Source organism: Zophobas morio, unplaced genomic scaffold (genome assembly GCF_036711695.1).
Source record: "Zophobas morio isolate AGI-343-1 ecotype UQ-CSIRO unplaced genomic scaffold, CSIRO_AGI_Zmor_V1 ptg000030l, whole genome shotgun sequence".
NCBI lineage: Eukaryota > Metazoa > Arthropoda > Insecta > Coleoptera > Tenebrionidae > Zophobas > Zophobas morio.
The window spans coordinates 13590354-13712249 of NW_026972135.1; the positions used below are offsets into that span (position 1 = coordinate 13590354).

At 34.4% G+C, this 121896-nt stretch overlaps 5 protein-coding genes and 1 long non-coding RNA gene across 7 annotated transcripts in view; 2 read left to right on the plus strand and 4 right to left on the minus strand.

Moving 5' to 3' along the window:
• Positions 1-1248, minus strand: part of LOC135138619 (piggyBac transposable element-derived protein 4-like) — a 2464-nt gene extending 1216 nt beyond the window's left edge. Inside the window, exon 1 of the mRNA XM_064068597.1 lies at positions 1-1248. This exon is cut by the window's left edge and continues 57 nt beyond it. Coding sequence (XP_063924667.1) covers positions 1-1248 — 1248 coding nt within the window.
• A 33263-nt stretch (positions 1249-34511) lies between these two features.
• LOC135138621 (probable multidrug resistance-associated protein lethal(2)03659) lies at positions 34512-35138 on the minus strand. Its single transcript, XM_064068598.1, has one exon. The coding sequence runs from the start codon at positions 35136-35138 to the stop codon at positions 34512-34514; it is 627 nt and encodes a 208-aa protein (XP_063924668.1).
• Positions 35139-49010: 13872 nt separating this feature from the next.
• Positions 49011-99939, minus strand: LOC135139079 (probable multidrug resistance-associated protein lethal(2)03659). Its single transcript, XM_064069168.1, has 8 exons — positions 99659-99939; positions 53062-53196; positions 52781-53014; positions 52301-52731; positions 52094-52250; positions 50342-52044; positions 50065-50295; positions 49011-50014 (listed from the first exon to the last, which is right to left on the minus strand). The coding sequence occupies exons 1-8, from the start codon at positions 99676-99678 to the stop codon at positions 49059-49061; spliced, it is 3867 nt and encodes a 1288-aa protein (XP_063925238.1). The 5' UTR covers positions 99679-99939; the 3' UTR covers positions 49011-49058.
• Positions 99940-100476: 537 nt separating this feature from the next.
• On the plus strand, positions 100477-103144 carry LOC135138622 (uncharacterized). Its single transcript, XM_064068599.1, has 4 exons — positions 100477-100615; positions 101165-101343; positions 101396-101473; positions 101531-103144. The coding sequence occupies exons 1-4, from the start codon at positions 100477-100479 to the stop codon at positions 103142-103144; spliced, it is 2010 nt and encodes a 669-aa protein (XP_063924669.1).
• On the plus strand, positions 103116-105571 carry LOC135139082 (uncharacterized). The gene is made up of 3 exons (XM_064069171.1): positions 103116-104477; positions 104993-105282; positions 105339-105571. The coding sequence occupies exons 1-3, from the start codon at positions 104287-104289 to the stop codon at positions 105548-105550; spliced, it is 693 nt and encodes a 230-aa protein (XP_063925241.1). The 5' UTR covers positions 103116-104286; the 3' UTR covers positions 105551-105571.
• Positions 105572-108781: 3210 nt separating this feature from the next.
• LOC135139084 (uncharacterized) lies at positions 108782-110235 on the minus strand. Of its 2 annotated transcripts, XR_010282114.1 has the most exons (4): positions 109845-110235; positions 109656-109794; positions 109170-109604; positions 108782-109119 (listed from the first exon to the last, which is right to left on the minus strand). It is a non-coding gene; the product is annotated as an uncharacterized LOC135139084 (long non-coding RNA). The 2 variants fall into 2 exon arrangements; XR_010282113.1 differs by having other exon boundaries at positions 109170-109794.
• Positions 110236-121896: the final 11661 nt, after the last annotated feature.

The following is a 121896-nucleotide window of genomic DNA, read 5'->3' on the forward strand; positions in this document are numbered from 1 at the left end:
AGCCTCATTGACTAAATCGTCGTCATGCATAGTAGAAATCAGAAGAACGTTTTTATTTTTTTTGGGAATATAAGATACTAGAGTACAATCATCCCTAAAACCAAACATACTAGAACCAATCGGCCGATTTTTTCCTTCAACAAATTCTCGTGGCAACGCACGCTTATTTTTTCTAATTGTTCCTACAGTTGTAATTTTATGGCGCAGCAATAGCTCAGACAATTCAGTGCTTGTAAAAAAGTTATCAGTAGTAAGGTTTCTACCTTTTCCTTTCATTGGTTCACACAGTCTATCGACAACTGCAAGTGCACTGTTATTTTGTGAAAATGGCCCTTCAGGTTGGGCTCCAACGTAGACTTCTAGATTAGCCGTATAAAACATTTTTGCATCGCAAAGAGCATAAATTTTAATGCCATATTTATTGGGCTTGCTAGGAATATATTGGCGAAAGGAACAACGGCCCCGAAAGCCTTCTAGTTTCTCATCGATTGTTGTGCTATGAGAGAGGCTGTAATTTTTCTTACAGTTGTCTACTACAGCCGTGAACAATTCTCTGATAGGAGCCAGCTTATCCAAAGATTTTCGCTCAGCGCGAGTGTCTATATCATCAAATCTCAGGTATCTCAAAAGAATTCGAAATCTTTGGCACGACATTGTAAGTCTGAATATTTCGGGGCAAGTACCATTCGATTTAAATAAATCTTCAGCGTTCAAGTGATTTGATTTTTTGACACCACTAAGTAACAGAATGCCCAGTAATGCTTGAATTTCTATAAAATTTGTGGGACGAGTATAAGTCGCTCGAGAATAGTTAGCTTCTGCAGTCGCTAAATATTTGTTTGTATTTTCAACTATTATATCTAATACATTCTGATCAAAAAAGTGATGAAAAATTTCAAGTGGTGTTTTGACTAACCGTACAGGACCAATGGGTCCTGGTAATTGAGTCACAATATTTTTTATTGTTCGTCTAACCTTCCTTTGCTTACAATGCTTTCTCCAAATAGTTCCATCCTTGCCAATAAAAACCAACCTCGTATTTACCTTTCGTTCTTCACTCGATTCTTGATCAGATTCAACGTCGTCAAATTCTAATTCCTGCTCTGTATCGGTATTTTCTTCTCGTTCTTCAAAACGACCGTCTTCAACTTCATCATCTACTGCGTCGTCAGCTTCGCAATCATTTTCATCAGAAAAACACTCTTCCATCAGACGTTGAAGTCTCTGCTGGTCCGCTTCATAACTCATTATTGTTTGCAAATATCTTCTAGAATTGTTTACACTTAAGACAACAGTTTTGTTGCATCATAAAACTTACCTTTAGCAATAAATTCACTTCACAACACAAAACAAGTAAAAACTTTTTCAATATTACAATTTAACAAAGTGTAGCATAAGTGGTGACGTCGGTCTGAGAGTCCGAAATTGGCAGTTACTTGACAGCTATTAACGCCTGCACGCTATGATGCACACTGCAGGTTCGGAGAACTAAAAAAATAAGCTAAACTGACGCAGAATGACGTATGACGTGCGTAGGCGCTAAAATTCAAAATTTAAATTTTAGTCGGTCTGAGAGACCGTACGTCACCACTGCAGGGTTAATGTTGCTTGCCAACGGGTTAATTCTTTTCCTGGAATTTCTATAAAAAAATTCCACATCTCTCCTATGTTAAACCTTATCGTTGTTTCTTATTTAATTTTATCACAGTTCTAGTCTCCCAATATTTCCACTCGATACTTTTAGACTTTTTTTTTTATAACTCGAATATGACAAAACAAGACAAAAATTGCTGTCTTTTCGCATGCTAGGTTATTATTACTAGACATTGCTTTATTCTTGTTAGTAGTTTTTCCATCAAAACTGAATTAACTAAAATGGATAACATCAATTTGTAAAATAGAGCAAACAGGTTAGCTAGAAGTACTTGCGTTTATATCAAAACTAAACATCGTGTTAATAGTTAATGATAGTTTCGTGTTTCACTGTGTTGTACACATTTATAAAAGCCGTAGCACCTAACAGCAGCATGACCCTTGAGTTGTTAACATTTGTGTTTAAAATAGGGACAATACTTGGTTGTACTCCATCATCTACAGAATTAAAAAATGACAGTTTAATTAAGAAAATCTACTGCATCTGTGCTGCAATTTTAGTAACGGCTTCTGTAATAGCAGCCATAATATACAAAACGTATTTGACAAGATTTATACACGTTAAAATAGTAGTGAATCTCTTGATAGATCTTCTTCAGTATTCATCAATGATATATTTTATTTTAATGTTAGGTCTAGGCAGAAGGCAATCGTGGAAGTGTTTACTAAGCAATTTGAAAAAAACTGAATACCTAATTAACAGTTCATGTAGCTGTAAAAGTTACTTGTGTTATGCTTTTGTAAATGTAGCTCACTTGGTAGGATCAGGATTCATATTTTATGTTCGTTGGAAACAGATGGGTTTCAGATATTTAAAATCGTATCTTATTACTCACATATGCGTGTATTTGATATTTTTTCATCTGTTGATAGAATGTATATGTCTTAACATGTTGCTGTTACGCTATAGAGCTTTAAATTCTTTGCTCGAAATGAACGTCAAAAAGAAGAGATCTCAAGACATTTTGCGATATTTTAAAGTAGTTGAAATTCTAGTGTCGAATTTAAAAAAAAGTGTCAACGCTTACAATGATTTATATGGATGGCCGACTTTTTTACTACTCTCTTATACAGTGGTTTTTCTTCTCAATACATTGGATGATTTAATTTATTTCAACCTCTCAAGATTATCGTTTATCGACAATATTTTACTTAATTTGATTATACTAATGTGCTTTCTTGTAAGATACAACTAAATGTGTTAATTTATTTAATATTGTTAATTTTAGGTGGAATCAATTACACTTCTCTTAATGTGCGATGCGATTCTGAAAGAAGATGACAAGACGATGAAATTGTGTTACAGTCTCCATGCGTCATGGACCAGTTGCTCTCCTTTACAGAGTTTACAGATTTCAAACTTTATAAGTTTTCTAGGAAATAACGCCCCTGTTTTTACAGCAGCTGAATTTTTTATTATCGACAGAGGAACCATTCTTCAGATGCTAGGAAAAGTTGTTTCTTTTATCATAGTGATGATAGACTTTGGACATCCAACTTAAAATAAAATGTAAAATTTCTTTAATAAAATTATATGAAAATAACTATCTTCATTAATCATGCTACAAAGTATTTGTCTAGATGAAATTTTACAGTTTGGAAAGTATTGGTCTGAATCGGTCTAACAGATCCATCGCTCTAATTTTTCCCCTACCGGTATTCTGAAAGTCACCTTTTCATGACAAGACCGAATCTAGCTCTGACTTATATATTCAGCAGGAATTTTATATTATTTCTGGTTCTAGTGAAATAAAAAATGAAAACGGAGTATAAAGAAACCACAAATCAGACAAGAGAAAAAAGGACATAAAGAACGGAATAATAAGGACTTGGAAACCCTGACAAAAACAAACTGCAGAATAATATACAGAAAAAACGGAGAGAAGATGATAAACAATAAAAGAATTAATTGGTAAGTATAGATTGGGCAAAATATAGTCGATAATCAAGAAAGTATCACTAAAATTAACATGAATAGATGAATTTGAAACCAGCGTGAGGTAGAGTGGAATTTTAAGCCAAACGTTATTTAGTTTAGTATTAGACAACGTAATGAAGACGGTGAGAAGAAAAGTAAAAAAGCTATTTCCCCGAAAGAATTCATTACTATAAACATATTTTGTTTGACATTTCAAATATAATCGTTTATAAGACATGTAATAAAATAGTACATATATTTTATTACTATAATTACCGTAAAATATATTACATAGTAAATATATTGAACCGAAATTATTTTCGATTTCAACTGATAAGCTTCAGTTTAAACTCAATCGATTCTTTTAAGTCTTTAATGTTGCATATATATCCTCACAATATCCAGCTATTTGTTACAGCTTAGCGCAACTCATATTATGGGTTTTAGATTGTTGTCATTCGTTTTAAAATTTGGAAATATATTTGCTACAGTTTCAGTTAAAAACAATAAGTACAAAAATTTGTGCAATATTATTGTTAGTGTTGTGCTGGCTGCAAGTGGTGTGCTAGGATTTACAATTAAAAAGTTTTATTCTGATTTTAACCCAACGCGGAGAATTTGTTCAGTTGTTGGCGATGCTTTATTATACTGTATCAGTTTTTACTTTATAATAGTACTTAATTTCTGGAAGAAACATTTGTGGACGTTACTTTATGAAGCTTTGAAAAGGACAGCGAAATTAAGTTGCTTCGAAACAAACAAATCCAAAATTCCTTTCTACTGTGGATTCGTTATTATGAACTGTGGTCACTTCACAGTCCATGCACTAGTACTAGTAAGTAGTGGTAGCGAAGAAAGATAAGCTACTCCGTAGTCTAGTGGTAAGGGCACCCGCCCGGCAAGCGGTAAACGTGCGGTTCGATTCCCACCGGAGAAGCAACATTTTTCTTCGCTTACCTACAATATAATCTTTGGCGAATTCCACACCAGGCATTTGTACTTTTCGAATGTGTCCTTTCTGAGTTTAGCGAGTGAAAAGCACATTTTCCAAAAAATTTTGACCTAAAATGGTTTGTACCCGAACAAATCGACAAGTTTTTTAGGGTAGTCTGTCTCTTTAAGCCCTTGGAGCAAGGTGGTATCTTAAGAATGGCATTTATTTTCCTTGGAAATTTTGCAAACAGAAGACTGGCTACTGCTTACCCTTTTTACAATTCGCGCTGTCCTACATGATAAATTAACGGGAGACTCTTTACTAATTCTCTTCCACCAACAGTGTGATGATGACATCTCAAAATTATACACAGTAAATAGCTTTCATTAAATTGTAAAAAACATCATACTCCTACACGTGTAGTTTATGAATACGTGTAATCCTTATGGCAACATTTTGTTTTTTCATTTCAAATGTTTTGAAATTTTGCAGATATTTTAAAGTTATCGTAGGATCATTTTAATCAAAATAAATATGTTTATTCCTCCAAAAAATGCATGACGTTATTACAAAATTTTGCCCAATACATCCTACCGAAAATGTTCAAAATATGGTGAGTCTACACTTGTGATTTATGTATTTCATAAATTTTGAATTTCTCATACAGGTGACCCAAAAAAAGAAAATTGATGAAATCATAAGTGCTGTTGAATTTTCTGTTTGATCCCTCCCTAAACAATACGCGCACACCATCCGGTTCGAAAAGGCCAAATTTGTCAGCAAGGCCAAAATTCCAAAATCCAGTTTATCCAAAGACGTCTTCTTCAAGGCCTCGAATCCAATTCTAAGATAACGATTCTGCCAGGAGACAAAGGGAATGATACTATCATCTTAAATACGTCTGAATACTTTAATAAAATAAATAATAAAATAGAGGACGATTCCTATGCCCCAATTCCACGTGACGCTACTTCCAAAATTGAAAGGAAACTCCACCTCGTATTCCAAAAATTCACAACGAGGGTATTCCCCTAAGACCTATCGTCAGCACTATTGATTCCCCCACGTATGCTACTGCTAAACAAACTGTTACGAAATAAACCCATACGCCGCGCCGGTACGACGGCTATGGGTTTTCTAGTATGTGCGGCGATGGTGGATGAGTCATCGTCGGTGCCGGCGGCCGGACGGCGTTCGCTAAAGAACAGCCTGGAAGCGGAAGTCGCGATGGGTGCTCCAGAATAAGTCTAGAAGCGGTGACGTTGACTGTTTCAGCAGGACCGCGTGGGTCTTTAAATGGAAATTACCGTCGGGAGCAGTCAGTGAAGTCCAGACAATGGGAGAAGAAAAATCTAGTCACATCCATTCCGGTCGGAATTATTCTATACATAATCGCTGTGTAATTGCTTAAGTAGTCTTGTAAATTTGGGTTACTAAGAAATTAATTGTTGAGTTTTACCCACTTCGATTTTAATTACCGATCATCGGAACAATACTAAAGGGTTATACAAAACTTCTTCACATGTCCTAAATTCCAAACATTTTATTCCATTCCTATCGAATTGGTTATTTACCAGAGTCCTTGTTCTAGATTCGGGATCCATTATTCGCTAAAATCTATCTCTGTACAGTAAACCGGATATTCTAGCTGATTTAGTAGAAAAACGCCTAACGTCCATGAAGGAGAGAAATTTGAAGGTGGATCCGAAGAAATGCCTCCAATTCCAAAAAGAAGAAGAATTTCTCAGGCATACTGTTTCGGCAAACGTGATCAAGACTACTGGAGCAAAGATCAATGCAATTCGCGATTTGCTAAAAGATAAGCACGAAGTTCGGAAACCTTTGTTTAGTTGGGTGTGGCAGCCTTCAAAAGACTGAAGAATCCATTATCCTGTAGTCCGATTTTGTTTTATTCTTAAATATCAGGGATGTCCATCTTAGACACATGAGAAAATTGTCGTCAAAATAAGATGTCCATATACCATCACGACGAGGATCAACGATGTCCTTTACAGGATCTGACAAGGGCGAAAGACAAAAATGAAGACGACGATGATGTTTCTAATTGGGACCATCAGAATTATGGAGGGTTTAGTGTTACGAAATAAATCCATGATTAAATAATAGAGTAAAAGGTACGAATAAAACATATGAGGTATAAGAGGATAAAATAGTGGTAGCATTTACAAAACTAGAAAAATGATCGATAGAATTCCGATATATGCAAGATTATGATGAGAAGTGGAATCAAAATCAGAATATAAGAAACATGTTGGAACAAGTCTGGGGCAGGTGGAATATTAAGACGCACGTTATTTAATGATGTAACAAAGGCGGTGACAAAAAAGTTAAAACGTTTCATATAAGACGTAGAAACCTAGAAACAAAGATAATGCTTATCTTTTGGGAGGGAAGTTACATTCCACAGAAAAGACAATGCCCGAAAATTATCCGAAATAGTTTATTATTATAAATATATTTTGTCGATCTGACATTTCAGTAATAATCGTTGATAAGACAGTAAAAAATAATACATATCTTTTGATTGTTGTACTAAATGTAAAAAATATTACATGGTCGACTACACAAATAAAAATATTGATCCGAAAGAGATTTCATTTGATAAGCTGCAGCAAAAAAAGGGTTTTAGATTGTGGTCATTCGTTTTAAAATTTGGAAATATATTTGCTTCAACATCATTGGCTTCAATTCAATACAATAAGTGCAAAAATGTGTGCAACATCATTATTAGTATTGTGCTGGCTGTAGGTGGTGTACTAGGACTTACAATTAAGAAGTTCTATTCTGATTTTAACACAACGCGGAGAATTTGTTCAGCAGTTGGCGATGCTTTATTATACTGTATCAGTTTTTACTTTATAATAGTACTTAATTTCTGGAAGAAACATTTGTGGACGTCGCTTTACGAAGGTTTGAAACAGACAGCGAAATTAACTTGCGTCGAAACAACTAAATCTAAAATTCCTTTCTACTGTGGATTTATCATTATGAACTGTGGTCACTTCACAGTCCATGCGCTAGTACTTTATTATCGACGTGATAACCTAGAAGTTCATCTGCTTAAAGAAGGCGTTTTTTACATTGAAGCCTATTTTGACTTTTGCTATAAGTTTCTGCTTTGCGTCATTTTAAATATGCTATTAACTCGGTACAGGGCGCTAAATAACCTTCTTCAGGTTTATACTAAAACAAAAACCGATAGAAAATTTTCAAAACACTTTTTGAACCAAATTGAGTACTTAATGGGCTCACTTCGCAAAACTGTCGATGTTTTCAATGACATGTTCGGTTGGCCTGTGCTATTTATGACATTCTACACAGTTCCTTCAGTTCTCAATTTGATAAATTTAATTTTCTTTTCTGCAGAAACATACGGGCCGTTGGAAGTGAAATGGATAGGTGGCTTGCTTGCGGCTTGGTTTTTTGTACGTCTAATTTGTGTTGGTTCTGTCAAAATAAATTGCTTTGTTTTAGGCTGGTGTAATAATTTTGATTATTATGTACGATAGGGTGATTAGAGAAGCTAAAAATGTGGTAACAGGGAGTTACGAGTTAAAATTTTTTATGAAGACGACAGGTTGGAACGATCTGAAAATGGAGGAATCTGTCAGGTTTTTGATGAAAAATTCGCCTAAATTTACGGCTGCTAACTTTTTTGCAATAGGAAGGTGGACAATTTTAAGTTTATTCGAAACTATTATAGCCTTTACTATTCCTATGATTCAATTTGAGACTGTAACTCAGTAAAAACGCTAAACGTAAAATCCCCTTGTATGTGGCTAACTTTTCTTATTCTTGCGTTGTTTGTAGAAAAATTTAAACTAATAAACTATCAAATACATATTCAAATAAATTTTTGTGCACACTGAGTGTTTGTTTGGATCAGTCACAAACTTTGGTTTTAGAATATTATTATTTAAGACCCACCACTGACCCGGAAATGACTGGCATTCAGGCAAGACTTCTATCATTACGGGTACTAAGACCAAGTAATAATATGCATTGATTAGATTAACAAAACAACTTTCGAGATTCTAGAATTACAGCATACAAATTAGTCTGCTATTATTCTCTAATCTCACCCCATCCCCAAAAGTCTAGCGTAACTACCGATCATTTATCCGCGCATCACTTGGAAAGTGACCTACACTACTCTGACCTACACGTGCTAATCTAATCTGACTGACATGATCAGACTGTTCGAGAAACTTAACGAACAATATGACATGTTCCTAACAAAACAGCTTTTTGAATTTTGATAATAATTATTGAATCATTCAAATGCAAAGATTTTAAATTCTCAACTAAGCTATTTGGGACTACACCTACATTAGAGATAACTAAAGGTAGAATTGAAATTTTTTTAAGATTCAACATGGATTTCATTTCTATCGATAATTCTACATATTTTGAAATCTTGGTGTGGTATGTTTGAATAATATCGTTTGTGTTAGGAATAGCAATGTCAATGAGAATGGCTTCGTTCGTGTGTTTTTTGATAATTATAATGTCTGGTCTGTTAGCTGTAATGTTTAAGTCTGTAAGTATTGTGCGATCCCAGTGTAATTTGTATTTGTTATTTTCAAGGAACGGAGATGGAATGTAAGTGTAATAGGGTGTCGTATCTTCGATTAAGTTCATAAGTGTTGCTAATTCTTTGTGAATGATTTTGGCTGCGTTGTCGTGTCTAGCTTTGCAGTCAGTTTGTGCCAGGATGCTGCAGGAGAAGATTATGTGCTGGATCGTTTTCAGGTCTTGCTTTGCAGAGGCGACAGCAGTAGTTTCTTATATTCGGATCTTTGATGATGTATTTTCTGTAATTCTTAGTATTGATTACTTGGTCTTGAATAGCAAACACAAATCCTTCTGTTTCGGCATACAAACTTGATTTTTTTAACCAAATCAATAACATTTTCTTGTTGTCATGAGTTTCTTCTAAGTCTTTGTAGAATTTTCCATGTAGTTGTTTTTGTTTTAGCTAACTTATTATTTTGTCTATTGTGTGGGGGGGTGGGTATTTCTTCGGTGTTCGACAGATTTAAGGGTGTGTGGTTCAAATCAGCTCTTGTGATGGTGCGAAACATTTCATTTCTTTCTGCTCGTTTCAAGAAATACTTCTTCAGATCTGAGATTTGTCTCTGATATAAGTTTTCTGGGTTCTGGAAACCCCTTCCTCCATTCTGTATTGGTAATGAGAATCTTTAAATGGACGATTTTGGATGATACTGTGTGAAGATTTTCCTTGTTGCGATTAAATTTTCAAGATCAGTTTTGGACCATTTAATGACTCCAAAAGAATATGTTAGCAGTGGAACGCAGAATGTATTTACTGCTTTCATTAAATTTTTTCCATTTAACTGTGTCTTCGATATTAATTTTAATGTCGCTAGGTATTGATTTTTCAACTGTGTTTTCGTTTTGGTATGATTGATGTGGGAGGATTGACAGAAACCCAGATTTTTGTATGTATCATTTCATTTTTGGGCTTCCATTATTTCGTTATTCTGGGTTATATGTGGTACTTGGTGTTGGACGCCTTTTCTGATTGCTTTGGTTTTACATTTCTCAATACCAAAACACATACCAATATCACCGGAAAACTGTTCAGTCAGATTTAATAGGTTTGTTAACTGATTTTGTGTATTTGCATATATTTTTATGTCATCTATATACAGCAAATGACTTTCTGTTTTCTCTTTGATTGTTAATTCTTATATTGAACCTATAATTGCAGCTGTTCAGGATATCGGAGAGGGGATTTATTGCTAAAATTTATTATTATAAAAAATTCCTCTTCGGATCATTATTGGATCTGACTGAATTGTTTGTTCATTTAAGGATATTTGGAGGGAGGTCTTCCAAATTTCCATGGAACATTTGAGAAAAGTGCAGATTTTAGTATCAATTTTATATAATTCCATGATTTTGCATAGCCAGGAATGAGGGACAAAATCATAAGCTTTCTTATAATCAATAAAAGCAGTATATATGTTTCGGTTTTCTTTTCTAGCTTGTTCACAGATGATGGAATCTATGATTAATTGTTCTTTGCAACCAAAGGATCCTTTAATACATCCTTTCTGTTCTTCATTAATTATGTCAGAGTTAAAACAGTGTTGCTAGATTTTTTGTGTAATGCATGAGGTTAATATTTTATAGATTGTCGGTAAACATGTGATAGGTCTGTATTTTGATGGTTTTTTGTGTCGTTATCTTTAGGTTTTAGGTATGTTACACCATGACATAAGAATGTTGGAAAGGAGGGTGGGTCAAGAACGAACTGATTTAAGTGATGTAGTAAATGAATATGTACTCGTACACAGTTTAATTTTTTTATCCAAAAATTATGGATTTTGTCTGGTCCTGGTGATTTCCAGTTGTGTGTCTTATTGATGGTATTTATTAATTCGGCAACTGTTATCTGATGATCATTCATTGATGTAACTGTGGATAGTTTATGGGATATATGAGGAATCCATTTGGCAGATTGGTTAAATTCAAATTCTTGAGACCAAAGTTTTGACCAAAATGTTGTTACATCCTGTGAACTTGGAAGTTCACCGGATAATTGAGTTTTGCTTGAATTAGTTAAATGTTGATAGAATAGTTTTTCGTTGTTTAAAAATTTAGTGTTATGAATTTTTCTGAGATGTGATTGTTTGTATCTTTTAAGTCTTTTGCTATATAAGGAAAGCTTTTGAAATAGGGTATCTTTAATTTGGGATAGTGTTGTGTTGTACTCATCGTAATCAGTTTGATGAAAATTATTGTTGATCAGTATCGAATGCATACATGTCATGATATGTGGTGTTTTAACTCCTCTAAGGTACTGTGTTATTTGACCTAGTTGTTTCTTTTTTTATTAGTAATAATTATTTTTATTAATAAACAATTTATTATTATAATGGAGACACAATGTTTTATTAGTAGAAATTATTTATACAATATGTGTAATATTTTGAATAGTTACTTTTGAACACGTTTTGGAGGTGACGCGTACAAATTTTTGGAGAGAACAATTCGACAAATTTTAATCGAAAAGCGTACTGTTTTAATGTGCTCTAGGCTATCAGAGTATAATTTTGCCACAACATTTACTTACTAAAAACACACAAGTAATACGCGACCGGATACCGACAACGAAGAAAAATTTTGTAAATTGACAATGAAAATATATAGATAGACAGGAATACTGGAAAAAAGTGAAATAAATAAATTTTCGTTTATCAATAAACGTTAATTTTTTCTTCAACTCGCAATGAGTATGTGGAGTGTCATCAACAAAGTTCGGAATTATATGCAAAAAATTGTATAAATATGTAAGAAATATATGCAAAATATTGTTGTTGTGCTTTAGCCTGGAATGATCCTTTTACAGTATTTTTTTCCAAAAATGAATTGAATGTAGGATTACTTAACTTATTTGTAATGGAATATGTAATAAATATATTTAAGGGAGCTAAAAACCTTACGGCAAAAGACCAATACAATAAATTTAGAATTTTCTTTGATAAAACTCCCAAACAGCTAGAATATCTTAAAACTTTAAAAGCAGAACCTCAGGATAGAATTAATAATGACGAAACAAATCTAAGAATCAAACATTTCAATGGTTTCCCACGTAGCTCAGATTTAAACTAGTAACTGCACCTAATTACAACCATCTTTCTTTACACTTTATTCTTTATCAAAATGTACGAGGCCTGCGTTCTAAAACTAATATATTTTACAACAATATTTGTTCATCATCCTTTGACCTTTTTATACTAACCGAAACTTGGCTTACAAAAGATGTCTTAAATAGTGAATTATTTCCACTACCTAATCTTTAGAAAATATAGAAACTATTATACCACTTTCAACGTTACCAGGGGTGGTGGTGTGCTTATTGCTGCTTCTAAGACTTTCCATTGTTACCAAATTGACCCATCACACTTTGCAAACACCATCCCTTCAATTGATATTATAGGACCAGAAGTAACAGTCTCCCATAACACTATCCTTCATATATTTGCCTTTTATGTACCACTATCTACCAACTTCCATGATTACGAATTATTCCTTGATATGCTTAACAATTTGAAAGAGTTACATACTGAAAATAAAGTTATCATAGGAGATTTCAATGTTCCCAAATGAATGATATCTTTAAAGGATCTGTTCCTAGGTTTAATTTCAGTCATAAAGTTCATCCTTATCCCATTTGGTTTAGCTCAGAAATTATTGAAGCGATACGTCTCAAAAATTTTTACCACAACAAATTTCGCATACACAAAAAACAACAGTTTTATGACCTATTCAAAATCTATCGACCAAGTGTAAATCTTTAATACACCGCAGCTATGTTATCTACTTGAATGAGGTTCAATCTTCTATCTTCTCAGACCCCAAAAAATATTGGTCCTTTGTTTAAGCAAAAAAGGGAAAGTCTAGGATTCCAGCACGAATGAAGTTTTCGGATAAAAACATTGATAAACCTTTGGAGATTGTCAATGCGTTTAGTACATTTTTTAAAAGTGTATACATTAATTCAGATTCATCGTACTCTGAATTAAGAAGTCTGAAAAGCCCAAATATGTCCATTCTAAAGATAGCTGATGTCATAACAGAAGACGAAATCCTTGACACGCTAAAACGATCCAAAGACTTACTGACCGCTGGCATAGACAACGTGCCTAGCTTTCTCCTAAGAGATTGTGCCAGTATTTTTGTTACACCTCTACATCGTATTTTCAATCTTATTATCAAAACATCATATTTTCCCGCTATCTCGAAAGAAGCTATGGTTACACCTGTATTGTATCAGCATTCGATGTAATTTAAAAAAAAAAATTGAATGGGTTATTTACAAACATATTTACTTTTCCGTCAAGAGCTTTATTACACCATTTCAGCATGGCTTCGTTGAGAAGAGATCCACTGTAACCGATCTATCGTGCTTTAGTCAGCATGTTACAGAAGCTTTGGACCAAAATATACAAGTCAGTGTGATTTACACAGATTTCATGTAGGCTTTCGACCAAACTGACCATCATATACTACTGAAGAGACTAAATTCATTTGGATTCTCAAACTCGCTGCTACTACTCTTCAGATCCTACTTATTCAATAGAAAAATTTTCGTACCATATCGAAACTTTGTCTCTGGACCGTTGTGACCTACCTCCGGAGTATCGCAAGGGTCCAACCTGGGGCCTCTACTATTTTTGTTATACATTAATGATGTAGTAGACTTCTTATCTTGTCATAAACTACTTTTCCCAGACGATCTTAAGATATTCCACTCAATAATTGTGCCTGAAGACTGCGACATTTTATAAGAAAATATAAACCCCATATCTTCATGGAGTGCATCTAATCGATTATTGTTAGGAGAGAAAAATACCAAAGTTTAACAAACATAAAAATTAAAAAGAAAAAATTTTTATATTTGATATACTTCACTATTATGAAATTAAAAGATTTACACGAAGCTCTTGCTTATTAACAAATTATAAAGAATTGATTGATTTATTAATTTCTTCCTGCTTCTTTCATTACATTTTAAAATTTCCATTTAAACTGTCATACGATGGTAATGATAAAATTTTAAAATTTTATAAAAAAAATTAAATCAATGTCGGATGCATCTGAATTACGGATTCTACAGAGTACAACCTGTCAAGGTCGATGAAGATATAGTCGCATCAGACACAGCATCAATTAGTGTGAATATTAAATCACCGCAGACTTGAAACCTCAGAGCCACCAGCTATTATAGAAGATGACGGATCCGGCAGACCCTGCAGTCCTATATACCCAAGTAATAACCTAATAACTAATAACAATAACGAGTTCCAAGATTCAAGTGAAAGGTCAAGAAATGATGATTAAAAATAAATGAAAAAAGGGATGTGATGTAACTAGGCGATATTTTTTATAGAACTCATTCAAATTATAGCTTACCAAAATTTAATTTGTTTTGATGCCTTTTTTACAAACGTACGAAAGTAATAATTAAAATAATTGCACCACTCTCACTTTCCGACAGGATAAAGCAAATGATTTTAAATATTTTTCTGGAAAAGGTTTTTCCTTTCGTTCACTAAAAATGTAATGACTCGTTACAAAATTTCATTAAAAATCTGAGATAAAACATGGAGCGGTAAGTAGCATGTTCCTGTGAAAAGTAAAATTTGTAGGGTCACATTTGTTTCAGAAACTGCCTTTATTTAAAAGATTGTACTATAAGGTCGAGGGAAGTTATGCCTAAATAATAATTTACTTAAGTATTTTTTTCATTTGGAATAGAACAGCTTTACCTGTAGTATACTCTGCAACAAGGTTGGAATGTGGCATATTCTGCAAGAATACAGATTCATGACATTCTACAGTAACCGTAGAAAAAACTTTAATTTATAATGGTGAGTGTGTCCATAGGTACCGTTTGAACACAAAATTTGCTTATCCACCAAATAGTTAAAGATGTATGAAGGAAACACAATTTTTCGTGATGTTTTCCAAAAAAGTCTTTTTTTGGCGTTTAAGACACAGTATTTTCTACTAGTTGTCTGACAGACGACATATTCTTTTCAGTATTTACTGCAAAACAGATACCAGGAAACATATTCCAAACCTATTCTACATTGCAAAAAATAAAAAAAAAAATTCATAAAATACATGTATATTTTAGCTTTAAATATAGATATACATCTGCACACCATTAAAGATTCGTGCCTATAAGCCCGGCCTTTATTCACTCATTACACTTACACCTGAAAAGACAAGCACTACGTGATATCCTAAAGATAGAGTAATAAAAATAATTGAAAAAAAGCGGCAGTGATTTTTTTCAAAGTGTGAGCACACACATACAACAAATTATGCCATTCGAACTATTAAATACCTATGTAAAAGTGGGCAAATTTCTGGCACTTACTCCTCCTTCCATTGAAATTGACAAAAACACAAATTTCCGTCAAATTCATCAAGTGTTTATGATTCTATTTATCGTTACTTGTGTCGCGCTATTTGTGTATATATATTAGAAATTTTTACTTACATTACAATCTTGCGAAAATCACAGTGTGTTTTCTTACCGATATTTTATTATGTATTTTATGTTGTCGAATAGTGGTCGAAACATCTAAGGTGTCGCAGTGGGCTGAACTGATCAATTATTTAAAAAATACAACCTGCTTATTAGAAGAGACAAACAGTGGTAAGGAAAAGCGAATGCAATGGAAATTTGTGCTACCGCAAGTTATTTTCGGGGCTGTTCTAATTTATGTAACCTATTACTGGTTGTCTATAGTAGGAGTGCCACAGTTAGAACAACATGGGTTCGAAGTTTTGGAAATGTATATTCAATTTTTTTACACCTTTTATGTACATACAATTTTAGAAACGATTCGTGAGAGATATGAAGCATTGAAGCACCACTTCAAAGACAAGCTTATTAGGAACGACAGGAATTTTGCTGAGATCACTTTGCTTGCATCTTGAAAGATGCTGTGAATAAAGTTAATTATATTATAATTAATTATATTGAGCTCACGGTGCGGTGTTCACGTCGTGCTCCGAGTTTTTTCTGAAATGTATAAACTGCATTCGAATGTCTATCAAAGAAGGCAAACAATTTGACACAAAACACGCGGTCTGGGATAATTCTTGTCCCGTTTACAAGTCAGCTCTTGAGAAACTTAAAGCTGATATTTTTTCATCATAGCAACCAGTACGCAGGTCTTCTGGCCATGTCGAAATATCGTATCACGATCGAAACAAAATCGCGCATTATTCGGTGATGTACACGAACATTGCGTCTTTATTAGCCAAACTTGACCCTCTTACTCTATATATACAAGAAAAAAATCCTGCTTGGTTTAAACGACTACATCCTCTATCGTACGGATCGTTCCTCACGTGGAGGAGGAGTCTGTATCTTGTTAAATAGAACACTTTTCAAACAGTTTTCAGTTACGAGCTGCAGTAAAAACTACGGCAAAATAGAACTGATACGCGTCACCTGTGTATCCAGCTGCCATAGCGTTTCATTGGTATTTATCTATCGACCACCTGGAGCCTCTGTAGTCGAAGATCAACTTCTCTTCGAGGACATTAAGGTGTTTTGCAGCCATTACTCTAACCTGTTAATATTCGGTGATTTTAATTTTCCCAAGATCTCCTGGCCGCACCTACAGCTGCTCGACAACGACAATTCCGCCATATTATTTGCTGACCTTTTTTTGGAAACTAACCTAATGCAACTGGTATCATTCCCTACTCGCTTCCGTTTTGGCCAAACTCCTTCCTTAATAGACTTAATTCTTACGAACGATTCCAATCTTTTATGCGAAATCAGTCAACAGCCTCCAATTGGTATTTCTGACCACTGCGTCATTGAAACTTTCTTACAGTATCACATTCCACCAACAGAAAGATATGAACGACGTGAATACACCAGGATCGACTTTGATGGTCTAAATTCTGACCTGGCCAAAATAAACTGGGATTCTCTTTACCACACTTCCCACTCCATCGAAGCCTGGGATATTTTTACTAATATCTTATCTGATCTCACCTCACAAAACACTACTACCTTCCATATTAAGTATATTCGTACCAAGCCCTGGATCTCTTCTCATTTTCTAAAACAAGCTAAAATAAAAAAAATGTTGTGGAACAAATTTAAGGTTTCTGGCTCTCAATATGACTACGATCAATATCGAGGTTTTTCTAATGAGTTAAAAGTGATATACGGTCTGCAAAATATAGGTATGAACTAAACGTTACAAAAAGAGGTCCTAAAGCGGTATACAAATTTGTTCGTGGAAATATGTTATCCAAAGTCTCAGTTCCAATTATGTGCAAAAACGACAACATACTTGCGGCTAATAATAATAATAATAATAATAATAATAATAATAATAAGGCTTTATTCCTAACAGGTTTACACCCAATAACAAGGAAAACTAAAACTTAACTAACTTAGGCTCAAATCAACCGCAAACAGTAAATAAATAACATACAATTCCAAAGTCAGGGAACTTAAGTATAACATAAGCCATTATTAATAATAAAAGCTCCCACAAAACTACAAAATATAAATCTTACTACTTACTAATACAAAAAAAGGATTTGATTATAACCGATAGCGAGTCGTAATGTATATCGCAATGAGTAGATATTTCATTCAACTTATTACACATAACAACTACTGGAGATTTACGTAATACGTTTGTCTTATATGCTGGACTATAAAAAGTTTGAAATTGGCGCGAATTAATACGAGGTACGACCAAGTTAAATTTATCCAGAAGGCTCGGACAATCTATTTTGTTGTTAAATAAATTAAAAACAAATTTAATGACAATAATATTGCACCGATCCTGGAGAGCTAGAAATTCAAACCTACTCCGAAGTGCAGCATGATCACACCCCCTTTCAGGATAAACTTTATCTACACAATAACATAAAAATTTGAGAAATTTACGCTGAACAGCTTCGATATTTTTAACATGCACATCATATAAGGGATACCAAATTATAGCACCATATTCCAATCTAGATCTAATAAGCGCAAAATATAAATTACATAAAGTTTTTATATTTGAGAACTCGCTACAATTTCTGTAAACAAAACCATACATCCTAAAAGATTTTGCTATTACATCATCTATATGTTTCACAAAATTGAATTTAGAATCAAACGTAATGCCTAAATCTTTAAAATTGTCACAACGATGTAACTCAGTATTGGCTATGGTGTAAGGAAATATACTAGGATTAAGTTTTCTTGTATAGGACACAACGAAACATTTGTCTTGGTTAAGAGATAAACGATTACGAATACACCATTGCAAAATAATCTGAATATTAGCTTGAAGAGTCACGCTATCGTTAATATTTTTAATCTCCATAAACAACTTGAGGTCATCCGCATATAAAAGTTTCTCGCATGATAGACCATCAACAATATCATTAACAAACAGAAGAAACAATAATGGACCTAAGTTAGACCCTTGCGGCACACCAGAGGTAGGAGAAAATGGTTGTGAATAAAAATTACGATATTTAACGACTTGGACTCTGTTCGTTAGATATGAACGGAAAAAGTTGATCAGAGGAGCGGAAAATCCAAACTGTTGTAATTTAGCAATCAAGACATAATGATCAATTTGGTCAAATGCTTTACGAAAATCCGTGTAAATAGTGTCAACTTGACCCCTATTATCAAGACAAACAGAAACATATTGAGAGAAACACGCCAGGTTTGTAATCGTAGATCTACCCTGATAAAAACCATGTTGATATTCAGTTATATGAGATTTGACAGCAGAATAAATGTATTTATACAGAACAGTCTCAAATGTTTTTGCAAAATTACATAACAAACTAATGGGTCTATACTTATCAACATCAGAGACATCACCTGCTTTGAATACCGGGCAGATACAAGTCTTTTTCCAACAATCAGGCATTTTACATTGCTTTAATATGAGATTAAAGATCTTTAGCAAGGGATGGGCAAAGATACATGCACAGTCACTCAGGAGGAAACTAGGAATGCCATCCAACCCAGCAGTACAAGAATTCTTTGACTTTTTCTAATGAACATCAATCGGCCAATCTCTTGGCTGACTTCTTCCAAAGTGTGTTCACCTCCGAACCTCATACCAATCTACCTCCTTGTTTATCACCCCATAAAGAACTGTTTCTTTCTAATATTGATTTTACTAAAGAACTGGTTCTTGTAGAGTTAATCAAAATTTCTGAAAAAAGTTCGCCAGGACCTGATGGTTTATCTCCTCTTATACTCAAAAAATGTGCTAGTTGGATTGCTGGTCCTTTATCCCACATTATGACTCTTTCGTTTCAGAACTCAGTTCTTCCCCCTATATGGCTCCAAGCACTAATCACACCCATATACAGGGTTAGTCACGAGAGAATTACTTCTGAAAATTATTTTTACGCAACCCAAAATACGAATACCATGTACCATTTGATACTAACTGAATTTAAAATGAAATGCTTTGTCGCGGCCTGTTCAGTCAGGGCGGTAGAGCCGGGGTGAAAGTCGTCGGTCCGCCCAGGGCGACGGCTGCCGGGGGATGATTTGTGTGCCAACTTACCTGTCGGTTGCTTTGTCGAGCAAATGGTAGGGCGCCACGAGCTTTACCTTAAGTCACTCCTGTACTCAGTCTCGAAAGCTCGAACGAGAGGGAGTACTCGACAAATCCCAATAACTGACCAGTTCCTAGCTCGGAGAATTGGTTATAATAATATGGTTAGGCTAGTATATTAATATAAGTGTATTGCTGTTAAGTTACACTAGGTGGTTCGAACAGTCAGTAAACTATAACTAAGTCAACAACGGTACACTGGGGCTGTAACCCCTCGAGAGTGTAGTACTACGTTCAGATTCACCGACGCGACGTATAACGGGGAGAGAGCTCTCTACAGGTATACATAAACTATGGCGTAGGCGATAACAAGATTACACTCGAGAGGCTTACTGGGCGTCTCCTGTGACGAGGGTGTCTTCGTCCCTCCAGCGACGAACTAAGACGGGGCTAACTACGACCGCCTCCTGTCTCGGGATTTATATAGAATCTCCAACCAGGTTCCTGGGGTACGAAGATTGGGGTGGAAGATGTTACACTGGGGTAGTAACGGTAGTAACGGTAATAAAAGAGGCATGAAATGATATTTCGCCGGTTGAGGCCATCCAGCGTCACGTGGAAAATTAGATCGGTAATTACCTTGGATGTTAACGGCCTCTGGCGACTTACTCAAACGTACGGGTTTTCTTGTAACGCAGGCTATTGTTTTACCACGTTCCCGAGTCGGGATGACTCCTTGTTTTCTGGATTTTCCTGGAAGCGTTACCGCACTACGTGGCACACGTCATCACTTCGGTGGACGGGAAGAGAGAGAGAGACCTTCACAGGTGGAAGTGGATAGGCCGACGCGAACCGAGAGTGTCTCCGGTTACTGCTCTGAACTTTGACCGCAACCGGTTATACCTGAGCGCACCGCAGCTTGCAGGAGAATGAGATCGTCACAGCTTAATCCATGATTGCTTTGAGTTTGGCAATCTCATTTTGACAATTGTGGAAAAGGAGGTTACGCGAGTGTCCATGGTGGTACCGGAGCCAGTCGGAAATCTCCTCCGGCGCCGCTAATAAATTTGTCAGTGTGCCTCTTGATCTTTTGCAACCGATTAATCACGAGAAAATTATTTCTAAAAATTCCTTTTACAGCATTTTATTCAAAGGTTACAACACAAACTCAAACAAGTAAGTAAATAATTTAACTACTAATCTGTTGAAAATGTTGGGCATTTTGGGGGGATGCTACGGCTTTTTTGTAAATGGATGGCCGAAGAAGTCCAGAGGTTACAGATTTGCACTTCAAAGAGGCTCTAGGTGACGCAGAGATGGCGAATTAACACATGCACATTAGCGGCGAACAACATTGGTAGAGCACTTACGGCTTGAGTATGGCCCAGATTGATCTGACTGTATGTCGTTGATCCAATGGGGCTCTAGAGGCGAGTCAACGATGAAAAAAAAACGTTAAAATTTAATTAACGTCAAAGTGACACTGCCAAAGTCAAAGCAATCATGGATTAGGCATTTCATTTTAAATTTAGATAATATCAAGTGGTACAGGGTATTAGTATTTTGGGTTGCGTAAAAATAATTTTCAGAAGTAATTCTCTCGTGACTAACCCTGTATAAGAAAGGCGATAAAACGAAAGCAGAAAATTATAGACCTATCAGCCTTACTTCCATATGCAGCAAAGTTATGGAGAGAATCATATGGAATCAAATGTTTCGATTTTTAGACGATCAAAGCATACTTTCTGCTAACCAACATGGGTTCCTACCAGGAAGATTTACCGTTACTTGGTTGCTTCAGTGCCTTAGCACGTGGACGATATCCTTGGATCAAAATAAACCGGTCGATATTATTTACTTAGATTTTGAAAAGGCTTTTGATCGTGTTCCTCATCGTCGGCTGTTACGAAAGTTAGATAATGTCGGAATCAGAGGTCTCTTACTCCAGTGGATTGAAGCTTTTCTGAGAGGACGTAGCTTTAGAGTAAGAGTGGGTTCTTGTTATTCATCCAACCGGGAAGTGCTTTCAGGTGTCCCTCAAGGATCGGTGTTGGGCCCGATACTGTTTCTTGTGTACATATCCGACCTTCTGTCTTTGTTAAAATCACCTCATGCTTTTTACGCTGATGACGGCAGACCGTTTAACAACCCATTAACATCCTCCCAAATAATTCAAAGCGATTTGCTTACAGCACAGAACTGGACGTCCACTTCGTTAATGCCCTTGAACAACAAAAAATGTGTCGTTTTCCGTCTGGGCAAAGATAAACCAAACATACCGTACACTCTTGATAATCATGTCTTACAACCCGTTAATCAGATCAAGGACCTAGGCGTACTATTAGACAATAATTTATTCTTCTACGAACATGTCAACCTTGTAGTTAAAAAAGCCAATACAGTCAAGTATCTAATACAAAAAGCATTTGTAAGTCCAACGGAAGAATTATCCAACACTTTACTTGTCTCCTACATACGTCCCATTTTAGAGTATGCAAGTGTAATCTGGTCACCGAGCTTAATTGGAAACAAACAATTACTAGAAAAAATGCAACGTCGTTATTTAAAAACTGTGCAAACTTTAAAGGATAAACCTTACGATGCTAGACTTTCTTTACTTAAACTTCCTTCTTTGGAAAAGCGTCGTATCATTAATGATCTTGTGTGTACCTACAACATTCTTACGCATCAATTTGGTGTTGATCTTTCAAATATTTTTGAATTATCTGCTGCCTCTCATCTTCGCGGCCACTCAATGAAGTTGCATCACCAAAATACAAGACCAGGTGGCGTCAAAATTTCTTATCGAACAGAGTTTTTAACGTATGGAACAGTTTGGATTCAGATCTCATCGAGTCAGGTAGTACTGCCTCCTTTAAAAATAAACTTTATAACCACCTGACTGATCTTTAAAAAAAAAAAAAGTATATATAAATATATTGATGTTCCAGCCGTTGTTCGAGCACCCCCTTAATAGAGATGGTAGTGAATTTCAACTCCCAGTACAGGGTTCCTCGAGTCGAGCATAATAGGCTCTTGCCTCTGCTCTATGACATCAATAATAATAATAATAATATTAATGTTTTGGATGGTCTTTACTTCTACTAACCGCTTTCACCACTCTTCAGTTTCTTAATTATTTGGAATATAATCTTCAGAGTCACGAATTTGAAAGAGAAAACGTCTCTCAGGCTGTAATATCGCTGGTTTTAATTATTCTTCTATCTTTTGTAGGTAATGGCTTTTGGGTATTTTATCTTTCTAATTAGTTTGTTGCAGATTCCTACAAGTATGTTACTTCTGAAATGTGACAACATAATGGAAGAATCAGAAGACATTATTTTTGTGGTGTCGAAATCTAGTACAAAACTTACAGATCCACGAATCAGGGAAGAAATTGATCGATTTGGTCACATTCTCGCAACAAACCTTCCTCAATTTAGTGCAGCCAGATTTATTTTTCTTGGCCGATCTACAATCTTGAGTATATTTGGAACAGTTGCGACGTTTTTTATAGTTTTAGTCACATTTGAACCGAAAGAAAGATGAATTATTGAAGCAACAGGGTAAAATGCAAGTAATTTTATCTAGATATAAATAAACAACATTTGTGATTTTTAAAGAATGTATAAATCGAAAAAAAATATATTATTTCAACTATTTGTTATAATGCAGTTTGAGAAGACAATAGTTTAATCGAATTTGGTAATCATTTTAGTGCACGTCAATTGCTAGTAGTTACCAGATCCGGCCCCGGGTGAGTTACTCTCATATTTTTGTGAAATTCTGTTTTGTGTTATAATTGTAATTATAACACACTGAACCAATTCAAATTAATGAAGCTACTTGTAAAATTTAATTGAATTATTTGCCTTAAGCAAAAAATGATTTATTGTTAAAATTATATTATCCCTACATGCAAATTAAACAAAAATAGACAAACACCACTGACTTAGATGAACACAGGTTTTGTTAATTGTTGTTATCTTAGTTGCCTGTAAAAAAAAAATTGCCCAATTACGTAATTCACCGCTATATGGTTCATTATACTTGAACCGGAATCCCCAAGTAAGCTTTGCGTGATGTATTATGCAAATTAGAGGAATATGTGAATCAAAAGCGCCAGTAGATTTTTCTCAAACAAACTGAAAGCACATACACGAAACAATGTGCTTTAAACTATTAAACACCTATTTAATAGTGGGCAAGTATTTCGCCCTTACTCCTCCTTCCATCGAAACCGACAAAAACACAAAATTCCGTCAAATTCATCAAGTGTTTATGACTCTACTCACCATTTCTTGTGTTACCATGTCCGTGTATTTCAGAGGTTTCTATTTACAATACAATCTTGCAAAAATAACAGTGTGTCTTCTTACCGATATTGTGCTGTGTATGTTTTGTTGTCGGATAGTGTTCGAAACATCTAAAGTGCAACAGTGGATTGAATTGATCAACTGCTTAAAACAAACAACCTGCTTGTTAGAAGAGACAGACAATGGCAAAGAACGACGAATACAATGGAAGTTTATAGTGCCCCAAGTGGTTTTTTGGATTATCTCAATTTATATAACCGTTTACTGGTATACCATTTTGGGAGTGCTACAGTTAGAACAATACGGATTCGAAGTTTTGCAAAATTATGTCCAGTTGTTTTACACCTTTTATGTACACACCATTATAGAAATGATTCAACGAAGATATAAAGCTCTGAAGCACCATTTCGAAAGAAGATTCTTAGCAAACGATAAAAATTTAAATCAGATGGGGCACTATGCTTGTACCTTGAAGGAGACTGTGAACACATTTAATCGTATTTATGGATGGTCTTTACTTTTATTAATCACTTTTACCACTCTTCAGTTTCTTAATTATTTAGAATACAATCTTCAAAGTCAAGAATATGGAACAGAAAATGTTACTCAGACGATAATAGCACAAGTTTTAGCTATCCTTTTGTCTTTCGTAGGTACTCGTTTCTGTGTATTTTATGTTTCTAACCAGTTGGTTGTAGATACCTACGGGTATATTACTTCTAAAATGTGACAATGTAATGGAAGAATTTGAAGGCATTGTTTTTTTGGTATCAAAGTCTAGTACAAAACTTATAGATCCACGAATAAGGGAAGACGTAGATAGATTTGGTCACATTCTTGCAACAAACCTGCCTCAGTTTAGTGCAGCCAGATTTATTTTCCTTGGCCGAACTACACTATTGGGTATATTTGGGACCGTTGCTACGTTTTTCATAGTTGTAACTACCTTTGAACCCAAACCAAGACCAAATATTCTTGAAACACCAGTGAACGTGTCCCTGTTCAGGACGTAAACATTTTATTTTAACTTAATTGTTGTAAAACCAATATCAAAGGCAAATTTATTGTAGATAGATTATAACTTAATGTGGTTAGAAACGAACATTGATATTCCGCTAATAGTGTGATTTTTAAAAAATATTGAAATTGGATTTCAAATGTAACTACTTATTTACATTATTTTTGCCGGTTTAATTATTACCAGAATGCGAAATACACACGCAACAAAAATACAAATTATACTTTTCAGTTAATCAATACCATGCTTTCATTGTTTGTTAATTTTATGTACGTGATGTTGAACTCTAGTATTATAAATTTCGGTAAAAATTTTAATAATACCTTTGTCAGAAAACTGGGAAAAGTACATTTTTCATGTAATATTATTGTTTTCGAAGGTTTTCCTTCTTTTTCTATACATTTTTATGGTGGATAACTGTAGTCAGTAGAATGAACTTGAATTAATATTGTGAATGTAAAATAGTTTTATCAGTGTAAACAATCTTCTGTTTTTATTTGAGCGTGTACATTTTTCAAATGTACATTTCTTTTATGTCTGTTACTTTTAAAAATAACTCTCATTTGTGTATAGGTGTGTATACTTTAATTTTAACACAAACTTTTTGCTGTAATATAAAATATATATATATCCTGTGATTTCAGAATAGCGAAAATATTTGTAAATAACAAGTGATGTTTTGATATAAACGCTGAAATATATATAGGTGGTTTTGATAATATAACATACTCTTAATGAATTATTTCATTAGTTAAATCACGACATAACATAACTAATTTTCTAAATGAAACCAACTGTGTGGAAATAGTACATTATTAGACAAGGTTGCAAAGCCAAGCATTCTAGACCGAGCGTAAATTAGAACCCGAGACGAGCAGTGTCGAGCGCTCTAAAGCGCGAAGTCTAGAAGTCGCTTTACAACCGTGGTTAATATACTATTTTTTTAATTAGCAGATATGAAGCAGAGTAGAAACTGTAAAACACAATACATTGAAAAAATTAATCTTCAATTTTTGACGAAAAATGTTTACGTTCACAAAAATGTACATGATAGTCGCTGGTGAAGTGACACTGTTGTTGTTGTTTGACATTTGAAAATTTGTTATGCCAGCAGCATTTCACGAATTTTCTTAATAGTGTCTGCAGAATAGAACGTGATCGAAATTGAACAATGCACGTCTCTAGAACTAAGGGGGGAGGCGCAAAATTTGCAAGAAAAGCTGTTATCGGAAAAATAATCCAAAAACGTTTATATGAAGGTTTATACAGAGTACAAAGACTGGTCTTCAAAGAAGCAGGTCGCTGGGACCTCAGAAAATGTGCTTTTAGTCTATTTTCAGAGAAAGAGAAATATCGTCGCTGAAGTTTGTAGAATTTTGATAGCTGTCGTATCTCCATTATCTCTGTTAATGTTATCTTCCACTATCTACCAACTACCATGCATGTACTCAAGTAATGGTAGTTGCATACATTTATTCACTTTAAGAAATAATTAGGTACATCTAGTATTTCGTACATAACCTCAATCTTCTTTTTGAACCTTGGGCGCAAAATTTGAACTTTGCTACCTCTAAACACGTTGATATATGCATGATTTATGCTTTATGGCTGCTAGTGAAAAAAACGGTTTTATATGTCTTGTTAAACGGCATATCAGAATATTTATCCTTTATATATTTTAAACAAAACTGACTATTCCAGTGCTTAAAATAACATTAGTCACGCTCGCGACTGAAGCGATTTTTTTTACAATAATTATGTCTAATTGCTGCCACAGGGGGAACGTAAACTACAAAGCCCCGTTAAAATAATCAACTTCATCTACCCACTGCAAAAAAAAGTCACGCCTAGATTATAAATCTTCGACATTTCATGGCACACGAAACAAGTGTTAATACTTATAAAGCTCCGACAAAATACAATAAATTTTTAAAAAGTTTGAAATTGGTTAAAGTTCGCTGCACCGGTCGAAGTACTATTCCCACCTTCAAGTAAACCAAGCTGACTTTTCTTAGATAATTGCCTGTGGACGTTTTTTTATTGAACATTTTGAAATGACGTTATCAATTTTTTGGGGTGAATAAACAGTTTTGATTAACAATTTACCATGCAATAACTTTAAAACGTCTGCAAGATTTCAAAGTATTCAGTTTTGTAACTCTTGATTTATTCAATAAAATAAATTGACTGATTCATTAATTTTTTTGAGTGACCTGTATAAGCAAATCTGAAAAATGAGGTTCTTAATTTGATCAATAAAAATTGGTCGGAGGCTATAAGTATAATCCTGAAAATCCAGCTCTTCAAAAAAATTATAAAATTTGATTTTACAATTTTCGTTTTGTGATAACCGCTGCATAGTAAAAAGCAGAGGCATAAATAACACCTCTAGTCTTTCAGCAGTAAGTAATAGCAATCCGAAACTCAAGTGTTTATTTATCAGAAGAATGTCACGTAGAAGTTCGTTTGATTTGAATGAATTTGTCTTCTCAAAACAGGACTAAAATTATTAATTAAATCACAATCGAACAAAATGTTATGAATATTATAACTCTTATTTTATCATTATTATATAAAGACGTGCGTATTCTTCACATTTTCGAGAAAATGAGGGGACTCGTTCTTAATTTGACGAATAAAAAATTTGTGATGACGTCATCGTCATCAACATGGATAATTCTAGTCACAGCATAAAAAAGTAGTCGCAGCGTTACACTAATGCAAGACAAAAAAAAATGAAAAAGCCAAGTTCGTCATCGAATCACAATCGCAGTATCGCAGGTTGGAATTATCTTCGATACACCCACTGGGCTACGGAGACGTTTAAACCGTATCGAGAAAAAAACGTTGTTATACCTTGCAAATGTTTTTGCGAAAATTTTAACGTTTATCGAGAAAACTGAAAGTTGATTCGTACACGTCAAGTATGAGTATATTTTTATGTAAAATTCAAATCATTTTAGAATACCGTTCATTGAAATAACGTCATCAAATTGTTGGTGGAGATGACTAGAAAAATTTTGGTTAGGATTTAACCATCTACATGATATTTCTAACATACATAGAAAATTTGACAATAATCGGTCCAGTAGTTTTTGAAATTACGTGTCTAATAAAAGTGGATACAGCCAGACAGCCAGACAGACAGACAGAAACGGGAGACTACTTTTTTCGTACTGTAGGGGTTATGAAATGTCGAGAAAACATAAAAGTGGCCATCCGTCCGATGGACTCGATAACAATACTTCGCTTACGCTCGGGAAGTAACAAGCTGTTATTTTTCATTAATAAGTAAACCGAAAAAAACATTTAATAAGACATCTATAAATAAATATAAATACGTGTCTAATAAAAGTGGATACAGCCAGACAGCCAGACAGACAGACAGAAACGGGAGACTACTTTTTTCGTACTGTAGGGGTTATGAAATGTCGAGAAAACATAAAAGTGGCCATCCGTCCGATGGACTCGATAACAATACTTCGCTTACGCTCGGGAAGTAACAAGCTGTTATTTTTCATTAATAAGTAAACCGAAAAAAACATTTAATAAGACATCTATAAATAAGAAACAAAAAGAAAACCAACAAAAAAAATCCATTAAAGCATAACCGACTAAACACTAGAGAAGATGTTCAAAATTCGTGCCTTGTGCATATAAGTAAGTTCGTAATGTTTCCAAATGTTGATTTTTTGTAAAAGTTAGTCATCACTACTTACTAAGATAAAACTGGTTTCCGCAATGACATAATATGTAAGAAAAGAGAGGGGACGGGTGGGCGGTACTAGTGCCTGTTAAGATAAGATTCATTTTGGCAAATGAGATACTCTATAAGAAAAGAAAGGGTGGGTGGGTGGTGCTAGTTGCTGCTAAGATAAAACTGATTTTGACAAATGCCATCCCTTCTAAGAAAAGAGGGGGTGGACGGACGGGGGTAGTAGCTGCTAGGTTCATATTTTGCATTTTCATCAATTTTTGGACCAATTTAAAAAAAAAATATTGTCATTCTATCAGCGTTTGTCTAGAAAGACGAAATTTCATTAATCATGTTGCAAATATTGTCCTGAGTTTCAAATAAACAAGAAAGGTTTGCATTTTATAATACTTATATAGTTTGGAGAAACCCCTGGGTGTTAAGCTATTATCCTTCCAGGTGGTAAATTCGGTCCCTAATTACTTTTGGAAATACCGTTTATTCCCAATATTTTTATTTGTTATTTTAAGTGTATTGATAGTATGTTTTATGGACTTTATGGTGGTCGAACGGACGTTATTCTGATTTTTTTCATCATGAGTTTGCATTGAAAGCATTTTAAAGCGATACACGTGTGTCAATATGTCGAAGATAACACAAATTAATTTATGGATTAAACCTTTCTTCAACTTATTCTGTGGACAAATACATATTTTAGGATACCCGCAAAACTTTTTGCTAGGATATTTTTAAATAGTCGATTACTACTATTTTTTAATTTCTTCTGTTTATAAAACGTAAACTCTGGAAACCTGTTTTTGTAATTGGTAAATAAATTTAGTTTGGTTATTCCGCCCTTCTTTATTTTTGGAGCATATGCAACAGCATATCTCTGCATATATTAATAAAATTACTGCATATTTGTGCAAATTTGTACATATTATATTGTTACGAAATACACCCTTACGCCGCCTCGATACGACGACTATGGCCGTCGAGAACTCTCTGGTCTTACGCCGTTGATGATTCATCCTCAATGCGACTGAGCAACGGAGCGCTAAAGAAACGCCTGGAAACGGAAGTCGCGAATGGGGATTCCGGAGAAGTTTAGAGGCGGTGACGTAGGGTTTAGAGAAGGACCGCGTACTGTTTAAATAGGGTCCACCTTTGGGGAACGGATTATTCATCTAGTTGAGTCGAGAATAATTTCTGTACATAATAATCGTTGCAATAGTTAATCGTGTAAATACGAGTTATTAAGAAATAAATTGTTGAGTTTTACCTACGACGATTTAATTCACTGAAAATCGTAACAATATAACCATATTTCTCAAAATTTTGCTGCATATTTTCCGCTCTCAGGGATAATAATTACAATGAATTTTTCACACGTCAGTAAACTTAAATTTAATAAATTCGCATACAGAATAGAATACATTATCAATTAACACTGGTTTAATAACTTTAGAAATAACTTTTTTAGGCAACTTTTTATTGACACAGGAAGAACATTAAATAGCATAATACAAAAATTAAGTAACTTGTTCTCATTAAACTTTGAAAGTCTAGTTGGAGCCAATCTTTATATCTTGTTTGATCTTCATGGTCTAGGAATCTGAACTGATGAGGATTATATTTTACGTATCTAAAACGTGCATATTTATAAGTTGCTGGTAGTGACAGCTCTATAATTTAACAAAGTCATAATGCATTGAGAAATTACAAACATCAAACGTAGATAAGAACCACCCAGATTAATCAACTTTTAAACAAAGAAAAAACGTTGTGAAATCGGTTTATTCGTGTAGGACCTGCAGCCACAGAAAGACACAGAAAATAAAAGAAATAACTGAACTGAAGTAGTGTATCTAGAGAGCGCCTCAGATACTTGGATACTTGTAGTAATTCTAGTAAATATAAGTAGTTAGTACTAGAGAGCGGAAAATATGCAGTAAAATTTTGAGAAATATGGTCATATGATATGCACCAAATTTATGCAAATATGCATAACGATTCCACATTGTTTATTAAAACAAAAATTATATCAACTTAGAATGCCACCTTTTTACAATAAATGTCGAAAATGTTGTCCTTGACTAGTAATACAGGCTTCAATACGTCACAACATGTTTGCACGGATACGTTAAAAAAACTCCATAAGTTCCACGAACTATAGCGGCTGCCATTTCCACTCCCTGTTGAAGCTCTTCTATAGATTCTGGACATTGTTGATTCCCATAAACTTCAGCGGGGTGAAAAGCCTGCACTTTTTGGACGTGGTATGGATGTAGGCCTTGTTCTTTTAATGTACGATGCACTAAAAACTGTGAAACTCCAACTTCGGCTGCAAGTCGGCTAGTACCTACTGATGTCGGGTTTTTCTTCGACGCATTCCAAAATTTGTTATTCAGGTTGCTGCATTCTTTCGGTCCTAGTTTGAGGGTTGAAGGTACCACTAATCTAAACGTTTGCGCACAAGGAATCATGCGATCTGGAAAGCGCTCGATCCACAATTTGTGGGCCAACCACATCATAAAGCATTACTGCGTTGACACGGTCTGAATTGGAAAAACTCACAATTGTCAAAGACGTTAACCGAACACACGACGGCAACCCCCTGAAAAATGACTGATCCTTATCGTCTTTATCAGTGCACCGCTTTTTTGGTTGTTAATCCTAATCATTCTGTGCCATTCATTGAATAATAGTAATGGTAGGTCAAGAAACGTTGCTATAACTTAAGAACGTGAACATTACACCGTGCAATAAATCTCATTCTGAGCTATTCCCCATTTCGAAATCATCATGTTTAACTTAGAAATGTGTAAGACATACTGCCATAATTTATTGGTAACTTTAAGTTATTTATTTTATTTACAGAGTAAATTTATTATTAGAATAATGTTATCACTTATCACTAGCTGCAAATTAAACATAATTACACAAACACCTTTGAGTTCTTTGAATTCATGTTTTGTTAACTGTTTTTATGTTAGTTATGTGCAAAAAAAGCTTAAATTATTGCCAAATTACGTCATTCACCGCTAATAATGACCCATAATTATTAATTATATGTGAACCGGAATCCCCAAGCAAGCTTTGCATGATGTGTTTATGGAAATTAGTAAGATAATGTGAATAAAAAGCGCCAGTAGATTTTTCTCAAACAAACTGCAAACACACACACAAAACAATGTGTTTTAAACTATTAAACACCTATTTAAAAGTGGGCAAGTTTTTCGCTCTTACTCCTCCTTCCATTGAAACAGTCAAAAACACAACATTTCGTAAAATTCATCAAGTTTTTATAATTCTACTCATCATTACTTGTGTTACGATATCCGTGTATGTCAGAAATACATTATATTCACAATATACTCTTGCAAAAATAACAGTGTGCCTTCTTAACGATATTGTGCTGTGTATTTTTTGTTGTCGTATAGTGTTTGAAACATCTAAAGTGTCACAGTGGATTGAATTAATTAGCTGCTTAAAACAAACAAGCTGCTTATTAGAAGAGACAGACAATAACAAAGAAGAACGAATACAATGGAAGTTTATAGTGCCCCAAATTCTTTTTTGGATTATCGTAATTTTTACAAACGTTTACTGGTTTACTATTATGGGAGTGACAATATTAGAACAATTTGGATTCGAAGTTTTGCAAAATTATGTCCAGTTGTTCTACACATTTTATGTACACACGATTATAGGAATGATTAAACGGAGATATGAAGCTTTGAAGCACCATTTTGAAAGCAAATTCGTAGCTAACGACAAAAATTTAAATCAGATGGGGTACTATGCTTGTACCTTGAAGGAGAGTGTGAACAGATTTAACAGTATTTTTGGATGGTCTTTACTCTTATTAATCACTTTTACCACTCTTCAGTTTCTTAATTATTTAGAATACAATCTTCAAAGTCAAGAATTTGGAACAGAAAATGTAACTCAGACTATAATAGCGCACGTTGCAACTATCCTTTTGTCTTTCGTAGGTACTAGTTTTTGTGTTTTTTATGTTTCTAATCAGGTTGTTGTAGATTCCGACAGTTATGTTACTTTTAAAATGTGACAATGTAATGGAAGAATTTGAAGAAATTGCTTTTGTGGTATCGAAATCCAGTACGCAACTTCTAGATCCACAAATAAGGGAAGAAGTGGATAGGCTTGGACACATACTTGAAACACACCTTCCTCAGTTTAGTGCAGCCAGATTTATTTTCCTTGGCCGATCTACACTCATGGGTATATTTGGAACCGTTGCTACTTTTTTCATAGTAATAACTACTTTTGAACCCAAAGCAAGACCAAGTATTCTTGAAACAGCAGTGAACGTGTCCTTATCCAGGACGTAAAAATTTTATTTTAATTTAAACCAAAATCAAATGCAAATTTATCGTAGATATTCTGAAAATTGGAATTGTTAGAAAATAGATTTCCGAGAATTTTTGCCGGATTGGTTAATTACTGTCAGAATGCGAAATACACACGCAATAAAAATATAAATTACACTTTTCGGTTAATCAATACCATGTTTTCTTTGTTTGTTAATTTTATGTACATTACCTTTGTCATAAAACGGAAAAGTAAATTTTTCATGTCCAATTGTAATATTATTGTTTTATAAAGTTTTCCATCTCGTTCTATACATTTTTATAGTGGATTAATATAGTCAGTAATAAACTTGAATTAATAATGTGAATGTAAAATACACAGTTTTATGAGTGTAAAATATTTTTCTGTTTTTATTAGAGCGTGTACATTTTTTAAATATACAAATATTTTAATGTCTGTAACATTTGAAAATAGCTCTCTTTTTTTGTGTACACGTAAGTATATTTTATTTTTAACACGAACTTCTGGCTGTGAAAATATTTGTAAATCAAAAGTGATGTATAAAAAAGGGTGCTGTTAGGTTTCATCTAAAGCTAAAATATGTATAGGTGGTTTTAACAATGTAACTTATTTTTAATGAATCATTAATATTTATGTTTTATCTTTTTGAAACAAAACTAACTATTCCTGTGCTTAAAATTACATTAGTCACGCTCTCAACTGCAGCGAATATTTTTAGAATAATTATGTCTAATTACTACCACAGGGGGAACGTAAACTACAAAGCCGCGATAAAATAATCAGCTTCATCTACCGATTCTAAAAAAACACAGTCGCACCTAGATTTTTAACAAACATTTCATGGCACACGAAACAAATGTTAATACTTAGAAACCACCGACAAAAAGCAATGAACTCTTAAAAAGTCTAAAATTGGTTAAGATTCGCTGCGCCGGTCGACGCACTATGCCCACCTTCACATAAACAAGCTGATTTTTTTTTAATTTGTAATTTAGTTATAATATTAGGACTTTATATATGTTGTTTAATTTATATTTTGTAAGCATATCTACTACACTTTATTACACAGAGTTACGTTAACTTTTCCTGCTGGAAAAAAATAAATTTTTTACTCATTAACCTAGCTGTTTAAAATTTTTATTTCGTCATCATTCTGGAATTATTCTACATCACAAAACAACAGATTTTCCAGGTTCGACATCCTCCTCTTTGTTTCCACTTCTTTTGACAAGATTACTGAGACTGCCCACTCCGATTTTTCAACAGAACTTGGGGCGGCTCAAACTCTGCTATGCTCCCAGCATCCATAACCAAGATTTTGTCAGAATCCATAATAGAGTTCAAGTAATGGGCAATCGTCAAAACAGTACAATTTTAAAACCTCCTCCTTATAACCCTCTGAATGACTTCATCAGTTTTTAAATCAACATTAGCAGTGGCTTCATCTAGTATTATAATATTCACATTTTTCAAAATGGCACGCACCAAACACAACAACTACCTCCGACCAACACTAACATTGGAACCTCCCTCTAGAATAATTGTTTTCAAACCCGAGCCCCAGTTAGCAACCATTCCTCTCAGTTCCACTTCTTCTAACTCATTCCATAGTTGGGAATCCGAGTATTCTTCAAAAGGGTCCACGTTTTGGCGAAGGGTACCCAAAAAGAGTACCGGGTCTTGAGGAATAATGGAGATTTTTGATCGAAGAATAGCCAGTGGTATCGATTTGGTGTCTATTCCATCTATAATAACGTGACCATGGAAGGGAAACAGGCGAAACAGGACGGAAATAAGAGAGCTTTTTCCGGCGCCGGTTCTACCAACAACACCAATTTTTTCACCGGATCTTATATCAAAGGAAATTCTTTTTAAAACAGGTGAAGAACCCCCAGGGTACCGCATCGAGACTGACCGAAAAGCAATTTTTCCTGTCTTCGGCCAGTCTGGAGGAGGAGTGTTTGTACCAGTGTCTTGTTCCGGTGAAAGTTTAGAATACTCAACCACACGTTCCACGGAAGTCATTTGTGAATCGAGCTCGGTCCAAGTTCGCATTCCGTACTGAAATAGTCCCACTAGAGAAATAGACTGCGTAATTGCTAGCCCAATGTAGCCAACATACATTTCTGAAATCACGACGCCATGGTGTGTGTAAACACGGAACGAAAATAGCACTATGGTAGCAGCATATATGTATTAAAGCTTGCTTTTGTGAAGTATTTTTCTGGTTGGGTACAAAGTAATTTAAAAGTTTTATCAGAAATTGTTGTTATAACAAGCAAAAGCAGAGGTTTTTCGATGATGTAAAGTTACAGGAATTTACTTACATTACTACTAAATCAAGAAGAAAATATATAAGTCCATACAGTAAAAATTCCAAACCAAATTGACTCATGAGTGCTCGGATGAGGATTCTTTGTTAACATTTCTTCATCTTTCCATGATTTTTCCAGTCTATCACCCAAGCGTTTAGAATCGGTTTCCCTAAGTGGATCATACATATCATCTTCGCTGAGATCTGTTTTCCATCTCTTGATAGGTAGGTCCCAGCTATGATAATTAGAGAGCGGATTTCTAGGTTTAATGCTTTTTGTAAAAAATGTAAGCACTTCAAAACTTTTTTATATCTGTAACTATGATGCAATTTGGAGTCGTTTGACACATTTTTTTATGCTTATTTGCTTTTTTTTCAATCTTATGCATATTAAAACTTATATGCTTATTTAATGCTTTTTTCGACGAATATGAGTTTTAATGCATATTTTGTTCAAATGCCGGCCTTGTCGGGAAGACAAATACTTGTTAGTTAGCCGTATCGTATAGTATGCATTTAACCTGGACTTGACCATTGAAGTACACTTACTCAAGTGTACAATGGTTCACCTTTCTGTGAATAGGTTCCGGTCGTTTGGGTAATAAAATTTTATTATAGGATTGGAAAAATACTCCATAGATTTTATGACTTTAAATCCTTACTTCCGTTGATAATGAATTACAGCTTTTAACCAGATGTTCTTTTTCGACATTTTGAGGCAAGACCGTTGAAAATTTTCTAGAAAAAAGGATTATTGTACCCAACTACCTACCTTAATTTTTTTCTAATGGAAACTTTTAAGTAAATGAACCGTTTATTTCACAACCATCAATCTATCGCATCTGTCGTAGTACAGTGTTATACGTGGTTCTCCCTTGTTACATGTTGAATTCTTTTTGGTAATATTACTAATATTTTAAAAGAATGCCGAAAGTAAAATCGACGCCGGATGAGTGGATAAGGGATTTTCCAGAATTAAAATTAGAAAACAACAAAATATTCTGCAGAGCTTGTGTGAAAACCGTAAGCCCACTATTTTTTTTTTATCTATTTTCCTTTGTTAATCCTGGATATGTACGTTGTTTTAGATTCAAAGTGATAAAAAATATAACGTGACGCAACATGACACAACGACTATTCATGTAGAAAGGAAGAAAATGTTTGAAGTTTCTAAAATTAAACAGCAGACCATACATGAATCTGTTGCATCTACTTCCACAAAAGATGAGCAGTTTCAGTTTAATTTCGATTTATGTAAAATGATGATCCAGTCCAATATACCTTTAAAAAAATTGGAGAAAGGCCCTCTTCAAGAATTCCTTGAAAAACACTGCAATCGACATATTCCGGTTGAAAGTACTTTCCGAAAAAATTATGTAGGCCCAGTGTTTCAGCAAGTTTACAACGAAAGTAAACATCGCATTGGAGATAATTATTTATGGTTCGCTGTCGATGAAACAACCGATAGTTGTGGAAGATACGTGGCAAGTTTAATTGTTGGAATCTTAAATGAAAATATCCCTAGTCGAGGGTATGTAGTAAATTTGAAAATGTTAGATAAAACAAATGGTAATACGATTACCAGACTTGTAAATGACAGTCTTACGTCACTATTTTTGCCAAATGCCGTACCGGCGAATAAAATTTTATTGATGATCTCGGATACAGCTCGTTATATGTTGAAACCAGGGAATAATCTAAAAATATTGTACCCCAATTTAATTCACTCTACTTGCATTGCCCACGGTTTAAACAGAGTGGCTGAAGGAATACGTTTGCAGTTTCCTACTGTTAATAAATTAGTGGCAAATGGTAAAGATTTTTGTTAAAGCCCCACTAAGAGTGCAACATTTTAAGGAAAAATTTCCAAACATACCATTGCCCCCAGAGCCGATTATAACGAGATGGGGAACATGGTTACAGGCCCATTTTATTATGACAAATATATCAAAGAATTTGAGGAAGTAGTTACGGAGTTTAGCGAAGATTCTTCTCAATCGATTAAAGATTGCATAAATATTTTGGAAAACAAAGATTTGCGACAAGATGTAGCTTTTCTAAGAAGCAATTATCAATTCGTATGTGAGGTAATAGAAAAGTTAGAAAAACCCAACATGTTGTTGGTAAATGCCATAAACTTAGTGAAACAACGAGTGTGGATGTTGAACGCACATTCTCCAATTTTAAACACATTTTAAATGATCGGCGAAAAAATTTTACAGTGGACAACTTGGAACATATTACAATCATAAATTGTTTTAAAGAAAACTGAAATACGTGTGTAAAATATAAAGTCTAGGATTATTGTAAAAATATTTTATCCAAAGTTCTGAGAAGTGTTCTTTGATTTGTAATATGATTATGTTTTTAATGCTTTTTTGCTTAAAATAAAACTTTTTTAATGAAAGTGTTATGCTTATTTAATGCTTTTTTGCTTAAAATAAAACTTTTTTATTGAAAATGTTGTGCTTATAGTGCTTATTCTTAATTTTTTTTTGCTTATAAATCTGCTCTCTAATGATAATATTCTATCTAAGAGGAAACTAGAACAGAATGTCTTACGAAAATAAGAAATGGAATAAGATATTTGATCCTTTATTTTGGATACACTCGTACTTTTCGTCTTTTGTTGTACAGGTTCGAGCGTTGTTGATCTTCCATCGTAGAGGGGAGACTGATAAGATTATCACAAACTTGTAGTAACTGTGGCGTAGTTAATTGGGTTTGTACCTAATTTACAATTGTTTAACGAGATATTTGTCTAATAATAATTCTTAATGAATGTCGACTTGTTATTTTACAACTGAAATTATCACCACAGCTGATAATGTTGACGATCGTATCCCCTAACTAGAGTTTAGTTTATATAAATCATTGTGTAAGAATGATGAAATATGAAAATTACTAGTTCAACTTCGATGTTCTGAAAAATTAATGTTAGAATAAAGACTACACTTAAGGTCAAATAACAATTATCTTAAATAGAGTTATGTAGGGTAAGGTCCCTATGATTACAAAATTTGCTTATTGAAGGGGCAATCTCTGCTGCAGTTTAATTTTTTATGTGAAAACCTTGTTCACACTTTAGCTAAAATGCCAGGCAAAATAGCGGAATAGTTAAAATTACAAAATTCAGAAGAATTCACTGGTCACTGCTTTCTGCAACATTTTTAGCAGATGCCGGTGCGACTTTATTTAGCATCAAAAGTCACGCAGAGTGAAAGTCTATATCAGTCGCGGAAGGGTATACAGAAAATTCTTAGCTTTGTGTTTTCCAAAGCTTTTGTGCTATTCAAATATGAAGTGCCACATTTTTCCACTGGTCAAAGTTCCAATCGAGTTTGAAAAGAGGGGTGACTGTGGCTGGTTGCATTGCTAGCAGTGTCTCCTAAACTCTGGCATGTTTATGTCAATACGAACGATACAGTTGAGCTTACAACATGCCCCAAGATACAGCTCCCTTGGTTGTCCCAGAAAATTAGCAAGAAGAGCAGATGTTAAGTAACGCAGGTTCTGTCTAAAGTTCGCTCAACTCTTCTAGTCTAGCAAAGGATTCTCTGCCAACATTAAATACCCCTGCGCCTGCTACCTCTGTCTTTCCAAAGAACTATGGACACCAGTGATGCAGCTAACACTATACCTCTCCTAACAAACGCCCAGCTGACTCTTTATCTTGGTCGCCAGTGGAAGATACTTCTAACGCACATTTCCAAAGTCTCAATGCCTCCCAATTAAACACTGCTCCAGAATTTTTAAAACCCACAAGACTAGCTCAACAGTCCAAAAAATCAAGAAAATTTTATCTTCTGATAATGGAAATTTGAGTAAAATAGCTGACCATCTTCAACCATTGAAACCAATTATGCAAGAGAATCCTAACCAATTCGTTTTATCCTACGATCAACTTCAAATCTCTTTGGAAAATGTAACCGGCTCCTCAGACCCAATAGCAATTGCTAAAGAATTCACTGAAGACATAGCAAAACTAACAGACATGCTTTACCAACTAATATCTACATCTAACAAATCGCACAATGAAAACACGTTTCACTAAAATTCGGAAGAAATTAAACCCCCTAGTTAATCCCACCGATGATGACGGCGAAGCAACTGACTCATCCCAGACATTTTAAGTTTCTCATAGCTCATTCATACTACAATGGAATTTAAACGGGTTTTATGCCCGTCTTCCTCAATTGCAAGTTTTCATGTCTCAGTGTCGTCCTTCTATCATGTGCTTACAGTCTTACAGGAAAGTAATTTTAAAAAACAACCATTACTACTGCCATAAAGAATATACTTGCTTCTATAAAAACGGTTTGCTGAGTTCTATAGCTAGTGGTGGAGTGGCTATATACGTAGACTCTTCCTATCAGGCAAAGCAAATTCCACTACAAACTCGTCTTGAGGCGATTGCGATTGAAATGACACTCAAGCAGTCATTCTCAATATGTAACATTTATTTGTTACCTTCAACGATCTTTTCTCTCGAGGAACTAGAAAATACTTATCAGCAACCACCCCATTCGTGTATCATTGTAGGAGACTTCAATTCACATAACATTATCTGGGGTTGTATCACAAGATCTCCAAAAGTCACAATAGTTGAAGACTTTGTTGGCTCCACCAACATGGTCCTTCTAAATACTGGACAGGCCACAAGAATCCGCCTTAGATCTAGAATTTTGTGACCACTCTTTAGCCCATATATTCAGTTGGAGCCCCTACTCATATCTATATGGAAGTGATCACTTGCCAATTAAACTGGACATGCTCTCACAACCTTCTAATCCGAATATTGCAGTTGGTCAATTTAAGCCTAGGTGGAACCGATCAAAATTTTGGGTCGTTAAATACTAACACGAGTCCAGAGAGTGTTTTGGAGATGTAATTGGAAAAACCAAATTAATACCAAGAAAGCAGAGGCATTACGAAAAAGTAAAACAGCCTTCAATGTCTGCAAACGTAAAAAATTACAAGACTCTTTTATCGATTTCAAAAAACTCAGTGCACAAACATGTCTTATCATCAAAAGAGTCAAACGAAACTCCTGGATGAGCTTTGTTTCCACACTTCACAGCAATATCGCTACCAAGGTAGTATGGGACAGAATTAAACGTATTAAGGCTAGTACGTATCAACCGGGTCCTGCGCAAATAATTTCTCACGGTTCTGTTATTGACGACAATAAGATAGCATAGCAAAGCTTCTTGCACAAAAATTCGAAACGCCCTCAAGAAATGAAAACTGCACTTCCGCCTTTTAATCCCACAAAAACCAAGTGAAATCGCCTTTTGCGCCCCCCCAAATCGACTCAGTCCATCCGCTCAACAATATTTCTTCCTCGGAAGAACTAGAGAATGCACTTCAAGCTTGTCCGAACTCTACTGCAGATCCAGACGACATACCTTTCATCTTTCTCCAAAATCGCCCTTGCACCGGAAAAGTTATCCTCCTTAATCTTTACAACGCTATCTGGACTGGCCATTCCTTTCTTGAACTCTGGTCGGAAGCTATCATTATAATAATATTAATAATAATAATAATAATAATGTTTATTGACATCCAGCAGACCATTGGTCCAAATAGGATATAATATAAACAAAAATGATTTCTCACAAAGTAAAGAATAACATAACAGTTGGTTTTTTGCTATGTATATACATCATGACAACTTAATCAAATATCTCTTAAACAGTATGTTAAGTTATAGAACAATGAAAACTAAATGAATATGTAATTAATTAAATAATAAGTTAACAGTCGCCGAATCACTATATGTATAATTTAAAATTTTAAGATTAAGCGTTTACAATTATTTTGAAATGTATTAAAATTATTACCAAATATATCGAGATCAGTATGTTCCTTACTAAGTTCATTATATGTTTTAAACAGATTAAACATTGGAGAATACATGTGTTGATTAGTACGTGCAAATTCACAATAAAATAATGGAAACTGTCTTAAACTAATATGCGGTACACTCAATTTAACATAATTCAATAATGAGGGAGAGTTAATAATTCCATTAAGGATCTTATATAAAAATACAATTGCGGCATAATTTCTTCTAGATCTTAAGGTGTACAAGTTAAATTCCTGTAGCAACTGTGTGTTTGAATAACCCTGGCAAGGATATACTCCATATATTTTAAAGTAAAGAAATTTACAAAATTTGCGCTGTATTTTTTCCAAATCGGTAATATGAATCTGATAAAAAGGATACCACACATTAGAACAGTATTCTAATTTAGGCCTAACCAAAGAATTAAACAAAGTAATAAAGCAATCTACATTTTTAAAACTAGACGTATTTCTTTTGATTAGTCCTAGTGATTTGTAGGCATCGTTACAAATTTTATTCACGTGTGGGACAAACGACAATGACGAATCCAGAATAACACCTAAATCACGAATTTCGGTACAGTTCTTTATTACAACACCATCTACAGTATACTCATAATTAATTGGATTTTCTTTGCGTGAAAAAGTCATTGAAAAACACTTTTTATGGTTAACTTTTAATTTGTTCTGTCTACTGTAATGTGTAAAATTATTTATATCTCTCTGAAATGCAAAGCAGTCATTAATGTCTTTAATTACTCTAACTATTTTCAAATCATCCGCATAAAGAAAAATTTTACTGTTTATATGCTTTGTTACATCATTTATAAAAAGAGTAAATAATACTGGACCTAGTGTGGATCCCTGAGTGACCCCACTAGCTGTAGCAAAATGTGAAGATTTACATCCTCTATATTCCACATATTGATTACGATCGGCAAGCAAAGACTTAAAAAGTGTAATCAGACCATTACATAAACCAAAATGATTGAGTTTTTCGCAGAGTAAGTCTATATTCACAACATCAAAAGCCTTTGAAAGGTCTGTAAAAATTACATCAACCTGCAAAGAGTTGTTCATTGCATCCGATACGAACTGAATAAATTCGCATAGGTTCGTACAAGTAGATTTTCCTTTGATGAAACCGTGTTGTTCGTCAATAATTAAAGATGATGTGTGGCTACGCAAGGCATCGGCTAGAATACTATCAAAAATCTTAGCAAAATTGTTTATAATAGCGATAGGTCTAAAATTTGTGATTTCTTCCTTACTTCCAGATTTAAACACAGGTGTAATTTTAGAAGTTTTCCAACAGCCAGGAAAAGTCGAACTACGCATTATTAAGTTATAAAGATAGCAAAGTGGCTCACTTAAACAAAAGATAGTGTCCTTAACAAAAAATGCCGGAATTCTGTCGGGTCCCGCTGTAAAGTTCGCCTTAAATTTTCTGACAGCCTTGAATACATCTTTGGAAGACACTTTAAACAAGTGCAAAACACAGCCATATGAAGTAGGACATTTGTTATCATACGTTGAATTTTTTATATCACATTCGTTACTATTAGAGGGCGTATCATTTTCTTTAACATCACATAACGAATTTGAGACATATACATTCCCAAAATGTTTAGCAAAACCATTGACGATTTCTACTGGTGATATTAGTTCTTGATCTCCATAGTTCATTCTTCCAGGGATTCTAGACGAGTTTTTCTTTAGATTAATATATGACCAAAATTTACATGGATCAGTGCGAATACTGCGTTCAACAACTTCAATATATCTGGTATAGTCTCTTTTCATCATCAACTTGATATCTTTACGAAGTTTGTTGGCCATGTCTCCATAATAATCGTATTTGGTTTTCTTAAGCATTTTCCTAAAGTGTTTTTTCTTATTTATCTTGTCAACTAATTCTTTAGAATACCACTTGGGAAAAGTGGACATTCTAGGTTGCACTACTGGTACATATGATGCAATTATCTTATCCAGTTCATCATAGAAGTAATTACAAGCATCATCGATATTATTTATGTTATATAATACATTCCAGGACATATTAGCTAGCGCACCATATAAACTAGGAAAGTCAGCTTTTTTGAAATTGTAGAAAGAATAGTTGTCAGATCTGAAGCTAGAATGAGGAACTTGTTTAAGAAAATCTATATTCACAGTGGCTAAAAGTGTAGGATGGTGACAATCCTCTCTCACTAGTGGATATTCATGTTTACTGACAGAAAGTTTCAGATCTTCCGAGCATAATATAAGATCAAGAAATCGACCATATTTATTGGATACAGTATTTACCTGATTCAAGGCGTTATACAAGGCAAACTGTTGTAGAGCTTGCACACAATGCGTTTGAGATGAACTAATAGAAGGACTGTAATCTGGTATATTAAAATCGCCTGCAATAATGGTTTTTGTGGAAATGTTCAATGATTGTTCGAGATAGTCAAATAATGTTTGATAATCGGTTAATGAAGTTCGAGGAGGAATATATATGGCTATTATATTAAAGAGACTAGTTTGATGAAAGACTTTGACCCCCACAAGATCAATTATATTAACAGGACTAGTTAAATTTAGGTTTTTTGAAGAGTAAATAGAATTAACAGCAATTAAGACACCACGACCACGGCCACTATAACCTCCGTTAAAACGAAACACATCATAGTTACCACTAAAATATTCAGATGACTCAACATTTTCCTGCAACCATGTTTCTGTGAGTACGACCACATCACTCTCAGATGATAAAACATTTAAATAAAATTCATCCACTTTAGTATTTAGACCTCGTACATTTTGAACAATTATAGAAAAATCTTGCGAATTTATTGGCTGCTGGATTGAGGGACGTTTTTTTTTATGATCTTTGGAATACCCTTATAATATTTAAGTATAATGTTTTCCTCTCCAGTAGCAATCCTTTCTCGAAATTCCTTGCGTATATTGTAACACTGATTAGGTTGCCTATAAGTTAAATCACGATTCAGATAGATATTATCATGTCTTCTGTAGGCCTTTAGGACTGCTAATACGTCATCAGCGGAGTCTAATTTGATACGGATAGGTCTTGGACGATTATCGATGATTTTACCTACGCGCCTACAATTCTTAATGGTAACATTTGGACATGCCTTATTAATAATAGTGATACATCTCTCGTGATCATCCTCAGATTTGTTTTGATGTGTTGATTCAGATAAATTATAAATAATGACATTGGTTGCTTTTTCTTGCCTTTCTTCAATTTCACTGATAAGTTCATCCTCCGACAAGGTGTTGTTTGAAGGTGTTTCTGGCGATTGTTTAATACATTTTAAATTTTCAATCTCGTCATACAGTATTTGGATTTGGGTTTTCAGTTCTTTTATCATATCCACCACGTTGCAGTTATCACAATAGAAATGAATTCTCCTATTTTTTATACGTAAACCAGCAGCTTCAGTAGCTGATAAACCAGCACAATCGACATGATAATATTGTTTGCAAAAATCACATGCAAACCCATCACTACACTTTTTATTACACTTTATACAATTAGGATGCATGACTTTTAAACAGAGAAACAATGGGAGATAAATTTTATACGTGCACACTCAGCGAGAGGTAGTATAGATTATTATCCCAGTCTTAAAACCCAACAAACCTAAATTCGATGTTAACTCATACCGGCCCATTTCTCTTACTCGCACAATGTGTAAACTCATGGAGAAAATGATAAACCGGAGACTTATATGGTATCTAGAAATGGAACATCCTTTAAACGTCCATCAAAGTGGCTTTAGAAAGCTTCGTTCCACAGCCGACAACATTATTAATGTCGAATCTGAAATTCGCGAAGCTTTTGCTAATCGACACAAAGTTCTGGCTGTTTCTTTTGACTTTGAAAAAGCCTATGATATGACTTGGCGGCATGAAATCTTCGACCAACTTCTTCGATTGGAACTCGTAATTTTTCAGTACGGGAAAACAACACGTTATCGGGAAAAAAGAAATTAGAAAACGGCATCCCGCAGGTCTCCGTCGTTAGTGTGACGCTCTTTCTCATAACAATCAATGATATTCTCAAGGATGTAAACCACCCTGTGGAAGGCGGTCTCTTTGCTGACGATCTCATCTTATACATAAAAGGAAAGGAACTCCAATCAATAACCAGTCTACTCCAAACAGCCATACGTACTGTCCAGGCGTGGTCCTAAAATAACGGAGTTCGGTTCTCAGCCGAAAAAACGAAATGCATCTGTTTCTCGCAGAAACGTGGGCAATCACTTCCACCCCTCCAGCTTCATGGAATCAATCTTGACTATGTTCCTCACTAGATCACTTAAAGGCTACCTGTCTAAAAGTTTTAGACTTTCTGAAAGTCCTCTCTCATCCTATCTGGGGAGCCGACACTCAAATCCTCCTTCGTATTTTCAGAACATTACTACGACCCAAACTTGATTATGGAGCAGTGGTCTACTCAGCATGCCGTCCCAGGCTCCTTACACCTCTAATTACCCTTCAAAATTCTACATTACGAATATCCCTTGAGGCTTTCCGTGCAAGCCCAGTTATCAGCCTCTATAGCATAGCAAAGGAACCGCCCCTTCTTTTCCATTTTAAGTACCTCCAGTTACCCTTCGCAGCTAACACCTCTAGAAATTACAGAAATCCTGTCCTCCAGCATGAATTTACCAATGACCTGACTATCCTGTTTGATCGCAAACGACACCTAATCCCACCCATCTCAATTCGCCTTCAACAAGATCTTGCAACTCTCGGAATACCATCCTGCCCTGCTATTCTTCGTTACGAGTTCTCTAGATCCCCGCCTTGGTTAATTCCAGCTCTCCGACCAGACACCACTCTCCTCCAGTTCCTCAGAACTAATGCACCCGCCGCAGTGATTCAGACAGAATTTCATACCTTACAAGCAACCTACTCAGATTCGAGTTTTCTGTATACGGACGCTTCGAAATCAGTCAGCGGCGTCGTCGGGTCAGCCGTCGTTGGGCCCTCCGTACGCCGACTATTACGGCTACCATCTTCAGCTAGTGTGTTCAAGGGCGAACTCTATCCTCTCCTCCAAGCTTGCAAGATTATCACCACGATGAGCGCCTCTAAATACTGCATTTGTACCGACTCTTTAGCTAGACTAAGCATACTGCGAAATATTTACTCAACCCATCCGTTGATCATGCAAATTTTTGAAGTGTGGACCATGCTCTCCAATAGCGGCGATAGCGGCACACTGACATATCGGTGGACGAAGAAGCTGACAGGGCACAAACACCTCTGACTTCTTTGAACGCAAGTTTTGTTAACTGTTTTTATCCTAGTTATGTGCAAAAAAGCTTAAATTATTGCGTAATTCACCGTTAATAATCAACCATAATTTATTAATTATATGTGAACCGGAATCCCCAAGCAAGCTTTGCATGATGTGTTTATGGAAATTAGTAAGGTAATGTGAACAACAAGCGCCAGTAGATTTTTCTCAAACAAACTGCAAGCACATACACAAAACAATGTGCTTTAAACTATTGAACACCTATTTAAAAGTGGGCCAGTTTTTCGCCTTTACTCCTCCTTCCATTGAAACCGACAAAAACACAACATTTCGTAAAATTCTTCAAGTTTTTATGATTCTACTCATCATTACTTGTGTTTCGATATCCGTGTATTTCAGAAATACATTATATTTACAATATAATCTTGCAACAATAACAGTGTGCCTTCTTACCGATTTTGTGCTGTGTCTTTTTTGTTGTCGAACAGTGTTTGAAACATCTAAAGTGTCACAGTGGATTGAATTAATTAACTGCTTAAAACAAACAAGCTGCTTAATAGAAGAGACAGACAATAAAAAAGAAGAACGAATACAATGGAAGTTTATAGTGCCCCAAGTTGCTTTTTGGATTATCTCAATTTTTACAACAATTTACTGGTTTATTTTTATGGGAGTGCTAATATTCGAACAATATGGATTCGAAGTTTTGCAGAATTATATCCAGTGGTTTTACACCTTTTACGTACACACGATTATAGGAATGATTCAACAAAGATATGAAGCTTTGAAGCACCATTTCGAAAACAGCTTCGGAACAGACAACAAAAATTTAAATCAGATGGGGTACTATGCTTGTACCTTGAAGGAGACTGTGAACAGATTTAATAGTCTATATGGGTGGTCTTTACTTTTATTAATCACTTTGACCACTCTTCAGTTTCTTAATTATTTGGAATACAATCTTCGAAGTCAAGAATTTGGAACAAAAAATGTGACTCAAACTAGAATAACGCACGTTTTAACTATGCTTTTGTCTTTCGTAGGTACTAATTTCTGTGTATTTTATGTTTCTAACCAGGTTATTGCAGATACCTACAGTTATGTTACTTTTAAAATGTGACAATGTAATGGATGAATTTGAAAATATTGTTTTTCTGGTATCGAAGTCCAGCACACAATTTCTAGATCCACGAATAAGGGAAGAAGTCGATAGGTTTGGTCACATACTTGCAACAAACCTTCCTCAGTTTAATGCAGCCAGATTTATTGTCCTTGGTCGAACTACACTCTTGAGTATATTTGGAACCGTTGCTTCTTTTTTCATAGTTATAACTACTTTTGAACCCAAAACAAGATCAAATATTCTTGAAGCAGCAGCGAACTTATCCCTATCCAGGACGTAAAAATTTTATTTTAATTCAAACCGAAATCAAATGGAAATCTATCGTAGATATTCTGAAAATTGGAATTGTTAGGAAATAGATTTCCGAGAATTTTTCCCGGATTGGTTAATTACTATTCGAATGCGAAATACACACGCAATAAAAATATAAACTACACTTTTCGGTTAATCAATACCATGTTTTCTTTGTTTGTTAATTTTATGTATATTTCCTTTGTCATAAAACTGGGAAAAGTAAATTTTTCATGCCCCACAATTGTAATATTATTGTTTTATAAGGTTTTCCTTCTCGTTCTATACATTTTTATAGTGGTTTAATATAGTCAATAGAATGAACTTGAATTAATAACGTGAATGTAAAATGCACAGTTTTATCAGCATAAAATATGTTCCTGTTTTTATTAGGGCGTGTACATTTTTTAAATATACAATTATTTTTATGTCTGTTACAGTTAAAAATAGCTCTCTTTTGTATACACGTAATTGTATTTTATTTTTAACACAAACTTTTGGCTGTGAAAATATTTGTAAATCAAAAGTGATGTATAAAAAAGGCTACTATTATGTTTCGTATAAATGCTGAAATATATATAGGTGGTTTTGATAATATAACATATTTTTAATGAATCATGAATACTTATGTTTTACATTTTTGAAACAAAGCTAACTATTTCAGTGCTTAACATTGCACCAGTCACGCTCTTGACTGCAGCGAATATTTCTAGAATAATTAAGTATGTTTAATTACTACCACAGGGGGAACGTAAACTACAAAGCCGCGATAAAATAATCAGCTTTATCTACCGACTGCAAAAAAACACAGTCGCACCTAGATCTTCAACAAACATTTCATGGAACACGAAACAAACGTTAATACTTAGAAACCTCCGACAAAAAGCAATGAACTCTTAAAAAGTCTAAAATTGGTTAAGATTCGCTGCGCCGGTCGACGCACTATGCCAACCTTCACATAAACTAGTTGATTTTTTTTAATTTGTAATTTAGTTATAATATTAGGACTTTATATATGTTGTTTAATTTATATTCTGTAAGCATATCTACTACACTTTATTACACAGAGTTAAGTTAACTTTTCCTGTAATTAGATGATGTGTTACCTGCTGAAAAAAAATATTTTTTTACTCATTAACCTAGCTGTTTAACATTTTTATTTCGTCATCACTCTGGAATTAATCTACATCATAAAATAACAGATTTTCCAGCTTCGACATCCTCCCCTTTGTTGCCACTTCTTTTGACAAGATTATAAAACTGCCCACTAGGATTTTTCAACAAAACTTGGGGCGGCCCAAACTCTGCTATAGTCCCAGCATCCATAACCAAGATTTTGTCAGAATCCATAATAGTGTTCAAGCGATGGGCAATTGTCAAAACAGTACAATCTTGAAACCTCCTCCTTATAACTCTCTGAATGACTTCATCAGTTTTTAAATCAACATTAGCAGTGGCTTCATCTAGTATTATAATATTCACGTTTTTCAAAATGGCACGCACCAAACACAACAACTGTCTCTGACCAACACTAACATTGGAACCTCCCTCTAGAATAATTGTTTCCAAACCCGAGCTCCAGTTAGCAACCATTCCTCTCAGTTCCACTTCTTCTAACGCATTCCATAGTTGGGAATCCGAGTATTCTTCAAAAGGGTCCACGTTTTGGCGAAGGGTACCCAAAAAGAGTACCGGGTCTTGAGGAATAATGGAGATTTTTGATCGAAGAGTAGCCAGTGGTATAGATTTGGTGTCTATTCCATCTATAATAACGTGACCATGGAAAGGAAACAGGCGAAAAAGGACAGAAATGAGAGAGCTTTTTCCGGCACCAGTTCTACCAACAACACCAATTTTTTCACCGGATCTTATATCAAAGGAAATTCTTTTCAAAACAGGTGAAGAACCCCCAGGGTACCGCATCGAGACTGACCGAAAAGCAATTTTTCCTGTCTTAGGCCAGTCTGAAGGAGGAGTGTTTGTACCAGTGTCTTGTTCCGGTGAAAGTTTAGAGTACTCAACCACACGTTCCACGGAAGTCATTTGTGAATCGAGCTCGGTCCAAGTTCGCATTCCGTACTGAAATAGTCCCACTAGAGAAATAGACTGAGTAATTGCTAGCCCAATATAGCCAACATACATTTCTGAAATCACTATAAGTCAAACAAGAAAAAACAATAAGACACTTAAATACTTGACTCGAATACAAAAAAACTAAAGATGACTAAACTTGTGTAGATGACACAAGTTAAATCTGTCCAAAAGGTCATGGTAGAGTATAGTGCGATCATCATGTAGTAAGCAGAACTATACAGATTCATGTGTTTGTCAAATTCGTGCTGCAAAATTTTTTGACCGTTGAAGGCTCTAATTGTTGTTAAACCTTGTAACGATGCCATGGTGTGTGTAAACACGGAACTTTTAGCTAAAAACGACTATATCATATTTCAGAAATAGTTTTTTGCACTTACTTATCGCTTCCGTTCTTTTGATATTTTTAGTCGTTGGCTGGAACAAAATACCGTAGGACACTATAACAACCAAAACTATTATCGTAGGTATGATCATCCAGTAATTTAAAATTGATATTGTGCCACATATACCAGCCAGCATTAAAGTCATTGTTACACTTAGTATGAGATTTAAAGGGATAGATTCGTCTAAACATCCAAGGTCCTTGGAAAATCTGTTCAAAATTCTTCCCGATGAATGATGGTTGAAGAACTCCATGGTTCCATGAATGACATTTATCAGCATAGCACTATGTAAATTTCTTGCAGCTTGTACGCAAAACCCGGTTAACAATCTTAAAGCAGTATATGTAGCAAAAATGAAAATTAGTATCAAACTACTATATATGTATGTACAGTTGTTGACAGTGAATATATCTTTGAGTTCTGTGTGAAACGTGATATCTTGTTTCAAATTGACTAGGAAAGCCACAAAGTATTCAACTGTGTTTCCTAATGCTTGACTGATAACTAGCATAAGTACTATGAGGAAAACTTTGAACCAGCTACCACTTGCCAAGCAGTAGTCTTTGTAAATCTTTCTTCCCATCGAGTTGCTACTTCTATGTTCTTTGATTTCCAAAGGAATGTGACTTGAGTGCAGGTCCCCTACATCCTCACTCATAGTTTTGTTGTCTTCCTTTTTCATCCGCACAAGTTCTAAATTCGTATTGCTAACTTCTTCGATTCTCCCTAATTTCAAAAGGTAAATTTTTTCCAAATTCTTCAAATGGTGGACTTGATGAGTCACCAAAACCACGCATTTCTCCCTTAAATAGCCCGTCACACATTCTTTGTATATGTGTTCTGCGACGTGAGCATCTACAGCTGATAAAGGGTCATCTAGAAGATAGATATCAGCATCTCGGTATACAGCTCGGGCTAAATTAATCCTAGCTTTTTGCCCTCCACTTAACATGACTCCTCTATCTCCCACTAAAGTATTATCACCAAAAGGAAAAAGAGAAAAATCCCTTTCCAAAGCACACACTTTGATCACTTTTCGGTACCTTTCGGCATCCATTTCTTCTCCGAAGAGTATATTTTGTTTAACACTAGCTGGAAAAACCCATGGATCTTGTGAAGCATACGAAACCGTACCATTTACTTCAACACTGCCTTTTTGGGCATCTAGTTCTTTTAAAATGGTTTGTAATAAAGTACTTTTGCCACTCCCAGCCGCACCTATAATGCCTACCACTTCGCCTGTAGTAGCTGTAAAATTGACATTAGTCAAAGTGTTGCGTGTGAAAGATTGGTTCCATTTGAGAGAAACATTATCCAAAAAAACACCAAGTGGTTTATTTTTCAAACCACTGTCGTTTTTAATTAAATAAACAGATGACACACTTTCAGTTTGACGAAAATTTTTTGCCAGTTCACTTGGTTTTTCGAACTCTGTCAAGAGAAATTTCTGAATTCTAGAGACAGAAATTCGTGCCTCAGAAAACAACGTTACTGCCAGGGGTACGTAAATAATGGCAGAAATTTTTAAAAATTCGTAGGTGTTAACTAGACCGAAAATGTACTGGGACGTCAGAGGTACACCGTTGAATATCATAATCAAAACACAAATGTAGATAGACATTCGTGTGTAGAGTAATCTAAGACTGTTATTAATAACTCTGAAGTTGATAGATTTAGCCACTCTCTTCATTTCTAGACTAAAATGAATTATTACTTTTGATGAAATTAAACTATTGAGAAGCTTACTTTCGGGCAGCTTCTACTAACTTGATGAAAGTTTTTTCCCACGTATACATTTTTATGACCTGAATACCAACTACTATGTCATTCATTAGTCGAATTCTGTAATCTGTTTTAAGAGCAACTTCTTTTCTGCAACGTGCTATTTGCTGAGACATTAAAGCTGAAAACAAAGTTTTAAAAACTTTGAAAGTTTGACAATATAGTACAAACTTTGAAGGAGCAAACAAACCACTATGAAACCAATACCAGTCAAAGCCGCATGTCCTAATGTCAAATCTAGATAAAATGCAGCTGCTATTGCTTCCACAGGACTAATCCAGAGAAAATGCACGTAAGCAAATACAAAATCTAGACGATAGACATCGTTCGACAACAAATTAATGACTTGCCCCGTGGTAACTTTCTGAAACGTTGTTCTTTTTAAACTGAGAGACTTTCTATAAATTAATGAAGAGCATGCGATTCGAGCTTTTAGTCCTACGGTGGATAGTTGTAGTATAAACCAATGGAAAAATAAAACTCTAAGAAACGAAAATAGTACAATGATGGCAGCATATATTAAAGCTTGCTTTTGTGAAGTGGTTTTCTGATTGGGTACAAAATAATTTAAAAGTTTTATCAGAAATTGTGGTTGTAACAAGCTAAAAGCAGACGTTTTTTGATAATATAAAGTTAGAGAAATTTACTTACATAACTACTAAATCAACAGGAAAATATATAAGTCCATACAGTAAAAATTCCAAGCCAAATTGACTCATAAGTGCTCGAGCTAGAGAAGGCTTCTTTCTTAGCATTTCTTCATCTTTCCATAATTTCTCCAGTTTGTCACCCAAGCGTTTAGAATCGGTTTCCCTAAGCGGATCATACATATCATCTTCACTCAGATCTCTTTTCCATCCCTTGATAACGACAGGTAGTTCCCAGCTATGACAATATTATTGCTAAGAGGAAACTGGAAGAGAATGTCTTACCAAAATAAGAAATGGAATAAGATATTTGATCGTTTTTTCGGGTGCACTTTTCGTGTTTTGTTGTACAGGTTTGAGCGTTGTTGATCTTCCATCGTAAAGGGGAGACTACATGAGATTATCACAAACTTGTTGTAACTGTGGTGCAATTAATTGGGTTTGTAGTTTACAATTGTTAAAGGAGATAGGTGTCTAATAATTCTTAATTAGTGTCTACTAGTAATTTTACAACTGAAATTATCACCACAGCTGATAATGGTGACGACCTTATCTCCTAACTAGAATTGAATTTATAAGAATAATTGTGCAGGAATGATTAAATATGAAAATTATTAGTTCAACTTTGATGTTCTGAAAAATTAGTGCTAGAGTAAAGGGTACACTTAACGTCGAATCCAAATATCTCAAATAGAGTAATATAGGGTGAGGTCCCTAGGATTACATAATTTGTTTACTGAATATAAAACTGAAATAGCGGAATAATTAAAATTTATCACGCAGAGTGAAAGTCTACATGAGTGGCGGAGGGGTATACAGAAAATTCTTAGTTTCGAACAAAACCTGGTGCCAACGACGTCATTCATTTAGTGGAGTCTTTCTCGAACTTTGACTCGAGGGGAAGTATTGTAATGTAATTTTCATTTGAGAGTGCGAATCTCGGTCGGCAGAAATGTAATCGAAGTTTTTAGAATATTGTGCGGAGGCCACCAGGCACCCAAGAAGCGCCCTGTTTGTCAAGTAGACGCAATGACGTCAGCTCCAATACCATTGGGCCATGTTGCTGCGTCATTCGTTTACTGATAATTGAAGTATGCCTTTGTTTCGATACATGCCTGGATTCCGTTCGTGTCTCCCTTGACTAAATTAACATTTATCGCTTTTTATTTCCCGAGCCTAAGTGCAGGTAGTATTGTAATCGAGTCCAACAGCCACTTTTATGTTTCCTCGACGTTTTATGACCCCTACAGTGCGAAAAAAGCAGTCTCCCGTTTCCGTCTGTCATTTCCGAAACTGCATTCTCGTGTTTAATTGGAAGCAATAAGATATCAATAAATTAAAGCAGTTGTTTGAAATTTTAACTAACAAAAATAAATATGACAATTTCAAAAATATAGTAATGATAAAAATATGGATACCTTACCTACCTTTTTACAACACACTCTACAAAAACAGACTGAGAATTATCGTTCGGGATAGTTTTTTAACTTTAAGACGATACTAAATAATTATTTATTTCGAATAAAGTAGTATTTTAGGTGTTTCATGGTTACTACAATTTTAAGACAATTTTGTTTTTATTTGGGAAACAGAGACATATTTGCTGCAGTTGCATGATCTAATCTTGCATTAGGTTCAAATGTAACTAAAACGATAAAAAACGTAGCAACCGTTCCAAATATACCCAAGATTGTAGATCGACCAAGGACAAAAAATCTGGCTGCACTAAAGCGAGGAAGATTTTTTGCTAGCATATCACCAAATCTATCCATTTCTTCCCTTACGTTTAAATCTAAAATTGTTGTAGTGGATTTCGTTACCAGAAAAACAAGATCCTCGGATTCTGCCACTATATTTTCAAATTTCAAAAGTACCATGCTTGTAGGTATCTACAACAAATGAATTATAAAAGGGAAATACACAAACACCAATACCTACGAAAGGTAGAAGAATCGTTAGTACTTGTGATATTACAACATGAGACGCGTTTTCTGTTCCAAATTCGTGATATTCAAGATTATATTCTAAATAATTAAGAAATTGAAGAGTAGTGAAAGCGATGAGTAAAAGTAAAGACCATCCGTAAATGGCATTAAATCTGTTCACAGTGTCCTTCAAAGTGCAGACAAAGCAACTCATCTGATGTAAATTTTTCTCGTTTTCGAAGTAGCACTTCAAAGCTTCATATCTTTGGCGAATCATTTCTAGAATTGTGTGCAAATACAAGGTGTGATAAAACTGAACATAATTTTGCAATAACTCGAACGCGTATCCTAACTCCAACAACCCCAAAATGGAAAACCAGTTCTGCGTTATATAAATTGCGACAATACAGAAAATAAGGTGGGGTAGCACAAATTTCCATTGTATCCGTTTCCTTTCATCACCGTCGTTCTTGTCTAACAAACAGGATGTATTTTTTAGACCACTGATTAATTCACTCCACTGCAACACTTTGGACCCTTCAACGACTATCCGACAACAATAAATACACAATACAATATCGGTAAGAAGACATACTGTTATTTTTGCAAAATTGTACTTTGAGTAGAAATCTCTGAAATACACTGATACCGTGACACAAGTAATCGTAAGTAGAATTACAACTACTTGAAGGATTTGACGAAATTTTGTGTTTTTGTAATATTCAGTGGAAGGCGGAGTCATTACGAGAAACTGCCCCACTTTTAAATAAGCGTTCAACAATTGAAAAGACATTGTTTAGTGCGTATGCTTGAGTTTGTTCGAACAAAAGTCAGTAGCTTTTTTTAATTAATGCTTTTTATTGATTTGGATACTTAACAACACGCAAGAATTAAAACAGAAACAATTGGTTGTTCCTGATACACACACCATTTTCTAATAAACTATAATTAAGCCAAGTTTCATCGTATTGATATTTACACTAAAGATCAACGATAAAAACTTCTATTTCAAAGAGTTTTTACTATCTTGTTGTTAGGTCCTCTCTTGTGTAGTAATACCCTCAAAATTATCCTGTCTTTCGTTTCTGCTTTATTAGCTGTTTCGTTAGCGTAGACTTTCATGTTTAAATTTTTATCCCGTTTTATATTTAGATATTTTGCATATTCTCTATTCTTGAATTTTATGTAACTATAAGTTTTCCAGTCCTTTTATTTGTTTTATTACCCTTCAGGCCCTGGCATTCATTACTCCCACATTTTCTCCATATATATTTTTAACAGTTCGACACATTTCTTTTAATCTCTATTTTCATTCATTGTGATTGCCAAATCGTCTAAAATTTCTCCAATAATACTCATTGCACTTTTCGAAGTAAATTATCCTTTTTGCTACTGTGATGACCCTAACGATGTTGTGAATCCCGATTTAAAAAAATCTGTTTCGAGCTGAGTAAAAAACAACAACACTGCGAAATCGCACTTGAAAAGAAAACATTCAAATATATGTATTTAAAAACAAGATGGAAGACTAGAAATATAATCCTCTCGTTTTATGCATTTGTGCATACCGATATAAATTCCACAACCTCATCAGGTTATGGGTCTAGCTGCATAGAGCAGAACAAAGCGTCTGGAAATTTGGGATGCAAGCGTATCTTGAACAAGAGGTTCTTTGGGGTTGTAAAAAAGGAATTAAAGCCTACACGACCGATGCAAAGAAAAACAATAAGGCAAAGTCGAAGATCATCTTCACAGTTGATAAATTACGTTCACATCCAGGAAACCACGACAGCTAAAGAAACGTCGTATAAGTTGTAAAGGGCTTTCGAAGGCAATGGTTTGACAAGAAAAGATGGTCTTCTCAGAACTCTTGTGACAACGCAATTGAATAGCTGCAGTTCGGTAGATGAGTATGAAAATCGAATCATCACAACCGCCCACAAGCTAGATGGTATTGGTTTCAAAATTCCTGGTGAATGGGTAGGAACACTCCTTCTTGCTGGATTGTTTGAAGAGTACAAACCAGTGATTATGAACATAGAGAATCCAGGAACAGAAATTACAACCGATTCAATTAAAACGAAACTACTGCAAGATATTCAGAATAGTTCAGCTGAAAGTAGCTCCCACAATGCAGCAGCCTTACTCCCACATAGAACAATTGATCGTGACAAGGTTCGATGTTATGCATGCAACAAGTTTGGACATTATGCCAGCAACTGTAACAGTAAGAACAAGAAATTCAACAAAGGCATCGAGCGGAAAAAAACGAGTGACTGGAATAAAGGGAAAAGTACGTCCAAATACAAAGCAGAAAGCTCATTCTTTGTTTTTGCAGCCAGCAATCAGCAATACACTGGGGTATGGTCTGTTGACTCATGCGCTTCATGTCACAGGATAGCAAATTCAGAGTGGTTGAAAAATCCAAAAGAGTGCAGAAATATAGAAATCAGCGCCTAAGATAATTCCAAGATGAAAGGGAAGCCGTGAAAAATGAAAGAGTTTCAGTAAAAAGCAAAAAAACTGAAGAAGTAGGTACTTGTGAAAGACGTAGCGTATGTACCAAAAATTGCTGTAAACTTGCTTTTAGTCAGTAAGATTGTTAATGGAGGTTATACCGTTACGTTTAGCAAAGAGGGTTGTAATATGACTACTAAAGAAGGAAGTTTAATAGCAACAGTGTCATAAACAAACGGTAGCTACAAATTGGATAGTCCAACTAGGCCAGTACCTATGCTACACAACTGAAAAAGTACATGGAGAGTTATGGCATAGGCGCCTTAGTAATTTAAATCGCAAGGGAATGTAAAAAATAAAACGAATCAACAAACGAATAAACTAAATAGAAATCATCAAATAACGAAACATTAAGGCAAAACTTAACAAAAAAAGTTGTTCACAAGGTTCCCAGATCAATTGCTTGATTCTTTTTTCAACACCCGCGCACTTATTGTGGCACCAGGAACCAGAACTCTGACATAAAATCCAGATTTCTCTTGTTTTCGACCTAGATAATATATCATTGCAATATAAACATGCAACATCGGCTTCATCGTCATCAATGTCTTCAACCTTTTCATTATCACTGACATAATCCGTTTCTTCTTCAACCAAAATTTTCCTTTTTGCTTTTCTTGATAACTTTTCCCTCTCCTTTGTTGTTTTTTCTTCTACTTTCTTTTTTAATTCATCAATGTCTGGCGTGGAATTTATATGTCCTTTTTTACTAGGTTTTCTTAATCTTTTCCTTGAAGCTCCAAGTGAAGCTTGCGGCAATGGAGATAGTTCCTGAATACTATAATATCTTCGTTTCCTGGTTGACGAAAATCTTTCTGTCGTGGACTTAGCTTTGGCAAATCCTGATGTTGAAGGTTCAACTTCAGTAGCTTCTGGTGTTCCAGAGCCTAATTTAGGCAGTTCAACGTCTACGCCTCCTTGTTGTGGTTGTTTTTGACCATTTTGGCATTGGTTATTTTCGGTTAACGGTCTATCGGTTGTGGAAGAGGGTTGGAACATCCAGTCAGGAAAGATGTTGTCATCGAAGGGACATGTTCCTGTTTTGGCAAACTCGTGTACTGCATTTGCGGGTGTAGCAGCCTTCAAATACGCTTTATTGAAAAGACCAGCTACTTGGAAATGTGTGACGATTCTACCAGGATGTTGTTTAAGCCAAGTCTGAATTTCTTGGCCGTAATAATTTTGGAGAGGTGAAAAAAAACCTACATCCAGGGGCTGTAGCCGGTGGGTACAATGTGCGGGAAAACAGAATAGTATCACACCATTATCTTTCGCGTATTGTAGCACTTCTAGGCTTTTGTGGCTGCTGTGGCCATCCAATAAGAGTAAAACCTTGTTTTCATTCAAAGCTTTAGTGTAATGTACAAAATGTTCCAACCATTGTACAGAAATCTCTGAACACATCCAACCGTTTAGTTGACAATAAGCTTTGTTGTCCATCAGCTCATTTTTCATTCTTTTTCTTGGTAATATAAAGGCTGGTGCCACAAACGTGCCCATGGCATTCATACAGCATACCACAGTTAAATGCTGCCCTCGTTCAGCACTAGACAGCGCTCCAACTTGCTTTCGTCCTTTAGTAGCTAGAATTTTTTGTGGTCGTTTTTGTACTAACTACACTGAGACCAGATTCCTCAATGTTGTAAATATTTTCTGGTGGAAAGTTATATTTTTCCATAACTTCGTTCAGAAATTTAAAATATAAAGCGATATTATTTTTATTGAAGGCTTGTGCCCGAGCAGCTAAGGTGTTTTCAGGCCTTCTGAGAGATATCTGTGGATTGGGTTTTAAAAATCCCTGAATCCATTTATCACCAGCTGTTTTCTTTGTTAAAAGGGTTTTTTTTTTATTATTTTTAGATGCAAACTCGAAAATTAACGTCTTTAAATCTTTTAATGTTAAACCGAAGAATTTAGCTTCCATATCCTTTATATGTTGAGCAAATTTATCTTCCATCTCCCGACTAAATACTGGTCTTTTACCCCCCAAATCTCCTTTGGTACTGTTACAATTGTTTTTAAATCTTCTGCGCAGTGTGGTAGCAGGGACATTGAGGATCTTGGACGCTAATTGCCATCCCATTTTTTTTTCGAGCATTTCGCAAAGCCTCTACCATGTTTTTTTCCTCCCATAATTGGCTCTTAGCCTTACTGGACATTGTACTTGAGGCTGCAAGTGACATTCCTCTGTCATAAAAAAAGACTTCTCAGTTTTTATGAGAGTCAAAACCTTATACCTATGATGGCACACTATGGCATCAAAGGAAAAGCTTTGGTATGCCATCATAGGGAAATTTGAGGTTTAATTAAAATCAATCTCTGTATTTTTTCATTTACAACATAACCCTAAACTGGCACCTGTATTACATGTGTCACATGTATATAAAACATGAATTAAATTGGTGCCCCTGAGCTAAGCATATTAAGAACATGATTTGAACTTAATTAATGTGTAAAACTTACTTCGAGGTATGCCATCATAGACACCATGCCATCATAGGCTGGTTTCCCCTAGTATTCATAGAGCAGACAATTGAAAAAGAAACCAACTCAAGCGAAAATTCTCAGGTTATTCTAGATAAAGAAGAAAGTCAAAAGCAACAGTAAGCTCGAACACAAATGAGAACGGCGAAGAATCGGTGAAAAATACCACTCAAGAACACTCAGAAATTGGAAGAACTGAAGCAGATGACCGTGAAGATCCAGATTATTCATCAGAAAGCGAATACTCTAGTGGAGATGAAGGAAATGGTCAAGTTCGTCGAACTGAAAGACGTGCAAAGCCAATTATCAGGGAAGATTTTATTTCTTACCTAACGATGAATCAAAACGCAACAGATCCACAACCAGTTGAAGAAACCCTGTCAAGTAGAGAAAGAAGTTTATGGAGGGAAGCAATGGAGCAGGAATATCAAGCTCTGATGGAAAATAATACTTGGGTTCTTGTCGACTCGCGTCCAGACAAAAAAATTTTGAACACAAAGTGGGTATATAAGAATAAGACTAGTGCAGAAGGACATGTAGAACGCTGTAAAGCCCGTTTAGTAGTGAGAGTCTGTGCATAAACAAAAAAAAAAAAAAAGAACACAAGAAGAACTTTACGTTTACCAACCTGAAGGTTTCGAAGTTAAAAATAAAAGGTCTAAAGTATGCAGACTAAAAAAAAACTTTTATGAATTAACACAAAGCGGAAGAGCATGGAATCAACAACTTCGTAAAGTTTTGCAAGAATTAAATTTCACGCACAGTAAAGCTGATCAATGCATTTACTTTAAAAGAAATGATGAAGAAACTGTCATCATTGGAGTCTATGTTGATCACTTCTTAATTTTAACAAGTAATGAACAACTAATATAATCTACAAAAACAAGTCTAAATTATTCACTCAAAACAAAAAATTTTGGAGAGGCGAAATGCTGGTTAGGAATGAAAATCACACGAAAGATTCAATCAGGGAAGTTATGAATTGACTAAGAGAAATTTATCCAAGAAACTTTGCAAAAATTCAACATGTCAGACAGCAAGCTAGTATCAATATCAATGGATGCCAACCAGAACCTAAGTAAAGAACAGTCACCAACAGAACAAGAAAAAATTGAAGAAATGAAGAAAGTTCGGTATAAAGAACCTGTTGGAATTTACTACTCCTACATGTTTGTCAGGAAACAAGGTCCGATATTGCTTTTGCAACAGGAGTTGTCAGCTGTTACTGCAATAATCCAGGTAAAGCTTATTGGTTGGCTGTCAAGCGAATATTTAGATATAGAGAGCGGATTTTATGAAATTTGCATATCCGTTATTTTTTGTATATAAGTCTTGATATTTAATATGTGAACGAATCATGCTAATTAAAAATTAATACAGCTATAAAAAAATTGCATATTTGCATATATTTGCCTTCTGCTGCATATTTCACGGAACAGGTGCATATTTTGCATTTTTATCGATTTTTGTGCTAATTTGAAAAACAAAATATTGTCATTCTATCGGCATTTATCTAGAAAGAAGAAATTTTATAAATCATATTGCAAATATTGTCCTGAGCTTCAAATAACTAGAAAAGGTTTGGGTTTTATGGTGGTTTGGAGACACCATTGGGTGTTAAGCCATGCTTCCAGGTAAATTCGCGCCCTAATTACTTTTGGAAATACCGTTCATTCCCAATATTTTTGTTCGTTAGTTAAGTGTATTAATGGTACGTTTAGTGGTGGTCGAAGGGACGTTATACTATTATTTTTCATCGTGAGTTTGTATTGAAAGCATTTAAAGGGATACAGGTGTATCAATATGTCGAAGATAACTCAAATTAATTTATGGATTAAACCTTTTCCTGAACTTATTCTTCAAGAACGAACTGTGTTTTGTCGCGCCTGCCCTAAACCGGCAAGTATTTTTACATCTGTGGACGTAGCACGCAGTTTTTCTATTTACAAATACATTTACTTTAGAATCACCGGAAAAACTTTTTGTTAGAATATTTCGAAAAATATCTAAAAATAAATTGTTACCAAAATAGTAATTAAATAGTGGATTACTACTATTTTTTAATTTGATCTGTTAATATTTATTTTTTAGGATAAGAATATTATGTTTAAAAACGTGATTTATGTGTTAGTGAGATGTAATTAAACACTTTGCAATGTGATTTATGTATTTTTTGTAATAAAACGTAAGCTCGGGAAACCTGTTTTTGAATTTTATAAATAAATTTAGTTCGCTTATTAAGCTTTTTTTTAATTTTTGGAGCATATGCAACTGTATATCTCTGCATATATTAAGAAAGTTACTGCATATTTGCATAAATTTGGTGCATATCATATGATCATATTGTTCAAAATTTTGCTGCATATTTTCCGCTCTCTATTTAGATATCTCAAAGGTACTATGAACCTAAAGCTGCAATTTAGTAAGCACTAATCGGGTTCAGCGACGCAGATTGGCCCAACGACACGAACAATAGACATTTAGTATCAGGGATATTTTTTATCATACAGAATGCACCGATCTCCTGGTATAGTAAGAAACAGTCTACGGTCGCGTTATCTACAACAGAAGCAGATATGTTGTCTTCCAGTTGTCAAGAAGCTTTATGGTTACGAGAATTGGCCAACGCTATCGCACCAGAAACTGTAGGGAAACCCGCGATGCTCTTTTATGATAACAGAAGCTCCATGTCATCACGAAGAGCACATACAGTCAGCGAACGAAGCACATCGACATCAGACATCATTTCATAAAAGAACATGTTGACGAAAATGACGTAAAGATAGGTAACGTTCCAATAACAAATATGATTGCTGATGTTTTCTTTTTTTTTTTTTTTAACTAAAGCCATTACCTAAAGAAAGTCATCACCTGCATACCGAAAGACTTGGACTTGTCAGGTCAGAATATAAAAATTGATATTCAAGGGGGAGTGGTGGAAAATTTAATCATATGAAGGGTACACGGGAATAACGATCAAAGTCCATTTTTTTATCAAACTGAGATAAGACTACCATCTTATAGGAAATGCTAAATACTACAGTAGTATAAATTAAAACCATTCAAAAAACGATCACAGTCAGCAGAAAGAAGATATCCTTGGGAAGATAATACACATAATACCCCTTTTCCAGAATTATATATTTGTTTTTATTTAAGTTAATTACTAAGTTTGTTTGTTATTATTAATTAATAAGTTTCACATTAAACAATAATACTAAATTGTTGTGCTGTTTTGAATCTATTGGGTTTCAAACTTCAAAATTCATTTTTCTCTATATTTATAATTTGTAAGTTTGATCGTTAATCCCGTGCACCCTTCATATAGTTTTGGAAATTTCTTTGTACCCTATAAAATTTTATTGGCAACAACTAGATGGACAGTAGTATATAGCAAAAGATATTTACAACTTAAGCTGTCGCGTGCCGGTAATCCCCGGATATTAGAAACCAGAATAATCCAGGTCCGGGCAGGGACCATCGTTACTCATGAAAGGAAATGACCATTATTTTATGAGTACAACTACTTTCTTACCATTGTACTACTGGTCGTCTCGTTATCGTCAATAAAATTTTATAGGGTATAATGAAATTTCCAAAACTATACATTATTATGTTTGTGGTTTTTATATATCAATATTGTGCCGGCAATACAGATACCTTTTTGTAATACGAGTATACATATGTATGTTAAACAAAGTGGAAAACTAGAAATAAAATTCTCTCGTTTTGTGCATTTTTGCTTACCGATATAAATTCTACGACCTCATCAGTATTATTATTTGTCTTTTCCAAAGTTTTTGTACCTAATCAAATATGAAGTGCCACATTTTTAACTGGTCAAAGTTTCAATCAAGAAATTTGCGACATAACATCCACATGAATCGGTCGTTTCATCGACATGAAAATAAATTAGATTGTCGCCTATAATTTGACGAATAGCTTGCTTTGTTTTTTGAGACACTGAGACACGCAGTTTTTTCTTAAGGGATTCTCATCGGGAACTGACTTCATGGTAGACTTTTTCAGAAATGATCGTAGCTTGGAGTTATTCAGTTTTGAACAAGGAATATCGGCCATCCAATATCACACAATTCGAAATACAATTCTTGTTGATCTGTCATCTTCTGGATGTTGGAGAAAGATTCCGCGAGCAGACTTTGTGACTTCACTTTAGTAAAATTTTTCAGGATATTTGTATAAAGGCTTATCCCAGTATGCTGAGTTATGGAAAACATCTTTTCACAGACAACCGGAACAGTAAAATTAATTCGTATCGTGCATGCTTTACTTCTCGCGTTTAATTGCAAGTGATAAGATATCAATAACTTAAAGCAATTGTTTGAAGTTGGAACTAATATAATTAATATTAATAATAATAATAATGTGTTTATTGCCCAACAGCTCATAAGAACCTATTACAGAACAACTAATACAAACTAAACTATTATTAATACAAAAAATTTGGTCTAAGGTTATTTATACAGGACTTCCCTCGTGCCCTAAAGTACAGGCCAACAAATCCTAATTCCACGTAACTCCAGCAGTCAATTTTTCAGACTGACACTTCATGTATAGTGAGATTGTCTTCAGGGTACTGATTACTGTAGTATTTTCACTGTAATTATAATTAAATTACTCATAGTTACACTTGTTACATTCTCAAGCATCTCCCTTCTGTAAACTTTCGCTGTCTCTCTGTAACAAGCATTACAAGTTTGTCAAAATAGTTCATGTTTCAGGAAAACACATTACGTGAACGAATTCACGTAGAGGACCTGTACGACGTACGACGGTTTGTCACAATTCAAACAAGTCAGAGAAACTTCAGTCCGTCAAAGTGTACGGTGCAAATTAAGTAGTACGATGCGACAAATAATCGTCAGTTAAAAACAACACGGACATCGTTTCTTGTGGATGGTGCTTTAAATTTGAAAAGTGTCGTGACAAGTCCTACCACTTTTCAGTACCTATGTATTAAATCTACATCTCTCACAGTTTCCATTGATCATATTTTTTTTTATCGTATAAAACTATATACATATGTACACAATACATTGGAATATTATCACCAAAACCTAACCTAACCTAAAATTACAGTGGTGCCACCAAAAACGATTTTGTTTGTAACTTTCGCCCAGAACGTTTGTTAAGAAAAGGCGTGTTCCAAGGTGACTTTGATTGAAATCGTGTTTGGTCGCACCACATTTTATCTTTCGAAAACTGGGGTCTACACTTTATATTGTGGTTCTTCGTTTTCAATTTACTTGGAAAAAGAAAAGATGGAGAACGTTACTTCGGAAGTTAGTTTACGTGAAATTCTTTGAAATCAAAATACTGCTTCAGTAACCTGTTCATTCATCTAAAACTACTGTAAAAATTCTGTGGAGTTAAGAAAATGTTGTTATTTTATTTGAAAGCACGGTGAATTTAAGAACATTTAGAATAAAGTTGATCGTGGCAAATATTTTTTAATTTCAACAAAAGAATAACAGTTTCAAATCGAATGAACATGAATCATAAATAATTGCGAAAAAATGGGTACCACAAGATACGTACACGTCCATAATTCTGCATATATGTTATAAAAAAAAAACACAAAAAAATTAATTCAAGCAGCAAAAAAGAACTATAACAATTATTTAATGGAATCTTCTAATAAAAATAGAATAGCAGGCAAAAAAAAAACAAAGAGAAAAGCCAAATGCAACTTAACATAAATGGTCTAGTAATAAATGACAGCTCTAAAGGTGCCTATCAGGAACAATCTCTGTTTGTTTCTAAAACCAGTTACAGAAACTGAAGTTTATATGTAATATAATATAATACTTATGATACATGAATTAAAAAACAGCACTGCAGTGGGTGAGAAATAAACTCATTTTAAAAACATTGTGCGGTTCAGATAAAAAACATAATAAAAAGTGTAATAAATGATTCTTGTAAGATTGGAAAATATCCAAATTCTCTAAAAATTACATTTTTTTTTCAATTTTGAATAAAGATGATCCAACTAAAATAACTAATTATAGGCCTATATCAAACTTAAGTTGCTTTTCCAAAATTATAGAAAAAATTGTTGCAAAAAGATTGAATACATTCCTAGGGAAAACTGGAGAAATCAACTCGGTTTTCCACAAGGAAAATCACCGTCAACGCCAATAATTCAATTCCTAAACAAACTTGACGAAAATAATGACAAAAACAAAAACTGCGTCGGTCTTCTTAAAGAGTTGAGCAAAGCATTTGACCTTGTTAACCACGATAAATTGTTGGATAAACTTTGACAAAGTGGAATTATGGGATTAGAATGGGAGTGGGCCACTCTCCCAGTTAAAGACCAAAATTATATCGTTCTTGGATTATTTTCAACTCTACAGAGCATAACATACAACTTACTTTATTAAACAGAACATGCTATACAACATACTGTACATTTTACCGATTGTAACGAAGCGAATTTTCGCGGGCCGGAAACCTTGACGCGTGAGAGCCGGGGGTAAAGCCGCGATCGCCGCGTCGCCGCGCCGGAAGGGGATTCTTGCCTTAAGTCTTCGCAAGGGAGGAAGTGTTGTGGCTGTGGTGCTGAGAAGTTTTTGAGTATTGTAGAGAGAGTGCGGTTTAACCCTCCGACCACCGTAAGTACCTTTTCGGGTCGTCTGCTCGTCTAAGCACCGGTTTTCGAATTGCCGCCCCCGAGCCAGAAACCTTATCACCGTCACCGGTTTTTTTTGTCGTCGCCGTCACAAGTCGTTACCCCCCCCGCGCTCCCCTCTTGGGTCGTCGTACCGTCTTCCCGCGATTTCCAGGTTCAAGGTCGCCTTTCCCAAATCCAGGAGGAGCCCGTTTTGAAGTAAGTCGCCGTCCAGGAGGAACGACCGTGCCGGACGTTGAATTCTTTTTGTTTATTTAATTTGTATATATTGTTACGAAATAAACCCATACGCTGCCCCGGTACGACGCGCATGGGTTCCCGAGGGGTCTTTTCCGGTGAAGCAGCGCTCGCATAAAGAGAAGTCTGGAGCCGGTTACCGGAAGTCTCGAAGCGGCGTCCAAGAAAGTCTCCACGCGGAGTCGCGATGGATACTCGAGAAAGATCTCGGTCGGAGAAGTATGGGTTTAAATGGAGGCGACCATCGGGGACGGATTATTCCGCCAGTGGAGACAGTCAAAAGCGTCCAGTGAAATTCGCCGGAATAATTTCTGTACATATTCGTTGCAATAGTTAGTAGTGTAATTCGAGTTAAAGAAATAAATTGTTGAGTTTTACCTACGCCCGATTAATTATTCGCCCGTCAAACGTAACAATATTTAAGATAAGTTTACCCGTAACATTTTATTATGTATTTTAGCCATGTAGCTGGTGGCAGGCAATAAACCCGATTTATTATTTAAAATATTCCTTGCTGTTTTATTTTATTTTCTTGTTTTCGCGGGCGCTCACCACCTGATATCCGTGTTTCCGGCTTTAGAGCAACCCCGGCACTCCTCCCGGAGAGCGAGCTGGATCCTGAGCGACCGCCACTCCGTACCGACAGCGCCATATAAGCATAAGCTTAGGTCGGTCAGACGTGTTTCTTAAATCAGCGACACTAGTCGGCCCAAAGCTTGGCACTCAGATACGCCGCCACCATACATTATCGGTGATCGGCAAAAATGTACAGTTTTGTGTGTGAAAAATTGTTGATTTCTATTACACAGTGTCCGCTGCGTTTTAAATAACGTCATTTTAATTACTTCGTACCATTTTCTTGTAGAAACTCTGTTATCTTCATGTGTCTATACGCGGATGACATGTAAAATGGTGTCTTACCACGTTTATTAGCGCAATTAATTTAGGATCCGTAGTTCATTAGAGATTCAACAATTTTCTTGTGACACGAAGATGCGTAACAATGTCTCACTATCTTCATTAGCGCAATTGATTTTGGCTCCGCATTTCGCCAGGCATTCCAAAATTTTTTCGTCACAGTTTTGAGCAGCTACGTAAAGCGGTGTCCTACGTACATATCAGCGCGATTGATTTCAGCACCTCATTTCACTAAGTAATCTACCATGTTTTCGTTACAGTCTCTGGAGGCTGCATAAAGTGGTGTCCGACCTTTTCCATCAGCGCCATTGGTTTTAGCTCCGCGTTTCATTAAGTATTCGACAATTTGTTCGTGGCCTTTAAATAAAGCTACGTCAAGTGGTGTCCAACCATCTTTATCAGCGCGATTGATTTCGGCTCCGCAGTTCACCAGGCATTCGACAATTTTTTCATGACCTCGAGAGGAAGCTGCGTAAAGCGGTGTCTTACCACGTTTATCAGCGCGATTGATTTCGGCTCCGCATTTCACCAGGCATTCGACAGTTTTTTCGTGACTTTGAGAGGAAGCTGCGTAAAGCGGTGTCCAACCATCGTTATCAGCGCAATTGATTTCGGCTCCGCATTTCACCAGGTATTCGACAATTTTTTCGTGGCCTTGAGAGGAAGCTGCGTAAAGCGGTGTCCAACCATCTTTATTAGCGCAATTGACTTCGGCTTCGCATTTCACCAAGCTTTCGACAATCTTTTCGTGACCTTGAGAGGAAGCTGCGTAAAGCGGTGTCCAGCCATATTTATCAGCGCGATTGAGTTCGGCTCCGCATTTCACCAGGCATTCGACAATTTTTTCGTGACCTTGAGAGGAAGCTGCGTAAAGTGGTGTCTGACCATATTTATTGGTGCAATCGATTTCGGCTCCGTATTCCACCAGGCATTCGACAATTTTTTCGTGACCTTGAGAGGAAGCTGCAAAAAGCGGTGTCCGACCATATTTATCAGCGCGATTGATTTCGGCTCCGCATTTCACCAGGCATTCGACAGTGTTGTCGTGACCTTGAGAGGACGCTGCGTAAAGCGGTGTCAGACCATATTTATTGGTGCAATCGATTTCGGCTCCGTATTCCACCAGGCATTCGACAATTTTTTCGTGACCTTGAGAGGAAGCTGCATAAAGCGGTGTCCGACCATATTTATCAGCGCGATTGATTTCGGCTCCGTATTTCACCAACCATTCTACAATTTTTTGGTGACCTTGAGAGGAAGCTACATAAAGTGGTGTCCAACCGTTTTTATCAACGTGATTGGTTTCGGCTCCGCGTTTCACCAGGTATTCGACAATTTTTTCGCGACCTTGAGAGGAAACTGCGTAAAGCGGTGCCTGACCATATTTATTAGTGCGATTGATTTCGGCTCCGAATTTCACCAGGCATTTGACAATTTTTTCGTGACCTCTCGAGGAAGCTGCATGAAGGGGTGTCAGACAAAAATTGTCAGCACCATTGATTTCGGCTCCGGATTTCACCAGGCATTCGACAATTTTTTCGTGACCTTCCGAGGAAGCTGCAAAAAGCGGTGTCCTCCCTACAACATCAGCGCGATTGATTTCGGCTCCGTGTTTCACCAGGCATTCGACAATTTTTTGGTGACCTTGAGAGGAAGCTATGTAAAGCGGTGTCCAACCATATACAACAACGGAATTGATTTCGGCTTCGTATTTCACCAGACATTCGACAATTTTTTCGTGACCTTGAGATGAAGCTATGTAAAGCGGTGTTTGACCATATGTATTAGCGCGATTGATTTCGGCTCCATATTTAACTAAACGTTCGATAACTTTTTGCCGGCCGTAGCTGATATTTGCATTAAGCGATGTTTGACCGCCAGAATGAAGGCCAACTTTTACGTCTTTCGCTCCGGACGCTATCAACAAGAGGGTTTCAAAGCTTGCATTACGAGAATTTGCTATTTTTTTACAAACGCCAGCATCTGTCGGAATAACCTTTTCAATCGCGTCGTCATCCCCAAGTTGAGCAGAAGCAAATAAAATATTAATTATGTCTCTTTGACCATACAAGTGTTGAAATTGTAATTTTCTTGATCCTAATAATTCCAGTTCCGCTCTCAAACTTTGACTTTTCCGTGCATATGTTAGGGGTGTTTGTTTAAGTTTATCTTCTTCTGAAATTTCACATTTGTCTAACAAAAATTTCAATGCGTTATAATATTCTTCTGTTTCTTCTGGAACACTATCAAAGGAGTTATCGATTATATAAACGTCATCTTGTTCTTCCACGTTTAAACGTGGATATCTTCGTCCCCAAGAACAAATGAGGTGTAAAGCACTTCTTCCACCTCGATCTTTATATTTTATTATTTCGTTATCATAACTCTAAAATTTTTGTATAAGACCGCGATGTGCGCCGGTGAATGTTTACCAATCATCATGTCAAAGAAAAATCGTATATTATTATACTTTTCATCAAAAAATATATCTGCGGGTATCATTTCAAAATCTTTAGAAAAATATAAGGCAACAAAGTATTCGGCAAAGGAAGCATGTACGAACTGTGGAATGCCATTTTGTAATCCACTTATGATACCAACGGTACCGAAATCTTCAGAAACCAAATTTGCATTTAATGAACAGTCGATCTTTAATTTCTTCAAAATTTCTTCCGAAAATATTACTCCAAGCGCCAACTTTTCATATTGTTTGAGTTTTTCTTCCCTTTTCTTCCTGTATTCTTCTTCCCAATAATCATTGTTTGCAGGCACTTTGCCTTCGAAGAAGAACTTAAATTTTCCGTCAATAAAGTAATGGTATAAATCAGTCAAAAGAAACTTGTTCTTGAATAATTCTTCATATTTTTCCTTATTTTGAAGAAATACTTCTGTAAGCATAAAGATCTGAAGTGGAATTCCTAAAATATCTATATGTTTTGTGAATGCAAACGTGGATTTAATTTTCTCAATCGTTTCCTTCATGTCGACAGACGTAGAAAAATTGGCAAGTCGTTTTCTGATGTAATCTTCTTGCTCGCTCTGGCTGAGCTGATTAACACTCACTGACAGCACACTAAATTTGTTTTCAAGCAATGACCTCAAGTGTTGCCTTGCGGTAACCCATTGAGTGAAACCTTCATTTGATAATAGAAGAATTAACGTTGAAGTAGCGTCCAAATTTTTAGTTAAAATTTCGTCGAGAGCGTCCCATACGTAAACTACATTTTTTAGCTTCAAATACATTTTAAGAAACTCTCGATCCAACCGTTCAAGGTGTGGATACTTTTGGTTCAAGATGAATGATTCGAACCGATTTAAGTAATCCGACGTCTCACAATTGTGTAAAGTTTTGAAAAGTAGATTAATATCTTGGGAATTCATAATCACCGTCCAATATTTAGAACAACAATTGTTTTTTAAACTTTTTGTCAATTCAGTTTTGCCCATTCCCGGATCGCCTATTACTAGATTTATTCTGTTGCTCAACTCGAAAGACCACAGTTCTCTCTCGTTTTTAGAATAATTATTTAAATGAATGTTTCGCAGTTGACTTATTACATCACCTCTTATTAGATTTATGCTATTGTCTGAATCGGAAAAGCAAAATTTTTCCCTACATTCAGAGTCACTAGTTAAATAAGAATCGTTGTCGGATTCGGAGAAGCGAAATTGGCTCTCAGTTTCAGAATTATTTTCGGTTTCAGAATGATTGTGTAACCTATAATCTCGCAGTTCACTAATATCCCCTTTGCTACGGACCCATTCTAAATTTTGATTATTAAAAAATCTAAAATAATGTATAGTTTTACATGTAGGTGTAGGTATTTTAGAACAAATTTTCTGAAAATCAGAATCGCTACATTTAACTTTAGTCTGTATAAAAAGTGCAGACTTAAAAATGTTGGAATCTGTAGAACAGAAAAAATCATTTATGTCTATTAGAATATGCTTTTTAATTATTTTTAGTTGCTCAAAATTTCCTTCGCAATTCAGAATGATAACAGTATTTTGATTTGCATGTTCTAAATATTTAATATCTATAATATGGCCCGACAAATATCTGTCGATATAAAGATTGGGAAAAGTTTCTTTCTTTCCATCTACATAGCATGAACCCACTGACATTTCCAAAAGCTTGTTCACAGTTACATATTTGGAGATTTCGTCATTTTTTTGGAAAGCAGTCACTAAATTAAGTGTTTCTTTCCCTTGTAAAGAAATGGTGAAATTGTGCAACACTTTGTCATACAATTCGCCATTTAATTTTAAGTCGGACAGGTTTTGAAACACGGCAGTTTCCTTCATCCATTCTCCACATTTTCCCTCACCAAGTATAATAAATTTTGTATCTGGGCAAAGCTTAACAGCCTTTTCTATATTGTCGTGTTCTTTTACAATCAGCGGACATTTCTCCATCAGCCATAGCAATTGTGTTAACAAAGTTTCATCCAGATTTTCGACACTAGTTATATAATTTAAAGAAAGAGAATAAACTGATCGCATGTTGTTTAGTTCGTCGAGGTTAACGTTTTTGTTCAAGTCGCCCCACAACTTTTTAACTGCATTGCTGCCCTCCTTTTCCAACAACGTAATGTCGAGCGAACAAATAGCCTCTCGAAGTATTTTCATTTCGTCTGTGACTGAACCAAAAACAAGTGGTTCAATCTGAGAAGAAAGCAAACGAAGTGCGATTGCACGTTGCATCATTCGTTTGCTTAATTTTTCTTTTTCTCCTTCTTTCATGCTCCATTCCGATATGAGGTCGACGTATTTCTTGAAAGTTTCTTCGTTAGAGCAAAACATCTCAATAAATCTATTCATTGTTGATTTTGTAAGAGCTTCAAAACGTTCTTGGTTTGTGTAAAGACGAAACTTTTCGAAGAATCTTTGATACTGCTGCATCTTTTCAGGATTTTGTTTAGTCCCTTCTTCCTCTATGATTTGAAATGTATGATAATAATTTATATTTTCCGAAATTCTTAAAATGTCAAAATCGTCTTTTGAAACTGTCTTTTTAATAGCGTTCAGGTAAAATTCTTCTCCCTCGAGTTTAAATTTTTGTTCTTCTGATGAAGCTGTAAATGTGCTCGTGGTGAATAATATAAATTCTTGCACTCGTCCCTGTAGCTTTTGAGCAGATTTGAAATATTTGAATAAGCTAAAGTCTCCCTTTTCGCTTGCTAGCTGCTTTATACATAATTGTCTTTTATCATTAATGTGTTTTAATTGCAGTGATTTGGTTTTTGTTCCCCTATTTGTCTCACTTTTAATAACTACGTCATCAAAATCACCAAAATTTTCGTCGTTCGATGAAATTCGGAAGTCTTTTACTTCACTATCGCTTACCATTTGTAGTATGACGTTAGCGGTGATCAAATCTTCGTATTTTTTTCCTTTATCGGTGGTACCTTTTCGTTTTTTGAAGGTCTGAAACAGAATGAACAACGTGAATACACGAGAAAAATTATAATCCCTTTTAAAACATAAACTTTTGACTCAGATGAAATAGTTATTATGCCCTGTTATTTTTCAGTCTAGATTTTATAATTATAAAAAGTTAGTTATACTGTCCAACTGTGTTTTGTAGAAGGTTGAAATATACTCCAAATCGGTACAGATAATGACATAAACATAGTTTTGCTATGACATTAATTGTTATCATTTTGAGTTGCTTAATTATTATTTTAAAGTCGCCCCCCAGCTTGTATGTACATGTCAATAATGTTGAAGATTATTTCGACAGAACTTCCCTCGCCTTTTTCGGAGATTTGATATTGCCAATTTTATTTTTTTATGATACCTCTAATAAAAGAAAATATAGAGATGTATGTAATGTTAAAGTAAAAGGAACGAAGCATCCTGATCATTTGTTTCAGGTGAGTTCTTCCATTATAAAATTCTTGCAAGGACACATGTATCAATTTCGATAGATGCAGTTTAATATTAATAATAACAATAGTACCAATACCTTATTAAAGAGTTTGAAAAGTCAGTGCGACCAAAAATTAGCAAGACGTTAGCATTTCGAAGCAAGTATTGTTTTGAGGTCACACCACTCGTGGAATTTCTCACTTCGACAGTTTTATTTTGAAACCAAAGTATGTTTTTTAAAAGTTGTTTAATTATTATTAGTATTGCCTTATCAATAAATTTACCTTTTCCGATAAAGGGTCATTTGTTTCTCCACAAACTTGTTCGCCAACCTCCCCCTTTAGGTGTGTATTTTCTTCAGTAGTTTCCTCAGTTTGTTGATTGCTTCCAAGTATTTTATCTTGTATGTTTGGCGTATCTTCTGAACTTACTGGATCCGTGTGCTGAAAAAAAATTAATGAAATGTTCGTATCTGCTCATAAATACACACATCAAACAACATTTTTTTTTGAAGACAGTGTAATTAAATATAGCCTCAATTGCTAAAAGCGTTCGATTGCGTAGATCATGATATTCTTTTGTATTAGTTATAATGTTACGGCAAATTTTGTGAAACTATTAGGACTTAATGTGGACAAGCTATAGAAAACTTGGCTCTAAGATTGAATAAAGTTGTATATCAGATACGTAAGTTGAAATCATTTTGCACCCACGAGACCGTAATCATGTTTTACTATTCAAATTTTGAAACTTTATTGTCATATGGTTCATTTTTATGGGGTCATCAAGCCAGAGTGAAATAATATTTAAAATTTAAAAAAGTGCAATAAGAGTCATTAACAACAATAAACCATATAATAGCTGCAAAACCCATTTTACAAAAATTTGCTTTTCTTTCTCTACCAAGCCTCTATATGTACAAAATATTATTACACATCAAAGAAAACGCAGATTATTTTTTGGAAAATTTAGGTAATCATGGTTATACAACTCGTCACTGTAACGACTTCCGTATCAACCATTTCATAGCATATATCGAACCCAAAAATCACCTAAGTACATAGGTTGGTATTAAGCTTTTTAATATTCTACCATCCTAACTGACAAATATTTTGCTTCTTCTGATAAAGGGCAAGATTATACTTGTGTGTGTTGATGAGTTTCCCATTTACAAATGTTTCAGTCAACATTATTTCAGCAAGGACACATATGTCAGTTCCAACACATGCACTGTAATACTAGAAATATCACTCATGTGTACCGTTCAAGAGATTTGAACAATAAAACAAATACAGAAATAAGCTATTTTATAAAATTTAAATCTTACCCACTATGAACAATTTTGAGATGTCATAACATTGATAGGGAGATTTGTCAAATTTTGGTTAGCGTTTTACCATCTACACTCTACACGATAACCCTAACATATACACAAAATTTGACAACAAACGGTTTGGTAGTTTTGGAGATTATCTGCCTAATAAAAATCTGGACAGACGGCAGACGGACTGGAACAGGACACCTAATTTTCCAATCTATCGGTCATGAAATGTGGAGAAATCGTAAAAGTAGCCAGTCGCCCCCCGATAGACTTGATTGCAATACTTTCTTTGCTTACGCTCAGGAAGTAAAAATAAAATTTGCAAAATTGAACTGTATGATTTTTAAAAAGTAAAAATAAAATTTTTTGTATGCTTTTTAATTCAAACTTTTGTACAGTGCATCTTTTTACTTTCCATGCATAAGCGAAGGAAGTATTGTAATGGAATCCGTTGACCGACTCTCTACTTTTAGGTTTTCTCGACCTTTCATGACCCCAACAGTACAGTCTGCCGTCTGTCCGAATTTTTATTAGACAAATATCCCCGAAACTACTGAACCGATTGTCGTCAAATTTTATGTTTATGTATTATGAATATCATGTAGATGGCAAACCGCTAACCAAAGTTTGTCTAATCATCCCCACCAATAATGTGATTACGTCACCTCAAAATTGTACGTAGTAAATGGGTTTTAAATTGCACAAAATAACAATCCTACACATGTAGTTTATGACTCCGTGTTGAATTTTTACCCGAAACGTTCAAATTAAAAAATATATATAAATAAAACAACATTCTGTAATTTAATTTTGAATCTGCAAAACCGAATGCTTCGAAATCTTACAGATGTTTTAAAGTTATGATAAGCATGATAAATTTTTGATCAAAATATATTTGATTATCCTCTCCAAAAAATTTATAACGTCAGCTCAAAATTTTGCCGAATAAATCCTACTTAAAATATCCAAAATATGCTTCAGATTGCCTTTACCTAGTGCTGAAGGACATTTTATCCGGTTAATTAACTGCTTTAAATATATTATACATTGCCGGAGGGCGCAGGGGCTGCGAGGGTTTTATTTATGCCGCTGGCTTTTGCTTTAGAGCGGTTATCGCAAAACAAAAATCGTAAAATCAAATTTTATAACTTTTTAAAGAGCTGGATTTGTAGGATTATACTTCAAGGGCGAGGGAAGTTCTGTCTAAATAGCCTTCCACCTTTTTTTTTTAAATTGGATCTAAGAAGTAACAAAGAGAGATGGTTATAATACCTTTTTTGAAGAACAGGGACTGTCTTCAGATTGACGACTTCTTAAAGCTTCAATCTTTTTCCGTTTTTTTTGTTCCTTTTTATGTTTTAACTCTTGTTCCAGCCTTTGGATTTCTTCGTCAGAACTGGAGTCCGTCATGTCAGTGTACATGTCCATGGCGTTAAATGTGTCTGCTGAAATAAGTATTATTCATTAACTGCATTTTCAATTAATAAGTTTGTCAATTATTCGTCCTTCCAGATTTAATTTTTGTTGTTATTTTACAGTGTTAATTATGTTTCTCCAGCCTCAGGCGTGTGGAAAGAAATTTCTAGATGTTGTTAGTGAGATATAAGAGAAATGTGTCGATGGTGACTCATTGGGTTCCATTATCATTTTTATCACAAACATTGTGCACTTGTTAAATGGATGAACCAGTGGTTGGAAACACCTACTTCTCGGATATGAGCCCCGCTGGACACTGGATTACACCTACTATCACTACTAGACAACCGTTGAAACTGCACTATACAGATTTTCATTGCGTTGTCTAAATGTTTATTTCTAAATATTTTTCTTATGTTGTGATATTTATATTTTTGTAGAAATATTAGAAGGTAATGACTCATAAACCTCTTGTTATGTTATCATAGATACCAGTAAATTTTAATAAATGGAAGAATAATTTATTCTCAGTAACACTAAACTTTATAAAAACTGCTTACATAAAAAAAAATACGCATAGAGTGAACAGTCTAACTCTAATTTTCAACTTACCTGTCAGAACATTCACTTCTTTTCAACACTCACAGATGCAGGATACTTTCATAAAATAAGTTAGAACTGCAATATTACTTCCAAATAATTACTCTGAATTGGTTACTCCGTAGTAGTTCAATAATCTCTGGCGGTTTTTTTAACGGTAGCCCTTAAATAAGATAATCTGATCACAGATCTGATAACTTGGTAGTATCAAGGCGTTCAAGGTTAAAAAACTTAAAATATATCACGTTCCTATAAGATGATGCTATGTTTATTTTTTACATGGGTTAAATTTGGCGAATAGCTACTATTGTGTTTACTCGACGTTCCATAACTTCTAATTCAATAACAAGGTTCAAATTATAATAAATTTTCTCTCCACAAGGAGAGGATTGATCCATTTTACAAACCTGGTTTTAGTTTGTTATTAAGTCTGAAAGCGTTTTTATGTATTCTTTTAAAATACTTATTCGGTAACAACATCGGGTGATTTTTAAAATTTCTGCTCTAATTGGCCATGACGCTCACGTCAGCCGTTGAATTTCACTGCATACACGTACACTAGAGCAGCAATTTAAAAATCAGATGGCACTATAGTCGGCAATTTTGATGCTGGTTTTGACGGTTGATCAAGAAGAACTTCAATTTAAATAGAAATTTTACATTATTTTTTTTTTGTTCCCTTTGAAAGTATTTGGATATGTTGCGGAAATATATATTATTTCTTTCTTCCTCTCTTTACACTGTACAAAAACTGTAATAACTTTTTTTTTGTTAGAAAAAATGTTGAGGCAAAAAAATGGATCTGTTATTTTATTTACATATTAAGTACAAACTTATCTTACAATCAATTTGTGGCCCTTTCTTTTATTTGAGGTGTATTTCGTGTCTATTTGTTTTTATTTGTGTATTGGATACCAAAATATACAGACTTGTCTTTAAAACAATTTCGTACTTTTTTTTGATAAGCTAGAAAATTCAAGTTTGTTGCTAATTAAAGTTAAAAGCAAATATTTAAAGGTCAAATTTGAGATAACGATTAAACTTGAGTGTTTATTTGTACTTCCGTCGAAAATTTGCTATCAAATCATTACACTTCTACTCATTAAGGTACAGTTATTATTTACTTGCTGTTATCTTAGTCAGCTATCATAGCCCCTCTTCAATACCCAAAGATAGCTTAAATTAGGCCCTAGAATACTGAAAGAATTTAAATAATAATAGTAATATTTACCACAATCTGTGTTCTGTTCTCAGGTATTAGGCCGTGGAGTTTTATCTGGAACAGTCACTATATTACGAATACATAACATACATTAAAAAAATTTCCCAAGATGTTCAAGTTTAGTAGCATCATTCCAAAACTACGAATTGTCTGATAACTGTATTTGAAGATGATTATCAGGAAGATTTTATTTATGGACAAAATATTAAAGGAAAAACTTATCAATAATATTGTTGATTATTCAAAACGTGACAAATTGAAAATAAAAATAGGCTTAGGGGTGAAAACTATAAGACTTGATAAAAATAAATATACAAAACATGAGTAAGTTAAAAAGTACCTACGATTCGTAGAAAATTCGTTGAGGTTCTCAGTTTCCCTCGAAAAATCCGAAAGTCGAAAAATCGAATAGTCGAAGAACCGAAAAATTGAAAAATCCCAAAACTGAAAGAAATCTTTAAAAATTGAGAAATTAAAAAATTGAAAAATTGGGAAATCGGAAAATCAAAAATCAGTCATAAAATATTTCATTGAGAAATCGCAAAAATTGAAAATTTAGAAACGGGAAAACTTGACAAATTTTGGTCAGCGTTTTACTATCTACATGATATTCCTAACATACAGGCAAAATTTAAATTTTACAACAATCGGTCCGGTAGTTTCGGAAATCATTCCTCTAATACAAATCCGAACAGACACACAGACAGACAGACACGCGGATAGACAGACAGACAGACAGACAGAAACGGGAGTTCTATTTTTTCGTACTCGATAAATTTTGTGCATTACTTTATATCATTACTGTAGATATATACATTTTACCATTCAGAAACATTATGTATTAAAACAAAAAGAAATCAAAAAATAAACCAACCTAATTGACAGTGTTTTAAGCTTTTTGCGTTATTACTTAAAATTTAAATTAAACAAGTCGATTTTTGATTTCAAGTTGGATAAGTTTTGAAACACGTAAAGTTCTTTCATCCACTCTCGAGATGTTCCTTCACCAACTATAATAAATTTTGCATCTTGGCAGAGTTTAATAGTCTTTTCCACATTTTCGCGTTCTTTTACAATCAGCGGACATTCCTTCATCGGCCACAACAATAGTGTTGGATCAAAATTTTCGACACTAGTTATACGATCAGAAGAAGGAAAATAACAGTTTATTTAATTCTTTGCGGTCAACGTTTTTGGTCAAATCACCCTTTTTTTTGCCACTTTTTTGTTGTTTTTCAACAACGTAACGTCGAACCGAGGTTCAATATGAGGAGAAAGTAGACGAAGTGCGAGTGCACGTTGCATAAATTTTCCTTCTTCATACTCCATTCCGATATCAAGTCAACGTATTTCCTGAAAGTTTCATCATCGGCAGCAAAAGTCTTGACGTATTTAGTCGCTGTGGATTTTTGAAGGGTCCAAACATACTTGGTTCTTGTAAAGATAGAAGTGTTGGAGAAACGTGCGAAATTTATGACTTTTTTCGGAATTTAGTTTGGTCGATTCGTCCTCTACAATTTCAACACGAGCAGTTCCTTTAACTCTTGAAGAAAGGTGGAGTGGAATAAAACGTGACTTATGCCATCTTAGAGCCTTTGGATGCTCATGTACCGAAAGAACTGGGAAAGAAACGGGACCCAAAATGTAAAGAGTATATTTTTGTTGGATAGCTTGAAGATGTCAAGGGATACAGACTTATTGATCCCAAAACATATAAAATAGTAAAAAGCAGAGATGTAGTATTCATAGAGCAGACAACTCAAAAAGAAATCAACTCTAGCGAAAATTCCCAGGTTATTCTAGATATTGAAGAAACCGAAAAGCAACAGTAAGCTCGAACACAAGTGAGAACGGCGAAGAATCGGTGAAAAGTACCAGTCAAGAACACTCAGAAATTGGAAGAACTGAAGCAGATGATCGTGATGATCCAGATTATTCACCAGAAAGCGAATACTCCAGTGCAGATGAAGGAAATGGTCAAGTGCGTCGAACTGAAAGACGTCCAAAGCCAATTATCAGGGAATATTTTATTTCTTACCTAACGATGAATGGAAACGTAATTGGATAGTAATGGTTGTATTTACTATAATTGTTCATGCAAATCTTAGAAGATATCATTATCTCGTTCGTCTTCGATGAGTGAAAACAGTGATGAAGAAACGAGATTGCAAGCAGTAAGAATGCGCCATCCAAGACGTATTTTCATTCGTAAGAATCCATTTAAGCTGTATGATGATGTGGATTTTACGAAAAGGTGGAGGATAAAAGAAAACACCTTGATCCAGTTGCTCAATCTAATCGGTCATCAGCATCACCTAGAACCCGCATTAAAAAGAAATCACTTTATTTATGCAAAACTGCAACTTCTTCATACATTACGATTTCTGAGAAATGCATCTTTTCAGCAAGTTCTCGGGGACAATCGGACAATCTTGACATTCATAAATCTTTGATGGGTAGAATCATTACCACGATCTGTTCTTTTTGTCGTATCAGATGATGTACCTTTATGTTCAATAATGGGTTTATCTTGCATGTTACCCACCAAAAACTACCACACCACACAATACAAGTCACAACAAAATGTAAAATTGAAGTTACGTTAGAGAAAACGTCAACAACGCGTGAACTCGTATCAACATCAATTCATAAACGATAAAATTTCTAGTATTCAAACGTGATCCTATGTTAACTCGTTGTCAAAGGTTTGTCAGTTAACTAGCGTCCGCAAATTGTTTATACAACGGTGTCACAAATAATCCAATGTTAACAAGCTGTTAAAGTTGACAGAGTGTTAGCTGACATCCAACTTGACAGGCTTTTATACAGCCGGGTCTTAAAGTTACACTTTTCTTAATAATATACTACGTAGCGAGCTATGTAGCGCCCAATTCTTCTTTTCCAATGTATTTTTTTTAAAAAACTATTTTTGTTATGTAACACTGGCAGCTCAGTTAGGTGTTGGTGAGCAGGGTGATGGGTTCACATATATACCTATTTATAATATTTTGGGCGCCAAGTAACTTACCTATGCCGTGTCACGCCGACTTAAGTTACTGAAAGTCTGATGGTTTTTTTTAACACTCTGTGCACTGGAAGAGGGTCAAATTAAATTCGGTCAGATTTGGTTTACTAAGTTTAATGAAAATTAAAAATTATTGAAACTTCAAAGTAATTATAAAATGACTAGCTGACCCGGTGAACTTCGTTTCACCTACAATTTAATTTTGAATCTGCAAAACCGAATGCTTTGAAAACTTGCAGATGTTTTAAGGCTATAAAGAGGATCATAAATTTTTAGTCAAAATATATTTGGTTATCTCCTCCAAAAACTTGATGACGTCAGTTCAAAAGTTTACCGAATAAATCCTATCTAAAATGTGCAAAATATGATGAGTATGTACTTGTGATATATCACTCAATTAATATTTTTTGGATTTGCATATACAGGGTGACCCAAAAAAATTAATGAATGCGTAAATGTATTTTACTGATTTACTCAGGAATTACAAAACCGAATGCTTTGAAATCTTAAAGATGTTTTAAAATTATCATAAGCATGGTAAATTTTTTATCAAAATGTATTTGGTCGTCCCCCCTAAAAAAATTTATGACATCGCCAGAAAATTTTGTTGAATAAATTCTAAAATGTACAAAATATGGTGAGTTTCTTCTTGTCATTTATTATTCCATTCAAATTTTTTCGATTTCCATATACAGAGTGACTCAAAAAAATTAATGAATGCGTGAATTTATTTTATTGAGTTAATCAGGAACAACAAAACCGAATGCTTTGAAATCTTGCAGATGTTTTAAGGCTATAAAGAGCATAATAAATGTTTAGTCAAAATATATGTGGTTATCTTCTCCAAAAAACTGATGACGTCAGCTCAAAAGTTTGCCGAATAAATCCTATCTAGAATATACAAAATATGATGAGTCTGTACTTGTAATTTATCATTCCATTCACATTTTTTGAATTTGCATATAGCGAGTGACTCAAAAAAATAATGAACGCGTAAATTTATTTTATTGGTTTACTCAGGAACTACAAAACCGAATGCTTTGAAATCCACTGCAAAAAAAAACATAATAGACATGCAGTCGTCACGTTTCCGACAGCGAGGGAAGTACTGTCTAAACTCTTTAGAACAATTTTTTAGATTTGCTTTTACAGTAACTTAAAAAAATGTATGGATCAGACAATTTATTTTATTGAATAACTCAAGAGTTGCAGAAATGAATACTTTGAGATCTTGCAGACGTTTTAAAGTTATTGTAAGCATGGTAAATTGTTATTCATTAAAAATTGATTGGACGGCTCACTCGATTTTCGCAGATAATTTTGGATATACAATACAGTTGTTATTTTTAGTATTAGTTACACTGCACCAATCCAAGGTGATATACGTGTTGATTGTAAATGTTGATTTGGTCATCACAAAATTGTGCGAAGAAAAGACTCAACTCGAAAATGCTGAATATGTTTCATTATACTTTTGGTGGGAAGGAAGTTCTGTCGAAACAACGTTCGATCAATTTTTTGACAATGGTTGATATAAATAACACTCAGTGGATGCTCATACTCGAAATACGAAGTATCTACTCGAATATCAAATCAAAATATTTCTAATTTTTCTAGATGATGCTAATACTTCAGTAGGTAACAGTTGATGCTCAAGTAGCATCTCGATACAACAAAAACGGAAAACAGTGCCAGTCTTCAACCATCAAAACAAAAATCGAGTCACCAAAATATAAGTTAGCATGGGGTAGACACCTTGAGATGGGAATCTCTATGGCCAGTGTTGGAAAGAACGCACTGCACAATAAATAAAAGTTAATTACCTGAAAAGTTTTCGATATTCCCGCTCCTAATGTGTTTTTCAAACTGAATGCACCTTTTGACGACGCTCCACGTTCATGAAAGTCGCCATGTTTAGTCAAAATTCACTCTTACAACGATCCTACTCGTTTTCTAAGCTGCTTTACAGACAGCTCAGTCACTTGCCACGCCGATGCTCATTTTTAGATTAAATGCTCACAAAACGCGTAGATGTTCAATTTGTGTCCGGGGAGATACAGTGTGTTTGCAAGTAGGTACTTCGTACTTCAAATATGAGTATCTACTCAGTTTTATTCATACCACCCAATGTCTCGCTTCAATGTTTGACTATTATGTTGATTATGAGCACGACGCTGATCAACTTCCGTATCCGAATTACCCATGAAATAAATCATTGCGATTTGTACCTGAGGTAGTTCGTCGTACATTTCATTGACTTCGTGGACCTATGTCAGCTTGTCGTCTTCTCGGCGTTGTAATGAACTTCATAAAACGACACAGAATTATTTTCGCAGTCAATCAAATCTGTAAATTTTGTCTTGAGAATTTTAAAATACTGAAAACTTCAAATCAAATCCTCGAATAACGGTAAAGTTTGAGGTTTTGTCGAAACCAACAAAGTGAACATAGGTAAATAGAATGGCAGATCAAAATTAATAAGAAACTTTGGCAATGCGTAACTGAATTCACTTTAACGAACACTTTTCTTGAAGTAAACGACGTTTTTTGTTACGAAAAAACAAACAACGACTTGAAATGCAATAATACTTTTCACAATCTCACGGAAGAAATAGTTTTGTGTGACACGTCAGTCAGGCGACAGATCCGTCAGGAATGGCCAACTATTTAAAAACTATTTAAATTTATTCCAAGTGGCGATTCCCGTGCAAAATTTTTAATTTTTTTTTCTTTTAGCTGCTTTTCTCTTGAAATTTTTCCAGAATTTTCTTTGCTATAAACCTCACGGAGCCCGAGACCTTTCCAACGAATGCAAAACCGTGGAAATCGGTTCGTGCGTTCTGGAGTTATAGCGTCAGGAAGGAAAACCCGACTTATTTTTATATATTAGATTACAAAAAAAAAATGAAAGAATTATAATAATTAATTATTGTGCAAAAGTTGTAAAAAAATTATAGAAATTGGGAAACAGCTTAGAATTAATAAAGTTAGTAACCTTAATTAAATTAACTGAAGTAACTTAGATGAATATTATACAAAATAAAGTTAAATTCTAAGTGAAATTTATAAAGTTGAAAGCATATATAAAAACAATTCTTACTAATGCTGATAGTAAGCGATAGCGATAAGCCTAAGATATTGAAGCGATAAAAAAACTAAAAAAACTTAACATGGAAAATTACAATGTGGAGAAATAATATGGAATAAGATGGAATTATAGTATAACGAATCTACAAAATAGCGCTAACACGTGCCGTTATAACATGACGGTCCTTAAGGATGTTATTAAATATTATTTTGACCGCTCAGTACTGATTGGCGTTGTGAGATGTAACAAACTTATCTAACTACTAATTATTGTGCGCAAAGAGATAGAATTAGAAATTTCAATTAAAGCGAAACTCGAATTTTACGATAGTTCTAAGGCGATAAGAACGGTAAAGGACTTAGCTGGTTGTAGATCCAAGGACGTCTGCAGCTGGTGAACCAGCAACGTTCTCACAGGCGAAGCAACTGCGATCTGCCCCGGGAAGTTGATAGCAGCGATCTGGAGTTGTTCGGAAAGCGAAATTCAGCGTCTTTCTTGATTTAGATTTTGGAAAATCTCTCAATTCCAATATGGCGACGCAAAAAAAAACAACGGTAATTACTTTGAGAAGGCCTCAAACGATATCCTCTGGAGTTAAGAGGTTCAACAACGATACTTTGTTGAGTTACACAACCCTAAACGGTACGAAAAACGATAGGTAACGGTAATCGGCACTAAGATTTCAGGACTTCTCCTGAACCTCAGAACACAACTTCACTCGCCGAATCACCACGACCGAATCCCCTGAAATGGAAGACTTCCTCCACCATCCCCTCTTAAGGAAGACCTTTAATTCGCGTCGTACGCGTGTATTGACATACTTGACATCAAGATGGCGGATTGTTTACATCCGGAAATCGTACAGATATTTTAGGTTCGCGTAGGCTTATAATTATCGTGGTTGATGAGATGTTGTTAGTACTAGTCGCAAAAGAATTAGAGTGAAGAGAAGAAGCGTGAAGGGAAAGTGATAGTAAAGTAAGAATGGAAAGATAGAAGAAGGGTTGCACTGTTTGGGGTGTCGACAAAGAGTGGAAAGGAAGGGAAGACCTTCCCCAAAACAGTACAACAGTACTCTGGGAAATAGAAGAGAGAAGACGAGAGGAAAGATAAAAGTGTAAAGAAAGAGATTTGAGTGGTATGGCACCCAGGAGTGCAGAGTAACACCCCCTGTGGCTTATAGCAGCCACCCGCTAAAATGGAAGGGGTAACAGGCGTAGCTCCAGCCGCCCCATATCGGCTGGCGCTAAAAACAAAAATGAAAACGGTAAGAAAACCTGAAAATCCGGAGAAAAACAAACATATGCAACCAGTTATACTACCGCAACTCTATTATACTTTCTTTTAGGCCCTTTTCTCTTTTTTTAGTTGTCTTTTATGGTGTTCAAGACAGATGTTAAGTACCCAAGCATTTGTGTGGCCCTTTAAAATACGCCCCACACACCAGCAAGTAAAAGTAGCATGCTACAGTTAATATTAAACGTTTACAGGCAAAAGATACTGTTTTATATACGTTACGGATGTAATGAAGACAAAAAACCGTATCGGTAAAAAAGTATGTCATTTAAATTTCAATCTCAATTTATTATAAACTAGCTTTTCGCCCACGTAGACGATTCGTTGTGTTGAAGGGCATTATTACCAACCTTCAAGTAGAAAATATGTTGAATGGCATTAATATGATTTCCAGTAAAAAATCGACAGAAAAATATTTTTGTTCGTCTTCTTAGGGGTGGAATCTCGAAACAATCTGAAATATTTTCTGTGTTTCATTATTTGTGTTGAAGAGTATTAATACCAAGTTCCCCGTAAAAATTTAAATTTACAGTAGAAATATTTTTCCCATACAAATTTTGCAACAACTTTTCACCCCCTTAGGTGTTGAATCCCGGAAAATGCTTAAACACGTATTTCCTTATTTGTATTGAAGAGCATTAATATCAGCTTTCACTTAAAAATTTAAATTTATAATAGAAATATTTTTCCAATACAAACTTAGCTTCCACATTTCACTCCCTTAGGCGTTGAATCTTGGAAAATGCTTAAATACAGGTTTCATTCTTTGTACTGAAGAGCATTAATTTGATATCAAGTGTCACGTAAAAATTTTAATTTACAATAGAAATACTTTTCCCATACAAACTTAACCAGCACTTTTACCCCCTTAAGGGTTGAATCTCGGAAAATGCTTAAATGCGTGTTTCATTCTGCATTCCGCGTCAAAAATTTACAACAGCAATAATTTTGCCATATAAAGTTAGCCACCACTTTTCACCCCCTTAGGGGTTGAATCTCAGAAAATGCTCAAATACGTGTTTCATTATTTGTGTTGAAGAGCATTAATATCAAGTTTCACGTAAAATATAAATATATATACAACAGAAATATTTTCCCATACAAACTTGTACCACATTTCACTCCTTTGGGGTTGAATTTTAGAAAGTGCTTAAAGACGCGTTTCATTATTTGTGTTGAAGAACATTAATACCAAGTTTCACGTAAAAATTTCAATTTATAGTAGAAATATTGTTCCTATATAAACTTAGCCGCCCAAAGTTAGACACCACTTTTCACCCCCCTAGGGGTCGAATCTCCGAAAATGCTTAAATACGTATTTCCTTATTTGTACTGAAGAAAATTAAAATGTAGCAGGTTTTACGTAACGATGTAAATTTACAGTAGATACGAGTATATCGGTCCTATACAAATTTTATCACCCCTTTTTCACCCCCTTAGGGGATGAATTTCGAGAAATCCCTTCTTAAACGATGCTTCCAGCATAAAATGAACTTTCTCTCCAAATTTCAACTTTCTAGCATTAGCGGTTTGGACTGGGCGTTAATAGGTCAGTCGGGACATTGCCTTTTATATATAAAGATTTAAGAGAACAAATACTTCATACACACTAATTAGTATGCATATTTTCGACAGTGAGCTTAAAATTTTTTAAGTATTAAATACATAATCAGACGAGAAAGTGAAAGCTCCCGATATAGCAACTAGTCTTGTCACTTAGAGTCGATTGCCTCGATAAAAACTTTAAACCTTTAATGCATTATGGTTCGGTTCCAAATTTGTTGTTATATATATTAGAATTCGTAAACATTTATTAAGTATCATCTTCAAAATAGTACAACAAATAACAATAATATATAAATATAAATCATTTCTTCTAGACTACACCTTATAACAGTAACTTTTTCTAGAATAAATACATTAAGAAAAAATCCAACATCAAAATCTTCAAAAACGCCTAAATGAGCAAATCAACGAACACAGGGAAGTACATCTAAAACACTTTGGCAACATTTAAATAGAGTTCGTGTTCTATATTCTTAAATCTTATTATACATTGGTGCTTTTTAATAATAATAATAATAATAATAATAATAATCATTTATTTCCAACAGGCAAATTACACCCAATTACTGGAAACAATAAAATACTTAGTTCTAACAAAGAATGTAGGCATAAACTTAAAATTAAACTTATTTAACCAGAAAAAAATATATTAAAGTGAAAAAGAAACAAGGGAAGGTAAAAAAGAAAAAGTTATTTCTCAAAAACCGTAATAACAATTTCCGAAATTCTGTAAATGGAGTCAAAATGAATATCACATACACTGTTTAAGCTATTAAATAAATCCATCATCAGCGCTGGATTCTGGATTCTGGATTCTTAAATTATGGGGGCTGACCGTAGCCAGCCGGCACTTAGGCCTCGCCTTTGGGCCCATTGTACCTTCCCCAAGTCCATATCAGGGTGTTTTCCCGCTCCTCTACTCGTCAAGCCACCCAACTGCTTGAATGTACTTGAGTAATGCAGAGGGTGGAAACTCCCTGATATTTGCCATACTAGGCCAGATGTCCCCTAGTATGGATTCCCTGTAGGAGGCTAGGGCTGGACACTCACGAAGAATGTGCTCAGCTGTTTCCTCTTCTTCATTGCATCCACGACAGATTGGGTCTGTTACCACCCCTATCGTATGTAGATGTTTGTTAAACTGGTAATGTCCCGTAAGGAATCCTACCAGTTTACGCAGTTTGTCCCTTGAAAGTGAGAGATAAAATTTCGTCAACTTACGGTCTGGTGTCGCCATACAAGCTCTACTATGCCGACAGCTGCTCAATTTCACCCATATCTGCTCATGGCGTCTCTGGGTATATTGCTTTACGAGTTCGTTCGAGAGGGCGACCGAAGGCGTGATTGCCGGTTCGGGTCCCCAGAAGGGCATGCGCGCGGCTCGCTTCGCCATCTCATCTGCCCTCTCGTTTCCTTCGTTGCCACTGTGTCCTTTGATCCAACAAAGTTCCACACTATTCCTCTGCGTTACATACTTTAGCGTTTGTCTGCACTCCCAAACCAGCCCGGATCGAACCATACAGCTGTCCAGGGCTAGTAGTGCAGACTTGCTGTCAGTAAGTATGCGTATTGATTTGTTGCCGATTTCACGTTCAGCAATGATTCTAGCTCCCAGCATTATTCCCATCAGTTCTGTTTGTAAGACAGACGTGTGGGTGCCGAGAGGTACACTGATTTGTGCGTTCAGTTGTTCGGAGTAGATGCCAGCTCCTGAACCACTATCTGTTTTGGCACCATCGACATAGATTTCTATGTCGGCTCGTCCTTCTGAATTATCATTCATTGATATTCTATATGCCTTCTCATATATTAATTTTGTGCCCATTCGGTCACACCCCATCCTTAACAAGGGTATTCTGTTGAACGCCTCCGTTAAGATCCGAGTGTGCTTCGTTGTGCGGCCTTGCTTGTTCCATACTCCCAGAGAGTGAAGTCTTAGAGACGTCGTCATTGCCGCTTCCTCTATGTAAAGGTTAAGAGGTGCTAAGCAAAGAAGAGTCTCCAGAGCCGCTGTGGGAGTGGTCCTCATTGCTCCTGTAACACTGAGACACGCCATTCTCTGAACGTGTTCAAGTTGCAGGGCTGTTGTTTTTTGTCTGGCTCTGGGCCACCAAACTAAAGCTCCATAGCACAGCATCGGTCTGACTATTGCCGTGTAGATCCAGAGGGCGATCTTGGGATTTAAACCCCACGACCTTCCCACCACCCTACGACATTGCCAAAGAGCCGAGCGTGCCTTTTCTACTTTATCATCTACATGCTTCTTCCAATTCAGTCGCCAGTCCAATACAACTCCCAGGTATTTGACTTCGTCCGAAAGTTGGAGCGTTGTGTTAAATATTTTTGGCATCTGTAGTGTACCAATTTTCCTTTTCCTGGTGAACAGGATTAGTTTCGTCTTTTCTCCATTAACGGAGAGGGTATGTCTGCTGCACCATTCCTCGACTATTTTTACTGCAGCTTGCATTATCTCACATAATGTATCTGCGTTTTTTCCTGTTAGCAGAATGACTAGATCGTCCGCGTATCCAATTGTGTGGTAGCCAAGATCATTGAGGCGTCGTATCAGGCTGTCAACGACAGTATCCCACAGTACAGGAGAGAGAACTCCTCCCTGAGGACATCCCCTGTCTACAACAGCCTCGATCTCAGTGCCACCTACATTAATCATTACTTCCCTGTTCCTCAGCATACCGGCCACCCACCTACTTAGGGTAGGGTCCACGTCGTGCTCTCGTAGGGCTAGCTCTATGCTTTTGAAGGTCGTTTTATCAAACGCTCCTTCAATATCCAAAAACATTCCTAAGGTGAAGAGTTTGTTCTCCATCGCCCACTCTATACGGTTTACAACTGTGTGTAGGGCCGTATCGGTGGATCTTCCTTGGATGTAGGCATGTTGGTTCGGATGTAGAGGTTGCTTGCTCAAAGCAGTCTCCCGAATCTCTTTTTCGCTTAGTCTTTCTAGCGTTTTCAGCAAGAATGATGTTAAGCTAATTGGTCTGTAGGATTTAGCCAAGGTGTAATCTTGTCGTCCTGGCTTAGGTATAAAGATAACCTTTACTTTTCGCCATGCATTCGGTATGTAGCTGAAAGCCAGACACGCCCGAAGCATTGGCAACAAAATAGGGCGTAGTCTGCTCATTCCCCTCTGCAGGAGGGCGGGATAAATACCGTCAACTCCTGGAGATTTGTATGGGGAAAAGCTGTCCACTGCCCACTCCAGTCTTGCCTCCGTGACTACCTTTGCAGCCAGCGCCCAGTCCTTCGGGGAAGGTTGAGTACCGACTACATCCCTTTTGGAATGGGAGGTAGTCCTTGTGCTGCCTGGAAACATGGTCTGCAGCAAAAGTTCTGCGGACTCTTCTAAGGTGGCTGTAAAGGTGCCATCTTCTTTCTTTAGGAAACCTAGTTGATGTGTGTGGTCCTTCGAGAGAACTCTCTTCAGCCTTGCGGCCGAAGCAGTCGACGTTATGTCGCTGCAGAAGGATCTCCACGTTTCCCGTTTCATCAGCGCTATCGGTGACTTAACTAAAACATTAGTTCTTTTAGGTGCAGAATAAAAAGTACGTGAGTTCCTTGCGCACATGCGAGGCACTAAAAAACTAAGTTTATTTAAAAGATAAATGCAGTCTATTCGGTAGTTGACAAGATTGTAAAGGAAGCGAATAACACTTATAGCACGTCTGGTATTTAAGGTTGTTAAGTTAAATCTTGCCAAAAGAAGCGAATGATCAAGACCAATAGGGGGATAAACACCATCAACAACATAAGAAATGAACTTAAGGAATTTCCTTTGCAACGGTTCAATGTGATCTTTATGAATATTGTATATAGGGTACCATATCAATGCACAGTATTCCAGCCTGGATCTAATCAATGATGCATAAAGGAGTAGCAGAACAGATGCATCGGTGAAATCTTTGCAATTCCTATAAATGAAACCATAAGTTTTGTTAGCCATGCCCAAAGTATCAGAAATGTGATCAGTGAAATAGAATTTTTGATCAAATAGAACACCGAGGTCCTTGATTGAATCAACACGATTTATAACCTCTCCATTTAACGAATAATCATGTAGTAATAATTTAGATTTTCTCGAGAAAGTTATTACATTGCATTTGGATACGTTAAGGGTTAAGCGATTTTGTGCACACCAGTTTGAGATGATGTCAAGATTTTTTTGCAAAGTGAGAGCGTCACCAGGGGCACGTATTTCAAGGTAAAGTTTCATATCATCGGCGAATAACAATTTACCACAAGAGATATCATTAACTATATCATTGATGAATATGAGAAATAAAAGTGGGCCTAAGTTTGACCCTTGAGGTACCCCAGAGGTTGGAGAAAAGCTTGAGGAGTAAAAGTTACAGTATCTGACAAATTGTACTCTGTGGAGTAAATAAGATTCGAGCAGTGATAATAAGGACTGAGTGAAGCCGTACGACTGTAATTTGTTAAGAAGAATGTAATAGTCAATTTGATCAAAAGCTTTTTGAAAGTCTGTATAGACAACGTCTACTTGACCTTGTTTATCAATGACTTCGGATACAAATTGGCTAAAACAGGCGAGATTTGTAACAGTAGATCGTTTATCGACAAAACCGTGTTGTTCAGTTGCTAGCAAACTTTTTATTTGAAAATAAATGTGTTTATAAATTACTGACTCGAATATTTTAGAAAAATTGCAAAGCAAAACTATTGCTCTGTAATTAGGAATTAATGTTGGATCGCCCTTCTTAAAAACAGGGGTGACACTGGCTTTTTTCCATATTTCAGGAAACTGTGAATTTCTTATAATTAGATTGAACAGGACATGTAACGGTTTGACCAAAACACAAGCGCAGTCCTTTAAAATAAAACTTGGAATTCCGTCTATGCCGGCTGTAAGTGAATTCTTAGATCGCTTTAAGGCTTCTGGAATTTCATCCTCTGAGATAGATGTAACAGATATGGGAGTACTAGAGAAACATTTTGTTACAGCGCACTGCTGGCTAAAATCGGAAGCAATATATACGGAATTGAAGAAATCATTGAACGCGTTTATAATAGCGGAAGGACTGGACAGCTCACTATCGTTGTAGTACATTACCCCTGGAATTCTTGTGTGACCCTTTTTCTTACGACTATATTCCCAGAGCTTCTTCGGATCGGTTGAGAGCGAATGTTGAATATTACTCAAATAATGTTGGTATGCAGATGTGATGAGTGTCTTACAGAGTGATCTGTAGTATCTGAATTTGATCAAATAATGTTCAGTTTTGAAACGTTTATATTTTTTATGAAAAGAATATTTCAACTTTAGCTAGTCAATTATCTCACGATCAAACCATGGAGGGTATTTGCGACAATTGTTGGAATTAATTCTATATTTGGGAACAGACTTGGTAAAAATTTTGTTCAAAGCGTTATAGAAAGAAGAACAAGCAGCGTTTACATCCTTAATGTCATACAAGAAAGACCAATCTGCAGATAAAAGGTCTTGATACAATCACAAAAAATTAGCTTTCATAAAGTTAAATTGTTCTGAATCGGTGTTCGTGCTGAAATTAACAAATGGCTTTTTTATTACCTCAAAGCTTAAATCTAAACTTAGATGGTAGTCATCTTCAATGACAAGAGCGTGCTCTGATCGGGTCACATTACAATTAAGATTAGCGAAAACTAAATCTAAGGTACAATTGAATTTGTTTGGCACGTTATTAAATTGGGTAAAGTTATAAAAGTGACTAAAATTATTTAAGTGTGTACTTATACTATCGTTGGACTTTTGGCAAAAATTTGGCGCATTAAAATCACCCAATACTATAACTCTGTCGTTGTGAGTTTCCTCGATATTACTAAGTATGTCAAGAAATAATTGGTAATCATTAACGGACACAGATGGGGTTATGTAAAGAACAAAAACAAATAAACAAGTACTGGTATCAAAAGAGATCTTCACGCCAACAATATCGATAAATGGTAGAGTATTAGTAATGGGGGAGAGGTCCAATTGAGAACACATATATTTACTTTCCGCAGCGAAAAGAACTCCACCGCCCCTTGAAACATGCGTCAACTGTTGATTCCTATCTTTTCTAAAGACAACAAAGTTATCAGGAAAAAGTTCACTATTCTGAATTTCGTCGCTTAACCAGGTTTCACTTAAAGCTATAAAATTATAATTGCACATATATATATTGTTATAAAAATAGTTAACTTTTGAGCGCAAACCTCGGACATTTTGGTAAAAACAATTGAGAGGAGTAGTGTAACTGGGTGGCGCTTTCAGTTTAAACGTATAATTTTAGGAGTGCCATTGTAATATCGAATTTTTAGATTAGATTCACCTCTAGCAATACGGCCGTTCATCTCTGTCTTAAGTTGATTATATAATTCTAATTGCTTAGGTGTCCTATCAAAAGAAATATTGACGTTTTTGAACCGCAGATCGTTTTTGAGATTTTTAGAACTCCGGACTACACTGAAAACGTCAGATTCGTTCTTAAAAAATACCTTAATGGGTCGATTGCGAGATTCATTAAATCTACCCATTCTACGTACACTGAAATTTTCGAAATCGACATTGGGGTTGGTGATGTTCAAAACATTTTTAACCAGAAGATTCTCATTTTCTCTTCTTATCTCATCAGAAGGATTATTGGACTGCTCAGGTAAATTAAATATAACAATATTTTTGGCACGTTTCTGGCGTTCCAATACTTCTTCTTCTTTTATGAATAGAATGCTTATTGCCTTACTCAGTTTGTATCAGACTTATCTACTGTTACATATAAAGGTTTGTACAGTACAATAGGCTCCCTAATGTGGTGTTCATTTCCATCGTAGACTTGTCCGAGGAGGAATTCTGGTCCGATGTATTGACCGCCTTCGACGTGGAAACACGCATGTTCTGCAAAGGACCGTAAATCTACAATAAATTATCCAAAAACCTACCGATTTCAGATGAATTTTCATAATTTTAAAATTGAATTTTTTGATTTTTTAACACGAAAACTATTCAAATATAATATAAGCAAAGTCTACTGATTCCACAATGTAACTTTTGCTATACCAGCGGTTTTAAATTTCTAGCAAAAAAATCTTTCTTTGTGATATCATATAATAATTTTGAGAAGAATCATCAAGATAATGTCTGGAATTTTGGAAGATAAAGACGAAAACGAAGTATTTGTACCCTCAGAAGGCCTGGACGAATGTTTGGAAGCTATCAATTAAGTGGTGCCAGCAAAATCCAAGCATTCGTATGAAAAAGAATATACGAATTTTTGTGAATGGACGAAGCGAACGCATGCAGAATGAGTAGACGAAAGAATAATTTTGGCTTATATTTCGGAATGGTCTAAAATTGCAAAATCTTCGTCAGAATGGTAGAATGATTCCCCCCTGAAGAAAATGTTATCTGTGAAAGAAAATATTGATATAAGCAGGTTTGTGACATCGCAATGAATATTTATGACGTTTTAAACTATTCATTGTTATAGATTTTCTAAAACAACAGTCTGTAGGGCACAGACCAAAGTAATCCAAGGTGTTCACGCTCAAAGAAATGGAAATATTCTTAGATAATACTTCTGATGATGAATATTTAATGCAAAAAGTAATTTTTATCGTAGAATTGATGAATTGGTGGCCGAAGAATACACGGGTCATAGTTTTAGACGTGCAACTCTGCCAGCAGACTCTGTGGCAGCTTCTACAGTTGTTAAGTGACTCGTGACACGGTGGCTGGCGTTCGAATAGTGTTGTGGAAGAATACATAGATGATTCTCTGAACATGAAATCGAAATTTTGAGAAAAATCATCAAGCAATCATCAAAATCGTTAATAATAGATCTGTCTTGAATTGTAACTTTTATATTTCAGACTACAAAGACATAAACTAATTCACTGTTAATATTTCTGTCGAAGAAATAAAAGTCTGTACCTGTTTGAAATTTTTTAATTTACTAAAAAAATGCCCATTTGCACCAACGTTAATAGTAAGCATTGCTTACCCAAGCCATTCTTAAAAGTAACTACTTCTTAAATTGTGCAGTTGTTGCACCGTCACAGCTTAAAATCTACTTAACTAAGTAATACTTAGTTGGGGAATTGTATAAAAGTTTCATTTCTATAGGCAACACTGACGTTTGTTGTTATTGGAACATCAAAAATTTTAGGTTAGTTTGTTGTGTGTATGACAGTCAATGACACAGCGCTTGTGTAGTTGTGATATTGTTGAATTAATTTTATGTGGTGTTGAATGTGTGTTTAAAAAATTGGTCTAAAGAGTTTAGACAGTACTTCCCTCGCTGTCGGAAACTTGACGACTGCATGCCTATTGTGTTTTTTTTTCTCATTACATTTTTGTAGTGGAAATTTAAAAAAAAATTGTGATGACGTCATCAACATTTTTGCAAGGACACGTATATCAGTTGGGATAGATGTAGTGTAATACTAAGAATAAAATTATTGTATTCCCAAATTTTCGGGAAAATGAATTGGGTGGTTTTGAATATTGATTTCTTATAATCAATAAAATACGAAACAATTTACTCACGTATACGGCGCCGGTGTGTAATATCTAGAGAGCGGATTTCTGTCGGGCTAGGCAAGGCCAAACTCGGTACGGCTCGTACGGGATGCGAATTCATTGCGGTTGCGGACTGCACTTCGTTTATTTGAGATTAGAATAACGCTGTTTCGTTGCACTCTGCTGTTAATTCCCGTTCTCATTTACTTAGCCGTTTGATTAATAAATCGTTAATTATATTTATGGAATTAGTACTGATTAAATACAGTGATTATCTATCACCCGCTACTGAGTCCCGGCGATCCAGCGCGTCCCCACCTATAATCGTGACGTAGCCCGACAAAAATCCGCTGTCTAGTAATATGAAAGGCAACTGAAAATCGTTTATGTACAAACATTCCTAATTTAAGATGACAAGCGTAACAGCATACGTGAGAGTCAAACAGAGAAACTGTAAACAAAACGACCATCGGTTTTATTGCTTCGACTTCCGCTTATTATATAAAACATTGGGTTTTATTTTAATTCTTGACGGTGAAATTCACAATTGGTTGATTATAAACATGTCTATTTCACATTCGCGGAACCAAGTGAGCGCATAAAACAAATGCAGGTCTGTAATGTTAAAGTCGATGTAAATAACCGTGCTACCCTTATGTTTCAACCGAGTTTTTCCTTTAACAAATTTTGTGTCTACCAAATTGGGTTGGTTGGGGTGTAATACTAATAATAAGTGTTGCCTTTAATTTAATCAATAAAATAAATTCACTTCATTTATTTTTTTGAACCACCTCTTAAGAAAATCTAAAAAATATGAATGGAATGATAAATCACAAGTACAAACTCATCATATTTTTTGCATTTTAGATAGGATTTATTCAGCAAAATTTAAGGGTGACGTCATCAATTTTTTTAGGAGGGATGAACAAATACATTTTGAACAAAAGTTTACCATGCTTATAATAACTTTAAAATATTCCCAAGATTTCAAAGCATTCGGTTTTGTAATTCCTGATTAAATCGATAAAATAAATTCACGCCTTCATTAATTTTTTTGAGTCACCCCGCATTTGTAAATCCAAAAATATGAATGGAATGATAAATCACAAGTACAGACTCATCATATTTTGTACATTTTAGATACGATTTATTCGGCAAACTTTTGAACTGACGTCATCAGTTTTTTGTAGAAGATAACCAAATATATTTTGACTGAAAATTTATTATGCTCTTTATAACCTTAAAACATCTGCAAGATTTCAAAGCATTCGGTTTTGTAGTTCCTGATTAAATCAATAAAATAAATTTACGCATTCATTAATTTTTTTGTCACCCTGTATATGCAAATCGAAAAAATTTGAATGGAATGATAAATCACAAGAAGAGACTCACCATATTTTGTACATTTTAGATAGGATTTATTCAGCAAAATTTTGTGGTGACGTCATAAATTTTTTAGGGGGGACGACCAAATACATTTTGATCAAAAATTTACCATGCTTATGATAATTTTAAAATATCTTCAAGATTTCGAAGCATTAGGTTTTGTAGTTCCTGAGTAAATCAGTAAAGTAAATTTACGCTTTCATTTATTTTCTTGAATCACCCTGTATATGCACATCCAAAAAATATGAATGGAGTGATAGATCACAAGTACAGACTGATCATATTTTGTACATTTTAGATATGATTTATTCAGCAAATTTTCGAGCTGACGTCATCAAGTTTTTGGAGGGGATAAGCAAATATATTTTGACTAAACATTTATTATGCTCTTTATAACCTTAAAACATCTGCAAGATGTCAGAGCATCCCGTTTTGTAGTTCCTGATTAAATCAATAAAATATATTTACGCATTCATTAATTTTTTTGAGTCACTCTGTATATGCAAATCCAAAAAATATGAATGGAGTGATAAATGACAAGTACAGGCTCATCATATTTTGTACATTTTAGATATGATTTATTCGGCAAACTTTCGAGCTGACGTCATCAAGTTTTTGGAGGGGATAAGCAAATATCTTTTGACTAAACATTTATTATGCTCTTTATGACCTTAAAACATCTGCAAGATTTCAGAGCATTCGGTTTTGTAGTTCCTGATTAAATCAATAAAATATATTTACGCATTCATTAATTTTTTTGAGTCACCATGTATATGCAAATCCAAAAAATATGAATGGAGTGATAGATCACAAGTACAGACTCATCATATTTTGTACGGTTTAGATATGATTTATTCGGCAAATTTTTGAGGTGACGTCATCAAGTTTTTGGAGGGCATAACCAAATATATTTTGACTAAAGATTTATGATGGTCTTTATAGCCTTAAAACATCTGCAACATTTCAAAGCATTCGGGTTAGCAGATTCAAAATTAAATTTCAAAATGTTGTTTTATAATTTTGATTTTTTTTCCAAAAATCTGGACGTTTCGGGTGAAAACTCAATTCGGAATTGTAAACTACATGTATAAGACTATGTTATTTTATACAATTTAAAACCCATTTACTAATGTACAATTTTGAAGTGACGTCATCGCATTAGTGGTGGGGATGATTAGACAAATTTTGGTTAGCGTTTTACCATCTACATGATATTCTTAATATAAGTACAAAATTTCACAATAATCGGTCGAGTACTTTCGGAGATTATCTGTCTAATAAAAATCCGGGACGGCAGACGGACAGACGGACAGACGGACAGACAGACGGAAATGGGAGACCTATTTCTTCGTCTTCTAGGGGTCATGAAAGTTCGAGAAAACGTAAAAGTAGAGAGTCGGCCGACGGACTCGATTACAATACTTCCTTTGCTTACGCTCGGGAAGTAAAAATGGATGTGTTCGACGCTTACGAGGATGACTTAGAAGTCATTGAAATTGTTGAGATGGGAATTCCACGGCAGATGTACACTAGAGCTGATCATTTCTATGGTTTACCAGAGCTTCAATTTTTCCAAAGATTTCGACTAACAAAACCAACAGTTTTACATTTATTAACGTTAATTGAAGAACACTTGGAATTTAATGTGTAAACATATTATGATTTAATATTACAGAAATCAGGCGGTGTCACCTATAAATCAGCTGCTTACTACATTACGATTCTTTGCAAGCGGGGGCCATTTGAGTACAGTAGCGGACTATATGGGAATGCACATCTCAACTGTGTCGAGAATAATTAGACGTGTATCGGACGCTATAGCAAGGCTTTACCACCGTTTTATTAAGATGCCCCAAACTCTCATGGAGCGAAGGCTTATTCAAAATGGTTTTTTTGACATCGCGAGATTCCCTAGAGTGATTGGGGCCATTGATTGCACTCATATCAAAATTGAATCACCAGGTAAAGATTTAAAAAACCAAAAACACATTCTTTTCATTGGAACGTTTTTAAGGTGGAGAAAATGCTGAAGTTTTTCGCAATCGGAAAGATTATTTTTCAATTAACCTTCAAGCCATGTGTAATGCGAATATGGAGTTTACAAACGTAGTTGCTCGGTGGCCTGGTTCTACTCATGATATGACCATTTTCAATAACTCGATTTTACGAGCAAATTTTGAGAATGGAGATTATCCGAATTGTATAATATTGGGTAAGTTTCAGTTTTTAATATGTGTAAAAATACATTGCATTTGTTTTCAGGTGATGGTGGCTACTGGCTATGGTGTAAGACACTATTTTTTTACACCATCATTATTAAATCCACACACTCAAGAAGAGCAGTTGTATAATGAAGCCCATATTCGTACAAGAAATGTCATCGAAAGAACTTTTGGTGTCTGCAAACGAAGATTTCCTGTGCTAGCATATGGATGTCGATTAAAAAAAGAAACTGTTTTGAGTTTTGAGTATTATAATTGCGTGTGCAGTCCTGCATAATATAGCTCGACAAATGGGTGAAGATGAACCTCCTCTCCCAGCTGACATTAACCAGCATGAACTGGAGCGACTTATTGAAGATGGTCAAATACCAGAGGTCAATGTTATTGACAACCAAAGGAGGGGCAGTGAAATTAGATGAAATTTTATAACAAATTTTTTTAGAAATTTATAAATTTAACAAATAAATGTTTTATTAATATTTTATTTTATATTTTATTGTTTTTCCGTATTGTCACGACTGAGGTGTTCTAAGGGGTTGGTAGAGCGGGGTAAAAAAGCCCAGTTCGTGAGTTTACGTTATTTTCTATTAATAATTTAAATACAATAAAACTACTTACTGTTTTGTTGGGAGAAACATGTCACAGGTTCTTTTTCTTTTTCTTGCCACAACCCAACTGCCGTCCACCCGCTCTTGTCAACCCCACGAAGCCCTTGCAGTGTCAGCAACTATCCCTACTGTCGGTATGTGTCGACACTCCATGACCTCGATGGAATCATATCGCGAGCAGGGTGTTTGGCAATCCCATCGTAACTAGGTTACATATTTATGTGACTGTGACAGTATTATCCTGTTTCAATTTTCTCAGGTGCTCCTTTTTTATTTCAATATCTAGTTCTAAAATTTGCTTTCGAAGCAAAAATTCAACTTGCTTTGTTTCTTTGTCATGTTTTTGTCCTTTGAGTTGTGCCTCAACTAACTCCATTTTCTTTGTAGCTAGTTCGTCGTAAGCTTTCGACAAATGGCTGGAATGTAGTGCTGTTATTGTTGGCCTCCTCCTATTAATGACTGTTTGTAACTCTTTTGATTTCTTTTTTTTCAGGTGTTCAACTTTATAATCACCCCAGTCAGCTTTAAACTGCAATTAATTAATATATATATATATATATATATATATACATGTATGACGGATGATACGAAGCCCGGTATGTAATGCAGGCTCTCAGAAGCCCGGGCTTTCTACATGCAATACCGATCTATAAGTCGAATATATCGCTTTATTGCAAAATGTTTAGTGGGAGCAACTTGCGAGGGGTAGAAATTATTTACATACACCAAAAATCTTACTTTGCTGTTTTAATGAAGCCATTGATATACAACATGAAATGCGAAGCCCGGCTGTATAAAATGCAGATATTTCACATGTGAAATGCAACCATGCTGCGTTGCCATTGTGCTATTGTTTCTCAGCCTTCTGATGAGATCATTTTAATTCTTGTGATCGAAGTGCACGTGCAAGATACTAGCATGGACCGCTCTAAGTTTTTGGTTAGTTTGGCTACTCAAAACAAAATTGGTAAGTATCTTGCAATATTTAAGTAGTTGGGATAGTAAAAGCAATCTGCATTAGATGTTAATGTGTTTTTTGAGAGAAAATGAAAAATTTAAATTTGTTTAAATAAATTAAACAAATTTTTCATAATTTTTCTCTTCCACATTTTTGAAAACTAAAAAGTTAGCAACTTTTCTGTAGCTTAACTCATCACGCATTTATTCTTATATTCTAAAATTTAGCTACAACCCTCCATAAACTGAGCACTTTGTACAATACTTTACTTTTGTAGTGCTATAATTTGTCCCTTCAATTAAAAAGCCACCATTGCGTATGTTGTACAAAACAAAACACGTTACAAAGTCAATTTCACTTCAGTCAGCACGGCATTCATGTTTTAATGTCAGTGTGTGAAAGCTGTTTAGTTAACATTGGTTTGACAACGAAATGTTGGTGTTTTTTTTTAAACGGCATGGCCTGTACATTAATTCGGACAAACTATTAATTTTACACCTACTTATTAAAACTCACAAATTGTATTATTACTCCATTATATTATTCTAAAATTTAAAGGGTATGTTAGTGAAGGAGTTGAGGTTGCCGAAATAGAATCGAAAGTTTTTGAAGATGACGACTTCGAAAATGAACTGTCATTTGTTTCTGAGTCTGAGCCTTTTCAAGACTCAGGATCAGAATATGTTTTATCTGAATCTATTGACTCCGACATGTCAGAAGATATTCCTGTAATGAAGGTATAGTTTCTTTTAAATTAAATCCAATTTAATTTTTTTAAACAACTTTTAGAATTTCACCGTAAAACGTAAACAGATAAGAAAATCATCCGACCAAAGTACGCCCCTTGAAGACATTTTATTAGTTAAGGTATTAAGAACATTAATTTGAAGTTCAAGCGACTTAACTTTTCATAAAACTTTTTAGGACTCAACTCTTCCCGAATCATCAGAATCAAAGCAACTCAGCATTTTACAAAATTTTGACGAGTCACAACAAAAACAAGAAAATAAAATTGAAAATATACAAAATAAAGAAACTAAAAGTTCACAAGAGGAAACACAGAAAAATAAAACAGTAGAAGAAGAATGGATGATAGATGCAGATGCAGACCAAAATACTATAGTGAGTGTGGTTCATCAGGGAGAATACTCTAAAAAACCATCTGCAAGAGAACGGCCTACAATTTGTCCTATTTGCTATAGAGATGTACCTACACATTTTACAAGACATTTATTTAGACATCATGATAATAATGAACACGTGATAAAAATTAAAAGTAAACCTCCTAAATGTAAAGAACGTTTAGCTTTGATTGCAGCGTTACGAAAACAAGGTTATTTTTATTTGAAAACGGAAAAGAATATTTCAAATCCTGTGAGAAGTTCCAAGAAAACTGATGTGCAATATTTTGTATGTACTTACTGTTTGGGACAATATACAAAAAAACTTCTTTATAAACATGTTAAAATATGCAAACAGAAACCTGCCAGCGAAACAAATCCTGGGAAAAACTGCTTAAACAAGAGTCAAAGTTTTTTGGCCACATTGACTTCAAAGAATCAAAACTTTTTACAATCGGCGCGTATAAAAGAAGAAGTTTTTAGCATAATGAGAGCTGACGAAATCAGTTATACTGCCAAAAGTGACACATTGATTTGTTTGTATGGGGAAGCCCTTTTGTGCAAACATAAAAGACAACAAATTGCAACAGTAATTTCTAACAAAATGCGAGAAATGGGTAGATTACTAATAGTGTTAAAAAGGATTAGTAATTCAGTTGATGTCTTATTTGATGCATTGAAACCAGAAAATTTTCAAGATTTAATATGTGCTACTAAAGAAATTAGTGGTTATGATCCTTTAAATAAATGCTATAAATCACCGTCTTTGGCTTTACATATGGGAACCAATTTAAAAACTGTTTGTGATATTGCACTTAAGTTGGTGATAGAAAACAGAAAATTACCAAAAATTAATTGGGAAAACAGAGATAAAAAGAAACAAGAAATTAAAGACTTACAGAAATTAATAAAAGGACATTGGTGTAATGAAGTTTCGAGCTTCGCTCTCAAAATTTTAAAAGAGAGGCAATGGGAAAAACCAAAGGCTCTTCCTCTTACAAGCGACATACAAGCTTTTCAAACACATGTTAGCAACTTGGCAAATCAAGCATATGAAGAATTGAAAAACAATTCAAATTTAAGGACCAACTATAGGACTTTAACGGAATGTGTTTTAGCATTAACTGTAATGTTCAACAGAAGGCGGGTTGGTGATGTGCAGTATTTAAGGATGGATACATACAACAAAAATGAATATACAATAAATGAAGAAGCATTTACTGAATCACTAACAAATGTTGAAAAACTTCTCAGTCAAAAATTTAAAAGAGTGGTTACCGGTGGTAAAGGTTCAAAACCAATACCAATTTTGTTTCCTCCACAAATTCAGAAATATATAAAATTAATACTAGAAATCAGAGAACATTCAAATACAGGGTGTCTCAGAAATAAGTACATTAATTTTAATCAGTTATAGAGCTCATTGAACTCAACAACTTTTCTTAGTAGAGTTTTGTCAAGAACTTTTTAATTATCAAGTTAAAAATTGTTAAAGTTATACCCCAATTAAGGTTACCCGCCCATGCATCCTCAGTTACCCATGGACACTAATAGTTATTATAATTAATAATTTATGGTCAAAAACAGTTACTAGGATACATATTTTCCTAATCTTGTCAATGTGACAAACATTTAGAGAGAATTGAAAATCCTGCTCCCTAATGGCGTACGGAATTTCAACAGCCCAAATGTGGGTGTTGAACACCTTCCCTCGTGTAACCGACCTCATCAGTTGATGGTATAAGAGATACAAAATTTGCTTGTTCGTTTATTTTTCTATTAACCCGCTCACAAAAGTTTTGCCTACGTGGTAAGTCTGTTAGTTTCAATAACTGAACTTTCTGGTCCTGAAAGGGGTACATTTGTTCTCTGAGTATCCTCCAAATACTACTCTCCGATACATCACACTAGACAGTGATACGTGCTAGTGCCCGGTCGAGCTTCGACACTCTTCAAAACAGCCTCTTCAATATTAGCAATTCTATTACTACGTAACTTACCCCGATCCTGAGATGCAGGTTTAAAAGATCCGTACTCTCGAAAATGCTGCAACGTTCTTAAAACTGCGCACATTTGGCAGACGATTTGGGAGGTTTTCTGAAAAAATTCCTTGGGCGCGAGTGCCGTTTCCCCGAGCTTCACCGTACGTTAAAACGATATCGGTGCATTCCAGATTTGAAAACAAAGCCATTTCAACACATTTCGTCTATAAATTAGAAGTCTGTGCCAAACAAACTTTAAAGAGACAACGTTTAATAAAAACATTGACATAAAAATGATTGTCAGTGCCAAAACGGTTGCTACCGTACCTTCTTCATTGTTGTAGTGTTGCTATTATTTAAGTTATTATTTAAGGTGAACATAGACGGCTCGTGAATATATGGGTGGGAAAATTCGAAATTCGACTTGAGTTTTCGAAAAAATGCTAGATAAAAAAGTTGTTCCGTTTCACGGGTTCTGCTACTGGTTAAAATTAATGTACTTATTTCTGAGACACCCTGTATAGTACCAAAATCAAATCCATATCTGTTTGCCAATCCAGGCTCTGAAAACAAATGGATGGCAGGGTATCACGTTATTAGAAAATTAGCAACCGGCTGTGGTGCTACAAACCCATCTCTTTTAAGTTCCACAAGATTCAGAAAACATATAGCAACCACATTGCAGCTCATGACAATGGACGAAAACGAAATGGAACAAATAGCCACCTTCATGGGGCATACAAAAAAAACCCACACCGAATTTTACAGGTATTTTTTCAATTATTTTAAAAAAAGGCACAGTGAAAGCATTTTCCTCTCTTAAAAAATTATAGCTAAATACTTAGATAAGGACCTAAGTATGCAGGTATTGCAGGTGTGCCAAACTGATTTACAATGTCAAAAAAGAGTGTTCTGTGACCCATTTTAAGAGAGGTCTTTATAAGGGTTTTTTACGCAGCTGGTTTGTTGGAAGATTTCACTTTGAGTAAAATCTTCTGATGAACCAGTTGCCTGAAAAACTTTATATGAAGTTGCTTTTTTCAGGTTTTCTCTACATAAATAATTGATTTTAAAGTGAGACTAAAAATATTGGTTAGGAGTATTATTTATTTAGGGACGCCTGAAACAAAATATACAAAAAACGTGTGGTCATCGAAATCATACTCTAAATTATAATTTTCTTTTGCACAGAAGGGACTGAAATTAATAACACCTTTAGTGGGTTTGCCAAAACACTGAAACTTCCTTTTATTTTTAAGAAAATAAATACTATTTTTTAACAGGTTACCCCAAGATATTTTTCAAACTGCAAAGGTGGCCAAAGTATTAATGTTGTTAGAAAAAGGCAGAGGAAGACAATTTGTAGGAAAAAGCCTCGATGAAATAGAAATAGACAACGATATGTATTTAAGTTCTGACGACGAAGACTGTTTTCATAATACAGCTAGTTTTGAAAATGTTGAAAGTGAAGAATTTTCACAGGTTGGGCTGGAAAATGCAGAATGCACGGAGAGCACTTCTCAACTTAATGCTGAACCAGGTCCTTCAAGCATGGAACCTGCAGTTAAAAAAGGTGCCTAATTATTCAGTTAAGATCCATAATAAGTTGTTACGGAGTATTAATTTTAGGAGGGAAGAAAATAAAACCATGTGGCCGCGTTCGTTGGACAGAAACTGAAAAGAAAATTGTTACAGATTACTTCAAGCTGCATATTCAAAAGAAAATCACACCAAAAAAACATGAATGTGATGAACTGCTAGCTAAGCATGCTGATGTTTTTGTAAACAAGGATTGGGTGCGCATTAAAACTTTTGTGTACAATGTGTTTAGACAAAAGTAAAAATCTAGTTCTTTAATAAAACGTATTTTCATTTTTGTTTCTAATTTGATTTTTGCAAGGGGTCAGCGGCTTTAAAATACTTTAATGCCGCTCATGTGTGGAGTTAAAATAAAAAGCTGTCAAATTATAATTATTATTACTAATATTTGCATTTTGAAAATTACAAGCACTAGAAAAAGCCGAGTCCTATACAGCATCAGTTGTACTTATAGTCGAATTAACAGTATTGACACAATTCATTCAAAATTCCTGGGAAGGTTCCTCGGAAGGTTTTTATAGCAGCCGCACTTGCAATACTCTTTGTTGTTGATAATTTCTTTCTTATTGGCTAAAGAGTCTTCAATATAGCCTTCAGCTACACTGCTGGACTTCCAACCTCCATGCCTTTTTAAGCATGTAAGATTGGCTCCACTATCCACAAGCAGTGTAGCTGAAGTGCGCCGAAGACAGCGCCCTGTGTACTCTTTGTAATGCGGTAATTTCAGATAAGATGCAACATCCTTGGGTACTGTGAATACCCATTACAGCACGATGACATTTTCCTTTGCAATATTTTAAGAAAAAACGTCGTTCCGGAATATTTTCTAGTCTCAGCGAAACATATTTTCTACAGATGCTTATGTAAGGTTCTCCAATTACTGTAAACGATCGTTTCTTATGCGTTTTTGAATCAGGAATGTTGATCAAAAGCAGAGATCCTAGATCCTGGACATTGCTGGTTCCCATTTTTATCATTTCGTCACAACGGCAAGCAGCCGCTATTCCAATCATCAAAATTACCTAAACATGAATATTATCTAGTTTACTTATATCGAAATACTGAAAACTAACCTTCATTGCCAAATATTCGTCATCCGGAGCTTCATTCAAGAACTTTTCAAATTCACCTTCCACGCAAATACTGCAATAAAACAATTTCCGAATAATTTTCAGCGTTTTTTTTCTTGCACCATTTAATAAATTTGCTGTATATGGCTTCATATAATGCACTTGATTTTGTTGGGAGTAAATTGTTGACAGCTTCTGCTGCAGCCTGAACAATTTCAAAAGGTCTGCTTACTTCTTCTGCCATTTTTTAGGCTCTACCTGCTACAAAAATAATACTGTAATATCTAAAATGATTATAATTATAGAGAAATACTTACCAATATTCGTAAAAACACGTAAAAAATTGCGAAAAATTGGAATCTTTTTTATATTGACAATGATGTTACAGCAACTGGCCACAGCAAACTAACAAATCGCAAGCGTAAACGTAATTTTCAGGGGCAAATTCGGTCTTAAAGCAAATTTGGGGCTCGTTTGGAGAAAAAATGGCATATTTTATTCGGAGCTAAACATTTTTTTTTGCTCGTCTCTCATTGCTGAACTCACTACGTTCGTCTGGCAAACCTACAAACTCGCCAGAAAAAATAATGTTTTAGCTCCTCATAAAATAATATACTATTTATTATTCAGAGAAAACAGCAATTATTATTCGGTCTATGTTTTTTTATTGAGAAACATTAAAATAAAAAACTGCAATCAGTTGGTCTGAATCATTTAAGCGTTTATTGTTACAACTCCAGAGCAACCATTTTAGTTCCAGAAATGAAATAATGTGTATAGCTCAGCTATTCTAATACAGAATAAATTGACATAACTCTAGATTTTTTTTTGCAATAAAAAACAAATGGATGTGGATTTTTTTGTATTTTTGAAAGTAGATGCTAACGTTTTGGAAAGACTAACTTTAAAATTCTAAAAAAATGGTTTAATTACTTACAACCACTTTAAAATAGTAAAATTTGTTTTTACTTTGGTTTTGGAAAATGTGGTGAAGAACGTAAACTTGTGCTGAAAACAGCTGTTGCAATTGAGAAAAAAAATGTTTGTACACAACTGAAAATGCTGTTTTGAAGCAAAGAAAAGAAATGTTTCAGTTTTGAAAACAATTGTCCTATTGATAAAAGAATTGTTTCAGTAGTATAAAATATTGACGTATTTGTGAAAAAGGTTCTTAAAAGAATTGGTAGTTTTAAAATGTACTGCTAAAGTTTCTAAAAGAATTAACAAAAAGGAATTGCCACAGTTTTACAACTGATAAAATTCGACAAAGAACTGGCAGTTTAAAAAAATGGTGCAGTACCAAAAAGACCATAAATAATTTATTTATTAAAGAAAATATAACTAATTCAATAGGTATTTTGTTTTTAATTTAACAAAATCAATGTAGATAAATAACTTCACTTCATAGGTATTTAGTTATATGTACAAAGTTCAAAATTGGGTACCTAGCGCAACCAAAGTAATTCTTCCCTAAGCACTCCCAATCAGACATAAACAGTGTTGACAAATTTAGGGCTTTGCATAATTCGCAGCAAATAGTTGGTTCTTATAATCCGCCATGTCGCTGCACTTTGTATATTTTATATACAGAAAAAAAACTGGGACGCCCCCTACAGAAAGATGGTGTGAACTATACCCCGTGTATTTGCAGATACAAGGCATCATTACAGAGCCCGCATTAATTCTACATTTTTGTTAATACCAACTTAACGGTAAAAACTACGACGATATACGCGTGATTTTTACGAAGCCCACTTCAACTAGGATCTTTCCAGCATATTATATTTTATCAATACCAACCCAACCACAAGAAATAAATTGTAATACACATGATTTTTACGAAGCCCGGTTTCGGGCTTCGTAAGTCGGTGTCGGGTTTAGTATAAGCTGTGGAATATAGCATTGTGGGCTTCGTAATGGACGATTACATGTCTATATATATATATACGTCAATAATAACTTTTGGCCTCGCGCCAGATTTAGGCAACAAGTAATGGGAGAATATGAAAACCACATCCTAGCCTCAAACCTGTCATATCAGTGTTCAAATTTGTATTTATGGTTGCATCATTTACAACAAGCGAATGCTTGACACGTTTTAAAGTAGGTAAATATTTGGAGTTATAGTTTAAACTGTTTTCGAGTAAAAGAAAGAAAAAGTGGTATGAATCAGTTTATTCGGAAATAATTTTTTGGAATTAAAACAGCCACATAGAGGCTGAAGAAATTAAGATAATCAAAGAGAAAAGAAAACAACTTAAAACTAGGAAAGCTTACTTCGTAGTAAGTGCAATTATATTCTATGAACATTTAATACTACTATAAAACACCAAAGTAGATTATTCATATTTATTATGAAGTTAGAGATTGCAATTATTAACAAAGTTGACAACGTATGGATAAAGTTAAATATATATCTTTGAGTCAAAAGAGGTGTCTGCATAATTTGTTACAGTGTGTTTGCAGGTATATTTGTACAATGCAGCAGCTGCTGCATTCACTATCCAAATGTAATGTATAAATAATGATTTGTCTGGTGTATGGTGCAGTCTTAAAATTAGGTATTTTTACTATATTTCAATTGGATAAATATTTTTACACATATTTGTAAATTCTCGTGCTTTGCCAGTTTTAGACGTTGGAATTTTAATTATTAGCGTATCGTTTTTGTCTTGAATGCCGTCATTATTTTTCAATTTATCCATTCCACATGCTCCTACAACTTCTAATAAAAAATAAACCTAAAACATAATGATTTATAGACAATGTGATTGACCTTGTTTGAGATCACCTTTAACATCGGGTACATTTAATCACGGGCTTCTGTTAAAAATTTTGGTAAGTCTTCTCTTGCAAATATATTTGATTTCTTGGCAATGTAACCTATATTTTTTGCTTGAAAACTTGGTGTACTTAGATATATCTATGCTGTTTTTTATTAACAGAGTTGACTTTAACTACGACTATGCAGCCCAAAGTGTTAAAGATTTCACAGAATTTGCTTTTTCAGCGAAATACTCGTATGCAATGAGGTGTTCTCCATATATTTTGCATGGTTGTTTCTGCGCAAAAAAAAAATTCATACCGCTTTTCATAAACTGTGGCTGAGTTTTTAGGTAATAAATTTGATATATTATCTGCCAGTTTTTGCAAGTTCGGTCGAATGCATGTAAACTGCTTGTTATTATTGCTATCCATCTCTATTTTGCAATTGCTACAGATCTTTCTGCAAGCAAAAATATTAAAAGTGCCGAAAAATAAGAGGTATGCTTCATACTTTCATTTAAAATGGGCATGTAAGCTAATAATCTGTTCTGTAATAATAATAAAAGCTTATTATAGGTTATGTAGATACAAGAAAATTGTTCAAATTCTTCCATTCCGCATACTCCTACAACTTCGAATAAAAAATATACCTAAAACATTATGTTTTATAGACAATGTGATTGACCTTCTTTGAGATTACCTTTGACATTAGGTACATTAATCACGGGCCTCCGTTAAAAATTTTCGTAAGTTTTCTCTTGTAAATATATTTGATTTCTGGGAAACATAACCTATATTTTTTGCTTGAGAACTTGGTGTACTTAGATTATATCTATGCTGTTTTATATTAACAGAGTTGACTTTAACAACGACTATGTAGCCCAAAATGTTGATTTCACAGAATTTTCTTTTTCAGCGAAATACTCGTATGCAAAATGAGATATTCTCCATATAATGTTTTCCATGGTTGTTTCTGCACCGAACAAGAACTTATTACAGGTTATGTGGATACACATTGTTCGCTGCCATAGAATGTCGCTGCACTTCAAGAAATCCGCTGTTGCCATGCAAGGTTGCGACGTTGCGAGATTACGCGCAAATTTAGTTAATAAATTGTATTTATAAAATTAATAAACCGGATGTCTTTCTAATAACTAATAAAAAGGGTTAACAAAGAGTATAGAATTACTGCTACATGAATTTCACTGGCTTGTGTTGAAATTTCGGGTTTCCAATTTTAAATTTATTAATCTAGTACTTCGTTCCAAAAACAAAATTGTGCCCGGAATGATGGGTTAATTAGCTGTTTTCACATATACGAAGCGCACGAGTCCGAAAGTTACCTAACATGCAATTATGAGGCTAAATGTTGCTATGGATGAAAACTATTATTTGAATTAAAGTAACTTTTGGCATCACAGTCTTTAGATCTTTTTTCATTGGTATTTTACACTTAACAACATCATTATGAATTTATTTCTTAGATTTATTTCTCAATCCACCAATATTTGTCTTAACCTCATAGAAAATGTTTCGTCTTATGGAAAAAATCTGAATCTTTACACTTAGGGGTGTGCCTGAATATATAGCACCGAATATTGCCTCACATGAATTTTACTGCCTCGATTTGACCAAATCTTGGGTTTCCGATTTTAGATTTAATCATGTACCTAGTACTTTAAGATATGTTAGCACATGAGTCCGAAATTATGAGGCCAAAAGTTTCTATGGATGAAAGCCATTATTTGATTTAAAGTAACTTTTGGCATCACATTCTTTAGATTTTTTTAATAGTTACTTCACAATTAATAACAAAATTATGACTTTTTCTTTTAGGTTTATTTCTCTTATCTGTTATTAAAATAACTGCTATTAAGTTAATTTTAGCCTGGGTTGTAAGTTTGAAAGTTGTTTTCTACGATTCTGTGAGGCCAAAGTCTACAAAAGATGAAAATAATTTTAGGCCAGATAGTTCAACACTCAGCCAATTATTTATTTTTATTTATACTATTTTCGTGTGGTATAGCAAGAATAATGGTCAAAAATCAAGTATTTTAGGATCAAAAAACGGCAGATCAAATTCCTGATAATATTAACACTAATAAGTCTAAAAATTTAACCAAATATTGACTTTTTTAAAGTGTTATAAGTTTACTGACGAGGTGGCTGAGAAAGGGGATGAACCCTGAAACTGGTATCACCAAAATAGTATAAATAAAAATAAATAATTGGTTGATTGCAAAACTAACTAACCCAACTTTGTACCCGCGCTAATATGGAAACACACATATCAAAATAATTAGCTCATTTATAGCAACTTTCGAACTCTCGTATTTTATATTTGTCTAAGTAGCAAGTACTTAAAAAATTTAAATTATCACTTTAACTTTGAATAAAAAAATATTTTTATGAATGCGTCTACAGATTCTTCTACCATTCACAGTCTAATTTTGTACTAACTTCATACAAAATGTTTCGTATTATGGAAAAAATCTGAATCTTTACACTTGGGGGTGTGCCTGAATATATAGCACCGAATATTGATTCACATGAATTTTACAGCCTCGATTTGACCAAATTTTGGGTTTCCGATTTTAGATTCATTCATGTACCTTGTACTTTAATGTATGTTAGCACATGAGTCCGAAAGTTATTCGTCATGTAATTATGAGGCCAAAAGTTTCTATGGATGAAAGCCATTATTTGATTTAAAGTAACTTTTGGCATCACAATCTTTAGATTTTTTTAATAGTTACTTCATAATTAATAACACAATTATGACTTTTTCTTGTAGGTTTATTTCTCTTATTTGTTATTAAAATAACTGCTATTAAGTTAATTTTAGCTTGGGTTGTATGTTTGAAAGTTGTTCTCTACGATTCTGTGAGGCCAAAGTCTACAAAAGATGAAAATAATTTTAGGTTAGATAGTTCAACATTCAGCCAATTATTTATTTTTATTTATAATATTTTCGTGTGGTATAGCAAGAATAATGGTCAAAAATCAAGTATTTTAGGATCAAAAAACGGCAGATCAAATTCCTGATAATATTAACACTAATAAGTCTAAAAATTTAACCAAATATTGACTTTTTAAAGTGTTATAGGTTTACTGACGAGGTGGCTGAGGAAGGGGATGAACCCTGAAACTGGTATCACCAAAATAGTATAAATAAAAATAAATAATTGGTTGATTGTAGAACTACTTAACCCAACTTTATACCCGCGCTAATATGGAAACACACATATCAAAATAATTAGCCCATTTATAGCAACTTTCGAACTCTCGTATTTTATTTTTGTCTAAGTAGGAAGTACTTAAAAAATTTAAATTATCACTTTAACTTTGAATAAAAAAATATTTTTATGAATGCGTCTACAGATTCTTCTACCATTCACAGTCTAATTTTGTACTAACTTCATACAAAATGTTTCGTATTATGGAAAAAATCTGAATATTTACACTTGGGGGTGTGCCTGAATATATAACACCGAATATTGATTCACATGAATTTTACTGCCTGGATTTGACCAAATTTTGGGTTTCCCATTTTAGATTTATTCATGTACCTTATACTTTAATGTATGTTAGCACATGAGTCCGAAAGTCATTCGTCATGTAATTATGAGGCCAAAAGTTTCTATGGATGAAAGCCATTATTTGATTTAAAGTAACTTTTGGCATCACAATCTTTAGATTTTTTTAATAGTTACTTCACAATTAATAATACAATTATGACTTTTTCTTGTAGGTTTATTTCTCTTATTTGTTATTAAAATAACTGCTGTTAAGTTAATTTTAGCTTGGGTTGTAAGTTTGAAAGTTGTTTTCTACGATTCTGTGAGGCCAAAGTCTACAAAAGATGAAAATAATTTTAGGTTAGATAGTTCAACACTCTGCCAATTATTTATTTTTATTTATACTATTTTCGTGTGGTATAGCAAGAATAATGGTCAACAATCAAGTATTTTAGGCTCAAAAAACGGCAGATCAAATTCCTGATAATATTAACACTAATAAGTCTAAAAATTTAACCAAATATTGACTTTTTTAAAGTGTCATAGGTTTACTGACGAGGTGGCTGAGGAAGGGGATGAACCCTGAAACTGGTATCACCAAAACAGTATAAATAAAAATAAATAATTAGTTGATTGCAGAACTAACTAACCCAATTTTATACCCACGCTAATATGGAAACAAACATATCAAAATAATTGGCTCATTAATAGCAACTTTGGACCTGTCGTCCTTTATATTTGGCTAAGTAGCAAGTATTTAAAAAATGTAAATTATCACTTTAACTTTGAATAAAAAATATTTTTATGAATGCGTCTACAGATACTTCTACCATCCACAGTCTAATTTTGTTTTAACTTCATACAAAATGTTTCGTATTATGGAAAAAATCTGAATCTTTACACTTGGGGGTGTGCCTGAATATATAGCACCGAATATTGATTCACATGAATTTTTCTGCCTCGATTTGACCAAATTTTGGGTTTCCGATTTTAGATTTATTCATGTACCTTATACTTTAATGTATGTTAGCACATGAGTCCGAAAGTCATTCGTCATGTAATTATGAGGCCAAAAGTTTCTATGGATGAAAGCCATTATTTGATTTAAAGTAACTTTTGGCATCACAATCTTTAGATTTTTTTAATAGTCACTTCACAATTAATAATACAATTATGACTTTTTCTTGTAGGTTTATTTCTCTTATTTGTTATTAAAATAACTGCTGTTAAGTTAATTTTAACATGGGTTGTAAGTTTGAAAGTTGTTCTCTACGATTCTGTGAGGCCAAAGTCTACAAAAGATGAAAATAATTTTAGGTTAGATAGTTCAACATTCCTCCAATGATTTATTTTTATTTATACTATTTTCGTGTGGTATAGCAAGAATAATGGTCAAAAATCAAGTATTTTAGGATCAAAAAACGGCAGATCAAATTCCTGATAATATTAACACTAATAAGTCTAAAAATTTAACCAAATATTGACTTTTTTAAAGTGTCATTGGTTTACTGACGAGGCGGCTGAGGAAGGAGATGAACCCTGAAACTGGTATCACCAAAATAGTATAAATAAAAATAAATAATTGGTTGATTGGAGAACTACATAACCCAACGTTATACCCACGCTAATATGGAAACAAACATATCAAAATAATTGGCTCATTAATAGCAACTTTGGACCTGTCGTCCTTTATATTTGGCTAAGTAGCAAGTATTTAAAAAATGTAAATTATCACTTTAACTTTGAATAAAAAATATTTTAATGAATGCGTCTACAGATACTTCTACCATCCACAGTCTAATTTTGTTTTAACTCCATACAAAATGTTTCGTATTATGGAAAAAATCTGAATCTTTACACTTGGTGGTGTGCCTGAATATATAGCACCGAATATTGATTCACATGAATTTTACTGCCTCGATTTGACCAAATTTTGGGTTTCCGATTTTAGATTTATTCATGTACCTTGTACTTTAATGTATGTTAGCACATGTGTCCGAAAGTTATTCGTCATGTAATTATGAGGCCAAAAGTTTCTATGGATGAAAGCCATTATTTGATTTGAAGTAACTTTTGGCATCACAATCTTTAGATTTTTTTAATAGTTACTTCATAATTAATAACACAATTATGACTTTTTCTTGTAGGTTTATTTCTCTTATTTGTTATTAAAATAACTGCTGTTAAGTTAATTTTAGCTTGGGTTGTAAGTTTGAAAGTTGTTTTCTACGATTCTGTGAGGCCAAAGTCTACAAAAGATGAAAATAATTTTAGGTTAGATAGTTCAACACTCTGCCAATTATTTATTTTTATTTATACTATTTTCGTGTGGTTTAGCAAGAATAATGGTCAACAATCAAGTATTTTAGGCTCAAAAAACGGCAGATCAAATTCCTGATAATATTAACACTAATAAGTCTAAAAATTTAACCAAAAATTGACTTTTTTAAAGTGTCATAGGTTTACTGACGAGGTGGCTGAGGAAGGGGATGAACCCTGAAACTGGTATCACCAAAATAGTATAAATAAAAATAAATAATTGGTTGATTGCAGAACTACCTAACCCAAATTTATACCCACGCTAATATGGAAACAAACATATCAAAATAATTAGCTCATTTATAGCAACTTTGGACCTGCCGTCCTTTATATTTGGCTAAGTAGCAAGTATTTAAAAAATTTTAATTATCACTTTAACTTTGAATAAAAAATATTTTTATGAATGCGTCTACAGATACTTCTACCATTCACAGTCGTAATTTTGTCTTAACCTTATAGAAAATGTTTCGTTTTATGGAAAAAATCTGAATCTTTACACTTGGTGGGTGTGCCTGAATATATAGCACCGAATATTGATTCACATGAATTTTACTGCCTCGATTTGACCAAATTTTGGGTTTCCGATTTTAGATTTATTCATGTACCTTGTACTTTAATGTATGTTAGCACATGAGTCCGAAAGTTATTCGTCATGTAATTATGAGGCCAAAAGTTTCTATGGATGAAAGCCATTATTTGATTTAAAGTAACTTTTGGCATCACAATCTTTAGATTTTTTTAATAGTTACTTCATAATTAATAACACAATTATGACTTTTTCTTGTAGGTTTATTTCTCTTATTTGTTATTAAAATAACTGCTATTAAGTTAATTTTAGCTTGGGTTGTATGTTTGAAAGTTGTTCTCTACGATTCTGTGAGGCCAAAGTCTACAAAAGATGAAAATAATTTTAGGTTAGATAGTTCAACATTCAGCCAATTATTTATTTTTATTTATAATATTTTCGTGTGGTATAGCAAGAATAATGGTCAAAAATCAAGTATTTTAGGATCAAAAAACGGCACATCAATTTCCAGATAATATTAACACTAATAAGTCTAAAAATCTAACCAAATATTGACTTTTTTAAAGTGTTATAAGTTTACTGACGAGGTGGCTGAGAAAGGGGATGAACCCTGAAACTGGTATCACCAAAATAGTATAAATAAAAATAAATAATTGGTTGATTGCAGAACTACCTAACCCAACTTTATACCCGCGCTAATATGGAAACACTCATATCAAAATAATTAGCCCATTTATAGCAACTTTCGAACTCTCGTATTTTATATTTGTTTAAGTAGGAAGTACTTAAAAAATTTAAATTATCACTTTAACTTTGAATAAAAAAATATTTTTATGAATGCGTCTACAGATTCTTCTACCATTCACATTCTAATTTTGTACTAACTTCATACAAAATGTTTCGTATTATGGAAAAAATCTGAATATTTACACTTGGGGGTGTGCCTGAATATATAACACCGAATATTGATTCACATGAATTTTACTGCCTGGATTTGACCAAATTTTGGGTTTCCCATTTTAGATTTATTCATGTACCTTGTACTTTAATGTATGTTAGCACATGAGTCCGAAAGTTATTCGTCATGTAATTATGAGGCCAAAAGTTTCTATGGATGAAAGCCATTATTTGATTTAAAGTAACTTTTGGCATCACAATCTTTAGATTTTTTTAATAGTTACTTCATAATTAATAACACAATTATGACTTTTTCTTGTAGGTTTATTTCTCTTATTTGTTATTAAAATAACTGCTGTTAAGTTAATTTTAGCTTGGGTTGTAAATTTGAAAGTTGTTTTCTACGATTCTGTGAGGCCAAAGTCTACAAAAGATGAAAATAATTTTAGGTTAGATAGTTCACCACTCTGCCAATTATTTATTTTTATTTATACTATTTTCGTGTGGTATAGCAAGAATGATGGTCAACAATCAAGTATTTTAGGCTCAAAAAACGGCAGATCAAATTCCTGATAATATTAACACTAATAAGTCTAAAAATTTAACCAAATATTGACTTTTTAAAGTGTTATAGGTTTACTGACGAGGTGGCTGAGGAAGGGGATGAACCCAGAAACTGGTATCACCAAAATAGTATAAATAAAAATAAATAATTGGTTGATTGCAGAACTACCTAACCCAACTTTATACCCGCGCTAATATGGAAACACACATATCAAAATAATTAGCTAATTTATAGCAACTTTCGAACTCTCGTATTTTATATTTGTCGAAGTAGGAAGTACTTAAAAAATTTAAATTATCACTTTAACTTTGAATAAGAAAATATTTATGAATGCGTCTACAGATTCTTCTACCATTCACAGTCTAATTTTGTACTAACTTCATACAAAATGTTTCGTATTATGGAAAAAATCTGAATATTTACACTTGGGGGTGTGCCTGAATATATAACACCGAATATTGATTCACATGAATTTTACTGCCTCGATTTGACCAAATTTTGGGTTTCCGATTTTAGATTTATTCATGTACCTTGTACTTTAATGTATGTTAGCACATAAGTCCGAAAGTTATTCGTCATGTAATTATGAGGCCAAAAGTTTCTATGGATGAAAGCCATTATTTGATTTAAAGTAACTTTTGGCATCACAATCTTTAGATTTTTTTAATAGTTACTTCATAATTAATAACACAATTATGACTTTTTCTTGTAGGTTTATTTCTCTTATTTGTTATTAAAATAACTGCTATTAAGTTAATTTTAGCTTGGGTTGTATGTTTGAAAGTTGTTCTCTACGATTCTGTGAGGCCAAAGTCTACAAAAGATGAAAATAATTTTAGGTTAGATAGTTCAACATTCAGCCAATTATTTATTTTTATTTATAATATTTTCGTGTGGTATAGCAAGAATAATGGTCAAAAATCAAGTATTTTAGGATCAAAAAACAGCACATCAATTTCCAGATAATATTAACACTAATAAGTCTAAAAATCTAACCAAATATTGACTTTTTTAAAGTGTTATAAGTTTACTGACGAGGTGGCTGAGAAAGGGGATGAACCCTGAAACTGGTATCACCAAAATAGTATAAATAAAAATAAATAATTGGTTGATTGCAGAACTACCTAACCCAACTTTATACCCGCGCTAATATGGAAACACACATATCAAAATAATTAGCTCATTTATAGCAACTTTCGAACTCTCGTATTTTATATTTGTCTAAGTAGGAAGTACTTAAAAAATTTAAATTATCACTTTAACTTTGAATAAAAAAATATTTATGAATGCGTCTACAGATTCTTCTACCATTCACAGTCTAATTTTGTACTAACTTCATACAAAATGTTTCGTATTATGGAAAAAATCTGAATATTTACACTTGGGGGTGTGCCTGAATATATAACACCGAATATTGATTCACATGAATTTTACTGCCTCGATTTGACCAAATTTTGGGTTTCCGATTTTAGATTTATTCATGTACCTTGTACTTTAATGTATGTTAGCACATGAGTCCGAAAGTTATTCGTCATGTAATTATGAGGCCAAAAGTTTCTATGGATGAAAGCCATTATTTGATTTAAAGTAACTTTTGGCATCACAATCTTTAGATTTTTTTAATAGTTACTTCATAATTAATAACACAATTATGACTTTTTCTTGTAGGTTTATTTCTCTTATTTGTTATTAAAATAACTGCTTTTAAGTTAATTTTAGCATGGGTTGTAAGTTTGAAAGTTGTTCTCTACGATTCTGTGAGGCCAAAGTCTACAAAAGATGAAAATAATTTTAGGTTAGATAGTTCAACATTCAGCCAATGATTTATTTTTATTTATACTATTTTCGTGTGGTATAGCAAGAATAATGGTCAAAAATCAAGTATTTTAGGATCAAAAAACGGCAGATCAAATTCCTGATAATATTAACACTAATAAGTCTAAAAATTTAACCAAATATTGACTTTTTTAAAGTGTCATAGGTTTACTGACGAGGTGGCTGAGAAAGGGGATGAACCCTGAAACTGGTATCACCAAAATAGTATAAATAAAAATAAATAATTGGTTGATTGCAGAACTACCTAACCCAACTTTATACCCACGCTAATATGGAAACAAACATATCAAAATAATTGGCTCATTAATAGCAACTTTGGACCTGTCGTCCTTTATATTTGGCTAAGTAGCAAGTATTTAAAAAATGTAAATTATCACTTTAACTTTGAATAAAAAATATTTTTATGAATGCGTCTACAGATACTTCTACCATCCACAGTCTAATTTTGTTTTAACTCCATACAAAATGTTTCGTATTATGGAAAAAATCTGAATCTTTACACTTGGGGGTGTGCCTGAATATATAGCACCGAATAGTGATTCACATGAATTTTACTGCCTCGATTTGACCAAATTTTGGGTTTCCGCTTTTAGATTTATTCATGTACCTTGTACTTTAATGTATGTTAGCACATGAGTCCGAAAGTTATTCGTCATGTAATTATGAGGCCAAAAGTTTCTATGGATGAAAGCCATTATTTGATTTAAAGTAACTTTTGGCATCACAATCTTTAGATTTTTTTAATAGTTACTTCATAATTAATAACACAATTATGACTTTTTCTTGTAGATTTATTTCTCTTATTTGTTATTAAAATAACTGCTATTAAGTTAATTTTAGCTTGGGTTGTAAGTTTGAAAGTTGTTCTCTACGATTCTGTGAGGCCAAAGTCTACAAAAGATGAAAATAATTTTAGGTTAGATAGTTCAACATTCAGCCAATTATTTATTTTTATTTATACTATTTTCGTGTGGTATAGCAAGAATAATGGTCAAAAATCAAGTATTTTAGAATCAAAAAACGGCACATCAATTTCCAGATAATATTAACACTAATAAGTCTAAAAATCTAACCAAAGATTGACTTTTTTAAAGTGTCATAAGTTTACTGACGAGGTGGCTGAGAAAGGGGATGAACCCTGAAACTGGTATCACCAAAATAGTATAAATAAAAATAAAAAATTTGTTGATTGCAGAACTACCTAACCCAAATTTATACCCACGCTAATATGGAAACAAACATATCAAAATAATTAGCTCATTTATAGCAACTTTGGACCTATCTTCCTTTATATTTGGCTAAGTAGCAAGTATTTAAAAAATTTAAATTATCACTTTAACTTTGAATAAAAAATATTTTTATGAATGCGTCTACAGATACTTCTACCATTCACAGTCGTAATTTTGTCTTAACCTTATACAAAATGTTTCGTTTTATGGAAAAAATCTGAATCTTTACACTTGGGGGTGTGCCTGAATATATAGCACCGAATATTGATTCACATGAATTTTATTGCCTCGATTTGACCAAATTTTGGGTTTCCCATTTTAGATTTATTCATGTACCTTGTACTTTAATGTATGTTAGCACATGAGTCCGAAAGTTATTCGTCATGTAATTATGAGGCCAAAAGTTTCTATGGATGAAAGCCATTATTTGATTTAAAGTAACTTTTGGCATCACAATCTTTAGATTTTTTTAATAGTTACTTCATAATTAATAACACAATTATGACTTTTTCTTGTAGGTTTATTTCTCTTATTTGTTATTAAAATAACTGCTATTAAGTTAATTTTAGCTTGGGTTGTAAATTTGAAAGTTGTTTTCTACGATTCTGTGAGGCCGAATTGTACAAAAGATGAAAATAATTTTAGGCTAGATAGTTCACCACTCTGCCAATTATTTATTTTTATTTATACTATTTTGGTGTGGTATAGCAATAATAATGGTCAACAATCAAGGATTTTACAATTTACTTCCTTTATCGCATCCCCTTTGCTCCAGCCTTACTCCGCTCTTTTCCACTCCTTTCATCCACCCAGCTTCTCTTCCATCTTCATTCAATATTTCTGTTATACTTTCCTTTTTTCTTTAATTTCGCCCTAGTCTTGTAGCATGTATTCTAAAGTCTCTTGCACTTCTCCACACATCCTATATATTCTTCTGCTTTCGCTTAAGCAAAAGTTATTGTTTCTTTCTTCATGTCCACCCCTCTGTCTAGCAATTACTTTTTCTCCTTCGTTCTTTCTCTCTCTAGGTACCTTGGCATTGTTTCTGATATTATCTTTAGACGAGTATAACCCCCATTGTACCTAGGTTCCTTTATACTCGCCATTGGACGTATTTGTCCTTGTCGCCACTTTCGAGGAGACCTTTACTTTTCCACATCTCATTCATTATTTCACACAGTCTTTCAATCAAATCATCCGTTCTAAACGTCCATACATCATTTACCAATCCATTCCTCCCTGGTCTTTTCCCTCTTTTCGACCCTCCAACTTGTTTCCATATTTTTTCCACTGTAATGTTCGGCCATTCTTTCTCTCTCAGCATTCTCGGTTTAACTCTTTTGCGCTACAATACTCTCATTTCCGCTCATTAGTTTCATGAAATGGTACTTCCATTGTATTATTAGCATTTCTTCACTGATCATGTTTTTGTTTTTCCTTATTTTGGTTCTTGCTCTGATTTTATGGCTTTTATTTTATTTCTTCTTTCGGAATCTCTTCTTTTTTTTCTTCACACCGACCTGTTATTATTTCTTGCTGGACAGTACTCTTCTTTTTTATCTTTCCCTTTTTACACCTTTGTAAACATTTTCTTTCTTATGTTTTTAAATCTCTGCATCTATTAACCCGCCATTTGTTTCTCTTTTCTGATTTCTTCGTTATAAATCCTTTTCTTATTGCTGCTTTTTCAGTTGTTGTTTTTAATTCTTCTATTTTATTTTAGCTTACTTCTTTTGAATTCAATTTCCAACATCTTTTATAATGCTCAGTTCCCTTCTCCTTTTTATCTACTTCCTTATTTGTGACTCCGACTTTTCTACTTCTATCCCTCAATTTTACTTCTTATATCATGTGGTCGGAAT

Excerpts from the sequence above, each read along its gene's own strand:
- LOC135138621 (XM_064068598.1), bottom strand. The coding sequence starts at position 35,138 with ATGTATGTTGGCTACATTGGGCTAGCAATTACGCAGTCTATTTCTCTA.
- LOC135139079 (XM_064069168.1), bottom strand. The coding sequence starts at position 99,678 with ATGTTTCTCCCAACAAAACA. Across the intron at positions 50,296-50,341 it reads CAAAAGAACGGAAGCGATAA|CTAAAAGTTCCGTGTTTACA; the intron begins GTAAGTGCAAAA and ends AGTCGTTTTTAG. Across the intron at positions 50,015-50,064 it reads TTTTTTTGTATTCGAGTCAA|AAATGTATGTTGGCTATATT; the intron begins GTATTTAAGTGT and ends TAGTGATTTCAG.
- LOC135138622 (XM_064068599.1), top strand. The coding sequence starts at position 100,477 with ATGCTGCGTTGCCATTGTGCTATTGTTTCTCAGCCTTCTGATGAGATC. Across the intron at positions 101,344-101,395 it reads AAGATATTCCTGTAATGAAG|AATTTCACCGTAAAACGTAA; the intron begins GTATAGTTTCTT and ends AACAACTTTTAG. Across the intron at positions 101,474-101,530 it reads AAGACATTTTATTAGTTAAG|GACTCAACTCTTCCCGAATC; the intron begins GTATTAAGAACA and ends AAAACTTTTTAG.
- LOC135139082 (XM_064069171.1), top strand. The coding sequence starts at position 104,287 with ATGGCAGGGTATCACGTTATTAGAAAATTAGCAACCGGCTGTGGTGCT. Across the intron at positions 104,478-104,992 it reads ACCCACACCGAATTTTACAG|GTTACCCCAAGATATTTTTC; the intron begins GTATTTTTTCAA and ends ATTTTTTAACAG. Across the intron at positions 105,283-105,338 it reads GGAACCTGCAGTTAAAAAAG|GAGGGAAGAAAATAAAACCA; the intron begins GTGCCTAATTAT and ends TATTAATTTTAG.